Source organism: Lytechinus pictus, chromosome 5 (assembly GCF_037042905.1).
Source record: "Lytechinus pictus isolate F3 Inbred chromosome 5, Lp3.0, whole genome shotgun sequence".
Taxonomy (NCBI): domain Eukaryota; kingdom Metazoa; phylum Echinodermata; class Echinoidea; order Temnopleuroida; family Toxopneustidae; genus Lytechinus; species Lytechinus pictus.
Window position 1 is genome coordinate 33,563,859 of NC_087249.1, and position 113,042 is coordinate 33,676,900.

The following is a 113,042-nucleotide window of genomic DNA, read 5'->3' on the forward strand; positions in this document are numbered from 1 at the left end:
GGAAGAACGAGTTCCTATATTGTTCAGTTCGTGCTCTGATTGGATTGTATGATGGTGGTCCCCAAATCTGCGCACTTAACAATTTGAATTAAGATTTAACATGAATTCCTTTTTCTTTCACAAAATCTTTCAGTTAATAATGTTCCTTATAATTTATATCATTATGAGTAAGTGTACCAAATATCTCATAAAAATTTGAAAGAAATATAGGATTTTCTTGGAAAAAACCTTGGGCCGTCATTTTCAGATTGAAAAAAAATATGGTACCCCATGTCTGCGCACCCATTCACTTTGCACACGATTCGGGGATTTTGATGAGAAAGCCTGCATTTTGAGGCTGTCATAAGAAATGCCCAAAATTCATTATTTTTCCATTTTGAGTCAGATTTTTAATGAATATCTGTCTATGTATTGCATGTGTAAAGTCTGTGTTTGTTGGGTATCTTCTTCTACTAGAATCACACAGATACGCATGTGCACAGACAAGGGGGACTGCACAGACTTGGGCCCTTGGGCTTAGCCTTAGGGGAGCTATTATTTGTCACTTCACTCACTTGCCTATCTATATTTATTGTACTAGTGTCTCAGTTTTCAAATTGTTTGGCACGGATGTCTTCTGGATTTTATAGGTTCACTTGAGCAAAAGTTTGGATTGGGAGAGCTAGCACCAACCCCCCGACCACTTCGAAGAAGAGGGTGAGTTTGACTTGACTCTTGAGCCTTTGAGGTTCCTTCTTCTTTCCTTCAGGCTTGGGAGCTAGATCAGTAGATGTACCGCCAGTACCGGTTCCGCTTACTGCGGCAGCCCGAACACGTACTGTGTTCGGGCTGCGTTGTGATTCACCCCGGCTCACCAGATCAAACCAGATGAGCATCGGGAATCAATCAAAAATACATAAAATTGCACAAAACTGTTACAAAGGAATCAATACATACTTACAACTTAAGGCGCAATATGGGCGGCACTCAAAACTTCGAAATAATTCCCCAAAACGAAGCAAAAACGTCGGAAAATTTTGCCGGTGTGCATTAACAGTCGTTTGTACAGGAAGCAATGGAGGATCGATATAGCCTTTTGACGAGGCAACGAGATAAATTGATTTTTATCTTCGTGCTAGCAGAAAACAAAAACAAAAGATAAATAATAGCCTAATCCTTATAAAAACAAAAAATAAAATAATAATCGATTATAATACGTTTATAATACGCTCTTCCTATTAATTTCACCCTGTTTATTCACTGAGGATCCTATAGAAATATACTAGAAGTCTTTGACAAAAGGCTATCGTATGAGGCATGCGAGAAAGGGTAATATGAATATTCATAAGTCTAACTTAGTGGCGTAATTTCTTTTTCGATGGTTTGGCTGCGTGGCAGCCAGTGAATAAATCACTATTTTAACGGCCTTTTGTTTTTATTCGATTAGCTTCTTTTCATGTAATTTTTTTCTTCATTCTTTTCTCGTGTTCTAATATTCTTTCTTAGTTCTCCCTCGTGATTTCTTTTCACTTTCTTTATTTTTTATCCCCTTTTCCGTTTTGTTTTTATTATTTTCATATTTTGTTCATCTACTTTTCGTTTCGTAGTTGATTTTCTTTTCCTTTCTTTACTGTTTCATTTTTTTCTTTTTGACTTTTGCTCTTTTTTCTTCGTTTCTTGTCTTTTCTTTTCCCTTTCGTTTTCTTTTTAATTCTTTTTTTCTTTACTTTTCTACCTATTGTCTCTATATTTAAATTAGTTTCTTTATCATCTTTTTTTTTTTCGAGAGAGATTATGCACGTGGTGTCGCACATTTTTTTTAATATGCATAATTGAAAACAATTGATACACCTTGTGAGTAAAAAGATAATTTGATAGCCTATTTTATGTGGTTTGTATTGACGCTTGAAATGATGAAGCCTATTCTTTGCAAATAATTTATTTCCTTGTATTATATTAAGAAGTACTAGTAATTTGATATCATTTCATGTTTGTATTTGAGTATTATTCTATTGTTGTAAATTGTTGTACAAAATAATTATTCAGCCTTTGGCTGCGAGGCATGTTTTTAACAAACCATTATTGAATTGATTTTAGCCATATATATGGCTGCTATTTTTTCAAGCATTCAGCTTGCGGTAGCTGGTCTTGCATTTGAATTCATTTGTTATTGTTTACATGAATTATGTCTATATCTTCTTATAACCATAGGCGGCGGAAGTGGGGGCGGGGGGAGTATCCCCCCTAAATTTTAGGTGGGGTTACGAACCCCCCTAAATTTTTTGTTGATAACCTTTTTTTTTTGCTTCAATTTTTTTTGCTTGTCATTTTTTTTTGCTTTTCAAAAAAATGTGGTGCCCCCTAAAATTGTTGGCTTCCACCGCCAACTACATTGTCACCGTTGTAATTTGATCATTATGTATGTTTAATTGATTTTAAATAATTGTTATAAATTTGCAATTTTGAATAAATGCAGAAATACCTGCTTTAAAAAGAAAGAGAAATGCTCGCATATATGACGTCACAAATAAAAAAAAATAAAACTCTATTATTAGCCCGGGGGTGGTGGCTCAACTTACCCGCCTTCCCCTATATATATATACATTTTTTTTTTTACCACAACCGGCTGGATACGTCTTTCTCAGGCAACATCTTCCCTCTAGCGTACCTATACTGCCCCCCCCCCCTTACGAGTCACACTCACAACCCATGCAAGGGACGTGTCCCTAGCTATGCCCCCCCCCCCCCCCCCCCCCCCCCCGATGAGTCACAACTGATCCCTGACAAGCCACCATAGTGGCCCCCTTCTTTGAAGTTGAATACCTTCTTTTTTCTTCTTTTTTTTTTGCTTCTTTTTTTTTGCTTGTCAATTTTTTTCTGGTGCGAAATGTCCTTTACATCCTGTTGAGGATCATTTTTTTTTTTCCTGTTTTTTTTTTTCTGGTACGAAATCCTTTAGGCCTATTTGTGGTTTAAGTCAAGACCTTTTCTAGGCGTGTCAAATTTTTGGGCGGACGATTTTGCCCCCCCCCCCTGTGACTTAGAATAGGCCCTATATTTCAAATTAGAGCAGAAAGATTAATTTATGAACCATCTATTCCATCTCATTTAGAATTAGCTTCACGGTACCGTACGCCATGACGTATTTTTCTTTACTTGGGCAAGTGTTGGTCCTGAAAAGGACCACCCAATCTCTTTAAAAAATAATAAAAAAAGACGTGTTGCATTTTGACCAAGAAAGATCAGTATGGAATCCAGTTGAGTACTACTAGATTAGGACACAAGTAATAATATTGTGACCAGTAACAAACTCCAGTAGACTAATATTATATTAAGACCACTTTAATTTCGAGTTAGTAATTCAAGATCAGTTTGACAAGTGGAATTTCAACTTGTAACTTTTTAAATTGACTGGTCTAGCTTAGTTGATCCAGTCTAATTTCATATGGACAAATATACGCGCAGCACTGAACCAGGGGCCCGTTTCTCAACACATGGACAAGTTAGTCATATCTTTATCCACCAACCACGGAGTTAGTTCCAATCTTACTAAACCTGTTTCTCGAAAGGCTTCCTAACTAGAATACCTTGATATCGATACTATCGGTAAAAAGAGCAGACGAGACGTAGCCTTAGTCACAAAATAGCATAATTTTCAAAAAGAAAAATTATTACAAAATTGCAAATATTATGATGAATTGGGAAATAATTCTTTTCAAAATAATAGCACAGGTGAATTATGCATCATACATACTTAGACCATGAAGACTGGAGTATTCAATTGCAGAGAGAATTAGATTATGAATAATTCATTTCATGACTAAAAAATCACTTGTGGACGTTGAGATGGGTACCCCCGGGAGACCCAATTTTAATAGTTTACGAAAGTAAACCATAACGGTTTTCTTTGTAAAATGATGATAATTATACGGACTTTTACGATTCCAAACGTCATCAAAATATAGTTTAACGAAACATTTTTAATCATTGATACCAAAAGATACGATATTGGACAAATTATATGCATAAACTAGATATAGAATTCATCTAACTGTTAATAAGGGTCTGAAAACAACAAATACGAGTTCAGTTATGGATGGCCTGACGTGGTAGAATCTTTATCGATTAAATCATTTTATTATTTCAAAATTAATGGTTTTGTGGCGTTTACCAAGAGTTTTTATAGTTTCTTTGTATTACAATTATCATTGAATGCATTTGCCCACTTGTTTTGTGATGTAATTTCAACCTCTATGATTGATTACGTAAGATTATAATTTTAAAATTTCTAGGCACTTTCGCATGTCATAGTCTACCCACGTGATGCCACTACGTCATTAAGAAAGAAGTTAAGACAGGTTCGGAGGTGTCATAAATATTTAGTGAGGTTGTTGTACCCGATCTTGGTAAAGAGGGCTTCGTGAAACGGTTAGCGGACAAGTAGCTCACTATCTCCGATTTAGTCAAGAAGTTAGACTTATGACGGTGTTGAGAAACGGGCCCCTGTAAGACAAGTAACCAATGTTGCAATTTCCAGATCGAGTTACCAGTTGAAATTCTACTGGTCAGACTGGTCCAGTTTAAACTGGTTCTTTGTGATTTATTATTTTCTCCATTAGTTTGTGATGGAGGGCAAAGCACGTGCTCTTTCCGTAACCCGTTGGGAGAATCACGAGACTGTCGTTTCCTCTCTGGGCCTCTTCCAGGGCCTGTTTTTGAGGCACCTTTAATTTTATTGCAAATTCTTCTTCAAGTTCCTCCATATTTGCAACGCGAACTACGTTTCTGATGTCAATGTCGACTCAATATTGACCTTGATTCTAACTTATTACATCTCTAATTTTTAAAAAAATGTATTTTGTAAACGCAGTCATGTTTGTTCATAATATACAGATTGGGATAAATATAATTTTAATGAAATTAATTCTTCTTTAAATAATGTTTTTTTTTCTATGTTAAATGCAAGCAAGATTGATATCCATTACTGAAATACCTAAATCGCGATTTATTTGAAAAGCAAGTTCGTGATTCGACCGAAGTTTTCTTATCTCTTCTTGTAATGCATATTCATTAACCTTAACAGTGACGACATCTTATAAATATTCATGTTGCGCATGCGCATACATATTTTTCATTTAATTCAACATGGCGATTCGTACGAAATCCGAAAATTGATCCTCTATTGTACGATTCCATCGAATTTTCGTAATTTTAAGGAGAACGTATCTTGAACTCAGTTTGTTTAGGTAAGGTCAGTCCTAACTGTCGTATTTTTGGTTTCGTTTTATCATCCATGTTTTTGTAATTTAGCGATTAATCTAGTGCATCAGTGCACTCCGGTGAGAACGAGTGGGAGCGTTCAGGACCTCGACACTGTCTAAAGACGTCGTGTCGAGGTTCCCGGGGCAACGGTTCCGCTAGCTCGTTTGTGATGAAACCCTCATCCCTAGACACATAGACATAGTTCCCCATTTGTTTGAAATTAATAGAAAATCAAACAAATAGTCTAGATCGAGGCCAGAAATTTTTAATTGAACAAATGCCAATGCCATTGCATGTGCATGTTGTTGAATTAAATTTGATTTTGATTTGACATTTGAATTTATCTCTGACTTCACTCTTCAGCCAGTTCAGGACTTGATGAATGATTGAAAAAAAAATTACCTCATCACTGTTCATAACTTCCTTCAGCTCCCTCTGTATTCTGCCTGTAGCGATGTTAGCCATATTTGTTGAGATAATGGAGGGACTATTCTTACACTTGAAATCTCACTCATCAGTCAACCACTGGACGACTTAAGCATAAAACATCACATAGCTGGCATAGGATTACATAATAAACAATACTCTTCGTGGATTTCTGCTCCGTACAATTATGGTATGTGCGAGATCTAGATATTATCGAATTGGCAGTTGCACTAAATTATACTGCGACTTTTGACGTGCCAATTCACGCGAATGCTAAATTTTTCAAAGTGCTAAATCGTACTAGTGCTAAAATATCATTATTGTGGAATGTTGGAAAAGAGAGACGGAATAAACGAAAAATTCAAATGAATTTTAGGCTTTGTTTAGAAAATTGTCACAATCAGGGGCGGATCCAGGATTTTCCAAAAGGGGGGCACATTTTTCCTGGGAAAATTTGTTTTGACAAGCAAAAAAAAAAAAAAGGTTTTAACAAAAACATCTTCGAGATAGGCTGCAGAGCCCTTTGAAGATTACAGCAGATGATGATGAAAAAATTAAGGATATTTCGCCCCCGAAAAAAGATTGACAAGCAAAAAAAAAATGGTCTTCACTTTCAAAAGGAGGGGGGCACACTTCTGTTTTATCTGTTTTGGGCATTTTTACATTACAAATTTTAATTTTGCTTCTCAAGTGGTCACAATTACTTTCAAAATCAAGTTTCAAAACGGCAGCAAAGTCTTAATAAATATTTTGTTGAAAACCCTTTTTTTGGGGGGGGTTGTCAAATTTTTCCTCGGGAAAATGTTCCCCCCCCCCCCCTTTGAAAAATCATGGATCCGCCCCTGACTAATACTACTGTTACCATTTATGGATTCATCCTTCAATCGCGGCAATCAAGTTGCTTTTGGCCTCATTCTGCAACCTAAAAAAACCGCAAGATTTTTCGCGCGGTCGCTCTGCTCCGCGCTCAATCTATTCTTATTAGTATTTGGCACTGAAAATTCGGGGAAATTCATTGTAAAGGTTATATCCGCTGCATCAGTATGAGAGTATCAATAAGGCCATTTACGAATAATTCTATATGATTCCAACATGACTTTTAAATATGGTTATAACTTTGGTACTCAGAAACGAATCAAAACATCATTCAATTACACTGTCGTGAACATGGTGAATGTATAGGGGGACGGGTTATCCTGACAATGCATCTTTATGGAAGTGGGGCAGGGGCAGCGGACCAAAGTTGAAAGTGGGGGGGGGGGCACAGGGAAAAGGGCACCTTTTCTTTCGAAAAGGGCACTATCTTAAACATGGCCGTATATATGCAGAAATTTTTCGCTGGGGGGCAGCAGGCCTAATTTTTTTGGAAAAACTCAAAAGCGAGGGAGCGAAGCGACAGAGCTTATCATTTCGTACAGCCATGATCTTAAATCAAAGAAAATATTGAAAAAATTACTTATCTACCCCACTCATATGACTCAGATACTTAAGGCACGTAGGATTATTTTTTCATTCATTGTGCACTTGTAGAACAGAAAGGCGCTAAATAAAGAAACCGGGCGCCCATCGGGCACGGAAAGAGTGGTTTTTCAGGACAACTTATCTGATATGAAAAATATGCATCTATGAGAAGGCAAATTGGCACTCGTTAAACACATCTCAGGTGAAAAGGGCACATAACACGTTCACAGGGGGAACTTTTCTAAGGTAAAAGGGGGCACTGATATAAAAAGGGCACCTAGAAGAAGGAAAAGGGGCACTTGCTAATGGCAGCATAAAACGGATCCTTCTCAGGTGAAAGGGGCATGCACAGGTCATGTTCGTGAGGGGCTTTTCTTGTGTAAAAAGGGGCACTGATTCGATAAAGGGCATTTAAAAGAAGGCAAGGGAGCTCTTGCTGACATATAAAACGGATCCTTCTCAGGTAAAAGGGCACAGAACACGTCCATGAGAGGACATTTCTTGAAAAAATTGGCACTTATACAAGAAAGGGCACTTGGTAAAACCTAAAACGAGCCTTCTTCCGATGAAAGGGGCACAATACACATTCGTGAAGGGGCATTTTTCTTGCGTAAAAAGGGCACTTTTTCAGTGCTTCAAAAAGTGGGGGGCACTGTGCCCCTCAGGATCGCCGCCCCTGAAGTGGGGGATATTAAATTGTACATTGTAAATTGTAATATATGTATTCAATGATTATTAAACGATGATTAACTGATGACAAAAATCAATGCCTTTAATGAAACACTTATTTTTAAGATAACAATATTAATCTTTACAATTACATCCATTTTATAGGAGACTTTAAATCAGTTAACATAACATTTAAATTATGAATTTAGATCAAAATTTTTAATGTTGCATCATCTCCAAAATAATATAATGTTTCCTTTCTGCGATCGTTTCCTTTTCGTTTGCATCATTGTGCTATTTCCACGTTTTTAGAAGTTTATAGAGTTGCCTGTGATGGCCGTCGTTCCATAAGGCTCTCTTATTCCCGATAATCATGATCACATAGTTTGTTCCATTCTCATCTCACCTTTAACCAGTGAGTAAAGAAGTTTTCTTTGAACAAATCTTGACTGCTAAATCCTCATTTGCTCTTTTCGATACCAGAACTTCTTTTTTTTTCTTTCTAGAGTTTTCATTTTTGATACCGTATAATACACGACTGAAGCAACTATTTCAAGGTTCACTCACTATGCTCACTCCCCTCATTTTGTCCCATAATAAATTGCACACCCCTTGCATGAAAGATGTTCTGACATCATTCTGTCTTCCAACTGCTGAAAAATCAATCCCTCGCTTTGCTCGCTCGCATTAAGATATTAGATATTAACTTAAATTCAGTAGCTTATATCACAAGAAAAACGTTACAAAATCCTTCAAAATAATTGTAATATGCATTCAACTGATGTCATCACCAAAAGTGACTCTGGGCACAGTTTTATCCCCGTATCCATATCCCTTGATGTGATAATTACTCAACACTGTCTTAAAGAATGTTTTGGGCTACCATGTTTTCCAACTACTGAAAGTTCCCTCGATCGCTTCGCTCGCTTGCATATTTATATTAACTGTGATTCATGATTCATGCAGTGAATTTATATCACAAGAAACCATTACAATAGTATACCCAGTGTTTTGGGTGTCACCCAATTTATGTCAGTATTGCTATCTTCCCCCCCCCCCCCCGGGGCGTATAGAGTGGACAGGGAGGGCAAGAGCCAACAATTTCCCTGTCATCATGGTATATGAACAGGCAATGCTGTAATGAGGCTAAAAATTTTAGAGGGCCAGATATAATCGGGCAATTTTTTTTTTACGTTGCAAGCGAGCAAAAATTTTGAAATTTTTATTTAAAAATCCAATTTTGTGATAGATTTTGACACAATATTCAGATAACAATGTCATATTTCACCCTTCTCCCTTTCCTTTTCTTCCTTTTTTTTTCCGTGGACTGTGCGCCTCTATGTGTTTTTTTTTAATGATTTGGCGCGAGCATTTATATAGGGCAAAGCTCCATACTTCCCCCTTAAACAATATGGCGCGTATAGCAACAAGTTACTTAAGTCCCATGAGAATAACTTTAAAATAGACTTAGACGTACTATTCAGATAAATATCTCACACTTTTCCCTTTTTTTTTGGGCTGTTACTTTGTAGAACTTGTGGAGGCCATGGTCCAACACCTCCAAACGACACTGCCTTATATACGGCCGCTATTGTTCAATCAAATCGCGTGGATATATGCCCATATAGCTTTCACATAACATTTTACAAAGCAGTTGCGTGATAATCCAACATTTTAGAGGGCACACCATAGGAAAAGTAGGAAAATTTGCACACAAAAAAAAGTTGCCTGCAAGCGAAACGAGTCAGAAAGATAATGGCCATTCGAAATGAAATTCTATAATTAATAAATAATTTTACATCATAGCAAATAACATATGAATTTGTTACCCCCTATTTTGTTCACCTAATATGAAGGTTTTATTCAGCTTGGGTCGGCTGTATTTGGCAGTTAATGATACGCGTACCGCCTTGACCGAACTGTGCGAAGTCTGTGTGGTCTGTGTGGTAGAGATAGGCCGGGCCGTAAACACTACTTCTTGGGGGTGCATAAATTGCCCTAATTAAGTTTATAAATTGTGACAAAATAGAATCACTGTAATTTGTTTATGATATTGAATGTGGTACGACATAAGGATAACGGAGCAGCTTCTGTTTATGTTAAGATATAGACATATAAGGAAATGTTTTCTTCTGACCAAAAAGTGAGAATAATTTTCTCTGATTCTGTACTCCTTCCCTCGATGTACTCCCGAGTTCAGGTTCAGTTGTCTTAGCGACGCGTTGTTTACTACTATACTGCGCGCATTGTGTGTGTACGTGATTATTGCATAGAAATGTATTCGGCGTATTGTGTGGTGTATACACCGTTCATGCGCTGCACGTATACGTATATGCACCGGTATGCACACATTATTCATCCCTGGATTTGGCTTTTTAAAATGAGACAAGCATGATTTAACGTGAAAATTGACGGAGCTAAATATTAATCAATCAATATGAATTTTATATGTATGAAAAGCTTACATGTTACATATCCCTGTCTGGGAACGAGGATTTCCAAATCTAACGCAAAACGCGCTGCTGCCAGGTTGAACATCGTATACCAAAATCCAATCGAGCACAGTGCGACCAATTAATGGATATTGTTAATATTAAAAGTTAATTGCATTGTAAAGTTTAACCTAGAAGTGGCGAATTTTTTTTTTCAAGAATAGGCATGATTTTACATGTAATGAAAAGGAAATGTTCTCTTCTTCTTCTTATATCTAGGACGAGGATATTGTACCCCCTTTCAATTTTTGATAGGAGAGGAAAGAGTATAAAGAGTTGATAGGCATACTAAAATAGACAATCGTACGTGCGCAGTGCGACTAATCAATTAACGTAGATTATGCGTGATAAATACAAAAAAAGTTCATTGGATTGTAAAGTTTGACCTAAAAAACACGGCGGTTTTTTTCAACCAATTAGGTTGAACCTTATATCACAAGAAAGAGTTACAACCTGTCTATCTGATAGTCGTTGAACTGAGACATTTTGATACGAAAGTCAGACGCTGTAAGAGAAGATCGAGCCCAAAACAGTGCAAAAAGTGCTTCTCTCACACAAAAACACGAGAAACTGTGTATTTTCAGTCAAAAAAACACGGTTGTTTTTTTAATCAGAATATAAAATGACAGATATCATGAGATGAAGAACAAGTCTAAGATTAAGAAACCGTTTGAACCCGTGAAAAATCTCGAGCGGTTTTTGAGATATGAGTTAAAAGAGCCGAAAATGGGTCTATTTTGTCAAGTTTTTGACGCCGGAATAGGGGATTTGCCACGGTGCGCGTTAAGTGAACACAACAAATTCATATGCACTCATATAATTTTCCGTTCAATTTATTTCGTGAAAAAAGGAAAAATCCGGGAAGAATCTCAGGATATGAACCGGGGATATGAACAGCCCTCTTTCTTTGCGAGGGAGTCAAATTTTCCTTATTTTGAATTTCGGAGAGGAGGGCTGTTAAAAACACCCATCACATTTTTAAAGTAAAAAAGTTATATTTGTTTTTGTTTCATCAAATAATCATTGTTGTTTAGGTTGATGAGAATTCAGTCAAATGCCATCAGAATAAAAGTGGCAAATTTTACATCTAGACGTGCTTGTTTTTTCTTAATTCTAGTATAATGTGCATTTTATCCTAGGATATATCGTGGCAGAGCTGTTCATAAGCAGCGTAACTGTTAAATTGCTCGTAGCAAAAAATATTTAGTGAAATAATGTCATGTACACGATTCAAGAAATTTCCATTGTTATGTTTACAGATTCTGTTCAATTTCATAATATTTTCATCCTAGAATATACTTGATTATAGGAGATTAATAACATTTTAAAAATAATAATAATAATGTACATTTATATATTAAAACAAGTAACATACAAATTAATAATATACTCCCCCCGGCTCACTTCGTATTGCAAATCAATACAAGCTGTTCTTAGTGGATACTTTTACTTCGCAAGTACTATTTTGATCGTTTTTATTTAGCACAGCTTTTTTTTTTACTACGTAGCTTGGAGGGCGAACGATCCTCGTTTAATAAATTCAATTATGCAAGAGAATGGATTTTGATATGAAAATTCCAAATCATTTACAATTGTAATTAAAAATAAAAGTTCAATGTAAAATTTATTTAATTATTAATGGGTGAATATTAAAAACTAGTCATAATTAGAGTCTAACAAACCTGTCGAAAAAGTATACTGATATCATTTAAAGAGACAATTCGCGCGGCGGATCAGCTGAAACCGCGCGCCTATTTTGTACATGACATGTGTGTGATCGAAAACGCTGCATGCAACACGTCAATAAACAACGTGGATATATATATTTAACAGTTAGAATATATACTGTTATAATATAGTGGTCTCCATCTGGATTTTATCGGACTATTTGACCGATTTGTGTCCCTCGTGTCCTGTCGTTTGACTCTTGATGGTGGATTCTCTCATCAATCAAGGAATACCTGAAGATCCATTGCAATTATCTCCCAGAATGCCGAACATCAAAGTCTTCAGCGGGTCATCGCATCAAGATCTGGCGCAGAAGATCGCCAATCGACTCGGCTATGATCTTGGCCGAGTTGTCACTAAGAAATTCTCAAACCAAGAAACTTGGTAATTTCTTCCCTATCTATCATGTCTATTCTACAATTGTTTTACTAGTCCATTCTCTAACTGTTGTTAGATAGTGCAGCTGCAGCTTCATTTTCTACAGACAGTAATTGAAAGTGTAGCTAAGTGCAAGTTTGTTGAATTTTGTCATGTCTAAATTGTGAGAAAATGACATGTGACACTGACAGTGTCACTCACAAAGTTGTCCTTGTTGAGTGTTAATTTTGTGGCATGCCTAATTTGTTTTCAATTTCATGTTTAAGTTGCACTTGTTTTCTTCTATCTGTAACTTTCAATACAACCCCAACTACATTCATTCAGTTAGTTACATGTACACCCCCTTCTCTGTGTTTAATTTTGGTTTTAACATAAACTTGCTTGAACTTTTCTGAGAAAATTTTTTTTTTCCTTTTTATGAGACCATTTCTCGGAGGCCTGGAGAGTTCACTGACGTGTGCTTACTCTCAATGGAGCCAGGGATTGTGCCTATATAGATCTATATGCATGTAGGCTTGGCTTTTTTAAACTTTCGCCCCCGAGATTTCCCTGGAAAAGTTCAAGCCCTTAATCATGTAAATGGGGCTATGGGCTAGAACTTCATTTCCGACATTTATACATTATTGATTTCATTTTTTTTACACATATACATTAAAAAAAAAAATATTATGAGAAGATGGAATGTAACTTGCTGATGTTTACGTCGCCATCTTGTACTCTATCAGTAGCTAAGCAACGACACGCATATAGAGGGCAGTATGCTGAACACTATTGTCACTAGTAGATCTATATGGGCGATTCCAAGTAAAAGTGGACATTTTCCAAAAATTATGTGGGCTCTTTCAAATATATTTGCTCTTACAAATCTAAATCAAAATTTTCTATTCAAACTCATATGGGGATCAAAATTAGCATCAACAATTTTTTTCATACAAGTGAAGTATGCACCTCATAAATATAGGAGAATCAGAACCATAAAAAAAAAAATTCTTAATTTCAATTTAACAGAAAACTTTTTTTTTTAAATAAATTTCCAGTTAGGCCTAGATAATATGAAGATAATCATTTTACGCCATATTTTTTTCTCCACAAGAGAAACTCAAAGTTGCTTCCCAAATTCAAATGTCTTGTTTGATACTTCTATATGTAAGTAATGTTTTGCAAGTATCGAAATTGGTAAAAGTTTTTTAACTTGAAAGAGCTATGAAAAAGTGATTTTTTTTCCCCATCCTTTTTGTGTAATGCGACTGACCAATTTTGGGGACGTGATGGTGTCCACAATATACAGCATACAACCTTTCTGTATGAAAAGCCTCAATTGTCAAGATAAATTGACAGTATTAATTTGTCAGAATGACTCACCCCTGTAAAACTGACAGCACCAAGTACATGTATTACATGCAGAAAAAACACAAAAGTGTAATGCAACTGACCGAGTACATGTGTACATGTACATGTAATCACAACTTTTGAAAAATTGATATCACCCCTTCATATTATACTACATGTACCGGTATATAAATCTGAAGAAATGCCCTAAAATGCGTGAACCTGATTTCCTTTAGTATACAGTGGACTGATACATGTACATGTTTGAAAAGTCGGCCTAATCAAATTAAAGTGTATCTTCAACTTTCTAGGGCCTATTTCAAAATTGGTAACCATCATGCTTAAGTTTGAAACTTGTGTTTGAATCCTGGGGGGGGGGGGGCAGTCAAATATGTTGCTATACACATGCGTGACCAAAAAAACGTGTTTAAAGGGGTGTGTTTTTTTTCCAGTTTTCGACGCGGGCCACGCATGCACTCGTTACAGGTATAAAAAACAGAGCTTTTTTTAAAGACTAGCCAAACGTGTTTAGGGTATGTTTTTCCCCCAAGCTTTTTCCCTTGGGTCATATTCTGGCGACAACTTGTTTAGGGGCCAAAATGTGTAAATAAAGCTCGTGAAAAACTTGTTTAGGGGGTTATTTTGCACACACAGAAAAACTTGTTGAGGAATTGTATGTTGACAAATTATATATCGGTCATTATTTTAATGCATGAAGTAGAATAAGGAGAACTCAATATTTCCTTCAGTTTTAGAAAAGGTAATTCATCCTCCATCCAACATGCTTAAATTCTCCTAGAAGATATTTCTCTGAAGAAATATTGACTTAGTGTATATTTTTCCAATCTAAATATTTAAAGAATTTACATGTACATGTATCTACACCTTAATAGGATAAAATGGAGCTAATTTTTCGTCCGACATGAAAATTGGCGCGTCAGAGAGAATGTCTATTATTCACCCCTCTATGAACAAGGTCAAAATTTGTAATAACCTGCAACAAAATACATGCCAGTATGCCGAAGATCACCAATAATGATAAAATAATGGCACAACACTAACTTTTTGTCTTGGTGGCCCACAAAGCAAATTTAGTGACCCTAACACAATAGAAAACCTTGAAAACGTTGGTAGCCCAACCAGGCCACGAAGTGTTGGCTTTTACAGAATTTTGGTGGCCTGACTCCCATGTTTGGTTGCCCTGGGCCACTGCTAATGTCGAGCCCTGCAGAAGACATTCGAAATTTAAACATGGTTCAGGTTAATGTTTTATATGCTCAAAATTGGTATGAATGTCACCCTTGTCTGATGGGTTTTGGCCTGGGTATAGTTGTACATGTATTGCATTATAAATTTGTTTTCACGGTACTGTACCTGCTTTGTAGTGTGGAGATCGGAGAGAGTGTGCGTGGTGAAGATGTTTACATCGTGCAGAGCGGGTGTGGTGACATCAATGACAACCTCATGGAGATGCTCATCATGATCAACGCATGCAAGATTGCATCATCGTCCCGCGTTACAGCCGTCATCCCTCTCTTCCCTTATGCTAGGCAAGACAAGAAGGACAAGGTAAGTTGTTGCATACTTTAGAACATTTACATGTCAGAACACCGGGGTTTCTGGGGAATATCTGAGCACCATTTGTTTGAAGGTTTCATATCATATTGTCAGTTAAATTTGTTTAGCTAAGAATCAAACTGGATACTACTAGTACTCAAATGTACATGTACAGTGATGCTTGAAAGTTGGTGAACTCCAACAGAAAAATTAACGTGTTCTAGCTCTACCATGTTTTAGATTTAATTATAAAGTCAGGTGATAAAATATTACATGCAGTAAAGGTTGTTTCTCTTGGCTTACTGAACATAGTAGACTTGTAGTGTTGTTGTCTAATGTACAGGTACACACATTCAACACTCGACATGAAGGAGTGCATTTTATAGTGGGGTTCACTAACTTTTGAGCACAACTGTATTAGGAGAAGAAGTTAGTGACTTTGTATACCTTGATAATCAATTTATACTGTTGGTCAGCTTATTTGCATGTACTGCATAACAAGGAATGAACACAGATAAAGGATACTGCAAGTTTACATTTCCCTACCCCTGCATATGTCATTTTTAAAAAGAACAGCTCTAGAACAAGGGTTCTCGATCAATTAGTCTTTTTTTTTAAAGAGTCACATTCGTTATCAGAAAACTTTACTGTGCCACTATTTATCTTGAAGAAATAATCCCTTTTGCAGCTCATACTGTACATGTACATGTACTGGAAGCTAAACTTGGATGGACACACGTACTGTTGCAACACCCATAGCACAAATCCAACAAGTCCTGTTTTATCTGACAATTACCATAGTAACGGTGCTTCTCAGCCAATCTGAATCAAGGAAAGTTGTCAGATCTAAATGTTGATAAAATTATCCCCAGGGCAGCCCCCCCCCCCTTAGCTTTTTTTATTACCCATATAATGCATTTTAGGTAGTGACTGTTAATGTAAACATGCAAATTTAACACAATTTATGGAGAAACATAAAATTAAACTGGTTAATTTTATGTTTTTTTTCCATAGCTCCTTGCATGTGCTAAATAAATGTTCTTCACAAGGACTAATGGTTTTCTTTAATCCAGAACCCTTCTATTAAAAATATCATAAATTTGTTGTCGATGGAATTAAAGGTCTATATCAGTGTGAGAAAATACATACATGTACATGTAGGAACAAGGATTGGAAGATATACTGAAATTGGGAGTTGTTTTTAATCAGTCTTTCTATATCAATACGCTGCTTATCAGATGTTGACAGATATCTCTGTTAGTTTTCTTGCTGTTGGATATCATCTACTGAAGACTGCTGACTAGCATACTGTACACTCTTACTTCTTATGCCGTGCAGCTTGGATGATGGTATTCCTAATGTGCTACTTGGAAGCTTAAGCCTGTCAGTCATTGATTGATAAAGTGTGCGTTCCACAGTGATTCCAAGACATGCATAGGTCTGACATTAGCATCTTTGCTTGTTTTGAAAGGGGAGATGGCCGGGTAGCTGACTGATGTATGGGGGATGCGGTGGTATACAGATGAATTTCACTTAGAAGTGGGTCAAAATTTATTTGCAGGCCAGTGATAGATCATTTAAGGTGTTGATGAAAAATTGAGAGCAACATTTTTTTATTGTTTATACAAACTAAGATTTCAAGTTATGGCTTATTATTTTACCCAGTGAGTTGTAATAAGATTAATACTGTAATGATTTCAGTCTGTACCCCCTTGGCAATTACATACCAAGGATTATTACACCCCCAGAAAATGAACCACTTTCAGTGTAACAATTTGTTGCCCTATGCTGTTCCAGAGTCGATGGGGAATCGTCCAGTTCAAACATGACACACTGACAAGATGCAATTTAGCAGAACCAAGGACCAAAAAATTTTGCAAGCCAGGAAAAAAATTATACAGGGTCTCAAAAGAGCCACAGAAGAAATCCCCATTTAAAATGTACTACATTGTTTATACATGTAGTTGCTCATTTAGGCATAAGGTTATGAAAAGTAGCCAATTTTTGCCTAATTCATGTATAAATGCCCAAATAATCTCCATCATGATTATACAATGGGACTTTTCCGGTTCGGACATGTATTGTTTACACTCCAAGGTTGACCATTACATACATGTATATACTTCCGAGGTCAAATTCATTGATCAGTGATTATGAGGGGAACAATTTCTTTTCCAGATTTTCTTTAATACCAGGAGAGACTTTTAATCATCTGCTAAATTATATTTTCATGCATAATACTCTTTCCCTTGGTATTTTAATTTTATACCCACTTATCAAAATTCAGTTAATGTACATGTACGTGTAAGTAATTTACTGTTGATCAAATTGATTTTCAAAAAGTTTCCACTTTCCAGTATGCTACAAGTAGATGATAAACCATTATTTGATTCAATATGCCGCTCTGACTCTGTATCTGTCATTACTCAATGCTGTTAACAAGTTTTTAATGTGGAGTATGGGGGATCAGCACAGTTGCTAATATGATGACAACTTTGTAATGGTTGCCCTTTCATCAAAGCATTTGTCTCTATCCTGATGTTTTTACATGTTCATCGAGGCATATTGTCTGGGTTTTTTTACCGTACATGTTACATGTCAGCCTTTTAATCACGCTGCTTTATCCCATCTCGGTATTAACTTCAGAGTATTGAAGAATACCAAATCAGTGCCTGCTGTGCGTATTTATGACTTCGCAGCAGTTGGCACTTAAATGGTTGTCACAGAAATGCGTTATTGAACTTCATGATTTTTAATGTGTTTCTACACGTACATACAGGGTACACACATGTAGACATACATGTTCATGCATTCTTTAGAATAATGGGGCCGATTGCACGAAAGGGTCTTTCCAAGGACCGTCTTTCGTGTCGCCCATCTTTTATGATGCGCTATAAGCGGGGTGTTTCTGAAATTTATGATAAACAAATAAAATTCGTAAGCTTGCTTTTAAATCAAATTTTATACAATTTCATGAGATATCACATCATTTTATAAACAAATATTTTGTTTATTTTAACGGACAAATAAAATATATTTGCAGATAATTTATTTGAAATGCGTTTCACATGGCGTATCATAAAAGATGGGCGACACGAAAGACGGTCCTTGGAAAGACCCTTTCGTGCAATCGGCCCCAGTTATCTGTGTAGCCTCAGAACATGTTACTGTACTTTGTAATTTGAAAAGAGTCACAGAGGTCCTTTGTGACATGCCACTCCCAACCCAACATTAAGTCACCAGGGAAGGTTCTAGCTGTAAATAGCCCAAATAGCAATTTGGTCTTCAGAAATAAACATGAGAAAATTGGCTAATCTTAAAAGAGTAACTTTTCTTCCTACTGTCCTGTCAAATTTTACATGTAAGTAAAGACTGACGCAATAGTTTTCCAGACTGCTTAGAAGTTTCAATGAGATTTGTCCATATATCATGCTTGAGTGAACTGCAGACTTCAAACCTTGATTTCTCCTTCTTCTTTAAAGCTCTCACTGAATTTCTTATTGAATCAGTTCAATTCACCTCAATTCAATAATTTTTTTCTTATAAGATGATACTGCATACATGTAAAAGCCAAAAGGCTGAATTAGAAAATGTTTTACAGTTTCATACTGCATTACATTGTAAATAAAGTACAAGTTGTTGTGTGGGTTATTTATTGTTGGATCAATTTTGAAAAGTTATTATCATTTTATTAAAGCTTATGATGTGCTCTTTATATTCCAATAGAAATCTTACTATTCATTTTGGGCGACTGTTATTGATGGTGGGGGGGGGGGGCATTTCACATTTTACATTTTCCAGTGTACATGTATATGTATGTGTACTGGTAAAGGTTTGGTGGTATTTACATTGAAGGTTTTGCTTCATTTTCAGTGTAGGAGGGTGTTTTGTGTATTTACCTGTGTGGCAGAGCCTTTGTTTATTTTCATCTACCATGCAGTTTTTCTTTTTCATGAAAACTAAGACTTTTCACTTAACTAAAAAATCATGTCTTTCATCATTTGCGAATTGGGCAAGTCAGTTTTTATACTGTTAAGAAAGCTCCATTACAGCTTGCATTCTAATAATAGTTTGTGTTTGTATAATATACAGAGTCGTGCACCCATCTCAGCCAAGCTGGTAGCTAACATGTTGTCTGTAGCCGGAGCTGATCACATCATCACAATGGATCTTCATGCATCACAAATTCAGGTATGTATGTACCTCTGACAGTGCAATCTCTTTTATTGTGAACTTTTATTCACTATAAAGTCTCATTATATTTTTAGATATTCTATGTCTATATTTTGTGTGAATATTGACATATATATATATATATATACATATATATATATATATATATATATATATATATATAATATATGTAGGGATCTTTCAAAACCGTCAATGGGGCTAAAATGATGGGCTGAAACACTTTAATCCTAAATATTCAGAATGCTTTTGGAGTATAAAGGAACAGCCAATAGAATTTTCTTATCAAGGAAAATAAAAAATATGACTCTGTAATCTGTATGTAGACAGTGAGTTAGTTATAATTTAAAGATTAAAGCAAAAATGAATTACCCACATCTAGTTAGTCCATTAATATTCAAGAATGCAGATTACAGAAGACATTTTTAATGGGAGTAATTCATAATGTTGACGACCTACGTATTCATGAAGAACTCTTGATAATGCTTATAGATACAGGCATGCAGTGTACTTGAACCTCTTACTGCCATGTGTTTACCTCTTCTATTCATCATTTGCAACCTTAGTATAACAAATATTTCCCATTCACATTCTTGAAAGATTCATGAGAGACCTACATGTATCCCCCCCCCCCCCGGCACAAAAAATTATTAATTGCAAGTAGGAAGCTGCTGTGAACATACATTTAGCTTCTGCAATATTCACTAAGAGAGTAAATGTGTCAGAACTCTAGCAATTGGTACAGATTATATTCTTCTCTTTTTTTTTAATAAGCCCTTATGAATTAAGAATTTCAGCCTGCTTTCATTATGTAACTTCTGAAAATCTTATATTTGTTCTGATTAGGGATTCTTCGATATCCCAGTGGACAATCTGTATGCGGAGCCAGCCGTTCTCAAGTGGATCAAGGAGAACATTCCAGAATGGGGCAACAGCATCATCGTATCACCTGATGCAGGAGGCGCAAAGAGGTGAGAGAAACCAGGAGGAACAGACCCATTAAATACTACTAAAATTCTCTTGATCCGGGGATGTGGGGTGGAAGGGGGTTGGTCCTCTCCCAATTGCCCTCGGGGTACACTCCAGCATCTTCCTCCTTAATACATTCTATATTCATCTGTATTTTCCTATATCAGCATCATCATGTCCCTTCATGTTCTATTGCTCATGACATTTAAGAGGCATAGGGTATATTTTTATGTAGTAATCCTGAAGTTGGTTCCTTTATTGGTCTACAACTTTAACAAACGCTTAACCATATTCCATACATATGGCTTCTCAAGATCTTGCCATTTATCTGTTACATAAAAGTTGATATTATGGTAACATTAACACCCCCCCCCCCCTGTTAACTACTATTGTAACATATTGCTCAATAGAATATGAAAATAAAGGAAGGACTTCATGGAAGATGGCATTGGATAACAAAGTTGCTGTTATGGTAATTAATAAGCAACAAGGCCCAGAATATTGAACTCACGCTGACTGGTATTTCTACAAACATCATTTTACTTTTGAATTTTTTATATACAGTATATTTCACTGCCCCTTGCAAAATATAATCCTGCTGAACTGAACTTGTCAGCTACAAATGCAAAAAAAAAAATTTGGGGGGTGAGTTTCTTGAAAGAAAAGGTTTTTGTCTCACCTGCATAGCAGAGTGAGACTATAGGCGCCGCTTTTCCGACGGCGGCGGCGGCGGCGACGGCGACGGCGGCGTCAACACCAAATCTTAACCTGAGGTTAAGTTTTTGAAATGACAGCATAACTTAGAAAGTATATGGACCTAGTTCATGAAACTTGGCCATAAGGTTAATCAAGTATCACTGAACATCCTGTGCGAGTTTCAGGTCACATGATCAAGGTCAAAGGTCATGTAAGGTCAAAGAACTTTGGCCACGTTGGGGGTATTTGTTGAATTGCCATCATATCTCTATAAGTGTATTGGTCTAGTTCATAAAACGTGGAAATAAGAGTAACCAAGTATCACTGAACATCTTGTGCGAGTTATAGTAGTTTTCAAAATCAGCACTGCTGCTATATTGAATCGCGTGATGCAGGTGAGACGGCCAGAGGCATTCCACTTGTTCATTAAAATTGGGTTGTATTTAATGCTCACTTCAGTGTTTAGTCAAATGAAATGTTGCTGGGATATCTTCTAAAAGCCAATGTATAGAAATTGTCACTAGACAACATGTTATTTATCGAGGAACATTATCATAATATCAAATATCATCACATTCTTACAGGGTGACATCCATCGCAGACAGACTCAATGTCGAGTTCGCTCTCATCCACAAAGAGCGTAAGAAGGCTAACGAGGTTGCGTCAATGGTCCTGGTTGGTGATGTCAAGGACAGGGTTGCTATACTGGTTGATGACATGGCTGATACATGTGGTACCATCTGCCATGCTGCTGGAAAGTAAGCCTTTAATTCATCAACAAATCCAGACTACATGTACATTGTAAAGATAAATGCCAGTTGCGGTAACGATTTCAAAATGAGTTCACACAGAAATCAAATAAAATGGCCACCCATGTGTCTGTTTGGATGATAAATATGTACCATAGGATTCTAGAAGAAATTGCGTACCGATAAATGCTGAGAAATGAGCAAAGTAACAATGACATTTTACAAAATTGTCAGTGTTTTCCATTTGCAAAAATAATACACGGAACATGTGTGCTTATTTGTCGTACCGATCTTAAGTGTGAGCATATTTCAGCTTTTATTTCATGATTTCACAAAGTTCAGTTTATGTCAAACTGTACCAAATCTACATCTAGGCTAATATGGTGACAATTACAGTTTTACAGACTTTCTCATGAAATCATTGTTTACTGCAATTAATTTAATTTATCTTTAAATGTCCTCTTCATATCCAAGATCAGTATTAAAGGGTGGGGCATGGACTTATTCTTATTGAAAGTTGTGTGACTTGCGTCAATAGCCCAGTTCCTAATTTCATTCTGCGTATGAGCTGGAAAGAGTTATTCGAGATAACAATTCATTGTGATTTGCAAAATCACTGACATATCAAGCATCTGTGATTTTACCATTATTCGTATGTTCCTTTTGAAATATTCTTTTCTTCACATCCACTGAAGAGCGAGAAAATATTCATAATGGTTTGTATTTGACGGCATATAAAAGCCAATTTGCCAAAAGCAGACAATGCGGCAAAAAGGATTTCCAAATTTGATTACTGATGTAGTGGTACTATTTTTTATATGCCTTGTATTTTTTTCATAGAATTGAATCCCACAGAATTCTATGTTGGGAAAGCTTACCCAACATCTTTTTTAAAACGGTGTTAGTGGTTATCCCAATGAAAAATTGGAAAGGTCATTTTTGAAAAGCCACTCATGAGTCAACTACGAACTGACTTTACGTGTATATTCATTGAAACTGCCATTACCAGTGGAGTACTGTAAAAGTGGAAATTTTCGCGGATTTCGCGTCAAGATTGGCGAGCGCGAATTTAAAAACACACAAATTTATGAGCATCTATTTTAATGCAAGTTTTGAACTGCGATTCAATTGCGTGTATCGTTTTGGCAAAGATATTTGCATAATTTGACCTTTCGAGGGCGACATTTAAGCAAGCAAGCTTGAGCTCCAAAATCATATGCATCGCGAGAATCCAAAGCAATGCGATCATTTTTTTAACAGTCGCAGATACAGCCAGTATTTAGAATATGATTTTCGTTGAAATATAAATTGCTTTTGCTGTTTGAATAGATCTGTTTAGTTTTTAAGAAGACGTTGGGTCGATCGCCCAGGTTTGTTGATTGATCCCATGCACTTTGAATAGCTGTAATCCATCCGGTCCTTACCCGGTGCTCGGCCGTCCATACCAGGCCAGCAGCGCCTCCGTTTTGCCTTCCCCGATGTCCGCCCCACAAAGAAAAGTTGCGCTAACTGTCACAAAAGCTCATCATTGGATCAAAACAATGCTGAATTACGCCGCTTTAGAGCTAGAATTACAATTTAAAATACAATTTCGTCGCTGAAATGTAAAACCATTCACAGATGGGAAAGAAGGAAGTGACTTTGTGATTATGGAGTGTGCAGCGTGAATTCAAGAACCCGCGAATATGTTTTAAACCTGCGAAGCGCGAAAAATTAATCCCGCAAAAACAACAGCGTTTACAGTACTATTTAAATACATTTTAGAGTTGAAAATGATTGAAACATCTCTTAATTTTCTGAGTTTAAACCTGCATTTTTTGGTAAGATAATTGTGTTTGATTAGGTTATGATTACATTTTGCAACAGCCATACAATTGTTCTACCAAAGAAGATGTGTTTTTTTTTAAAACTTTTTTTTTTGTTAAAGCGACCTTCCATTGACAAATCATGGGGAAATCAAGGCCAATCTCAGAACAGAGAAGGGATTCAAGTCTTTCACTAGGCTGCATGCCTGAGGGTGCTATGTAATAGACGCTGGCATGTCTGGGAGGTCTAATATAGGAGAGCAATAGGTAGTAGACTAACCAACCAGAAGTAAGCTGCGTGTTTTCACTATGAAACATGGAACTTAGGTTATTTATTTTGGTTTAGCAATCAAGAGACCTGCTAAGAGTCTAGGAATTGGGATTGCTGGAAACTAGAGTTAACTGCGACGACCCAAAGGAAATACGATCACGAGTTCGGTCAAATTTGTGCTGTCCGAACTTTTATCGCATTAGTCCGACAGGCTCTCATGACAGACGGATTATATTATGCAAGTCAATTGGCCTTTTGCAAATTTCGTATTGATTCAATTTCCCCATGATTTGTCAATGGCTGGCCGCTTTAATACACATTACTTTTCATGCCTGCATAATGCTGTGACACCATTTATCCTCTGATAAACTAATTTATAGATTAAAGGATGCAGGAGCCATCAAGGTCTACGCTATCCTAACCCACGGTATCTTCTCTGGACCTGCAATCAAGAGGATCAACGAAGCTTGTTTTGAGAAGGTCGTCGTCACGAATACCATCCCGCAAGAGGACAAGTGCAAACAGAGCAGTAAAATTGCAGTAAGTGCCTCTGTTAGAGCAAGTCTCTTAACTTAAGTTTAAATTAATTAACATGCAGTATTGTTAAAATCAACACCCACTAGTGCTGTTGAACAGTCATGTCCTTATTCAACTTCAGAGATACCCAATTTACGAAAATTATGCACTTGCAATATTTATGATAATAATTTGGATATTCATAAGGTACTCAGGGGTAAGCACTTTCTAAGCACTTCAAAATTACCATTACTCTGGCCATCAGAGTCAATCACAAATTTCTGCACACAAACATGCACATCCTCCACTCCCTAGGGAGTATTCCATCCAGTTGCCATGTGAGGTGTTCACAGTGCTGGACATGCTACAAAGACTTTCACATCCTACCGAGTACTCGTTTAGCACCTGGGTGGGAAGTGGCAAAGAGTAGATAGACGCCATGCCAAAGGGTGCTCGGATTTGAATACACCACCCTTATAACACTTTACCAAGATCCTTCCATATATTTTTAAAGTGCTAAACATGTGCTTTATATTTGACCTCAATATAAGCGATGTTTTTGTGAGCAAGCTTAGTGCAAACTATTAATTAGTTAGTTTATTTTTACTGAAAGGGTCGTTTGAACGTGTTGCATCACTTTGCAGGTTCTTTATAATTTAATGCATCTAAACAAGTCCATCCTGCGTCTTTTAGCAGGACTCATTCTAAAGAGGCACTAAGTGTCCTTTGCAGTAGCTTTCCAGCATTTCTCATTGTTTTGTCTCTGAGGACACTGAACAGGATTCTTGCATGAATGACGTGACTCTGACTTCGGTGCCTTACTAATTGCATTTAGGAGCATCGGTGAAAGTATAGCTCAAGGATGAAGCCAACACTTGACTCCATAGTTCAGGCAAAAGATCATTGTGGAGAAATAGTTTTAATATGACCCAAATATTACGCTCTCAGTATCTGTTATGTTTACCGTTTGAGGCAATTCAGATTTTTTGTAAATATTCATTATTTGAACACGTCTTCTCAATATTATTAGATATCGATGATTGCATACATGGGTTGGAAAAGTAGAAGTAGGCCGGTAGCATATGTCATGTCAACATTCTTTGTCATCCTGCCTATCGGTCAATAATAAATTCTATACCTGCAATTTTGACCAATCAGATGTCTAGAAACTTTACAAGCAGTATATAACAATTTTATTAACTCATACCCATATCTCTTTCTCATCCCCTCAGGTTATTGACATCTCGATGATGCTTGCAGAGGCCATTCGCAGGACGCATAACGGCGAGTCAGTCTCGTATCTCTTCAGCAACGTGCCGTTGTAGTCTACACTGACGTCTCCATCAGTTTTGTTGTAAATTATAGTTCCAACTTCATCCATCATTTGTACATTGTGTTTTCCATTTTAATGTTCATTTATTTGTCATAGGGTTATGTTTTCTGATTGTACCTACTTGTAACAAGGTTGTAGCGCACAAAAGGTTATGCGGAGAGAAATGCCCAACAAACCCTTCTGTATAACCAACTGATTCCTTTATCATTGAAGAAAAATATTGAAGGGCATTTGGTAGAACCTGCGTATATTTTAATAAGGAACGTTTCTGTTGTGATATCCTTAACTTCTGATAGTTCTCAGTAATTTACCTTTTTCGTATCTCATTTAAGGTAAAGTCATGGGTTTTTCCAAAGTACTTGACACAAATATTCATTTTTATATTGGAAAACACAGAACTGAAAATTATTCTAATTGCAATATTTCTCAGAGAATTCTCAAAACACCTGTCTTATTGAAGAACAAAGTTTTGTAATTCCAGGTATTGAAATTATATCCAACTAATTATTTGTATATGTAGCTTCCAGTCTTTACACGGTTGTAGATTCACTTTCTTGAATTTGTGGCATTCTTTTCTTTTAACATTTGATTTCACTTGCACGTCTGGTTAGAAGGGATAGACTGTTGTGTGCATTAGATGTATGATTTTTTTCGTCCCAAATTACTTTATTACACTAGAGTATTCAGACTGTTTTACCTACAGTACTTTGGAAGAAATTATAACAGTTTGAGAACATTAGTTTTTTGTGGCATATACACCTGTTGACATTTTATTTTTTTCTGATTTATTTGATATATTGATTTAATTCCAATTTCTGGGTATTTCATCGATACTGTTTTGCTTAGGCGAAATGTATCATAATAGAAACATATATATAGGCAATGTTTCCAAATTACAAACTTTGAATTTTATGTCAAAATTATTCTAGGACAAATTGCAAAAAATGTCCCATTTGATACTTTGTTTGTATGTACATAGACCTTTGTTTGAAATATGTAAGAAAAGTACTGACAAGGAATTGAGTAGCAAATTGAAATATGTTGGGCAATCCTTTTGAAAATTGCACAAGGGCAAGTCCATGGTATTCTGTCTCGCGCGTCAAAAAAAATATTTATTGGATACGACTGCAAAGCTATGGTAGATTTAAAGTGCCATCAACTTCAGGTGGTGAGATGCGTTATCGTTTCAAGTTGACTTTAGAAAAATTATGTTGTCATGGCAAGTTACATTATCACTCTTCTGGATCTTCTGCATCACCATTTCGACACAGCTATTTTTAAGTTAACTTGGCAGCTTATCTCACCATGTTGACATAATAAGGCTATTAAGTCAACTTGACAACACATCTTGCCTCTCATCATTTAGTTTTAAGCTTCCTTCAAAACCTTATTTTTTTATCATTGTTATTAGAGCAATAATGTATATGTTAAATTTTCTTTGTTGGTAGTAGATCGTTATTGTTTAGAATGACTTTTTTTTATTTTGCATTTTTTTTCTTTATGATTCATACCAAAATCAATTACCGATATATTATGTTTGTTACGTAATGAAAATTGTATTGTATACAAATGTTATGAATGCAGAAGAAAAAATAAATCAAATCAAATAAGCAATCATGCTGTAAGGGGCACATTATTCGCATTATAATATTCATAGAACCTTTTATTCTCAATAACGTGTGTCTGAAGAATAAAAAGAAGCATACCCTGGACTTGCCCTAAAGAAATCATTCACCACTCAAGTAGAGTACTTCATCAAGGTGTAGTTATGTTTATGTATTGTACATGTAGCATCTCCCCTATCATTGTGAAAATCAGTTGTGCTATTTTTACAATATGTATAGGTACCTCAAGGTATGGTATGGTTTCTATTGAAACATTTTACGTCTATGGCTGTTGAGTCATTGATTACATCTGCTAGTGTATTCTTTTGCTGTTTTAAGTATGAATAATTGATTTGTCTCCTCTTTAGTAAAAACTATTCCTCATATTTACACTTCTTGGGGATGTTTCACAAAGATTTCACGGTTAAGAGTCACACTTAAATTTCACTTGTATACAGTGTAATTGTATGTAAAGCATCATCCCATTGGTCAGATCATGCCTATGGGACATGCACTACCCTGTATCCACCAATCAGATTGCATGCTAAATAACATGTGCACAATGAGGTTTACGCATGGCTCCAAGTCACACTGAACTCTTTGTGAAACACCCCCCCCCCCCCCCCGGGTCCTGTCTTACAAAGAGTTGCAATTGATCCGATCAATCACAACTATGGACGGCCAGCAACGTCAACATCAATCATGCGCTTTTGTTCAAAATATTTTCCAACTATGATGTATATTTATTCATTCATTGTTTTCTTGAAAATTCACTGTCCTTCTCTTTGTTTAAAAGGGCAATGTGCAAATTTCCTGTAGAAAAAAATATGACATTGATGGATTTCCATAGAGTTACGATTGATTGGTTCAATTGTAACTCTTTGTAAGATGGGGCTCTGATTTGATTTATTGTTTGATGTCTTTAGAGTAAAGTACAATGTTTCACCATGTGACCAATAGGCTGTACGGGGTTTGTTACAGAGTTATTTTAGACTTAAGTTGTGCTTATGACACGTTATATGATTGATAGATTAGCCAATAGTGCAGTACCAGGAGCATGAGTTTAAACAATGATTATGTAATACGTATAAAGAAGACCAAAATAACTTTTCCAGAAATACTACCCCCTCCTCCATATATTTTATCTATCAGATGGACTGGTTTACCAAATTATTCAAGTTTTATTCAAGGGTTATTATTGGCAAGATATTCCATCTACATGGACTACAATGCTTGAAAACATATTTTCATACACCATTTGTTGCCATGTTAGGCAACCCCAGAAAAGGTTTGTTTGTCAAGAATAAGCTTTCTACATTAGTATGCAAATAATGTGATTGTTCAACCAACAAAACATTTAGTGTACATGTATAAGCAGACATTCTTGCATAGATTATATTTCTGTGGCATTTCTAGGTTGAGCAATCACAAAATTTGCAACTTTCATTCATAAAATTGTTTCACATTAACAGAAAAACAGAATCATGGCTTGAAAGGAGGTATGCGTACTTGTGTAAATGTTGACCTGTGGAGCCAATTATGTATTGTGAATTTTGATAAACCAAGTAAGTAGAAGTTTTCTACTCACCATCATTATTTTATATTATTTAGGTTTTAGGTTGAAAAGCAGTGTTTCATTTGATTTGATAGAATACTCTGTATATCGTGTTTTCCATATAGGGCGCTAAAACGGTATCATACTCTTTTTTTTGCCCATACTAATTTTCATTGTGAAAATCTATTGTTAGTGAATCATCAATATGGGTGTAAGCAATTTCTGCATACTTGTTTTTAACTAATTCTTAGAGGGGAATGAATTTTGTAAAATATTTGTTGAGTTTAAATGTCATAGAAAAGCAGTGGAAATCAGACGGTTAGCATTGCATCACATCACATGGGACCAGTTATGAAACTGAACATTTGTTCAGATTTAGCATAGCAAAGCCAAAATATTTGAAGAAACAAAGTTATTCATGCTATTTGAACTTGACAAAAGATTAAAACAAATTGAAATACAAAAAAATATTATTTTAAGATACAATTGCTAATTTTACTTTCATTTGTTAATGGGCCTCAATAACTTGGCTAAAGGATAAATTCTCACAGTCCAGGGAGTAAATTTGTGTTGTATTTTGATGAATTCATTACCATACTTTTACAAATGAATTTTAAGAAATGTGGCGAGCTACAATGCAAAATCTGAACTTAACTTCATGGTATTTAATTAAACTTGTTCCATGCGATGTGATGCAGTTTGTTTATTTGTAACTAATGGCTATTAAAGAAATTGTCAATTCACTAATTTTATGCTTCATTTTATTATAAAAAATTAAAAATCTAATGATGTGCTTCAGGGTTTTTTATTCAGTCTCCAGAGTTCTAAATGACCCCCTCCCCCATCCTGCATTATCTGGACCAACCTGATAGAACAAAAGTACATCGGGCACAAAGATAATGCTGTAGAATGCAGTGGTTTTGAAATCATTCCTCAGGTGTAATATAAAGCCCACCAAAACTTCAATAATGCAATTTGCTTTTTACTCTCATTCTAACAATTTAATCTCTCTCAGTAATTAATTTTCTGTATAGTAAGGGGCCTTCGTAGTATAAACCTTATAAAGATTCACTTCTTGTTCATGACATCAAAGAGATATTTTATTCCCTCCATTTTTCCCATTTTTTTTAGATTTTGTATTATTTCAAAATGCATCTTCTGATACTCACTTATTATTTGCAACATTGAATTGAAAGTTGAATGAAAATGAATTAGAATTCAAGGTCAGATTTATCAAGACTTAATACAGGCTTTAAAGGTGTCACCTTTATCAATATTAATTTTACAAAGCAGGTGGGTGTTTCATAAAGCTGTTCGTAAGTTAAGAGCGACTGGTGATCCTTTCTTGTGGTAAATGGTATATTCATTGGCGATGGTTTAGCGCGTAAGAAAGGTTCACCAGTCGTTCTTATCTTAAGAACAGCTTCATGAAACGGCCCCCAGATATATCGATGGTGTGATGAAGAAATACTGTGATGCCACTTGCTAACTACTTCCTCTTTTCCCAATAGCCTGTGTATTATTTGTTCTATAAACGAATGTATATTTAATAAAAGTTTAATTTGAATGAAATGTGTTTAAAAGTTATTTCAAAAAGTCACAAATCTTTTTTTTTCAGGGGGGGACATAAAAAAAATATGGGTTTGTAAAAACAGACTTGATTACTGGGTGGGCTTCTTTAAATCTTCCTTATAGTTTTGGAAAATCCACCTCCCCCTTGAAGCGCATGTTACTATTCTATTTCATAACTAGCTTATATCAATGCATGCACCCAAAAACGGTTGCAGTGTGAAAGATATAAATTTTTAAAATGTGTTATATTGACTTGATTTTTAATCAGAACAAATTTGATCAGGTGCCCGGTCAGAATAGAGCATCTGCATATTTTTGTCTGGTTTATATAAAACACCTCAAACATGGAATGGGCTGAAAATTTCAGGATCTATTCTTTGGCATTAGCTTTCTAAATTCAAATTACTAAATATGAGTAAAGTAAGTATCAAACGGCCATTTTAATTCAAAATCAAATTAAAAAAAACATTGCCAAGAGAGGGAATTTATATCCCAATGTCCTAAAATGCGATACATGTATTTGAATTCTATACGGGTAAAACTATTAATAACTAATTTGCCTTTGTAATATTGTAATGTTGGATGATACTAGATTATATTTTACATTGCTGACCCCTACCAAAACTTTAGACTGGCTTTAGACTGGAGTTCATGGGCTATTTGCCCCCTTTAAACTTGGGTTTAGAGGGATTAACGTCATTCTTTTTGCACACAGGATCTAAATGAATCATACCAGGGGTGTATTTGTCATACATGTAGGTCAGAGAATTGATCACCTTTATTTAATTGGTGAAGAATTATTCTAATGTGCAGTGTTAGTCACATCCTTATGTTCCCAACATACTGTCTTACCCAGCGATAGTTCATAGAGCATTAGAACACGGGTATTGTGAAGGAAAGCATGCACTATATATGCCACAAGTAGTTATCCTTTTGTTACCTAAATGTTATAAAATTTGAATTGCAAATTTTCTGCCCTTTCCTTCCAAATATTGGTAGATTTGTAAGCTTCAGCAGCAATTGCCTGAAGCAAACCTCAAGTGAATGTAGCAACCGAAGTTAGTTACATGCAGTGAAATATCCCCACATTTGCATTCAGCAATATTCAACATGTATACTGTGACTGAGAACACAAAAGAGTTTTTGAATAAATAATTCCTTAAGTTAAATACAAGTGAATTTAATATACAAACTAAAAAGCAAAACTATATCAATAAATATTCAAATTGAGATAAGGTGTGAATAATAATGCAAATGATATACATAGTGAAAGCTAAATTGTAAGACACAAATATTTACATTGTATACTTATAAAAAGTAATTCTAAAAAGCAAAACTGACATATAAGTCAGCAATAATAGAGTACCGAAGCGATGAAGTCGGTTGCCATGGTGTCATGGCGGCCTGGTTTTAAACAAATGAAAGCATGTTTCTCATAGGAGAAAATGTCTGCTATCGGAATTTGATCGCTTGCAACCTATTTTTCAGACGAGCCAATGTGTACAGACAACCGTCAGCTGCGACTCTGTTTAGAACCAGCCCGCCATGACACCATGGCAACTGACATCCCCTGACGTCACACTTCGGTACTCTATTGCATCTTTGTAGTGCATATGATAAAAACTGGAAAGAAAATCATTTACAAAAATATGTCTGCGGTCATGTTACAATGGCATAAAGAAATGTAATTAATCCCTCAATTTGAACAAATGAATGTATTAAAATGTCATGATTGGTAATGAGATGAAAATGAAGATGAATAATGCAACATTGAATATAATAGCACCATAATAATGTAAAAGAAAAACTACACATTTTATATAACTCATTACATTGTAAATAATGTAACCAACTAAATGTTTGCAGATTATTATCACAATTTCTGTTTCAACAACAGACGTACAAGTACATGATAGGTGTACCGTGTAACAGATATAAACAAAAAAAATCATATACATGACATGTAGCACCAACATGAATGTTATCCAAAATATTGTTAGAGGGTGATGCAATGAAACTCCTTCCAGTCATTACTGTTAAAATGTTTAGGTCATGAATTCATGCTTATTCTAGAATCTATATTAAGCAAATATAATGACACAAGGGTCCTGTTGCATAAAACTTTTGCCATAAAAAAAATGGCAAATTTTTTGCCAGAGTTTTTAAATGTGTAATTTTCAATGGCATAATTTTGTTTGCCAGAGTTTTCGCTTATTTGCCAGAGTTTTTTTATGGCAAAAGTTTTATGAAAGTTTTATGCAACGGGCCCAAGGTGCGTTTCTTTACTTTTCACTATTATAAAGATGGAATCTGATCACATGATTGCCACTTGCAAAGAACTGTGTATGGACAAATATATAAAAAATTATGGCAATATATTTATGACACATATCCATTTCACAGTAAAATGCTCATGCTTAACTACAAAAAACATTCCACATGAATGTCTGGTCAATAAACTTTCTTTTTATATATTATGTACCATTTTTCAATGATACTCAACAACATAAACTGAAAGGATAAATCGAAAATTGAATTTCTCTTCTTTGACTTGTGTTAGTCGATTATGCATGGACCTATTGGTAGGTTTTCGATGACAAATACAAAATGTTACTAATACCAAATCACTCTACAGTGCAGTGTAAATAATGGTGGGATAGACAATACTTTTGGGTGAAAAAATACTGTTTAAGACTAGAACCACTAACATGTACATAGTACATAAAAACTTGAATAGATTGTTTTCAAAAAGTACAAACTACATGTGTGTATTCAAATGACTTATGGTGCAGTCACATTTCCCCTACAGTATCCCCACAGTGAGTCGAGAACAGCCATCTTACTAATTTCTATACGAACCACATACAGGAAGCTGGTACAAAAATGGTAAAAACTGCCGTTTTCGACGCACCATGAGGCCAACGTAGGCGAAATATGACTGCGCCCATAGGGGGCCAGTGCATGGAACTCGCAAATAAATGCATATCAGGATAATCAAACAAGCTAATCTGAAGTCCTTAAGAAGAACTGGCATTTGATTTTAGTAGCATTTGAATTTTCACAAGTCACATTGAAATGCAAATTATATGCGAGAGACCATTGGCCTGAAGTACCGCATTTAAGAGAGGGAAGACAAGATAGATTATTGTTGCATAGAAGACAGGATTAAGATAGTGGCTATCATCATCTTTATGGTATAACACAGGCAGTAGGTAGTGCATTCAGTCTTTTCATCTCCTCAGTAGCAGGGCAAGCTACAACGAAACAGAAATGGGAAAGTAAAAGAAAATTTGAATTGAGTCGGTAGTTATTCTGGTAAAAACACACACTACAATAAAGTGGTGCATCCTTGTTAACATCTGGCATACAGACGGGGGATGCTTCCCCCCCCCCCCCCCCCCAGTTTCAAGACCAAGATAAAAAAATATATAGAAATTTACCAATATACAGTGAGACAATGATTTTCAATCCTTACCTTTTTTTGTTCATTTAGAACTAAGAATTTTCTGATCATTTCACTTTAAAATATTTCTACCACCAAACAAGATATCCTGATAGGCATATAGCCGATATTTAAAAACTTTGAGGTCAGCTTTGAAAAAAAAATTAAAATTATAGTAATGGTGGCAGTCTCATATTGTCTGATAACAGTCTCTTGATACCTGTGAAGAACTCTTTCGAGGCAAAAGAAGGGTTCTACCCATGTTATAAAGTTCTCTGAAATCTAGCTTATTCTGAGCTGTCATCAAAATGATTAGTTTTGAGATACAAGGTTTAATCAGCCCACCACCATCTAAGGATGGGATTTTTGCATTTTGCTATTCGTAGTATTATCATAGGAATTCTGAGAAAACTTACGTTGTTCACAATGATCACCATAGTAACCAGTACCGGCACACTTGCAGACAGCGCCCTCTTTCTGCTGAACGCACACTCCATTGTTACGACAGTCATGCTTCTTACAAGTATCACCTGGAATCATGGAAAGGGAACATGGTAGAAAAGAGGTGAGATTTTCTCAAGATGAACTGGGGAAAAAGGGGAGAGAGACCTTAAGCAGATGGTTGTTAATCTCTTACTCTTGCAAATCAAACTTTCTCATAAGATATACAAGAATTTCAGCATTCTAAATAATTTTTCCTTGAAAAGAGTCAAATGTACTGTAAATCCGCGATTGAGGTTTTTCACAAGCACATTCATGACAGTATCATTAAAAAGCATGATTAATTCATGTTTTTATCTCTCTAGAGTCGTCTCTGCTCATACTACAGATCATAAAAACTAGGAACTATCAACGAGAAGAGAAAATACAACTGAGCCAGTCTAGAACGAGATATCAAAACTCAAAAATAGCTTTAACTTAAGAGATGATTTTTTTTTTTAATGGAAAGTTGATTCAGAACTATTTGGCTACACTGCATAATGTCTTATGAAATAATCGGGGAGATGAGCTGAAAGTTAAACTGGATTTGTATGCATACTGTACTCATCACATTTCTATGGTGCCTTTTCTATGGCACCATTTCATCCTCGGCATAACTGTCCCTTGAATCCCTCCTATGTTTAACTTTACAAAGTTATTACCTACCAAAGTTATTACCTACCTATTCCCTTCTCAAACAATTTTTTGTCTAGTCCACTTCCTTTGTAAACCTACTGCACTATGAAAATAATTGAATTTCTAATTTTCCTCTTTCGCTCCATAAAACTGCAGGGAAACAGTCCAGTTTCCTTTCCTAGTTTGTCTTTCTACCCACTTGTTTTGATACTATACACCATTGACAATCCCTCTTCTTTTTTTAAATTTTCCCATTCTTGTCAAAGTATCCCACAAAATCTATTGATGTGAAGACATGGGGAACATTTCATTAAAAGATTTGTCCCCAGCCGAAACGAGCAGTTCTTCATCAGTGAATTATATAGGTACAGAGATAATTTCACCCGGGGGGGGGGGGGGGGTACTTAGTGTAAATGTATGCAGTGGCGTACTGTGAGTCACGGCAATGGGGGGGCACCAGCAAAAATTTGGAGTCACTTTATTGGGCGTGCAAAGTGCGCTCAATAGGTACTTAGTGTAAATAGTGATAGAGACAGTTTAAGGACTGCCATATTAAACGGATAACGGTGAGCGTGAGGCGAAAATTTGTTGATATTCAGACCTAAAAAAGAGGCATTATATGCAAAATTTTGTAATCATGATGGTACCTGTCTCGCTAAATAAACAATGCAAGCGCATGCTGAAATTTTTGTATAAAATTGACCCCAAATAGGGACATTTTAAGGACCTTTTTTAGGAATTTTATGAAGAGCATACATATATCTCACCATAGTCATCTAATGTGATGAGCGCCAAGCGCTTGCTAATTTTTTAAAAAGAATTACACCTAAACATATGAAGCACTAATCAAATATTGCAAGCGCAAAGCGCGAGCCAAAAAATTTTGAAATTCAGACCTGAAGAGGGGCATTCTGAGGCTTGTTGGTAGGAATTCATTAAGACCACATATTTCATTTACCAAATGATGCAAGCGTGAGCTGAAATTTTTTTACTAGAAAAAGGCCAGAGAAAGACCAGAAAAAGGGGCATTTTAAGGCCTGGTCCCACTGGCCAATGGTCGCAAAATGTATTCATAAAGGACACAGTGGACAAGTAAAATTTTTGTGGTAGCCCCATCCGTTTTCATCTACTAAAAAAAAAATGGACAAAATAAGCGAAAAATTTGTGAAAAAATATCAGAAAATAACGGACGTTGGTAGTATTTAGCGGGGATGTTAAACGGATATTCATCGGAAGCCAAGTGGATGAAAGTGGATGGCAGCTCAGAAAGCTGGGTTACCAGGGGTTTTGAATACTTTATATACGAGATGCATAAGCTTACATCCTTTCTATTTCCGCTAAACTAACGATGTATAGACGTTCCATGTACCTTATCTTTCCTCCCTCTTTCCGTTGTTCAGCAACAGTGAATATGAGTTGCGAGGATGCGAGGATACAGCAGACGTTTACAGGACATGTTGCCCGTTTATGTTGCGGATTTACGTCGTACGCGGCGGAAAGTTCATCCGTTTTTTAAGTTTTGTGTTTTGTGCCGCTCAAAACTTTTTTGAGCGGATGAAATCACAGTGGATGGATACTCCATGGATAGAGCATATGCAACACGTTTGCAATGAGTACACAACGGATGGATAGCGTTTTCCAACAGATGACAGATTATTTTACGTTTCACATCTGCTTTGCATCCATAAGTTATGGAGACCATAAATGCCGTGGGACTGGGCCTTTTAGTACTGTTTATAGGATTTCATGAAGAGCAGATCACCAATCCACTAATGCGAACTTACGTACAGACTGGATATATTTCATATTCAGACCTTAAAACGGGGCATAACTTTAAAAAGGAAGAATATGTATAAAACTCTAAGTGTAAAGAAATATATTTGGTGTATATTGACTTGAAAACGGGATGTTTTAGCACCATACACATAGGCACCAAACAAATTGTTTTTCATAAAGTAATGAAAAAATATTTTTATCTAATATGATATACATAATTATAACATAACATACCGGTAATACAATGTAATTTCTTCTTCCCCAACTATGTTTTTCTTTCTTTCTCCCTCTTTTTCTCCCTTTTCCCCCGTTTTTTTTTTGCCAGCCGATTGGGGGGCACGTGCCCGCCTCCCCCCCATAGTTACGCCACTGAATGTATGATATGTATGTGCCGCGGTCGAGACCCCCATTTTCAATCTAAATTTTCATTCCAGAGTGCATCACCAAAGAAATTCCCTTTTTTCCCATTCCAAAGACCCTCAATTTCATGTTTTTTCTCATTCCAGTTACACTCGGCTTAGTAGTGGAAAATTGCAATTGACTGCATTAAACGGACAGTCAAAGCTCTGCACAGCGATTCAAAGACCGCTGATTGGTTCATCATGCAGAAACGGACCAATTTCATGTATTTTCATGCTACGCTCGGAAACACAGAATTTGTGCTAACGTTCCAGAGAAAAATACATTTTTAGCAATCATTGATCCTAGAGTGCTTCGGGAGACCCCCATTTTAAGACCAAAGTTCAGTTCCAGGGCCCCCTATATTTTTATTTTTGATGCGGCACATAGATATCATGTTATAATTTGAGTAATTCCCCCCCTCCCCTCTCCCCCCCCCCCCAACAAAAAAAAAAGGTTTTTGTTAATTTTAAGAAGAAACAAAAGCATGAGTTGACTCAATTTATCTCAAGCTCTGTTCAGGATACTTTCCCACAAATACATTTAATAGAATATCATATTTGAAGCTTGGGCTTGTGAGAACAGAACTCCCCTTATCCATATCAGCATGGGGTCTAACTAATAGAGGCCTTCAAGAAAGTGCTTCTGATTAGGGTCTCTCATAAGGCTCACACACTCTTCAAATGATATTTGGTGGAACCAGGATTTCAGAAAAGAGGGGGGCTTACAAAGTGGGCCAATTTCTGTCAAATTTGCTGTCAAAACCAGGATAAAAAGGGGACTTCCAAATACCTCCTCTCTAATGAGAGAAGGTATAAAATAAAATAATTTGTACATGGTGCAGTAAGATGCCCCTCCCCCATCCATGTATACATTCCTCTATAAATACAACCAGTAAGAACAATTCCATCCAACCCACGTACAAGTATCTTGGATATGAGTTGTCAGTGTAAAATATGTAATATGCATGAACCTGCACAAATTTTGAAGAAAAATTTATTCAAATATCAAGGTCTAAAATTTAGACTTCACATTTTAAAAGAAAAAAAATTCTTGGAAAATTATAGTAAAACGGAACCATCTTACTTACCAAACACAGCCCGTTGACAAAGCTTAGCGTTAGCAAACATCCATGTATCTTCGCATGATTTTCCGCATGTACACTGCTGACCTACTGTAGTCATGTTACACCCCTTGAATACAGTGGTACATTCCTTTTCAGCTGAAAAATATGCGGCAAAAGGAGATAAATAAACCACAACTTAATAATTAAATGAAACTAAACAAAGTCGTTTATGGATCCCCCCCCCCCTGATTAATTCTACTATCACTAGTACAGAGTTGGTATGGTCAAACACATCGGTGGTTAGTCAAAACTGGTACAAAATAGAAAAATACATGAAAAATATAAAATGGTTCTGATCTAATACTTTCCGAAATGTAATCATTTGAAAAATAGTGAAATTCTTTGGATCTAACCACTAACCAGTTTAAAATTTCAGTGCAGTTTGCATCAGGTCCTGATCAAAGCAATACAGTTAAGAAGCTGGTTTTCAAAAATGAATGTAATGACCCACCACCCTGGTCAAAATAATTATATCATTTCACCATCACAAGTGTATCTATACACTATGGGTTTCAGAGGAATGGGATATGACGGAATAATTCATTATTTTTCACAGAGAATAAATAAGTCACTACACTTCTGGAAAACTGTGCAATTCGAATATTACCTGATACCCTAGAATTATTTGTAATGAGCTATTTTTACCAGAGCTTAAATTACATACAGACACTGAGACAGGCTTTAAATTTGGTTGAAATATAAACATTGAATAAAAATTTACAAGATATAGGTTTCCCAGGTACCGGTTCTGGAATGGAAACTTTGTTTGAGCATGCATGGAGATGATATTCGAAAATATTCCAAATCCATAAATTGAGCAGAGAGGGAGTGGGGCAGAGTTATATTTTCTGGGATAATGATCTATAGAATTCTGGGATTACCTAGGAAGCATTAGTTGTGATAGGTACACGTTTAGGCCCTTTATCTCTTGAATTCTTTTTGAAAATGTGAAATAAAAATTATTTTAAATCTAAAAAGAAGCAAAATAGAGGTTTTGAATCATACTATGAGAGCAGTTAATTGATATATCCTACATGTAGGTAAAATCATAATCATATGTCAAGCATGACACATGGCAAACACATCTTTGCTACATATGGTCCGCAATTGAGGGACTAGTCTCAACTTTCCATTTTGTGATAACCCCAAACCGACATTGCGGGGCGAGGCAAAGTATAGTAGTCCACGAAGAAATAACAATGAAGAGACTGCGCATGGAAATTCAGGAGGAATGCCACACATCCTCTACGATGTTTCAGATCATTTACATCTTTTATAATATTTCTTACAGAAATATCAATTTAAAGTAAAAGAACTGGAATGTACCAAGAGAGTTAATATTCATAACAAAAATAAATTGTTGCAAATTAAACACATTTTGTTTAATTTTGGCCTATATTCTTATCTATGTTAGGCCTAAAAGGGGCCAGAAATTTTGAGGAGGCACAACATGGCATATGAAGAAAACATTATAGAAAATTGCGACTCACAGGCATAATATTCAGAAAATAATATCATACTTTACATTTTTTTTTTTTTTTGGGGGGGGGGGATCCAGGAACTAAAGGAGGGTCCATGCCCCCATCAATTTATACATTGCTGCCAATGTCTCTCAAATTTTTGTTAGCCATGTCTAAGTTGAACAATACAGTGGTGGTATAGGCCCTAACTAACAAATGACCCACTTTTTGTTTAATACCCTTCATCTACTCACACACAACGAAAATCATTTTAAATGAAGATTTGAGTTGTTTTTAATTTTTCCAACTTTTGTCCCTTTTTCATCCCCAAAGTGGTGACAAGACTTTTACTCTCTTTTCCCATTTCCCTAGATAGGTACTGTTATTACATTGGTCTTAACAATAAATAAAGAAGCAATGGGTCTTCTGGGGTAAGACTAGTGGGAAGTCTGGCTGGTTGACCTCAGATGTAGCAGAGGTCATCGCTGTCAGATACCGAAGTACTGACACTCCTACATTGGAATCATATTACTGATGCTTGAATGCAGTCTCACAAGTTCACCATCAAGTTTCAAGTTATATTCAGAGTACTGTTTCACTTGCCCAATATCAAAATTTATTCAATCTCCAATGCACAATAAATTGCATAAACGTTTTGGTATATTTGCTCAGGTAACTTGAACAATTATAAACTTTTGTTGTTCATTCAATCATTTATAATTTTATGTAAATGTTAATAACAGAATAATTGGAAATGCTTCATTATTCATACTTCACATTTAGAAAGATTGCTCGTCTTCTGAACACAGTTTCTAATAATAAACACAATTTCTTTTCAATTATTATAGTACTGAATACAAATTCCAAATAATCATATCCAGTGCAGTCAAAAGTTCTTAGTTGTTTTAGTTCTAGGTAAAACTTTTCCTACTGAATGCATTGCACTAGTTACAAGAATTTAGAGTTTCATCATGAGATCTAATACTGTACTTTAAAAGAGAGCACTGGAATAGTATTTTGGCTTGGGCTAACAACCTAACACAATCTCCAGCTCTGACTCCAAGAATGAGAGCATCTTTCTTTTGTAAATAATATACTTTGTAACCTAAATTGTTTTAACCATACGAAAAAGAGGCATGAATACATTTCATGATTGTGAGCAAGTTCTAAACCGGTTAAATGAAAAATTTGCATAATACATTTTAATTGCAATTTGTTAATACTGATTACAGTATAATTTCTTATTTCATAAATGAACATACATGCATGTACTTATTAAATCAATCAAAACTATTTTTAAAAAGGGTTAAGAAGTAACTGAGTGAGAAGTGAAAATAATCAAAATCAAGGGTGATCAGATAGACATTATAGAGAGAGACATGTACTTTGATTGTATTCTCATTTTATCATTTCATTCAATCTTCAACTCAAAAGAAACACAATATTTCAGTGTGAGCAGCCTGATATTTTATTTTAGCACTTCTCATGCTCCCTTTAAATTAAAAATGTTTATATTTCATTTCCTGCTTGCATTTTTTCAAATTATTTGAACTATTGTATTTAACATTTGATGCAATATAAAATCATCAACTGAATGTGACTACATAACACATTTTCAAGGCCCCTCCTCCAAAAAAGGTGCCTTTTTTGAAATAATGTCCTTTTATGAATAATATACATTTAATTTAAATAATGTACATGAAATCTCTTTGCTAGTAATTGCATACTGAATAAATAAATACAACAGGATTGAGATCTTGTGAGAGGTTCGAAGGTTTCCTTGCAAATAACTTATAAGTTCCCTTGTTCATCAGCTAGTTGGTGGTAAAACTACTACACATAATATCTCTGCATAACTTTGTTTAAAATCAACATTCAGTCACATCCATTCCCCCATTCCCATCCCCCCCCCAAAAAAAAAAAACCAATTAAAAATAAAACCCTAATTGCCCTGGTGCTGTGTATGTGTTCAGTTCACAGAGCTCTGAAGTCTGAAAGTGAATAAATGAAAGCTTGATCTTACAATGGCCTATGCTATGACTATAGGTGGTTTCAAACCGCCTCGATCACAAGAATCCCCGTTAAATTACGAAAACTTTTTTAGGCTGAAAAATACCCATTAATTATTCCTGCATTCACACCGCCCTGAAACATACCCTTCGGGATAAGTTCCTGAAGTAGTTCCTGAAGTTACGAGCATGCGCAGTATGGTCTGATAAGCAAGCAAGGCGCGAGATTCAAAATCACTAGCCCAGCAGCCACCCACGGCGCCGCACCCAACGACACACTGGGCTAAAAGTTCCCGTAATTTGCTTTCAGACCGCCAAAATACCCACGACCTTGGAAAAATCCCCGCGAAAGTTCTCGTAATTTCGCCAAGTACCTACTATTTATCGGGTATTTTCTTTCGGGGATATTACTCGTAGTTTGCTTTCAGACCGCCAAAATACCTGGTATTTTCTGATCGGGGTAAATTTCCCGATCAGAGAATACCTGGAACTGGCGAACTTCGAGGCGGTCTGAAACCACCTTATGAGTAAAGCAAGATAATCTAAAGCATTAGGCCTACAATGTTTGTATACTATAACAATGAAGGCTTGGGTAGTGCAAATATCAATGTCAGTCATCGCTTAATTATGCAAGCGGAAGGTTTAAAGGAGTGGTATATATGATATATATATATGATATATATACATACATTTATAAATACATACATACACACACACACATATTAAAAACCACAAAATATAAAAATATAAAGAAGGGTTGGATGAAAATTGACATGTGAATTGGATCTGTTTATGCAGAACTCTAAAAATCATGCAAAAGAAAATATCAGACAAAAGATTTTCAATTATGTAATAAATTATATTGAGCCTATTTTAATGCAATTTTTTAAATCTATGTATGACAAACGAAAAAATTATCTTTAAAGCCCCTCCAATAGCTAGCCAAAAGATTGAATACCTAAAAATTGCTGTTAATTTTCACATGTGAATTCACAAATCAAAATTTGTAAAGTAATTTACTATCAAATTTAAATGAAAAATGTAGATTAAAATGTGATCAAATAAGACTACAAATATTGTGATTATATCATCATTCATTACTATTATTATTACTATTATCATTATTATTATAATTATTATTCTCATTATTCTTGTTACTATCATTATTATTATACTTAATATAATTACTATTATTATCATATTACTATTATCATTATCATCATTTATCATATTATTATTATTATTATGTATTTGTTTCCGTGTACATGTGTACAACTTCATTTAAGGAATTGTCCCCTTCATCAAGAAGCCCCCTCCCCCACAAATTGAAGGCACAAGCTTTCCTTACCTTTCGCTTCCAGAGCAAAGTAGAAAGTCACTGCCAGTGAGAGTACAATGAAAGCACGCACCATGGTGAGGAATCAACTAGTTTCAGAAGGAAAAGATATTTTAAAAATGGAAGCGTTACTGAATTGCAGAAATTATTCAATTTCGCCTATCATTGTTACATGGACTGTTAAATTGATCACATAATAGGTTCCCGGAATAGGTTGAATTTGTTTTCTTCTCTTTTTTGTTATCCCCTATTTCCAACGTTAGCATCTTCCTTTTCATATTCTTCTCTTGCAGCTTTTTTAACTTCCTTTTTCTAATCTTTTTATCCCTTCTTTTTTATAATTATAACTAAATAATTTTTCTCAAGTTCTCCTGACCCTGATTCTCCCCCTGGGTCGGGATCCTCCTCCACCTCCTCTTCTTTAACTTTTTCTCCAAGCTGCTATTTCTTCTTTTCCACGTATTTAAGGCTCAAGGAATGTGGATATAATTCAGACTATATATCTAGCAGGGTCTGTTATAAGTGTTAAAGTATGATATCGAGGCATATCTTCTCTGACTTCCACTCTCCTTCTCCAGGCTGGAGTCCAGCTTCCCCTTCTTATTTCAGCTCAGTTTCTTTCAAAATTATCCCATCGTTTTTTTTTTCTTGTCTCCCAATGTAAGTGAATACGGGGAGGAGAGCCGCGCCGTGGAATTGTGGATGCATTCCGTGGTAAAGCAATTTACAGGAAGGAAAGGGTGATGATGATGATCGTCATCATGGTCATGATTAATCTTGACGTCTGCTACCCGCCCATAAACTACTTCCAATTATTAAGTTTACCATTATATCTCTTCAAACCGTTCGATCACTAGCTGACTCAGTCATCACGATATCATTAGTAAGAAATGCTTACCTTAATTAACCAACTTCGCAAAAGGACGAGGTGTAGCTGTTTAAATCACAGCAATTCAGTCACTCCCCTTGGTGTCTCTTCCAGTAGGCCAGCAGTGCAGTCTATGGGAGTGGATAGGACACCGGCATTCGGAAACTTTGCGAGCGGTTCTTCCAGTATCGCGAGCAAACAAATTAGCATCGCAAGGGCTTCGCGATCCAACTGCGCTCGCTATTCGACGAATTTACCCGCATTAGATTACAAGTGACCAATCAGCGCACACGTTTGACATAAACTTTGCATTGCACCTGTGCGGTCAATTTGCAAATGAACGCATGGATGCATTCGGGTATTGTAGTTCAATAGACAGGTGCTCGCTCCGAATAGTCGACCCACTTACGATACTTGTCAATCATACTCATTAATGCTAGTACTACATTCAGCCCGACATTCAAGTTTATGTGGTGTATGATGGATTTTTCCTTGGGGATTGTTGACGATTGATTTATTTTTCTTGCTATTAAAATAATTCATATAATACATATTCGTATTAGTTTTTACAGGGGGCCAACGCCAATTAAGCCCGGCAATTAAGCTCTGCTTTTTAGTTCTTCATCGAATCCCTCCGTTTCATGTTACTTGCGCCGCGGAACGGTTTTCAAAGTGGGGGCTAAGCCAAAGTGTGTGTGGGGGGGGGGGCTGACCACGCAAAAAATCACAATCACGGTCATTTATACGTTTTTGTACACGGTTTTGGAAGGAAAAAAGTGCCCCCCCCCCCGCTTCCGCAGCCCCTGTATTATCATGGAGGTATAAATTGAAAGGGCCCGGAGTGACAATGAAATGCAAATTAATTAATTCATTCATGTAGCTTTCGATTTATAAAGAAGCACAAAATAATACACAGGTGAACTGTTGTTTTTGGTGGCGACTTGTGATGCCGCCAGTTTCAAGGGAAAACTGCAAATTAGAAATAGATCATTGCAAACGCCTTCCAATTTTATTTGATCACAAATGTGGATATTAAACACATGATGAAACGAAATATTCTTCAAAGCCTTTATATCATATCCTGAAATTGGGCGAAATATCGTATGATTACAGTTTCGAAATGTGAAAAAAAAACTCAGACTTTGACACTTTTTAAGTCAACATTTTACCCCGCATTTGACAAAATTTTCACAAAAAGGTTAGAATTAGTTTAAGGGAATATACCCATTTGTGATCACAGTTGCGCCTATATGCGCCCAGCAGTCGAGTAATTTCAAATCAAATTTCAAATAAAAATTGCAACATTTATTTTTGCATTCCCCCGCAAAAAATTAGCAATGTGTCTGCTCATAATATCCGACCAGACGCAGCGAAAAGTAACTATCATTACAAAAGCATATTTCCTATAGACCAGTTCGTAGTTCGGTCAAATGACCTTTCATTTATTTCAATATGATAGGCAGATTTCAAAGCAGGATATAACATGCATGCCTTACATAGCAGGATGAAGAAATTGAATTATACCAGGTGACTAGAATAACACACCATTGAAGACCCCATGAAGGTATTTGTTGCACTTCTACTTTGAATGCATATTATGTTGTACAATGTACATGGCAAACTGCAGTGAAATACCAGTCGTGGACGCATATTTGTTCTTTGTGGATGCAAATGAAAAACACAATTGAAACGAATATATGAATAATCAAGACACCAAAGTTGGTGCTTATCTCATTAAATTTTAAACCACCATGCCACTTTAGTACAAATGACCTTTCTCTGATCATGCGCAGAATGGAACTACGAACTGGCTTAATGCGATGACCAGTAAGACCGTGGTTAGGTAGGACCTTTTGTCTACAATCTACAAGAAAAAGCCACAAGCCTGACATATTTTATACCCGTGGCATCAAACGTGGGTTTATAAATGAAACGAGTGAGATGATGCTCCTTCCTTTTTTACCTCCATGGATTTGGGGATAGCTCATTGCATAAACTTGCTCATCGGGAAAACTTTGTCAAGAACCCACTAAATGAATACAATTGAATTATTTTTTTAAGTCGAGATATAGAAACCCTTATAAATATTACAAAGCCCATAACCTGTATGCCTTACATAAGTAATATCTTAGTTCTGTGAATGTAAAATTGGCAACATACCATCAGAGATGTTCAAGTACTTGTTTGCAAGCTATACTTAAGAAATTGTTAATTTTAGCTTTTAAAGCATTAATTTATAATTTCTATGCTTTTTTGATAAATTGTTATCAATGAACATCTGAAGAAAAAAAAATCTTTCACACCCCCTCCACCTCTGTCTGCCCCCTCTCTCTCTTTCCTGTTATATACCAATATTCCACCCTAATTCCTACCCACCAATCCATCTCCCCTCTACATATCTCTCATAAACACATAACCATACCAATCTCAGTCTCTTCCAACCCCCCCCCCCCCCCCCCATATATAGGCAATCACGAATCGCCAAAATCTTGAACAACAAATCTAAAAACATTGGACTTTCATTCTGATTATTTCTTTGACAAAAACATCAAGCCTTTTATTGACTCATCATTCATACAGAAATACAACAAAAAGTAGCATCTCCTTCAAGAGCCTAAACTAATACTTTCATTTAAATGTATTATTTATCATTATCACTGCCAATGCCATGTGCAGAAATTCACTCTTATGAACTGAACTGGCAATCTTTTAAAATTTATTTAACAGTATTTCTTCCACACACAATTTCCATCAAGCTTTTCATTGGTTTGCTTCATATAAATACAATCATGTACAACAAAATATAATTACTTGTTTTCCATACAATAGATATGAAATAAGTTAATCTAGTATGATCTGTTTATCTTTAAGCATTTTTTAATATGTAATTGTCCTTTAGCAGATAATATACTCAGGGAAAGCAAATCAATTTGCTTTTCTAGGGATGATACTAACACCCCTAACACATTCTGCTTATAACCTGTATAACAAAATTTAAGAAGAGTGGTTTTATAAACATTCTCTCAATCCAAATATGCCATCCAGAGAGCATCATAGCTAGAAAAAATATGGTCATCATGCAACGATGTGTACATTTCATTTTCCACAACCCCTTTCTCCAGAATTTGTGAAGAAAAACTGTGATTTATTACTAATCAATTTGTCTGCTAAACCTTGCATCGTGTCCTTGCATTTCCCGTATTATACCAACATAATTGTACTAAGAAGTGGTTTGTAGTCATTTGAAACCAGTCTAAGCAACAAAGAAATGCTTGACGCAGGCTTTGAGGGCCACTGGGTTTATTTCTTTTTTAGATTCATAATTCCCTTCTTCACTGTGCAAACACAGTATAATATAAGGTGAACGCACTACATAGATCTATTTGACTCTTTGTGCGCTGGACCATGAACCCCTCTGTGCTGGATTATTTTCAGGGAGGGAAACAACGCAGTTTGCTTGAGCGGGAAATGCGAAGTTCGCGCAACACCGACTGTGCATTGGTGCGAAGTACGCATGGAAAGGGTTAAATGTAAATTGATGCTGTAAAATCTTTTCTCCATGTCGAGAGAAATATGATGGTTCCACTTTTATTTGAATTCATACCTGACCGGGAAGGAATGCTGTAAATATTCCTTCTCAAATTCACATTTAAAATTCAATGCTTAGACATACACCACTTTATTCAAGTATATTCACAATTACAAGAGGTAAAGCTTTTTTATTTGGGCCTTTATTATCAAACATGTATAGATTTCATCTCTTGCCCTATTTGATCTGACACAAGTCAACATTTAGATATGAAAAATATCCATTACATGCCATGTTGCCATAAAACATACATAATTTATCGTTTTGAACTTTTTCTAGATCTTTCTTGCGGATTGATATTTTTTACACCTTGATAGACTTCACTTTTCCAACACTGGGATAACTGTATGTTGTATTACCATGTGTTAACAGGAGCTGGCTACACAAACAATAAGGTGCTTATTTGACTATGCACAAAACATCCAAAGTGACTCATCAGTCAGTGCATAGTGTCTCCAATATACAAGTATGAATGCCATATTTAAACGCCTGTACATGTGCTTCTGTTCCCTTGAACATTTGGTTGGCATGAACAAGAATATATAATCACATTCATTCATCATTATTTACAGAAGTAATAGAATCATCTGATCACATGAAATATCTTTAATACATATTTATTATGATCACCACATTTGAACTATTTTCACAAACATATTTTGCCTGTGTTGACATACAAGTTTACATAGTGGCTCGACTAAGCACCAACTCTGCTCAGAAACTCTACAATATTTTAAGTCTTCTCAAAGCTTGATTTGGTAGTTGAGGAGACATTGCTTTATAAATAAATAATTAATTCCAAGGATGTTTAATACAATCACGTAAAGAGGCTTATAAAGTATAACAAGAGGTAACAAACATACATCTTGTGCCAAAACCATTGCTTTAATATGATGTTAAAATGTAATGTAAGAATATTAAGAGTCTATATTAAACATGAAATAAATGGTGAAGAAAAAAAGAATTTGTAAACCAAAAATAAAGGAAAAACCTCCATGGAATATATAGCAAGATATAATTTATGCAAAATGTAATCACATACATTATTCACAAATAGCAAGTAATAAAGCTTCTCGCATCTTGAGCCTTACCACCTGCACATTGTAATGCTATACAACTTGATTCACAATAGAAAAAAAAAACATTTCTGAGGAAAACATAAAAACATTTATTGCAGCAAGAAATAAAACAAATGAACTGCTTTTCATAAATTCACAGTATGTGGACGATTGAGTATAGAACACAGAAAAGTCAAATGTACTCTTCTTAAACATCGCATCTTGCCATCCAAAACACTTTGGCAAACATACCTATGACTCCAACTGTCAATACATATCAATAATGGTTGGGGAAAGTGAATATTCTAAAATGTCCGTTACAGTATGAGAAAACAGTCGATTCAAACACTGTATGAAGGGAGATTGGAAACTTTCTGAGTAACAATAATTTCATCCAAGATGTATTACAGACGGAATTTAACACTAAATAGGACAATGATGCATGGTATTCATTTCTTCTGGGCTTCAACAAAATCAAGACCGATGTATAATCTCCATCACAATGGTGAAAAATTAACACAAAAATTGATACCAACAATAGCACTACGGGTTATCATTAATCTAGTTCCATCTCCACATCTGGTTTTGTGTCGCCCTCTTTGCTAGCGTCTCCTGTAGGTGCTTGGTCGACAGTATCCATCTTCTCCTCGCCTTCCGTGGTTGGTGCGGCAGCATCACCCTCTTTGGCAGCCTCCTCCGGTGTAGGACCGTTGTCCTTGGGAGGCTCTTCTTTGGGCTTTGGTTTGGGTTTGTTGATTATAGGGTCGCAGGTGGATTTCATGCTCTGTATGTATGGGAAGAGATAATGAAAGGAAAACTTATAACTTGGGCTTCAACATCCTCCCTGAAATATATGGTGAGGTTGCACATACTTCCTCACTTTTAAAGAGTACATCAGTATAACATCAGAGTCATTTTTCTACACCCAAACTCATTCTACATATTTGTTCATTTTCAACCAACAAAAGTGAACAAAACTGCAATGGCTGCTAACAAGACAAGTCCCAACTCTATCCCATTATATCTTCATAGCTTTACCAATTCTGGGCTGTAATAACAAGAGAGATCTTTTTTTATGTAGGAGAGTAGATGAGATTTTGGAAATATTCATGAGAGAACGAATGTTATACTTATCTAGCTTTCTGACATAATCTATCAAGCTGTGTAAGCATCGTCTACATGGAGTGTGGGAAAATAGGGGGGGAATCAATTATTAATAGAAACATTAATTTTTGCAGGGCCTTAATTATGTTATCCAAGTCTTGTCTTCAATACAGGAAATGATAAATTTTGGAAATGCTCCTTTAGGAAACAGCACTCTTTCTTCAAAGGACAAGTCCACCCACCCCAACAAAAAGTTGATTTGAATAAAAAGAGAAAAATCCAACGAGCATAACGCTGAAAATTTCATCAAAATCGGATGTAAAATAAGAAAGTTATAACATTTTAAAGTTTCGCTCAATTTCACAAAACAGTTATATGCACATACTGGTTGGTATGCAAATGAGGAGACTGATGACGTCATCCACTCACTATTTCCTTTGTATTTTATTATATGAAATATTCTAATTTTCTCCTCATTGTCAAGTGAAACAATGATTATTCCTCCCTGAACATGTGGAATTAGCATTGTTTGATACTATTCGGTTCAGTCAAGTTGGTCTTTATTGTCAAATCTGTAAAAACTGAAATATTGTGTAATTCAAACAATAAAAGACAAAAGCAATAGTGAGTGATGGACATCATTGACTGACCCATTTGCATGTCACTGAGTTGTGCATATCACTGTTTTGTGAAAAAAAAGCGAAACTTTAAAATGTCATAACTTTCTTATTTCGCATCCGATTTTGATGAAATTTTCAGCAATATGCTGGCTTGATTTTTCTCTATTTATTCAAATCAACTTTTTCCTAGGGTGGACTTGACCTTTAATGTATTTCTAACTGATAGCATAAGACATACTTGCATTTATTTCTTCCTGAACTCTAATTCTTACTTCATCAGCTAGTCTAAAACAAAATCCCTAGTTCCTTCATAGACTGGAGAAAAAAAACACTTCTTCATTACCTGTGTTTCTAACTTCATCAGCTAGTCTAAGACACAACTCCTCTGATTAATTTACTGAGAGAAAGTAACACATTCTTACCTGTATTTCTGACCTAATCTGTGATGCTGTGACAACAGGATCTTGGTAGATTTTCTTCTGGTTCTGAGCATTCATCTTGGTATCTCTCCAGGTCTCCTTGTCCTTCAAGCATTTATCAACCTTTGCCATATCATCCTTCTCAATGTGAGAGTACTTCTCATCCTAGGAAAGAAGGAACATGTAAAGGGTCAAGAGTTGTTTAAGCCCTGCAGTAACTATGTTCATTTTTCGTTTTCAGTGTGTATTTCATCTTGCAATATCTCTTCATACAGAAATATTTAGAGACTAGATTTCAAATATCATATAATTGAACTGAAATCTAAACAAACAGAAAATAACATTTGGTATTACTTAATTCATGAAATATATAAAAAGAAATAAAAGTGACAGTGTAAATACTACATAACCATATTTTAATTATTATTTTAGATGATGATGAGTATGAGTCTGATGATGGTGGCGATGATGATGATGATGACGATGATGATGATGATAATGGTGATGATAATGATGACACACAATAATTTTGGGGGTGTTGTATCACAATCTGCTATGCAATTTTTATATGACTGCTACAAAAAATACCTTTTGAGTAGCAGGTTTAACATTGGGACTGAACACATCTTTGTTGAATTCTTTCACTTACTGACCAACACTGCTAGGTAAATTTGAACATTAAAATTGAATTATTCCATGAATGATGATGATGATGATGATAATGATAATAGTGGTGGTGATGATGACGATGACAACAATAATAATGATGACAATATTGGTGATGATGAAGATGATGACAATCATCATGACAATGATGATGGACATAACATCATAAACACTTACCCCTTGTGAATATAGTTCTAGTGCTTTCCTGTAGTGAATTACTGCCTTGCCAAACTCATCAAAAGCAAGGGGTCTCTCAGAATATTCTTTACACCTCGTTTCAATAGGATCACCAATTTTCTGAAAAATATTACAAAAGAGAAGCAAACTAAAATATCAAGTACACAAATATTGATTAGCAAAAATGGAATGAGAGTGATTAACTGCTGTACATTATTGCTTACATAAAGTGGCAGGATAAACTGTAGAAAATATTCAGAAAACATGATTGTAGTTATGAAAGAATGTGTATGCACCAAATTTGATTAAAAGATACCCATTTTGTTGTCTCTTATTCTGCTCTCTGATGGTTTTACATTGTGACTATTGCATGAAATGTTCACCCTTTTTGTATGTCCAACCCCTTATTTCTCAATTCTTACTTCACTTCATAAACTGACCAAGTCATGGTCATTTGGAATTATCTTTGATGACTTACTCAAATTTAATGAACATATTGATAAAACTTGTAAGAAAATCTCAAGGACCATTGGATTTATACGTCAAATTAAACAATACTTGCCTGACAAAGTCCTCACTATGCTTTACAATGGCCTCATTCTCCCACATATTGACTATGGTTTGGTAATATGGGGCAAATCTTCACAATTCTTAATAAAAAACTTACAACGCTTACAAAATCGATATGCTCGCTTTATTCTAAATGCTGACTTTCCAACTCCTCACACTATTCTACTTGAAAAATTAAAATGGCAGTCTGTTTCTCAGAGTCAATTATCAATTCTGTTTATATATGTTTAAGGTTATAAATAAACTTGCCCCAGAATATCTTTTGAATCTTATATTATTTCGCTCTCCTCTGATACTAACCAGATACGCCTTAAAGTCCCCTCTCCTTATCCCCAAACCTAAAACTGAAATCATGAAAAAGTCTTCTGGAATAAGCTTCCCTCCAATCTTACAAATTCAAAATCCCTTCAAGTATTCAAAACTAAATGTAAATTCTTTCAGCTGAAGCCTTAGTTTTAGACCCCACTTGGATCCTTTTTTTTTTCTTTTTTTGTGTGTGTTTTTGTGTGTGTGTTTTTTTTACTTTACATGTATACGTTTCCTAATGCTACTTTTATTGTATGATTGTATCTTATTTAAATGTCCATTGTAAAATATGTATATGTTCTTTTTATCGTTGCAGGGCCTCTTTGTAAATCAGTTCAATAACTGAAAGGGCTACCCTGCATAAATAAAACTGAAATAAATAAATAAATAAATAATAAATATGAAAGCATGTCATCAGACTGTCATCAGAACCAGAAATTAGAGACAGAAAATTTAATGAGGGTCGGATGTATCTATTTTATGGAATTGCCCTTTGTGTTTTAGATTTTTAAATCAAATTACTCATGAATTTCGGCAGGATTTTTTTCCAGATGTTGTTTTAAGACATGCCTCTTCAACCAAAGTTAATACAAAAATATGTACAATTTTTCTAGCAATCAGATCATGTCATTCTTCACAAGTTTCAAGAGACCCTTACAAACGAGACCATATTAAGAATTCATAGAACTCCTAACATGGTGTCCCTGTGAGTGTCTCCCTGCTGTGTGTGGTACCACAGTCCTGTTACCTACAGGTCACCCAATGTCTGTCAGTAAAACACTGTCATGTTATGAAGAAACCTTGTAGGTAAAGAGACAGGGACTACACACAACAAAGCTCAGAGAATGGATTGACTTTAACATCATCTTGCTTTTATCAACACCCCCTGACCATATATTACTGTTAACTGTTCACATATCTAGCTTACTAAAATACTCTTATATAACATCAGGGGCCATTTAATATAGTTGTTTATAAGTTATGCATGACTTTACACAGGACCGGTGACCCTTTCTTGTGCTAAATGAGATCATTATGTAGCTGACTGGCACTTGAGATCATGTTACAGTTGTGTGTAAAGCCATACATAGCTTTACAAGCAGATTCATGAAACACTGCCTAGAAATGCAACATGGCTATCGACAGGATCATTTCTAGAATAGATTCTTGTCAGCAATGGAGTTTCATACCTTCAATGAAGCAAGTTTTGTTTGGTAGACACTCTTGGCTTGGTCCTCTCCGTCTTCATATAACCAATTCTCTGTATCCTCCAGAAGTTTACTGAAACTCTCCCGGTCCTTAAGAATAGAGAAAAGAAAAGAAAAAGAATAACACACGATCTTGCAGCATCATAAAACATGGTAATATACATATTTTGAAGCTCATAACAATCTAGCTAGGCCTTGTGTCAGATGTGATTGATTGAAATAGCTCTCAAAGATGAGCAGCAAAAAGCATAATTCATAGTCTAAAGGGTTCATATGCACCATCCCTTGTAAACAAACCATATGCTGATTCATCATACCAATGATGCATTCAGAAAAATGTATCATCCATTGAGAGCAACATGCTCTAACGAACACATTCTTGATAACAAATCATGGCTTCAGCAATATTCAATGTTTAGGGTCGATTAGAATCACACATTCTTTATGAGGATAGAACTTTGATTTCATGGTGTGTTTACCTGTTAACTATCCTTTCTGGGAAAAAAGATAGGTGGTAAGATTATGAAAACAGAGGAAGGCACCTTCGTTTTAATCATTTAAATCAAAGTATCCCATATTCAAAATCTACAATTAAGTAAATATTTTATTCTCAATGCAATCAGATCATGTCATTCTTCACTGGTTTCAAGAGACCATCACAGAAAAAGACCACATCAAGAATTCTGACAACTCTTAATGGTGTCCCTGTGGGTGTCTCCCTGCTGTGTGTGGTACCACAATCCTGTTACCTACAGGTTACTCAAAGTCTGTCAGTAAAACACTGTCATGTTATGAAGAAACCTTGTAGGTACAGAGACTGGGACTTCACACAACAAAGCTCAGAGAATGGATTGACTTTAACATCATCTTGCCTTTTTACTTTTTTCGATCCTTTACACATAACCCTCAAGAAATAAATAGCTGAAATAATTTTTTCTGCAATGTATACTTTCAGAGCTAAAGTAAACAAACCTTTTCTGAGACAAACTGCGCAAGTCTGTCACAGATCTTTTCTCTCATCTCATAGACATACTCCTCAACTGTATTCTTAGCATCATTCTTTTCCTTCTCCAGTCTGTCCTGAGCAATCATCTTACCCTATTAGAAAATATGCAGGAAAATAATGTGAATTATATAGCTTTTAATGAATGACACACAGGTAAGGTGTCTGTATATGTACACACGATCACAAATTACAGTTTATGCAAAGAAGTACTAAGTTGTAATCATTAAATGAGAAAGAAAGGAATCAGGGAGAATTAAATAATTCATGATACATTCTTAAGTTTCATATTTTATACTGAATCTTCTACCCATTCAAGAACTTAAAACACTAGCTCCCAGTAAGTGTAGTGTGTATGATCAAAGAAATTTACATGCTTTCAATTGTGCTAAAACTTGCCATCTTAGAATATCACAACTAATATTATCTAACAAACTAGTGTTACTCCATGGCACTACCAATTAATCATTAAAAGAATTCCATGTAACTAAGGTTCAGATCCTGATAATTCATTCAATACTAGTCCAATTGCCCTCATTATCAGTCAAAATAAACACTTACCTCCTTTTCAAAGAAGTTGTTGACTTCAGTTACAGAGAGTTCATTGGTATTAGCAGTGATGGTCAGTTCATGTGTTTTGACAGTCTTCTTGTTCTTTTTTGTTGCTTTGGAGTCTGTTTCAGTACTGCCATTCTCAGATTTGCTGCCCTCGCTGTTCTCATTACTGTCTTTAGAAGCCTACAAAACAAGACAGAGAGATATGGAACATATGATGGTGTAGAAAATTATTGTATATCATTCAGAGACCGACTAATTGACCTTTGGAATTGTTAATAAGTCAGAGCAAATATACTTTCATTAAGTTCTATTATTATTAAGTAAAATCTTGGAAAGAGAATATTTGCCAAAGTAACAAAATCTGCCTGAGTGCAAAGATAAACAAGTGGAATGCCTCTGGCCGTCTCACCTGCATCACGCGATTCAATATAGCAGCAGTGCTGATTTTGAAAACTACTATAACTCGCACAAGATGTTCAGTGATACTTGGTTACTCTTATTTCCACGTTTTATGAACTAGACCAATACACTAATAGAGATATGATGGCAATTCAACAAATACCCCCAACGTGGCCAAAGTTCTTTGACCTTACATGACCTTTGACCTTGATCATGTGACCTGAAACTCGCACAGGATGTTCAGTGATACTTGATTACTCTTATGTCCAAGTTTTATGAACTAGACCAACACACTTTCAAATTTATGGCTGTAATTCAACAAATACCCCAATTTGGCACAAGTTCATTGACCCTAAATGACCTTTGACCTTGATCATGTGACCTGAAAGTTGCACAGGATGTTCAGTAATACTTGATTACTATTATGTCCAAGTTTCATGAATCAGATCCATAAACATTCAAAGTTATGATGGTAATTCAACAGATACCCCCAATTCGGCCAAAGTTCATTGACCCTAAATGACCTTTGACCTTGGTCATGTGACGTGAAACTCATGCAGGATGTTCAGTGATACTTGATTAACCTTATGTATAAGTTTCATGAACTAGGTCCATATATTTTCTAAGTTATGATGACATTTCAAAAATTTAACCTTAGGTTAAGATTTTGATGTTGATTCCCCCAACATGGTCTAAGTTCATTGACCCTAAATGACCTTTGACCTTGGTCATGTGACATGAAACTCAGACAGGATGTTCAGTAATACTTGATTAACCTTATGGCCAAGTTTCATGAACTAGGTCCATATACTTTCTAAGTTATGCTGTCATTTCAAAAACTTAACCTCAGGTTAAGATTTGGTGTTGACGCCGCCGCCGCCGTCGCCGTCGCCGCCGTCGCCGCCGCCGCCGCCGTCGGAAAAGCGGCGCCTATAGTCTCACTCTGCTATGCAGGTGAGACAAAAACAACTATTGAAGTATGTAACTCTCTTGAAATTCCATAATATTTAAATCAATATATGAATAAAATCTTGCAAAGGAAACTGACTTCTTGTTAAAAACTACACCAAGAAATGCACCTTTATATCATTGTATATAAAAATAAAGATTATAAAATGAAATTATTACTATTCAACTATTAGTTTGCAAAAATTGTATAATACCTAGATTCTCATTTAAACAAATGTGTTTTGTGTGTGTGTGTGTTCTTTTTTTCTTTTTGCTTTCTTTGTCAATTGGATGACACCATCATCATAGAGTACTATTATTCACTATCAATCAGGTGAAGAATCTTCTGTTGGAGACATCTATTCTCCATGAAAATGATGCTTGACAACAAACACCCCTTCCTTACCTCCTTGGCTCCATTCTCGCCTTGCTCCTCCTTCTCTGCCGGTGCCTCCCCCTCTCCTGCTCCACCGTCCACTGGGCTCTGTTCCATGGGGCTATCATTCTCCGTCGGGGCGGCTCCAGCTCCCTCCTCCTTGCTGGGTCCATTCTCCTGGGGGCTTGACTCCTCCATGGGTTCTTCTGCCTGAGCAGAAAGCTTCTCTATCAGCGACGCTGAAGACACATGGAAGATGCCATGACCGTTCACGCGAACCTTCACCTTGATCTTTGAACTCTCACCCTCTGCCGTTGGGAACACGCCATTGATCTTGAAACGACCTGCAAGCAATAAGAAATATTATAGTACTTAACAATTTCGTAAAGGCAACAGATATTTGCTCAGTGACCATTGTCTCGGACTTGATGTCTGATACTTGAAATCAACAAACCACCAAACCTTTTGAACTAGCAATGGGGAATAACTTGGTTCAAAGGAGCAAGGAGTAGTAAAATTGTCAAGATAGGTAAAAAAGTTGTACTAACATACAAGCTTGGAACGATCAACATTCACACTCATTCCATTGAATTCAAAATGGTCTTTATTTGGCAAAGGTTATTCAACCATCATAAGTTCAAAATTTCAAAAACAACTAAAATTTGGGGCAAGAAAGGGGATCTTCTACATTCCATCAAAGTCTCTCTACAGAGATTATTCTGCAAATCACTGACAAGAACGTTAGATGGCACAATCTTAAATAACACATGATTGCTTTGTGATTAACAGTTCTTACCTATCGTTGGCTCGGGAATGGGTAGGTTGGAGTCGGCGTATTGAGCAACAAGCTCAAAGGGCTCTTTGCGGTAGAATGTAAGCATCTTAGAAAATGGTGCTTGGTGGTTTTTGTGGAACACTTCCATTGATCTATCAAGAGGAAAATGGTAAATGTAAACAAATAAGAATAAGTGATTATATCTGTAAGTAAGGTTGAGGGTAAAACATCACAGAACAATGAAATGTTGAGCTTTCAATAATGGCAAATATTGAATTTCGTGAATTTCATGCTGAGAGATTGAAAAATTAACCAACTTTTAACATACAAAATACTGTGCTTATCATTATACTTAGACTTGTACACCAAAACCTTTCATTGTCAAGAGTTGATTGGAATTATCTGTACTTAGCAGAAACTTGTTTAAAATAGCTATAAACTTTTGAGAAAGCCACTTGAAGTATCAGCATAAATACATAACGGATTATAAAAGCAATCAGATCATGTCACTCTTCAATGGTTTCAAGAGACCATCACAGAAAAAGACACCAAATTAAGAATATATATAACTCTGAACATGGTATCACTGTGAGTGTCTCCCTGTTGTGTGTGGTACCACAGTCCTGTTACCTACAGGTCACCCAAAGTCTGTCAGTAAAACACTGTCATGTTATGAAGAAACCTTGTAGGTACAGAGACAGGGACTACACACAACAAAGCTCAGAGAATGGATTGACTTTAACATCATATTGCTACCTTCATCTTCTTAGATTTTAAATTGACCAAATCGTTCTAAAATCTTTCACTTATTACTTCTAACTCCTTGCAAAATTAAGGGGCAATCATGACAATAATGGATTAAAAACATTTAACCCTAAAAGGACGGGGGGGGGGGGGGGCATGATGGCCCCCCTCGACGCTTTGCGCAATATTTCCAAAACGCAAAATGTTATGACTTTTTTCTTTGAAGTCTCGCGCAACTTTTAAAATCAGATTCGCGACATACGGGTATAGCATCGCGATGTCACGTGACTTTTTACGAGACAATGTCATGCCGAAAATGGCTCATTTTTATACTTTGTGTACAAAGTCTATGGGAGATGAAATTCATAAAAGGGTGATTATTTTTTGTTCTAATCGGTCTGCTTAATCAATTTAGGGTTTAATTTAGTTGTTAAATGGTCTGTAATAATTTCCATTGAAAAAAAACAATGAAAAACAAAAGATGAGAAAACAAGGAAATACATAAGAAATTCTCAAAACAAAGAAATACATAAGGAAACAAGTGGAATGCCTCTGGCCGTCTCACCTGCATCACGCGATTCAATATAGCAGCAGTGCTGATTTTGAAAACTACTATAACTCGCACAAGATGTTCAGTGATACTTGGTTACTCTTATTTCCACGTTTTATGAACTAGACCAATACACTTATAGAGATATGATGGCAATTCAACAAATACCCCCAACGTGGCCAAAGTTCTTTGACCTTACATGACCTTTGACCTTGATCATGTGACCTGAAACTCGCACAGGATGTTCAGTGATACTTGATTACTATTATGTCCAAGTTTTATGAACTAGACCAACACACTTTCAAATTTATGGCTGTAATTCAACAAATACCCCAATTTGGCCAAAGTTCATTGACCCTAAATGACCTTTGACCTTGATCATGTGACCTGAAACTTGCACAGGATGTTCAGTAATACTTGATTACTATTATGTCCAAGTTTCATGAATCAGATCCATAAACTTTCAAAGTTATGATGGTAATTCAACAGATACCCCCAATTCGGCCAAAGTTCATTGACCCTAAATGACCTTTGACCTTGGTCATGTGATGTGAAACTCATGCAGGATGTTCAGTGATACTTGATTAACCTTATGTATAAGTTTCATGAACTAGGTCCATATATTTTCTAAGTTATGATGACATTTCAAAAACTTAACCTTAGGTTAAGATTTTGATGTTGATTCCCCCAACATGGTCTAAGTTCATTGACCCTAAATGACCTTTGACCTTGGTCATGTGACATGAAACTCAGGCAGGATGTTCAGTAATACTTGATTAACCTTATGGCCAAGTTTCATGAACTAGGTCCATATACTTTCTAAGTTATGCTGTCATTTCAAAAACTTAACCTCAGGTTAAGATTTGGTGTTGACGCCGCCGTCGGAAAAGCGGCGCCTATAGTCTCACTCTGCTATGCAGGTGAGACAAAAATTGGCTTTTGCAATTTTTCTTTGTGGAAGCCTTTAAATTAGATTACAAAGATGAGATCTGCAAAAAAAGAAGAAAATTTGAAGTGAAATTGGGTGTTAAATATGCAAATGTTTTTCATGAATAAATTTGCATATTTTATTCATAATAAATAAAAAAATTATTATTTTCAGAATTTTTTTAATACCATATTGTGGTTTATGTGGTAAGGAATGTGCGTGCCGAATTTCATCGCGATCGCGCGAACGGTGACCGAGATCAGAAGAGGGGGGCCATCATGGCCCCATCCTCAATTGATCTCAAATAGCCCAGTCCTTTTAGGGTTAAAGAACTTCCAATGTAGCAAATTGTGATCGTGAACAACCTTAGTTGTAGTGATCTCATTCGGATAGAGAGTACTCATCTACAGTGAAGTTAATGTACAGTGAATGTTTGTCTAAAAAATGGTGGTAGCAGGATTAAATACCCAGTAGTTGTGATCTGTTTTGTTTTTTTGTAGTGAAACAGGGAAACATTTCACAAAACCAACAGTGATTTTCACTGAATATGCGCTACTGAAATTCTTGCATCTGATTGGCTAAGAGTACATTTGTCAGTGAAAATCACTAACATGATGCTATATGACACACTCCCCTGTTAAACAAAAAATCAATAACAGGATGTCATAATGACCCTTCCTATTACAGGTTTGAAGGTGGAAACAATGTTGTTATAAAGCTCCATTACAATAGAGAGATTACCACCTTAAATACACAAAGGTGGTTATTGTTCCATTTTCACACACCTCTGGATAAGAACTGCTGATCCATTAAACTACTGTTTAATCAAACAAGTAAAGGGCACTACCAATACATATTAATCCTACCAGCATTTTACCCCTTCTTACATTAAAACCATCCCATATTAAAACCACCAGTAGACCTACAGGATAATACAATAAAAGCACTACTCTGACCAACCATTTGCACAGAAACTTCACTATACAGCAAGACCAGTATGCATGCCACCAAGACAAAATGTACACAATTTTATGATTTTTTTGTTGTTCATTTCATGAATGATGAATATAATTTTTGTTCTGAATCAATAAATTATGGTACACATATGCTCATTTCAAGTCAAGATACTTTCTCAGCAAATAATCATCATTCCAAATCCAACTGATGTACCTATACTTTTCTTTCATTTCTGTACAACTTCTATTTTCTTTTTTAAATTTTTGTTTCGTATTTTTATTATGACCCCCCCCCCCATAATCTCATACAATCACTTAAGTCAAACTAGCTAAACTGTTTAGAAATATCACAGAATTACTTACCCATCCTCTCCCTCTGTTCCTTTCCATTTTAATTCAATAGGATAAGGTGTTAGGTCTGTTACAGTGAAATCCCTAACCCTGAACGTAGGTGATAAGATGGCACACTGAAACAGAAAAAAGGACAAGAACGGTATCATACAAATTAGATTTACAATGCTCAAATGGTTGAGCAACAGCAAATCTCTCTTGATCATAGTTAAAAGCTTTGAACCATAGATGTACCAGAATGTACTTAATGAGCCATTTTATAAGCAAAATTTTAGAATGAGCCAAACTGGAAGTACTAAAGCCCCCATCACACTTATTCGGAATCAGCAGGAATCAAGCAGAAGCTGGAAAGAAAAAAAAAAATTCAAAAAATCTAGAAATTTTTGGGAGGAACTTATGAATTCACCAAACTGGAGTTGAAATTCAGTAAATTGACCAGGTGTATCATCATACACTAGTCAAAATGAACCGCAATGTAGTCGGATTGATCATTCGTGCTACGTTCTTGGACATTCTAGGGGCATTCTAAATATCCTGACTGCATTCTGAGTGCATTCGAAATATTTTTGTCATTTCTTTTGGCCGTCCCGAAGGTTTTGGTCATGTTCAAAACATTCGAGGGATATTTTCGAACGGTGTTCGAAGTAGATTTAAATGACCAACTGGTGGTCAAACAATAGTCCTTTCATTCAGGCCAATTCTGCTTGATTCGGAATAAGTGTGATGGGGGCTTAAAAGATAAATGATTTGATAGTAGTCCAGTGCGTCATGTAATAAAGTATATGTGCATCATCATAGGAGGAATCCATGTAATGCAAATCTTCTTTTCAAATGAGAGAGAGGGATATTCATGGATACCCTTTATTACTCTAACAAATTTAACCCTAAAATGGCCGGGGGGGGGGGGTTGAATCAACCCCCCCCTCATCATTTTCTGCGATCATTCCGCCGCGCGAAATTTTTTGACTGCGCCACTCGCAGAGTTTATACTTTTAAGTCTCGCGCATCTTTTGAGACCAAATTTATGACGCCTGGGTACGCGGTTCCGGAATTACGCTACATTTTGTAAGTGCATGTCAGACCAAAAATTGTTCCAAAACGTGATTTTGTGTACAAAGTCAATGCAAATTGAGTTTTCTCATCTTATTCATAAAGATATGATTATTTTTACTTTAAACAGCTGAAAGCAATTGATTTTAGCATAATTATGCTTTAAAAAGGTTGTGCAATAAATCTGGTGAAAAAAACAAAGAAAAACAAAAGGTTGAAAAACAAAGAAATACATAAGAAATTCATAAAACAATAAAATACATAAGAAATTGATTTCCAAACCGAAGTTTTTTCAATTGGCATTGTTAAGAATGCTACAAAGAATATTTTTACCAAAAATTAGCATTCTAGGAGCTTTATTTAGTGAATTAGAGCAAAAAGTATGATTTATGCATAAATTAGCATAATTAATTCATATAAAATAAAATCTCATTATTTTGGAAAATTTTACCATACAGCCTTGTAGATTATATCGCATACTACCAGCGTGCAAATTTTTGCGGCGTTCGCGCGATCGGCGGCCGAGATCTCGGGGGGGGGGGGTTGAATCAACCCCCCCCCCCGGCCACAGAACAGCCAAAAAAGCCCGGCCTAGTTAGGGTTAAACCGGAATGATGGATCAGCTCTTTCCCCTTATAAACAATAATTGATTTTATTTACTTAGAAGCATATAGTAAAGTAATGATAACCCTATTACACTACAGACTGCTTCAGAAAGACAACATTTCGTCACACAGCAATCAGGTTATGTCATTCTTCACTGGTTTCAAGAAACCACCACAGAAAAAGACCACATTAAGAATTCTCACAACTCTTAACATGGGGTCCCTGTGAGTGTCTCCCTGCTGTGTGTCGTACCACAATCCTGTTACCTACAGGTCACTCAAAGTCTGTCAGTAAAACACTGTCATGTTATGAAGAAACCTTGTAGGTACAGAGACTGGGACTACACACAACAAAGCTCAGAGAATGGATTGACTTTAACATCATCTTGCTTTTCCTTGAAACATAGTATCAGTATTTTAATTTAGAAGAATCTACTTACAGCATGGACACCCACTTTTCTTTAATGAAATACATATGACTGCATTTGACTATTAAATTTAACATGATACGACATTTAGCAGTAAATTTCAAAAAGGAGAATAGTCAGTTGAGCAATGCATCCCACATTTTAATTTTTTTTCCAAACTTAACATCTTGACTGAGCTTAAAGGAGAATGAAACCCTTGAAACCAGCTGAATCCATATCAAAGAGAAAAATCAAAGGAACACATTGCTGAAAGTTTGAGGAAGATTGAATGAATAATAAGAAAGTTATGAGCATTTGAATATTGAGATCACTAGTGCCATGTAGATCCTCCCATCGGCAATGCGACCAAGATCTGTGATATCACACACGTACAACTCCCTCATTACTTTAGTACTTATTTCACTTATATTCTCACTTTTATAGAGTCTATCACAAGGTGAGGTGTTCTCTTTATGAGATGACAAGTACAGATGTTTCACAACATTATATCATTGATGAATCGTTTGTCATATGATTAGAATGAGCAAAAAGAAATGTTTTGGGGTATATTTTCAGTGTCCAAATGGGAGAGTTGTACGTGTGTGACATCACAGATCTTGGTCGCATTGCCAATGGGAGGATCTCCATAGCATTAGTGATCTCGACATTCAAATGCTCATAACTCTTTTATTGCTAGTCCTATTTTACTCAAACTTTTGTTGATCTTATTTTTTGATTTTTCTGCTTTCACAAAAGCTAACTTGCTCCAAGAGTTTCATTCTCCTTTAACATCAAGTTACATGTTTAATGACTTCAAATGACCAAGTGATGTATATACACAACACTTAAAATACATATACAATGAACTGGCTGAGCAAGCCAACACAATTCCTTTATGTTAACAACCTACATAATAAATGATATGAATTGAATTGAATTTATGAGGCAATGATGAGAAATATATCTCACACTTTTATGAACATACCTGTAGAGCACACCCCCTTGCCACAGCTTCATCCTGATTTAGCGTCGTGCTGCACTCCTTCTTGAAGATTCTCTTTATCGTTTCCTTGATGGAAGGAATACGACTGGATCCTCCAACTATCTCAACAGAATGGATGTCATCTGGTTTCAACTCTGGAGAAACGGGACGGAAATATGACAGGAGTTGTTGATGTTTTATACAAAATGGTATTTAAATTGCTTTCAGTATGTTTCTGATCTTACGGTCTGAACCTGGTTGAACTACTGTTCTTCAAATGAATAATGAACAAAAATAAATAATTCATGAGATGCATATACAAAAACTCATTAAAAAATTTAAAGAGGGTTAAAATTAAATTTTGTCTCATATTGTGAATCACGAATTAACCAGGAATATGCTGTTTCAAAAACATAACTTTGTTAATTCATGTTTCAAATTCTTCTTTCATAAACATTTATTTTTGCATGTTCAATGTTATATAATTATCTCCACTACCAATCTTTAAACATAAAATTGTTACATCAATGGTGACACAATTACGTACTCTGCATTTTTGGTGCTGCTCAAAATAAGGAACAAATATACTGCAAATTTAAGTGCTTTAATAAATCTACCAAGTACTTACTCGACTGTTCAAGCACAGATTTGAGAGGAACTTCTACTCGTTTTAACAAGTCTGCAGCAAGTTCTTCAAATTCTGTCCTATAGTGCATAAGGAGAGAAATAAAGAGAAATAAATATAATGTCTTTAATTTTATCTGAAAATAGTAACATTCATTTTTTGACAATAGACACTTCAAACCTGCCTGCTCAACTGCAGTTTACACATACAGAAATGTAGGGTACAATTAACACACATCTACAATTCTAATTGATGGCATAACTCAATTGAAAACGAAGGTGATAGTGCCTGCAGTGTAATGTGATGACGGAGTATCTGATTTCTCACATTTTTTCAGCCAATAAACCCCAGGCTAGTTAGAATATGAGTATCTGATTTCTTTTGATAGGTCTACTATATATTTCTTAAAGCAAATGAAATAACATTTACAAAGGAAATACTAGAAGAAAATGGAATCCTTATTGTGAAGAGAAAACTGTAGGAGTTGTGAGTCAATCGGTATTCTTTTTTTTCATGGTATGTTACAGATTTTAAGTGTTTTATTCATGACTGAAATACGAAATGAAAACTTTCAAATAATATATAAAATATATCCCTTTATGGTTATAACTGCAAAAGGAAAACCAGTCGACTATCAGGACCTAAATATTGCACATATTTCATAAATACACTCAAATTCACCTGGAGATATGATTGAAATGTCAGATGGTCTCGCACATGTATCTTTCTATTTCAAGGTAGACAATTTGACACTTACTACACTGTATTTCAATTTCATATTAATATTCTTTTCCCAAATCAAAAACTGGACAATATCAACAAAGTCAACTCCAAACCAACCAATGGTTTGTCATTGGTCATAATGTAATACATTTTTTTTGGTCTGGGGATCTTTTCATGAAAGTTGTCAGTATTGACAAGTTGTCTTTCTCTGACAGTTACCATAGTAACAGAGGCCAGTGCCTCTCAGCCAATCAAAACCAAGGATCTCACTAAAATTGTCCGCACTTATAACTTTCATGAAACACCCTCTTGGGGCCCGTTTCATAAAGGACTTGCAACTGTTGTAACTTTGCCGTAATAGCAACTGTCATCGTAACAGGGCTCAGCAGCCAATCAAAATCAAGGTCTCCATGGTAGTTGCCATAATGACAAAGTTACAACAGTTGCAAGTCCTTTATGAAACAGGCCCCTGGAGCAGAGCTGCCAACCTTGTGCAAGCAAAAAAAGGAATCATTCTGGCCAAAAAAAGGAATATGTTAAAACGAACCTTAAAACCACACGCGACAAATATCCAATGCAAAAAGTATGTATGCAGTGAACAATAAAAAAAATAATCTCTAGGCCTAGTCTGGGCTAAGTAACCTAGTGTTACAAATTGGACCCTTAGTCTTGGGCCTGTTTTGACAAAATCTACCAACTTAAATTAAGTCAGTAGCAGGGCTCGAATTAAGAATTGAGAGGGGAAAGGCCATTTTTAAAAGGGCACTTTCAGCTTGGGGCAACCGGCAAAGTGGCCTTGGATGCCCCAACATTTCAAGGGGCATCAACGCCATGCTTAAGGGCATGAAGGCCACTTTTATTCTAGTCAAAAGGGCACCAAGGCAAATTTTTCAAAAAGACAAGTAGGACTTTAATTTTGTAGTGCAACCTACTCCGGCACTTCCTTACATGCCTTATGATGCTTATCAGAGTAAAGATCTGTCGAGAAAAAAATCTTTCAGGGGCACCAAAATCAGTTCTGGTGAACATTTTTAGGGCTCCGTTTTTCTGGGGCTACCTTTCCACTTTTATACATTGTTTTGTGTTGAGTTTCCTGACAAACTACCAAATTGTAGACTAAGAGAAATAAAAAAAAAAGTTCACATCAATTCAGACTTCTCTTCCCAAGTAACATTGTTTTTGCCAAACAGTACCCTTTAAAATTAAAGTGTCATAAAATGGAAGTACATATGCAACATTCCACAAATATAAAAAAATTATTCATAAATCAATCTAATCTAAAATTCAAATAGATCTAGAAGTTGTAATCATTCCACAAAAGTCCCATCGTAGATCAATTCACGATGTACACAGCTCAGCCTCAATCACACTGCACGCACACTCAATCATCCCCAGCAGTGACAGCACAATAGAGCAGACATCTAGGCCGCCAGAACCGGGGAAGAAATCTTCCCATTCCTGCTAAACTGAATGCTACAGTGCCGACTTTTTTAAAGAATTCCAAAAGCAGTAGGACATCTCTCTAGTATAAATCATGTGAAACTATCAATAAATGTTGAATATCACCCAGAATTAGTACTTCAGGGGACAATGAAGAGCTTTCCAGGTCTTTTCAAAGCCGAATTTATTGTATTTGTTGATGAATATTAACCAGACAACGTATTAGCAGTTGCGTTAGATCTATCATTCGGCGGAAATCCAATTTTCGGATCGTTTTTTTTTAAATAAAACATCATTTATACGAAAGAAATTACATGCAAATTTAAGATAAGATATATAAAATTCAGAAATATCGTACCTTAGACCGCAGTTACTGCTATTTCCTTTCAAATGATGATCAAAACATAATCATCCTCGATCCTTTCGTTGGTCATCGTAAGTTGCCATCTTGGATGACGTCATCATCCTTACAGACGTATTTACCAGTCGCTATATACATCGCGATTCGTGCCATGCATGCCGCTCGCATGTTCAACTATAAACGTATGTACGCGCGCGCTATCAAATTATTAAAGTGCGTTGGAAAACCGGCCGGCGGGCGACTACGCACGCGCAAGTACCAGGCTCATCTCATAGAGATGTATACATCTCTATGGCTCATCTCGGGCTCAACACGCACTACACATACATACAATTATGTACACACATTATCAAAATTGTCAAAAAACGTAATTTGAAAAGAAAAACCATAATGCCGTAATTTGAATGAAAAAACGTAATGATTACGGCAAAAACGTAATGGTTGGCAGCTCTGCTGGAGTAAACTTCTTTGGTATGACTGTTGCCTACGAGTCCTGACTTACCTATTGATCTTTCCACTGACATCCGTATCTTCCATAATACACTCAATGTTCATGGATATAACGGTAGCATTGGCACTCATCAACTTCTTGGTCTTATCACACTCAGCTAGGAGACGTAGCCAGGCTCTTTGGTTAGATTTTACGTCGAGCTTGTACCGTGTTTGGAAATATACAGCAAAGTGTTCGGCAAGTAACCAGTCAAAGTCACGACCACCGAGGTTCTTGTCTGATGCGTTGGCCAGGACCTGTATTCCGATAGACACAGATTCAACTTGAACTATACTTAAAACACTCTTATTAATACATTTTAAATACATAATCTGATACATTGTCTGGTGAAGTTGACAAGAGACACTGTCAAAACTACAAGATATTAATGATTGATAATATTGTGTCTTTGTGAGAGAAACTAAACTTTCTCATTACAGTGAACTCACTTATTTGTTGTAACTGATTCTTTGTATGATTATATAGGAGAAATAATGACTAATCTTTGTAGTAACATATTTAAGTGTACATTTTCTTTTCTTTCATTCTTTTAATAATTCATTGCTGTTGGTGCTGAGGTTTTTATCATTCAGGATCTAGAAGTTCCGCAGATTATTTGAAACCATAACAATAGAGAATTACCTGGTTTCTCTTTCTATATGTGAAAGCAGGACTTACTTTCTAAAGAAAAAAAGATTACACACGCAGCTAAAGATTAACTGACTGGGATAAGGGGTGTAGGAAGAAGAGCTTTTATGCTGTCTTGTTGGATTTAATTCAAATATACTTGCCCTATGTTATTACAGTGATAATGATGAAAGTGAACAATCAATGCATCAGTTCAAATATCTCATTATAAAACATCTTCCCAACAAATCACTTTGCTCAACCACTCCAATTGAGAGCAGTTGAGGAGAATAAATGTATACCTTTATACAAATTATGAAATATGAAAATGATTTTCATCATTATTATCATCTCACCTTGAGTTTACCCTTGTTGAATGCACATACAGAAACTTGAAGAGATGAGTGACCACAGTCTACAAAGACAATATTCCTTGGTTTCTCCTCTGGGGTGGGAAGATCTTGCTTGTAGATACCATATGCCAATGCAACTGCATAAAAAAAGATACTCATTGGTCATACACAGATATAACATTTGTGAAGCATTGTTAATCTAGTTACCTATTCCAAATCGCCCTACATGTATACCCTGATAACATGCACATTACTCAAGAATTGGACAAAACGAGAATTAGACTTTGTGTGTATTATTGGTTTCCCTTTTTTTCAAGCCTTTGAGGCTTTTGGGACACGTTTTTCTCTATTTTATTAAATATGATGATCTAAACGTTTCATGTATTCATACATTTATGTTTAAATGTATTATATTTGTTTTTACTTGTATATATTAAAGAAAGAAATACATGTAAATGAAAGTATTTTCACTCTCCCTCAATGTAAAAGCATAGTCTAGATGAAACTGCAATTAATTTTAATTGATAGTAGACCAAACTGGTGTGGTCTAAGTGGTATTAGACTATCTGACATGAGGACTAACTGCTTCTGCACCAAGTGAATAAAAACGTGATTCCTACCTGCTGTGGTATCGCTGATAACCCGAAGACAATTAAGACCAGCAATCTCAGCAGCATGGCTTACACCTCTGCGTTCAAGATCAGTGTAATATTGTGGAACCTACGTAACAAAGATATGGAACACATGACTGAGAGTATCTTGGTGGACAATACTCACATTGTATCAAAACTAGGTGCATTTCAATTTCAATAAATATGACTCATATATATGTAAAGAATGAGATACACAAATGGTATACACTTTAAGTCTGTGTATTGTGTGTGAAAAAGATTGTTGACTAATATCAATGAAAGTACAAATGTCACTACAGCAGGTGTTTTGTAAAGGAACAAGATGTGAACTTCTGCTTTTGGAAACCATTATATATTTACATCCAATGTCATAACTAAACCATAGAATCAATCAGGTGTTGCAGATTTGTATAGGACACCTTAAATTAGAAATGCCAGTTTACACAAATCAGTAACTAAGGCCTGTTGGATATATATCGCTTCTTATAGTGTACTTATTGAAAGTTACAAGAAACTGTTGTAAACTATTCAAAATAATGTCATTTAACTGGGGGGGGGGGGGGGAATTTGACACAGAAAGAATTTGTCACATTTATTACTGAGAGAAAATAATAGTTTTTGTTTTTACAATGTATCAAATTTCATAGATTAAAAATCGAACAGAGTATTTCTAATATCAACGCTTGACATGTTCTTACCGAGATAACACAATCAACCACTTTCCTGAGAAGATTAACTTCAGCGGTCTCTTTTAGCTTTGTCAGCATCATGGCGTAAACCTGCTCTGGTGTGAACGTCTCTGTCTCGCCAAGATACTGTACCTGAAGGTGTAAAACAAAGGGTCTTGTTTACACATGGCCAATAGTTTTACATAAAATAACCAATTTGGCACTAGTAGAGAAAAACAAGTGATTGTAATTTGTACTACATAATTTTAGGAATGTTCCTTCTTCATATAAATCAATACAGAAAAGTGGTGAAATTACTGTGAGAAACAAATAGTTAAGAATTGAAAACTGATATCAAACAATGATAAAACACCCTTGAAGCACTGTGTAGAAATAAAAAAACAAGTGGAATGCCTCTGGCGGTCTCACCTGCATCACGTGATTCAATATAGCAGCAGTGCTGACTTTGAAAATTACTATAAAATAATTATTCACAAAAACCACCATTCATATAATGATACAATACTACGTTCATTGACATTTGACCTTGATCATGTGACCTAAAACTTGTCAGTGATACTTGATTACCCCTATATCCACATTTTATACACTATATCTATAAACTTTGACAGTTATGACAGCAATCTACATGTAATAATTACCTCTAAAATGGCCAAAGTTCAATGACCTTAAATGACCTTTGACTTTGGTCATGTGACCTGAAACTCGCATGAGATGTTTAGTGATACTTGATGACTCTTATGTCCACGTTTTATGAACTAAACAAATACTTACTAAGTTATGATGGTAATTCAACAAATATCCCCAACATGGCCAAAGTTCATTGACCGTTGACCTTGGTCATGTGACCTGAAATGCGCACAGGATGTTCAGTGATACTTGATTACTCTTATGTCCAAGTTTTATGAACTAGACCAATATTTAGTTATAATGGTAATTCAACAAATATCCCCAACATGACCAAATTTAATTGAGCTTAAATGACCTTTGACCTTGGTCATGTGACCTGAAACTCGGACGGGATGTTCAAAGATACTTGATTACTCTTATGTTCAAGTTTCATGAATCAGATCCATGAACTTTCAAAGTTATGATGGTAATTCAACAGATACCCCTCCCCCCCCCAACATGGCCAAAGTTCATTGACCGTTGACCTTGGTCATGTGACCTGAAATGCGCACAGGATGTTCAGTGATACTTGATTACTCTTATGTCCAAGTTTTATGAACTAGACCAATAAACTTTCAAAGTTATGATGGTAATTCAACAAATACCCCCAACTTGGCCAAAGTTCATTGACCCTAAATGACCTTTGACCTTAATCATGTGACCTGAAATTCGCACAGGATGATCAGTGATACTTGATTACTCTTATGTCCAAGTTTCATGAATCAGATCCATAAACTTTCAAAGTTATGATGGTAAATTCAACAGATACCCCCAATATGGCCAAAGTTCATTGACCTTTGACCTTGGTCATGTGACCTGAAATGCGCACAGGATGTTCAGTGATACTTGATTACTCTTATGTCCAAGTTTCATGAATCAGATCCATAAACTTTCAAAGTTATGATGGTAATTCAACAGATACCCCCAATTTGGCCAAAGTTCATTGACCCTAAATGACCTTTGACCTTGGTCATGTGACGTGAAACTCAAGCAGGATGGTCAGTAATACTTTATTAACCTAATGTCCACGTTTCATGAACTAGGTCCATATATTTTCTAAGTTATGATGACATTTCAAAAACTTAACCTTAGGCTAAGATTTTGATGTTGATTCTCCCAACATGGTCTAAGTTCATTGACCCTAAATGACCTTTGACCTTGGTCATGTGACCTGAAACTCAGGCAGGATGTTCAGTAATACTCGATTAACCTTATGGCCAAGTTTCATGAACTAGGTCCATATACTTTTTAAGTTGTGCTGTCATTTCAAAAACTTAACCTTTGGTTAAGATTTGGTGTTGACGCCGCCACCGCCGTCGGAAAAGCGGCGCCTTTAGTCTCACACTGCTATGCAGGTGAGACAAAAGCCTGAACTAACATCACCAGGTAAGTACCTATAATGCTAGATGTACATGTAATACCAAATATAGAAAAGAAGAAAAAATATTTTGAAAAGGTAAAATTAAGGTGGATATTTTGTAAACTTACTTGCATCCCGACACCCCCATTAGGGAGCTGTGTGACTTTATAAGGTACAACTTTCGCATCTTGTTGGACTGAGGGGTCGCTGTACTGCCGTGCTATAAACCTCTTGAACTGTGACAATGTGTTCTTGAAGTTTGTGATTGCCTGTAAAGAAGAAAAATTACAACAAAATACAATTAAAATGAACCTCTTAACTGTTTTGAACAGTAGTTCAGTGGTACATGTAGTTACAGGTTGTTCTTGCCTTCCAAGAGACCAAGACGCAAGGTAAAGTACATGTATAAATGAACAACTTCATTCATACAATCACTATAGGAATATCCTTCAGATTTCACCATGTGCATACGTGTACTTGCAGGAGAATTACATATTTCATGTACTAAAAAAAGACAAGTTGGAAATTTATGTCAATCATTCATGTAAAATGTACAAACCATGTACAGATGTAGAAAGTTCACATGTACATGTAGTACATTGTACATATCAAGGTCATACTCTTGATGTGTACTATTGAAAGTTTAGACACAGTCTGTATGAATGGGAAAACAATTCAGCTACCTGGCTTGTCCCTCCCCTCCATGCATGCCTGGCATAAATAACCCAGAAGGGCTGCCCCCATTCGCTATCAGTGCATTACCTTGTACAAACTCAATCACCCGCCTTGCAAATTGGCAACTCGGGTGGAAAATGCATCAGGGCGAGGATAACCCTTATGGGAGGAACCCTAAGGATAGCTGGCATAGCTTGTACAAGTAGCATAACATTGATGAAAGGTGGGTTGAAAAGTCAAATTATGATCTTGCTTTTGAAAATTAGCACTCTTAACATAATATGTGTACATGAAGAGAAAATACAGACCATGTCTGGTATATGGTTCATAGAATGTTAGTAAAGTTACAAATGAGGGCACACCTCTTACAAACGACTGATGTATTTATTGACAAATAAACAAATTCTGACTAATCTCAATACGTATATTCTAATTTAAATAAACAAATTCTGACTAATCTCAATACGTATATTCTAATTTAAATTACAAAGATGTACAGTGTAAGTTTAAATATGTAGATCTAGACATGGATCAACTTAATATTTTCATTCAAATGCTGAATAATTTCAAAACCTTTCTCTCAAAATAAATGCTCACTGCCATTCAACCAGCACAAGTACTGTACATGCATCATGCATGTGCACACTTGTATATGAGCGTAATCCATCCATTTTCAAATTTGTTTTTGTAGTTTACTAGTTTGGACTTTTGATTTAAACTGATTATTATAGCCTTTAATTTCATGACCTCATCTTGCTAATCATGTAAGGGTATGCAGAAAAGATATTGATTATTCATGGCCCTTGACTTTACACTGAACCTCCCACCCAGCTTGAATTGCTGAATGAATTAACAATTGAATTACTGCGTTCACACATGTGACACATACATGCACTCTGTAGTTTAAAAGCAGTGAACTTGTGTCTCCAGGTCTTTGCATACAACAAGAATGATTTTCCAATGTTACATTCTACACGTTTGTCTGGACAGATGAAAAGGCAATTAATTTAAAGAAATTTGCAACCAACAAATCACTTGAAAAGTGTTACACAAAATTGAAATTCATAAATATTTGCAATTAATACTGGAACTCAATGAAAACATTATTGGACCACCCCCCCCCCCCTTGTATATTAGTTTATAAATACATGTATGTTTGCATTCAACTGACAATTTTACATCATGAAGTAAAACATATTTTTCAAAGGATTAAAGTTTAAATTTGCATTCAAGCATATTTTTGTGATTTGTTAAAATAAAATTCTTTCAAAACTCAGCATGCATCACCAGGTACTGTACAGTGTTACTCTAGCAATTAACAAATCATCGGCGTTCATATTAACTGTCGTATCAATTTTGGTATAAAAAACTTGATTTTGAGAATTTTGCAGAAAATGAAAGTACAGTACAAGTCCTATTCTATTCATACTAAATTTCTAGGCAGCAATATATTGTAGTTTCTGAGATATGTGGGAATTTTCACTGCAATGCCATACAAATTGTTGATAAAATGTGCAAATCCCATTGGAAATGTGTACTGTAGCAAAGCAAACAACAGCTGTGCGCACTTAATATGCACACGCGAGTTCAGTAAAACCGTCATATCGGCACTTCATTGACTTTGCATGTGAAAAAGCGATACGTTTTCACTGACCGCTTGCATTGAAATCGCGGTCAGGGTTGTTGTATGTCGCTATTGTGTTTTTGTACAGGGAAAATCTAAACCGCTCAAACTGAAATTACATGTACAAGCATGTAAAGTTTGCGATATTTTCTCTGATCCTTGGTTTTGTGTAAAAAATACAGATACCAATGCCGAGCAATTGTCTTGGTCTTTCCAAACATGTATTTTTCTAGCAATGAATTATTGTAAGGCAGGGGAACTAAGTGTGAAAATTGTTCAGTAAACTTTGAAGTCAATTTTGTCTGAAATGGGTATGCACCGTCGTATGTGTGATACCAAGCTCCTTGGTGATAGGACGGTGCAGATGACTGCCGACGAAATGTTTCCTACATGGGGTGGGTCTATGCCTGACTTTATACATGTACATATGCTTTTCACAAGTTATTAGATTGCAGGGAAATGTTGTACTAACTACTGAGACACACTGTCGGTAGTATGTACAGGAAACCTCTGAATTAAGGGGAATCCAGAGTCTAAATCCTGACTCACAAGCCGGCTTTCATTTCAACCATTGCCTCAAGCTCAGACTCAAATGATAATTTCCTCTCTCTCTTTACAAGTGATGTGTGAAAATTTTACTTCAAAGAATGGAACTTAATATTCCATGGAAACCAAACATGTTTTGTACTACATGTACATGTATAAATTTCATATCTTTTTTTTTTCTTTAAAAAGTATATATTTGGAAATACAATGAATGTCTTTAAAAGGAGGGAAAGTGTTCATTATGACATAGTATGGGAGGAAGACTATCAATGTAATGAAATTCATTCCAAGCCAGCATGTCATAGTTGGGATCTCTTGTTCATATGAAGAAAATCAATTACCAGAAAATAACCTTTTTATTCAAAATCACAAACTTTCTTTTGTTATCAATCAAATCAGCTATCAATAATCAAGTTCCAATATGTGGAATCTATTTTGCATGCATGCATAATGTCAGGTTGTCCTAAATAATTGAGGTGTATTTGTAAAAAAAAAAATTAAGAAAGTGTATAAAGTAAAACATTAAATGTTGATTTCCAATTATCAATTAGTATTTCTTATAGAATGAAGAAAACAATTATAAAATAATGTACAGTCCTTTTTCATGTCGTTTATCTGTATGTACATGTATGTAACTAATGAGTAAACTTGTTCCAATTATTACAGAGCAATATGACTAGACCCACAAAAGTGCAAAATAGTGTATGGTAGATGTCAAATTATCAAATCTTCAAATGAAACCTTCTAGATAGTCATATTACAAAATTCCTCTAATGAAACTATCACTTTCATGATTATAGCAAGACAAATCATGATTATTTGGCTTCCATTAGTTCTGCATAGTATAGATACAATGTAATTGCCATTGACACAATGACAGTATAATACTAAGTAGAGCATAACATACTCTATTATAATAGATTGTTTCTTTTGAAGTTCAACCAACAATGAGACTGAATACTTTACCTGACTTCGAGCAGCATGACCTTGCGTCCTCGACTTCTCTCCAAAACTGACTACTGTACTGTTGAGGGAAAGAAAAATATAGAAGAATAACAAAGAAGCCTTCTTCGTAATAATAGTAAAGATGAAATGTGCACTTGAATGTAGGTCATGAGCATTCCAAAAATTAGCACACTGTCATGACCACTTTGCATTGGGGCCTACATTACATGTACATGTATAGTAGAAACAGTTGTGTTTTCAAACTCAGAATATCAAAATTCTGACTGAATCATACATGTATCAAGTTCAGCTTATATGATAAATCAGAATTTTGAACCACCATGAGACAGGATTTGTTTTGAATAGAGAAAAATCAATCAAAAATTTGAAATGATGCATTCCAGAGGCATACAGCCTGGGGTTTGTGATTAGAACTATGAATCTATTATACATGGAAGTCATGAGCCAAACCTTAATGTGCTCCTTATACTGCACATGGACAATGTACAGTGTATACTGGTGTGCTTAAACTTGAAGGCAAGATGGTAATAAAAATAGCACAAACCGTCTGATGAGGGACTACCCAGAGGGGAAGAGATCATAGACCCCATGACATGGGTCGCCTAGTAAACCCCAGGAGAGATAGAATGCGACCCTGTGCATACCAGAGGTATTCCTGGCATGTCAATGATACAGCATACAATTACAATCACACACACACTCCCACACACATACCCACAGACAGAAAAACAAACAGACAAGTGCATCAAGGGTAAATTATGCATTTCCAGCAGGATTTTATATTTCCCTTGTTCTTAGCAAAGACAAGAAGAATTCTTCACTCATCACGATCTCTTGACTGCCATCAACTCAGCATGGTCTACTTCTATGTGTAAATGTTGTGCACAATACAAGAAAATACCTGATCAATTTAGACTTAGGAGAATACAGTTTACTCGTTTTAAATTTGAGGGAAATTAATGAATTTTTAGTCCGTGCTTTCTGGCATGTTGTACAGTACGTAAGTATATTTACATATATCTAGTACATGTACTGTACCTCCCATCAATCAACTGAAATTAAAAAAACAAGTCCGCCCCAACAAACAGTAGATTTGAATAAAAGGAGAAAAATCCAACAAACATAACACTGAAAATTTCATCAAAATCAGATGTAAAATGAGAAAGTTATGACATTCTAAAATTTCACTTGATTAAAAAAAGTTATATATGCACAATGTGATTGGCATGCAAATGAGGGGACTGCAGTGATGACATCACATCACCCACTCACTATTTCTTTTGTATTGTAATATTTCAATATAATATTCATGAAATATATATAATACATTATCTTAATTTTCTCCTCATTGTAATGTGAAACAAAGATGGATTTCTCCCTGAATATGTGGAATTACCATTGGTTTAACATTTTGAGGTTTTAATAGTCAAGTTGGTCATTAGCGTCTAATCTGTAAATATTGAAATATCGCATAATTCATACAATAAAAAAAAAAATAAATAGTGAGTGATGGACATCATTGTTGTCGAAACTCCTAAGAGACTTCTACTATCCATAGCCTACATGTACAACTCACAAATTTGTGATTCCAAGATTTTCATCATCAAACAGGAAAAAAAAAAGCATCCAGCTTGTGAGTTGCATATTGAACAGACCGGATGGTTATTATTTTTTCTCGTTTTATCATGAAGAAGATCTTGGAATCACAAATTTACGAGTCTGTTTTACAGATGGAATAAAGAATTAGTGAACAGTCTTAAAGTTAGTGCTGCAAGTCAGGCGCCATGTTCGGGTTCGGTTCGGTTCGGCAAGGTTCGGCAGAAATTTGCCGAACATTGGTTCGGTTCGGGGTTCGGTAATGATAGACTGATAAAGCTATAGTTCATTCAGGTATACGTAGCGTACCGGTAGACAATTTGTACTTGATTGACTGCATGTGCTCGCGTGTACCTCTGTCACATCAAACCATTTTATCTCTATCTTGTTGACATGAAACTATGAAAGTTATAGCGCTCAACGAATCAACTGTTATCTCGAATTTGATTATCTGATGATAGATTTATTGGGTAACTCACATTATACCCCTTTCATAAACCCAATAAAACACAATTATGCGGCTAATAGCAGCATAATTTGGTCGTAAAATCAGAGGAGGACAAGAGTTATCCGCATTATTCTGATGCTGCTATTATCCGCATAATAGCGGCATCGGGACAAGATTTTGAGTTTATGAACGTATTTCCAAATAATGCGGATAATTGCCATGGTGCGGTCACAAGGTCACCCTTTTCCAACACAACCACATTGGAGGGGGCGTGTCCAGTTGTCATGACGATTATCCGCCTTTTTCAGGACGGGCGCTCGTAAAAATAATTTATGGAGTTTGTGAACGCAATTTTTATTGAATTATCCGCATTACTCTTAGGCGGCTAATTGGAGGATATGTTTTATTGGGTTTATGAAAGGGGTATAAAATGGCGACTCTTCCTAGTCGTCCATACCTGGACCACACTTTGGATACTTGCCAAATTAACTACGCTCGCGCTCGCACTCGTACCAGCTAGGCTAGGCCTATGGGCTAGGCTATAGCGCGCGGGACTCTGAGCTCATGAATATTTATATATACAGTCCGGCCAAACGTGATTGGCAATTGCATCACATACGAGGCGGCCAGCGCCAGTGCACTGAACTGTAGGCATAGTAGGGCCAGGGGCGTGTCGAAGAAAGCGTGCTTATGTAATGCGCCTTTCGCTAATTGGCTCGATGGGTGAACTAAACCACCAATCGCATGTCGCTGATTGTCGCATCGGTACATGCAGCCACGTGCTTTGTCTGCTCGCGAAACTCAGCTCACTGATTGAAGAGCAATTCCCGAGATTTCTGTGATTTCATTGGTCAGATTTCATTCGACCATGAACATACAGACCAAGTGGAATGCAAAGTTTTACGACTGTAATGGGACAGGGGGAGTAGAGTTATCGTCGAATTGTTTATGGTTAATTTGAGAAGTTGATAAGAAAGGGAAAAAAAAGTAAAGATTGGGGGTCATTTTCCCCCAAGAGATGAATGTTTCCGCATGGCTTTTTCTTCATTCAACTTGTCAACGAGGGGAAGGGGATCTTGCTATATGCTATACCGTAATCATTCATGAGTGTTTGATTTTTATTTTCATCTGATTGATAATAATAAAAAAGATAACTTCACCTCATCTCATTTCTATATTATTTGTTTTGCGTCTCTCCTTTCCATCTCTAACAGTCACTCACTTTATTTCCCACTTTCACTGGATCTCTCGTTTTCAAAACTCTTTACTTCTCTCTAAAATCATGAAAACTAGACAGTATCGAGCCGACACCTCAATAATAATGTCAATCACCTCAATCAGATCTTTATTCTCCGCCGCAACAATACACGAGTTACGATCTTAATCACATCGTATCGTAATTCGTAATATTAATGGTACTTCATCTTTCACTTTCAGTTTATTGAGCTCGTTCATTCAAAATACTTTGAAGATTTTCAAACAAGAATCTTGTTCGCCACCTAAAAACAACAATATTTTAGATAATTAGATTTAACCAATGAACACTCATACAGTTTTGGTTTTCTTTACCATGCTTCGGCGATTCGGCCACAGAGCGAGAGATGATGAAAGCCAGTAAAATGATTATAGCGCAAGCTCGCGCAACATCATTCATCGGATCTCCTTTCTTAATCAGGGCCGTAAAAACCACAATGTCAACATGAAAATGAAAACAAAATCTAGTAACCGCAAAATAAGCGCATACTTCCAACATACAATTGCAAAGAAGATTAAATAGAGAATGCGCAAATATAATGATTAGAAAGGGTGTAAACTTATAAATTTATTAGCTGAAAGCCGTTTTTTTTTTTTTTTTTTGCCGAACTTCCGAACCAAGTCTTAGTGTTCGGTTCGGTTCTGTTCGGTTCGGAAGTGCCATGTTCGGCGAACTACCGTTCGGTTCGGCGGTTCGGCTACAGCACTACTTAAAGTGATAACAGATCTTGGAACAAAGATGGCAGAGCTCCTTAAAGGACAAGTCCACCCCAACAAAAAGTTGATTAAAAAAAAAACCAACAAGCATAACACTGAAAATTTCATCAAAATCGGATGTAAAATAAAAAGTTATGATATTTTAAACAGTTATATTCATATCCTGGTTGGTACATGTACATGTATGCAAATGAGGCTGACATCAATCGCTCACTATTTCTTTTGTATTTTATGTAATACATTAAATGAAATATTAAATATTCCAATTTTCTCCCAGTTGTCCTGTGAAACAAAGTTTTATTCCTCCCTGAACATGTGGTATTATCAAACAATATCGTTCAGTCAAGTCGGTCCTTATATTACTGTAAAATTTGTAACAAGTGGAATGCCTCTGGCCGTCTCACCTGCATCACGCGATTCAATATAGCAGCAGTGCTGATTTTGAAAACTACTATAACTCGCACAAGATGTTCAGTGATACTTGGTTACTCTTATGTCCACGTTTTATGAACTAGACCAATACACTTATAGAGATATGATGGCAATTCAACAAATACCCCCAACGTGGCCAAAGTTCTTTGACCTTACATGACCTTTGACCTTGATCATGTGACCTGAAACTCGCACAGGATGTTCAGTGATACTTGATTACTATTATGTCCAAGTTTTATGAACTAGACCAACACACTTTCAAATTTATGGCTGTAATTCAACAAATACCCCAATTTGGCCAAAGTTCATTGACCTTAAATGACCTTTGACCTTGATCATGTGACCTGAAACTTGCACAGGATGTTCAGTAATACTTGATTACTATTATGTCCAAGTTTCATGAATCAGATCCATAAACTTTCAAAGTTATGATGGTAATTCAACAGATACCCCCAATTCGGCCAAAGTTCATTGACCCTACATGTAAATGACCTTTGACCTTGGTCATGTGACGTGAAACTCATGCAGGATGTTCAGTGATACTTGATTAACCTTATGTATAAGTTTCATGAACTAGGTCCATATATTTTCTAAGTTATGATGACATTTCAAAAACTTAACCTTAGGTTAAGATTTTGATGTTGATTCCCCCAACATGGTCTAAGTTCATTGACCCTAAATGACCTTTGACCTTGGTCATGTGACATGAAACTCAGGCAGGATGTTCAGTAATACTTGATTAACCTTATGGCCAAGTTTCATGAACTAGGTCCATATACTTTCTAAGTTATGCTGTCATTTCAAAAACTTAACCTCAGGTTAAGATTTGGTGTTGACGCCGCCGTCGCCGCCGCCGCCGCCGCCGTCGCCGTCGGAAAAGCGGCGCCTATAGTCTCACTCTGCTATGCAGGTGAGACAAAAATGAAAATAATTCAAACAACAAAAACAAAAGAAATACATGTAATAATGAGTGAAGGACATCAATGACTCTCATTTGCATGTCACTGATTTGTGCATCAACTGTTTTGTGAAAAATAAGCGAAACTTTAAATTTTCATTACTTCCTTATTTTATATCCAATTTTGATGAAATTTTCAGCGTAATGATTGTTTGATTTTCTCTGTTGATTAAAATCAACATTTTTCTGGGGTGGACTTAAAGAGGGTGGATAGTTTTGGTAATTCCTCGAAATTGGCCTGTCACCATTCTAATTAATTTGTATATTATATGAATGTGTATGTCCTAAAACAGTCGTGATGTGGATGATATGAAATGAAAAGGTGTTTTTCATGATAAATTATGCTCTTATATGTGTGAATTTAACCTTCTCGGATATCCCGACAAAGTAATTTCAAAACTGTAACATACCCCCTCTATCACCCAAATCCAGTTATCCACCCCTCTGCAGACACACCACCACCGCTGCCGTGAGTGTGCTACGCAAGAACGATAATGTAGTACGCTACATTGCCTTGTCACTCGGTGAACGGCAGAGCAGAAAAAGCCTTGATCGCGTATCGACATATTATAGGATCATCGATCAGTACGTTCCTCACATGCACAACACACAACACCATTCTGTTTTCCTACCTTCCTTGCTCTTGCCTTGGCTGGCGGGGGCTGGGGCTTGCGAGTACATCCCCTATTGTCTAAGTCTAACTTCCAATATAACACGGGAACAATTTAGAAAAGTGATTTCAGAATGAACACTACGTACAGCACAGAGTTGGGGAAAAAAACATTCTTTTTCGGTCATATTCTCCGACTTCCCGCGTTTTAGTCTCGGCTCATATGTTGTTTCAGATTGATAAAAAAAGTTTTATTATGATTCTGATGAATCAAGAGAAAAAAGGGCAGTGAAACCAACAGAAAGAAACCCTTACATACAAAGGAAATTCCAAGATTATACATCCTGTTTATGTTTTGGAAATGCACTGTACTCTCACTAAAATGTTATGTAAACCGTCTTTGGGTAAATTGTGTCTGAATTCATAGACTAGTACAGTACATTATCCACGTTGGTTGCACTGTCCTTTCTATGTATGCACAAGCTCCTTGGTATGCAGTAGGCCTGGCGGAATTGTATTTACTTGTGTGTGTGTGTGAGGCCGGAGTGTGTGTAAGCATAGAGCTATATGGTGTAAGGTCAACAGCACTGTATGACACCATGAACTGTATAGGCCTACTATATCGATATACTCGTGTGTGTAGGCATACTGTACTAGTAAAGGCCATGAAGAGTTCAGTCCACTGGTCATGTACATGGAGATGTAATTACAACCCATTGCTCCTGACCAGTGGTTCATAATACATTGGTCACATTTGTAATACGGCGGCCGTACGGCGAGTCGATCGAAAACAGTCGTTTTATTCATTTTTATTCAAACCATCTATATACATGTATATGTAGCTGGTACAAAAAAATGTTAAAACTCGCCGTACGGCCGCCGTAGAACAAATGTGACCAAGGTATAAATGAGTACGTGTCCTGAGATAATTCAATCGAGCTCTAACTAAACCATGCATGGACCTATAACTAGCATGTCAGTGTCAAGTTGCGGAAAACTGGCAATCCTATGGAATTAGTAATGAACTTCATTTTTTTGTAATTAATTATTGGATAAAGTTCTGTACATAATTCAGTTCGATCGTATACTTTTCGATAATTGGATGAAGACCATTTCGGGGTAATAACCACTATATCACTAATAAATAGACCTACCAAAAAATAACAATGTGCAATATATAGAAGTCATGTCGGATGTAACGTCGATACTAAAGCCGCGATCATCATTTTCGCCCATATTTCAAATACCTTTCTCTTTCGAAAACTGGCAATGGGGAAACACTGACGCCATAATTTGTTTTGTGGGACGTAGTCCGGGTTATAATTGAGCAAGGTGCCACACGGAAAAGGAGAAATTTTCATATAGTGCTTCTAGACCAGTTTTTCACGCTGAATATGAATATATGAGGTAACCAGGCTGTATCCTGAAAATTAACCCATGAGAGCGCTTTTTTCAAAATGGCCGCCAAATTTTCAGAACATTTGAATTTTCGTACATAGATTTTGACATAAACATTCCATTGCCACAAAATTAGTGTCATATGAAAGACAAATAAATTTCCTACAATTTGGTACCATTTATAGGGGATAAGTAGGTTATTTGGCTGAGATTTTAAGTAAAAAACTGCATTTTTGTCATTTTTTTCCAAAAATTGAAAATTTTGCAAATACATGATTTTACATATTTCTAAGAAAAATGAATCAATTACCTTGAAATGTTCCAGAAAACTTTATTGATATACTATTATCATATGGATGAAATTCCAACTCTGTATCATTCTTCTTAGCAAATTTATAAGGTATCAAACTTGAATACTTCAATTTCAGATATGTCGCTTTTTGTATGCATTTCCATAGACTAATACGTATAACATGTATAATATGTATAATGTATAGTTACAAATTAAATGCAATTATCTCTGCTCGTTAATCACTTGGATAGTTAAAATTAGGCATTTCTCTATCAGCTACATAAAACAAAATGTTGGCACATCAAGGCCTAACTCTCTCATGGGGTGGGGGTGTCGAAGCCCCCCCCCCCCCCTCTTGGCTATATCATGTTGTTGTATATTGCCTATTTGTTGGAAAAAAAATCACTGGTTTTTTTGAGCACCCATTGAGGCAAAAGGCATTTCTGCTATACAATACAGCCACTTTAATTACTTTCAAACCACTAGGAGAGGAAAAGAGTAGGCTTTGTTCTACCAGCTACATCAAAAGAAGTGGCACGTACATCGTAGCCAACCCCTCTCGGGGGGGGGGGGGCGCTGGGGAAGTCGCCCCTCCCCCTTTGCTAATTGCCAATTTATTTGGAAATTCACCATTTTGGACCCAACATTGAGGTAAGAAAGTGTTTGTGCTTTATAGTATTTTATTGCTTTGAGAGAGTAGAATTAGTTCTACCAGCTACATAAATAAGCGCTAGCACATCGAACCCTAGCCCTCTCAGGGGCTGTCAAAGTCACCCCCTCCTCTATATCATGTATATTGCCTACTTGTAGAAAATTTCACCATTTTGGATCACCAATTGAGGCATAAGGGCATTTCTATATCATACAGCCAATTTTATTTTCTTGCAGTTACTTGGAGAGAAAAGCTTAGACTTTGCTCTATCAGCTACATATTATTAAGAAGCGCTGGCACATCGAAACCTATCCCACTCAGGGGCTGTCTAAGTCAACCCCTCCCCCTCTATTTCATGTATATTGCCTATTTATTGGAAATTACACCATTTTGAATCGCCCATTGAGGCAAAAGTGCGTTTCTACTATATAATACAGCCAATTTCATTTTCTTGCAATGACTTGGAGAGGAAAGAGTATAGGCTTTGCTCTATCAGCTACATATAAACAAGTGCTGGCAAATAAAAGCCTATCCCCTCCGGGAAGCTGTTGAAACCACCCCATCCCTTTTGCATTATAGCATAATTATTGAAAAATTCACCATTTTGAAGCCCCCATTTACGCAAAAAGGAGTTTCTGATATATAGTTCTGCCACTTTTACTGCCTTGAAACCACTTAGGGAGGAAAGAATGGGTTTTGTTTTATCAGCCACATAAAGAAGTGCAGGCAAATAAAAGCATACCCCCTCCGGGAGGCTGTTGAAATCACCCCATCCCTTTTGCATTATAGCATAATGATTGAAAAATTCACCATTTTGAAGCCCCCATTTAGGCAAAAAGGCGTTCCTGATATATAGTTCTGCCACTTTTACTGCCTTGAAACCACTCAGGGAGGAAAGAATAGGTTTTGCTTGATCAGCCTCATATAAAGAAGTGCAGGCAAATAAAAGCCTACTTCCTTCAGGGGACTGTCGAAATTACCCACCCCCCTTGAAATTCACCATTTTGGAGCCCGCATTGGGGCAAAAAGGCGTTTCTGATAAATAGTTCTGCCACTTTTAATGCCTTGAAACCACATAGGGAGGAAAGAATAGGTTTTGCTTTATCAGCCTCATATAAAGGCAAATAAAAGCCTACCCCCTCCAGGAGGCTGTCGAAATCACCCATCCCTTTTGCATTGCCTATTTATTGAAAAAGTCACCACTTTGGAGCCCCCATTGAGGCAGAAAGTCATTTCTGATTATGTTTCTGCCGTTTTTCACCCTTGAAAACGTTTGGAGAGAAAAAGAATAGGCTTTGCTTTAACAGCTACATATAAAGACATGCTCGCAAAAAAGGCCTATCCCCATCAAAGGGCTGTTGAATTCACCCCACCCCTATTTCATTATTGCTTATTTATTGGAAAATTGACAATTTTTGAGCCCCCATTTTAATAGGCAAAAAGGCGGTTCTGATATATAGTTCTGCCACTATTACCGCCTTAAAACTACTTGGAGAGGAAAGAGTAGGCTTTCCTCTAACAGGTACATATAAAGAAGTGGCTCTACTATATACCAGAAACACGTTTTTTTTTGCCTCAATGGGGGCTCCAAAATGGCGAGTTTTCCAATGAATTGGCAAAAATCGGAAAAAAGGTGGGGTAACATCTACATGTATCGTCCCCTGAAGTGGGTCAGGCTTCGATATGGCAGCAATTCGTTATATATATTTGAAAGAGGGGAACCTACTCTTTCCTCTCCAAGTGGTTTCAAGAAAGAGAAATTGGGTGTTTTATACAGCAGAAGTGCATATCGCCTCAATGGGGGCTCAAAAATTGTGAATTTTCAAATAATTAGGCAATAATGCAAGAGGGGTGGGGTGATTTGACAGCCGCCCAGATGGATATGCTTCAATGTGCCAGCACTTCTTTATAGAGCAAAGCATATTCTTTCCTCCTTAACTGGTTTCAAGGCAGTAAAAGTGGCAGAACTATATATCAGTGATGCCTCTTTACCTCAATGGGGGCAAAAAAATTGTGAATTTCCAATAAATAGGCAATAACGCAAAGGGGTGAGGGGGCTGATTTCGACAGCCCCTGGAAGGGGTAGGCTTTTATTTGCCAGCACAAAATTATGCAGCTGATAGAGCAAAGCCTATTCTTTCCTCTCTAAATGGTTTCAAGGCAATAAAAGTGGCAGAACTATATATCAGAGACACCTTTTTGCTTCAATGGGGGCTCCAGAATGGTGACTTTTCAACAAATAGCCAAATACCGAAAATTAGTGGGGTAACTTCTAAAGCCGCCTGAAGGAGATAGGCTTCGATTTGCCAACACTTATGTAGCTGATAGAGCAAAGCCTACTCTTTCTTCTCAAAGTCATTGCAAGAAAATAAAATTGGCTGTACTATATAGTAGGAATGCGCTTTTGCCTCAATGGGTGATCTAAAATGGTGAAATATCCAATAAATCGGCAATATACTTGATATAGAGGGGGGGGGGGGGTGACTTAGACAGCCCCTGAGAGGGCTAGGGTTCGATGTGCCAGTGCTTATTTATATGTAGCTGGTAGAACAAACTATACTCTTTCCTAAGTGGTTTCAAATCAATAAAATGGGGTGTACAACAAAGCACAAACGCTCTTTGGCCTCAATGTTGGGTCAAAAATTGTGAATTTTCAAATAAATATGCAATATTAAGCAAAAGCCCCCCCCCCCCCCCCCCGAGAGGGGTAGGCTTCGATGTTCCACTTCTTTGGATGTAGCTGGTAGAACAAAGCCTACTCTTTCCTATCCAAGTGGTTTCAAAGCAATCAAAGTGGCTGTACTGTATAGTAGAAATGCCTGTTTTTGCTTCAATGGGTGCTCCAAAAAACGGTGATTTTTTCAACAAATAGGCAATATACAACATGATATAGCCAAGGGGGGGGGGGGGGGGCTTCGACACCCCCACCCCATGAGAGTTTTAGGCCTTGATGTGCCAACATTTTGTTTTATGTAGCTGATAGAGAAAAGCCTACTTTTAACTATGCAAGTGATTAACGAGCAAAGATAATTGCATTTAATTTGTAACTGTACATCATACATATCGTCGGCGTTCATACGAACCGTCGTATCAGTCAATTTTGGTCAAAAAATCGATTTTGAGATTTTTGCAGAAAATTAATGTACAAGTCCTATTCTATTCATAAATTAATTTCTAGGCAGCAATTTATTTTAGTTTGTGAGATATGATTGAATTTTCATGGCGATGCCATACAATTTCTTAATAAAACGCGCAAATCCCATTGGAAACGTGTACTGTGACAGAGCGATACGACGTTTTGACTGACCGCGATTTCAGTGCGCGCGGTCAACCAAACTGTCGTATCGGCCACCTGCGCTGCATTGACTTTGCACGTGAAAAGCGATACGACGTTTTGACTGACCGCGCGCATTCAAATCGCGGTCAGGGTTGTTGTTTTCCCTATGGCGTTTTTGTACAGGGGAAATCTAAACCGCTCAAACCGAAATTACAAGCACGGAGCTCTTTTGCGATATTTTTTATAATTCTTGGTTTTGTGCAAAAATAAGGATACCATTGTCAAGCAATTGTCTTGGTCTTTCCAACCATGTATTTTTCTAGCAATGAATATGTTGTAAGGCCGGAGAATTATGTGTGAAAATTATAGTAACTTTGAAGTCGATTTTCTCTGAAATGGGGTTTCAACCGTCGTATGTGGATACGACGGTTCGGATGACCGCCGACGATATTATACATGTTATACGTATTAGTCTATGAAAATGCATACAAAAAGCGACATTTCTGAAATTGAAGTATTCAAGTTTGATACCTTATAAATTTGCTAAGAAGGATGATACAGAGTTAGAATTTCATCCACATGATAATAGTATATCAATAAAGTTTTTTGGAACATTTCAAGATAATTGATTCATTTTTCTTAGAATTATGTAAAATCATGTATTTGCAAAATTTTCAATTTTTGGGAAAAAATGACAAAAAATGCAGTTTTCTACTTAAAATCTCAGCCAATTGACTTACTTAGCCCCTATAAATGGTACCAAATTGTAGGAAATTTATTTGTCTTTCATATGACACTAATTTTGTGGCAATGGAATGTTTATGTCAAAATCTATGTACGAAAATTCAAATGTTCTGAAAATTTGGCGGCCATTTTTAAAAAAGCGCCCTCAAGGGTTAATTTTCAGGATACAGCCTGGTTACCTCATATATTCATATTCAGCGTAAAAAACTGGTCTAGAAGCACTATATGAAAATTTCTCCTTTTCCGTGTGGCACCTTGCTCAATTATAACCCGGACTAACGCCAAAGTGTTACTGTCATGCAGAGCTGTCTCACTAAGTCTCAGGTCTCTATTATTTAGTGATCGATGTGCAGGATTTTTTTTTTTTTTTTGGGGGGGGGAGGGGGGCAGGGGGTCATTTTCACGTGAAAAATATGGCGAAAGCTGAGTTATTTGATCTGCTACTATATAACTTCTAGTTTTGTATCTAAATGAAACATGAATTAGGAAGCACATCGATGGAACGATCAGTCCATATCCCAACAAAAAGTTTATTTGATTAAAAAGGAAAATCCAACAAGCACTGGAAATTTCATCAAAATCGGATGTAAAAAAAGAAAGTTGGACATTTTTTATGATCAAATTTCACAGACCAGTTATGCACATCCTGGTCTGTATGACTGCATGATGACGTCACGCACTTAATTGTATTCTTTGTCAAATATAAATAAATATTCTAATTTTCTCCTAATTGTATGTGACATTTTCATTAATATATTATCGCTGTGGATTATATATCTATGGTTCAGTCAAGTAATTGGTCCTTATTATTTTGAAATCTCTAAAAATTGAAATATAATTCAAACAATAAAAAAAAATAAAAAATAAAGTGATCGATCGGACATCATCAACTCTCATTTTCATATGATTGAGTTGTGCATAACTATTCTGTGAAAAATGTGCGCTATGCGAAATTTTGAAATGTCATAATTTTCTCATATTTTACATCCGATTTTGTTGAAATCTTCAAAATTATGCTTGTTGGATATTTCTATTGATTCAAATTAACATTCTTTTCTGGGGTGGACTTGACCTTTAAACATTGAACTATGGTCGAGGTGCAGCGGCGTACCTTTTCCAAAAGAGGAGCAAATTTTTTGGAGGATATTTTGTTCGCGAAAAGAATTGACAAGCAAAAAAAGGAAAGGTCTTCAACCACAAATAAAGGATTTCGTACCACAAAAAATTGACAAGCCAAAAAAAAAGAAAAATAAGGTCTTTAAGTTCAAAAGAGGGTCCACACGTCTGTTTTCATTGCATTTTTACATTCCAAATTATTAATTTTGCTTCTCAAAAGGGGGGCATGTCCCCTGGATCAGTTATGACTCGTCAGGGGGGGGCACCTGTCCCCTGGATCAGTTGTGACTCGTCAGGGGGGGCATATCCCCTGGATCAGTTGTGACTCATCAGGGGGCAGTCTGCCCCCTTAGGTATACGCTAGTGGCGAGGTGCAAAAAACAAAACAGGGACAATGATTTACAAGTCATTATATAAGCACTGATTTTCAATTCATAAGCACAAGGAGGTGAAATTGAGAACGGTGCGAAGAGAAATTAGTATAAAGAAAGAAAAAAAATGGAGAAGGGATGGGGGCTGCATGGGATTGCGTCGTTGGGAATTTCTTTAGTCTGACAAACTTTATTGCATTTTTTTTTTCGTTTCTAACTTGACAAACAAGCCATGTACACGCCCCTCATTATAAAAGGGAGAAATATCCGGATATTGTCAATCGGACTGTTATGAGAGAAAAGCAAAAAAAAAATGTTGTGATATCGGCATCATAATTGATAGTGCATTGAAATAATGTTATTTCTTCATTAAAAAAATAACACACTTTCTTGTGAATAGGAACATGGCTTACCGCTCCCCCAACCTCACCTTCGCAGAGGGTGGACAAAATTATACTGAGCAAGTAGTTGACCTTCCTGTAAAATATCCTATATCCTATATTAAACGTGTAATTTTTGTTTGTCAACGAAACATAGCACGAATCTCTTGTAATGAAAAAATCTCTGAGCTGACTTTATAATTTTATAAATTACAACATATTTTATTAATTGAGAAAGAGCAGAGGTCAAAAATACAGTATATAATTGAGGGATCCAGGCTGGGGGCACTCAGGAATATTTTGAAATTTGCTCATGGACTTACATTTTTTATTTATTTACTTTAATGCATTTTTTAATCTATTAATTAATTCATTCATTTATCATGTATTCTGTTTCATTTACCCAAGGTAAGAGAGTCTTGCACAAGAGAGCTAAATGTTCGAAAATGGCCATTATGGGCCCGTCTGTTTGCTATTTCCACCACTTTTTATTTCTTTCTTCACAACGTTAATTTTGTATAAGAATCTTCTACTATAATTGGCGTGCTTGCCTGACACACTTTCATTCCAATTTGATATTGACCGATCATTGCCATAAACATTACCGATAAATCGTTCTTGTACCATGATTGTTAAGGAAAAAAAGAAGATGTTCACCTATACCTTGGCAAAATGGCATTTAATGCATGCTTAGTTTCAAGTTTCCAATTTGCACCTTTCTAATGAGTCTAAGTAGAAACACAAGTAAAGAACTATATAGCTCTTGAGGCCTGTTCAGAAATAATATGTTGGATACAGGGGCAGCCTTCGCTGATGGGGGGGGGGGGGGGCGAATTTTGTCAGCCCAAAATTTTCCCTGATCGGCCTCTCGTAGTTGATTTGTTTATGTTTATTTGAAGGGGTAGTCCTAACAGTGCATCTCTTAGCTTTATTTTAATAAATCATCATAAACATAATCTCATAAGCCTTAGTTCGTGCGCAAAGTGCGAACTAATTTTTTTTTTTAATGTATATTGTCCTAAAACTTGAACATTCTGGGCAATGTTTGTGAGCCTGAACGTCATGTAACTGATTAATATTACTGCGTATAGCGTGAACAGAAATTATAATACGTTTTGATCTGATCGAAAAGGGACCACCTGTCAAAAACTATACTTGCAGTTGGCCATGAATGCGTTGCATATTTCAACAATCAAATAGTGCATGCAAGCGCGAGCTGATTTTTTTTTACATTTCTACCTAAAGAAGGGAAAATCTAAGCTCTTTTTGTCAATTTGTGAACATGATAGGTATATCACTGAACAATTGATGCGTGAGAAAAGCGTGAGCGTAAAAAATCGAGATTTAGCCTAAAACGGGACACATGTTTCATGTTTTGTAAATCATGAAAAGGATGAATAATTGGGAATCTTTCTACATGAATAATTGGGAATCTTTCTACATGAATAATGCGAGCGCGCCAAACGCGAGCAGAAAACTTTTGGAAATCTGAAATGAAAATAATTTTTGCTCCGCCAAGGGGGGCAAGCACATCGCCCCCCTTCCTGGATCCGCCTATGTAAATATTCAAAGTAAAAATGTTCTGTAATGAAGACAGGATCATTCAGAATTGTGCTAAAAGATGTACATGCATAGGCAAGGCATGCAGATCCATGGGGTCGAAGCGGCCGCGGGCAACCCCCTACCTCTGTTGGCGGCGGAAAAGGAGGTAAAAGAGAAAAGAACGAGGAATGAAAAAAGGAGTAAGGGAAGAAAATGATAAAAGAAGGAAGAAAGTGTAATAAAACTGGGGAGGTGATGATAAGAAAATAAAGAAGGAAATCAGGCCATAATGTAAAAAAAAAACGTTTAAAAACGTTGCTTACACTTCGCGCTCGCATTGACTTGAGCGGGGTAATAATATGTTCAAGAGGATATCAACTGCCCTAAAATATTAATTTTCAAGTCTAGTCAATATGCACAAATTATTCTCGCCACTCGAATATTAATTATCTTCTTTTTATTCAGCGATACACATTCTCTTCATGATTACAAGAAAAGTTCTAAATTCATATTGCAAAAATATTAGCTCGCGCTTTGCGTTCACAAATTTAGTAAGTAAGTGCGATCAATATCCGCTTCACATTATTTTTCTAAAGTGGTTGAAGGTAGCTGAAGGTTGAAAGGTAATCTGAAAAATAAAAATATTGCACTAACTTTTTTTGTGAGAATGAAATTAAGCAAGCGAAGCGAGAATGCCGATGGTACTGAATAAAAATATAGCACCGCAGAATAGAAAAAAGGAGCTCGAGTTAGAATCTGTTATAACAATGGCAATATATACAAAACATACACAACACAATATATTTAAATTTCATTTTTCATAATAACATATTTTATGAATTTCCATATACATCTGTTCACACTAAAATTACACTACTGTACGGAAAAAACAACACCTAGAACAAACTATGAATAATCCATTTTCCCCCCTTTCAAATAAATTGAGATCCATTTACGCACATGCACACGCCTTACTCCCCCTTTCCCCATTTTCTTTCTCCTGCTCCTTCAATACCCTCCAGGAATTGCTCAGGGTTCGGGGAGGGGGGGGGGTGTCGATCTCCCTTTGATCATCATACTTTTTAATGAATCATAATGGCAATCTAATGGTAGCATCTAAACTCGCTCGTCGCGCTTGCATAAACTTATGCAGTCCTTGTGAGCATAGCTCACACCCCCCCCCCTCCTGGTGACTTGGAACCCCCTCCCCATTGAAGAGAAAAGAATGATAAAGAGATATGTATCACGTCAAAATCTATCACAAAGTTAGATGAAAAAATTGCTCGCCTGCAGCTTTTCTAGTAATAATTTTATCTTTATGCAATTCCGTCCCCTCTTATAATTTTAAACTGGTAGTGCTACTGACCACCCCCTCAAAAAAAGTAATGATAATAATAATAATAAATTACAAGTAAAAATAGGCCTAAATGTAACAAAAAAAAACTTTCAGGGACCAAACTTAATTGTGTCAGTTATCCAATCTCCTCCAACCCCGTAAAGACCGACACTGGACACCCATGTTATTTTACATACACCGCGATGAAAGCGAAAATTGGGGGGGGGGGCGTGCCCCCAAATTCTTTGGCTAGGATTTAACATTATCTAGGATATGTTAATGCTTGTATGGTATCTCCGCGAAACCTCTTCGAAATTCAGCAGGGTTTTACGATCGTTATTACATTAAAAATTAGCAAGCTGATTTAGACTTCGTGGCACATACATATGTACGGCATCACATTTTTTCCTCCCGTTCGTTTTTTTTTTGTAATCCTCGATCGTCAACCTGGACGTGTTCTTATATGCCTAATTCCACTTTTCCTTAATCCCTTCTCTTCCTTTTTTAAAATTCAGCTTTATCGCTATCTCATAGGCGGATCCAGGGGGCGAAGTTCCCGGGTCCCCGTAGTGGCGGAGCAAAAAAAAAGGAAAGTAAAAAAAAAAGGAAAAGGGAAAAGAGAGGAGAAAAGGGGGAAGAAGACAAGTGAATAAAACAAGGCGAGCTGTCATTATTGTTTGATTTATAAATTGATTTTTATTATGTGCAGCCATAGTCCGTTTTATGGTCCAAGTATCAATGCAGCTCCCGCTACGCGCTCGCATTATTTGTCAAGTACCCTATATAGTCTTCGTATATTCAATGAATTCTCAAAAATATTCATATTCAGGTCTGATTGTCAAAACCTATCACATGATTGTCAAAAGACAATTAAAATAAAATCGGTTCTTGATTTGCGCTCGCATTAATTGTTAAAGATTATATCAACCAATATCTTCTATTCATAAATACAATGCTTACAATATCCAGTTGTCAGAACTTGATATTAACAAATTTCTCGCTTTCATCGGGCTTATTAGTTATTAGAGTAACAAATAAGATAAGAACATTTTCATGAATTGCTAATTACTATATTGTATTTTTTTCAGAATAGAATGTCGACAAGGTCAAAATAATTTTACAAAAATATCAGCTCGCGCTCACAGGCTCGAATCATTTTATTAAATGCAATCCACATCCAATTTTCATTTTTAGTGATTGAAATAGTGCTTATATTAATTGAGATTATAATATAAACAATATTCTGCTCGCACTTCGCGCTCGCATTATAAATGTGAAAGATGCCTAATTACCAATCTTCACGAATGACAAAACGTGAATAGTGTCCAGTCCCGTTTTTAGCTCTAAATCTCAAAATTTTCCCCTTCTCGCTTCGCGCTCGTATTTTTTTAGTGTTTAGTAGTTCAGGATTACCAAAAATTGCTTAGAATATCAATTTTCTTGTTTGGAATTTCAAAAGCTCAGCTCGCACTTCGAGCTCACATTATTCGATTGTTGAAATAGGCCAACAAGAATGTATCGTCTTCATGGAAACTACAAGCAGGTCCCTTGTTTATCAGGCCAGGGGCCCGTTGCAGAAAGAGTTGCAATCAATCGCAACTCTAAAAATCATGCGCAAGTCCCAAATGCGCGTTGTTGATTGGTCGAAAATCAAATTGCGCGTGATTTTTTTTGAGTTGCGATTGATTGCAACTCTTTCTGCAACGGGCCCCAGAACAGTGGCTTACCTAGGATTTTCCCAGGGGGTGGGGGGAAAATTCGTCCGCCCAAAAATTTGACGAGCAAAAAAAAGGACTTCAAACACAAATAAAGGAATTTGTACCAGAAAAAAAAATTGACAAGCATAAAAGAGAGAAGAAAAAAAGGTCTTCAAGTTCACAGGAACAGGCCACTTGCGGGGGGGGGGGGAGGATACGTTCCTTGCATGGGTTGTGACTCGTCGGGGGGGGGGCAGTCTGCCCCCCTCTTGGCCTCTGCCCCGGCCCGGGCCCGGCCCCCCGTAGATATACGCTAATGGGCCAAACATATATTTAAAAAATTCTACTCGTGCTTCGCATTTGCAGTAGCAATAGATATACGAATCTTGCCCATGATCAAAACATTACTCTTTTTCTTTATCTTTCCCTCTCTTTCTGTTCTCCCTTTTCCCCATTTCCAAATTTCCCTTCCCCAATGCATGCGCTGAAATATGACGCGAAAGACATGAACACAATCGTTGTACAGGCAAAAAATGTGTATGATGGGAATGTCAGGAGGCCGAGCTGAGCGAGCGTGGCCACTGTCCATCGCATCGCCCAGTGCATGCAGCATGCAGTAGTTGTATACCGTAATTTCAATCAATCCTCTCCATAGTTCAGCCAATGAACTAATCTTGTCGCACGTGGAAATTTGTAGCCAAAATTTTGACAGAAACATCTCCAGTACGTTTTCGTGAACCTAAAAAAAAACTAGAGTAACATGTGAACTACAGGTTAGAGGGACAGCATAAGGGTAAGTCAGTCCCCATGTTTTTTATTTTTATTCTCTAACCAATCTAACACAACGTTATGGTCGCCTGCGCTCCTCGCAGAACTCGCCGCCGGGGGAGAAACTCGACGGAAGTCATGCTATAACAATAACCGACGAGCATATATACGGAATTAGCAGACTACGCTCGCAGGGATATTTCGGTTTGCTAAAAGTGGAACGGAATAGCGATCGACGAACAGGGGGAAACAATCAGTAGTGGACGAAAGTGGGCGCTATATCGGTGCGCATAAATTCAGCTAATTGTCAGTGAATTCAGCCGAGGAAATTGATTTTATTTCTCAGAGTTTATTTAAAATTTTGATATTTCCAAGATGAAATTTTGTCACTTTCACATTGATTTATTATCAGCAATTGTTATTCAACAAAAAAGATTCATTCAACTGGAATTTTTGTATCCTTTACCAACACTATCCACGAGCTTTAACCTTTAAGAATTTTACTTGGGTCTATTCTAGGCCCTAGCCGCTCGCTCAACTTTAAAAGCCTTGCAAAAAAAGGCGAGAAATAGTCTGTAGCATCTAGACTCTACATGTACATCTAGGTTGGCCGCAGTCATGGCAGGTATTCTTTTTTTTTTCCATCTAAATTAATTTCATGTACATGTACTGTAGATACTCAACAAGTGGAATGCCTCTGGCCGTCTCACCTGCATCACGCGATTCAATATAGCAGCAGTGCTGATTTTGAAAACTACTATAACTCGCACAAGATGTTCAGTGATACTTGGTTACTCTTATTTCCACGTTTTATGAACTAGACCAATACACTTATAGAGATATGATGGCAATTCAACAAATACCCCCAACGTGGCCAAAGTTCTTTGACCTTACATGACCTTTGACCTTGATCATGTGACCTGAAACTCGCACAGGATGTTCAGTGATACTTGATTACTATTATGTCCAAGTTTTATGAACTAGACCAACACACTTTCAAATTTATGGCTGTAATTCAACAAATACCCCAATTTGGCCAAAGTTCATTGACCCTAAATGACCTTTGACCTTGATCATATGACCTGAAACTTGCACAGGATGTTCAGTAATACTTGATTACTATTATGTCCAAGTTTCATGAACTAGGTCCATATATTTTCTAAGTTATGATGACATTTCAAAAACTTAACCTTAGGTTAAGATTTTGATGTTGATTCCCCCAACATGGTCTAAGTTCATTGACCCTAAATGACCTTTGACCTTGGTCATGTGACATGAAACTCAGGCAGGATGTTCAGTAATACTTGATTAACCTTATGGCCAAGTTTCATGAACTAGGTCCATATACTTTCTAAGTTATGCTGTCATTTCAAAAACTTAACCTCAGGTTAAGATTTGGTGTTGACGCCGCCGCCGCCGTCGGAAAAGCGGTGAGACAAAAACTAGCGATTACACATTGTATTTGCTAAATGAAATTGCCTACCAGGCTATCAAGATCATCATTGCAGCATGTGCATTTTACTCAACAGATGACTACATGTAGGAACCAATCAGAATTGTTCATTCATTAAAGGACAAGTCCACCCCAACAAAAAGTTGAGTAAATAAAAAGGGATAAATCCAACAAGCATAACACTGAAAATTTCATCAATATCAGATGTAAAATAAGAAAATTATGACATTTAAAGTTTTGCTTAATTTCGCAAAACAGCTATATGCACATCCTGGTCGGTATACAAATACAGAAACCTATGACGTCATCAACTTACAATTTCATTTGTATTTCATTATATGAAACATGAAATATTCTAATTTTCTCCTCATTGTCAAGTGAAACAAAGTTGAAAAAAAAAATCCTTCCTTAAAATGTAGTAATTAACATTACTTTAATACTATATGGTTAAGCCAAGTTGGCCCTTGTCAAATCTGTAAAAAATAAAATATTGCATAATTCAAACAATAAAACACAAAAGAAATAGTGAGGGACATCATTGACTGTACCTCATTTGCTCGGGCCGGAGCCCAGAAGGTAACATATTACCAAGAATCTGTAACATGTACATGTAATCTAGCGTTTCACTCCTGTTTCACCCTTTGTCCATGCTTCGATCAGTCTCAAAATTGGTACTTTAAACTAAGCCCACACCAAACACACTACAAGGGGAAGACTGGACAGAACATAGAACGCGCAATGAAACGCTCGTTAAGAGCGCCCCACAGCATTGAGTACGTACATGTAAACCTTCGCCTATCACCATTTTTGGTTGTGTACAAAACATGACGAAATGATGGAGGGGTGGAGGAAAAGACGATTTTTACATTTTAAGATTTTTTTTTCTCAATTTTTTTTCTGAAATTAGAGATGAGTATACTGTACATGTATTTTAGAGGTTTCTGGGAAAGAAACAGGTGGAATTATCCACATGCATCGCCCTTATGCCCTCTCCCAAATCCCCTCTTCAATTTCCCCCATATCATGTTTTAAACACGGCACTACATGTAGCAGCAGTGTGCCGATTAGACCAAAAGCTTCGGTCTCTGTTATGTTGGTTGTTCCGCTGAACTCCGTTGGCTCCACTCAACAAAATACAGAGACCGAAGTTCTAGCTCGATCTGTACAGGGGACTCAATGGCCATATGTTTATGTATTAAGTTCGGATAAAACAGGGAAGTGAAGTTGCGCCACAGCCGAAGTAAGTCACTGTTTTTTCCCCGTTTTGGTGCATTCCACGCTAAAACGGAATAATAATCTTTATTTTGGTAGTTCTTTTTATATATTTTTATGAAATAAAGACAAAAATCGATGAGCCCCGTCGTGGGAATTTTGCATTGTTAAGCCTCTAATGGTGGCTGCACGTTAGAGAGCCGTCTGTGTACGATGAGAAATTTTTATAAAAAATCAAAATGTTAAAAAACTCCTCGAAACAGACGGCTGCCAGCTGTCTATGTGCCGATGTGCAAAGGTTTGCTTACTTGAACACTGTTGGGCGCCCTTCCCCATGAGCGATATCGAGCGTTTCAAGAAATTGCCGAAGACAGAGTCCGATCTTCCCCTTGTACTATCTTTGCCCATACCTACCAATGATACATGTAGGTGTGGTATCTGAAAGTATCATCTTCGCATTTTATCATGGTTATAAATTCACCAATGCAAAAACATCCCTTCCGCAATCGCAAGTATCGCTGCGACGCCCGCGCATAGCGGAAGCGATGTTTTCGAATCGGTGGATTTTTGCGTGACAGCCATAAATAAAAAATATTAAAATACTAGTAGATCTACATGTACATGTAGGCCTAACGTTATGCACGATCAGGTTTCATGCAAGTACAAGTATGATGGTGGGCCCCAAGTCTGCGCACCTAACAATTTGAGTTAAGATTTAACTTGAATTTCTTCTTATTTCACAAAATCTTTCAGTTAATAATGTTCCTTATATTATTTTAAGTGTACCAAATTTCTCATAAAAAAATGAAAGAAAATATAGGATTTTCTTGAAAAATTCTCGGGCAGTCTTCATCTTCTTCTTCCGGGTGTAGTACAGACTAGCCAGGCGGCTTCTTGAGAGTAAAAAATCATTTACTAACGTAGGCTTACTCTCAATGAAGCCAGGGAGTCCTTCCTATTCACCTACACGAAGGACCCCAAAACCTGAAACTTTCACCCCCGAGATTTCTATTTTCCTTCTAAAAGATCTAGCTCTAAATCATGTACATGGGATAAAACTTCATTTCCGACATTTCTACGCTCTCGATGTTATTTTTAAACAAGAATTCATCAAAAAAATGAAAAAATAGCGAGCGTCGCGTAACATTGGGGAAGTACAATAAGAAACAAGATGGCGGCGTAAACATCGGGCAAGTCTCTTCCGTTTTTTCACAATATTTTTTCATTTTTTTGATGAATTCTTGTTTAAAAATAACAAGGAGAGCGTAAAAATGTCGGAAATGAAGTTTTATCCCATGTACATGATTTATGGCTAGATGTTTTAGAAGGAAAGTAGAAATCTCGGGGGCGAAAGTTTCAGGGTTTTTTGCAGTACACGCAGATGAATAGGAAGGACTCCCTGGCTTCATTGAGAGTAAGCCTACGTTAATAAATGATTTTTACTCTCAAGAAGCCGCCTGGCTAGTATGATGGGGTGTCCAAACTTCGCTGACTTTTCAAAGATATTCTTCAGGCTTAAATTTGTTCACAAAATATCCACAATTTATGGAAAACCAATTTAAGAAATAGTTACCACATTGACGGCAAGATTGTAAACTATAAAATCATTGACAAAAATGTGAAGTAGGTCAAGGGGTTTCGCCGGTATCGCGATCTTAAAATTCTATTCCGATCGACGAATGCGCGCTGTGCTGGAAAACCGTTCTGAAAAAGTGTGACCTAAATTCGCGGACCAAAGTTTTTGTGGAGATTTAAACAAAAACTCAAGCTCAAAAGGTGAGATATTTATATCAGATTGACGACAAAATGCTATAAAATCAGTCGGTATCACATTGAAGTCACATTTTTGATGATATCTGCTTGCAAAATGATGATATCGTAATGCTCGTTGAGAAAATCAGATTTCTTCGAAACGGGCGCTAACGGTGACAAATTAGCCGATCTTTTGTCAATATTTTCATGAATACTGAACTCATCCTGAAGAAACTTACACCAAAGGGTAATTTTAGGTCACTTTTCACGTTGATGATGTCAGATTTTAAGGATATTGGCTAGTTTTTTAGATAATTACTGTCCGCGAAGTATGGACACGCGCGAAGTTTGGACTCACTGCCATACAGACCTCTGGGTAGAGTATTTTCGTACTTTGTCTTTGTGCAGTGCTGAAAAACTAGTGTGCCATGCTGCATTGCCAAACCTCAGTAATATGCTTATGAGGTTAAAGGTTTCAGATTTAAAAAAAAATGGGACCCCATGTCTGGGCACCCATTCACTTTGCACACGATTCGGGGATTTTGATGAGAAAGGCTGTATTTTGAGGTCGTCACATGAAATGCCCTAAATTTATTATTTTTCCACCATTTTGAGTCAGATATTTTCATGAATACCCGTCTATGTATTGCATGTGTAAAGTTCGTGCTCATTGCGTATCTTTCTTTTACTAGAATCGCGCAGATACGCATGTGCACAGACAAGGTCAAGGGGGACTGCGCAGACTTGGGCCTAGTAAAGTAGTAGGGGAACTTGCCATACAACATAATTAATCTCAACTGAAGTCTGGTGGGTGTTTCATAAACTAAAGCTGTTCGTAAGTTAAGAGCGCCTTTAAGAACAAATGGTGATCCTTTCTTGGTGATAGTTAAGCGCGTAAAGAAGGCTCACCAGTCGTTCTTAAACTAAGTCGCTCTTAAGTCTTAACTTATGAACATGATGAAATGGCATTCTCATTTTCATGATTATTTTATTTTTAATGAAGATCATGATAATTTGAGGTGAAGTTCATCATACTCATAGTCATACTCATACACACACCGAGAAATTGTGAGGCCAATATTAGACCAGCATATCATGCAAATAACTTTTTTTAATTATAAAACAAATAGGCCTAGATCTAATTAATAAATTATAACTCACGGAGTAAGCCTGTCGCTGTACTCATTGGCGATGGTTTCAATCCCTCCTCCCCTCGCTACGGCGATGTACGACGAGAGGTTTCCGACATCGAACCCTACCACCGACATTTCCGATCTTCTTTGTCTCCTTCGTTCCTCGAATTAAACAGTGTCTCTTCTCTTTATTAGCCCTGAAATTGTTCTACGTGAAATTTCCAATGGTTAGAAAATCATATAATCCTATATATTCACTTTCGTAAGCAGAAAAGGTGAGTAGTTTCTTCCACTTCGCTCATTCAAAATATCAATTTTGGAACCCGGCAGCGAGCGCTGTTTAAATACCACATGCCTATCGAATGTGTATGCAGAGAATGTACGGGGAGTATCCAGAAAGTTCGGATTGATAGCGCTGCATGCCGCGCCGGTATTGAGTGTACACGTGAGATTGCGAGACCGTGGCTATGGTGGTGCTTTACTACCATACGTTACCACAAAAATTAAATCAAACTCATTTGAATGATAACAAATGTGTGAATCTACTGACCTAGTATAAGGTTTATATAATCCGTGACGACTGTGTTTTATATGGTTTGTAATAAATGGACTTAATCACCAAAACATTACCGTATATAGTTATGTATTCATTATAATCAAAGTCAGTAATAAAAGAAATAATGTCATAATGACATTTTCATCAAGAAGAACAGATCTCAGATTGGTTTTGACTTTTGTATCTTAGGCCTAAGCTTATATACGAATATAAGTCACAATGAAGAATATGAATTAGAATCATGGTGTTGAACGGGAGTGAAAGGAGACGAATAATAAGAATAAGAAAAGGGAAAAGAAGAAGAAGGAGGAGGAGGAAGAGGAGGAAGAGAAGAATAATTAAGAAGAAGAAGATTTTTTTTAAATATAATTTTCATTCTCATGGTCATCATTGAATGCTTTCAAGGTAGCAGCAATACATCAGCTGCATGTAGCAAATTATGCATATTCATGATAGATCAAAATTACGAATACAATAAACATACTGTAAATCAGACGAAGGTACACAAAGCTGGCAACCCTGATATTTATAATGTCTGTAACAAGAGATGGCGCTCACCTACTTGTTTGACGGCTTCATTCACATGATGCAAAATGATATAAGAAGCGGCAATATACCACTAGGTTTTAAAACTCATCATTGGTTCACTGATATTTTTTTCCCCTTTTTTTATTCATTACCATTCAGTCACATTTTTGGGGGGATATAACATATGATTATATTGGACACGGGGTCATATAGTGAAAATTTCTATTTTTGTGCACAGTATCCATGGGTGTCGATCGGTGTTCATGGGGGGGGGGGGGTGATCATGGTCATGAGCAGAAGTTTTTTCCGGGGGTAAGACACGTAAAAGAACGATCTCGAAAGCGTGGGAGCTAATCGACCTAGCTTGTCATTTGGATGCTTTTTAATTTTCTAAAATGAAATTAAAGGTTTTCGTGCACACTTTTAATTTTGTGAAAAATTTTCAGTAAAAATGTTATTTATATTTGGGATTGGGGGTACTAACTGCCCCTCTTCCTCTTCAAGCTGTACATGGCCATGGGATGGCTGACCCAACTTTTGTTCTCTGTGAGGTATTTTTTTTTGGGGGGGAAGGTGGGACAATTGCGTAATGCCAGACATGACGTAAAAGACAAAAATCTTTTCTTTTTATTATGTGAGTGAGCGAAGTGAGCGAGAATTTTTTTTTACCTTTTAACACAAAAATCTAATTTTGTAATAGATTTTGACATATTAAAAAATATATATATATTAAAATCATCCTTTTTCTTCCATGGTCCCCAATCCCCACATCTTTACGCCGGGGAGGGGGGGGGGACTCCTAAAGACTACAGTTTGAAGTACAAGTTAGCTTTATTTCTATTTATTTCTATTATTCTATTATTTATTTCTATTATTTCTATCATTATTATATTGTTATAATAAGTTACGAATGATCATACTTGTCATTATGATTCATTATACTGAAATATGATGTTCGACTTTGAATTATTGTTGGGATGATAACACAAGCCACCCCCACCTGAAATATATGGTTGGGAGGATATCCCCCACCCCCTGTGGATCGACACCAATGACAGTATCATTCGATGTTTTTTGAAAAATATGCGAATTTCAACTGCTGCATATTTGTTATTTTTCATCCAATTTTGATTAATCCTTTGCGTTTTGTTCTCGTTGAAATAACACCCCCCTTCCTCTCTCCTTCTCTCTCTCCCTCTCTTTTCTATTTACCTGATGATAGGGTGAAGTACTCATGTCACAGAAATGCCACTTAAGTTTGAGTGGAACGTTATTGGACGGTTAACTTAAAGGAAAATGAAACTTTTGAAACAAGATAACCTGTGTTAAAACAAAAAAATCAAAGAAACATGCAGATCAACAAAAGTTTGAGAAAATTGAATAAATAATAAGAAAGTTATGAGCATTTGAAGTTTAGATCATTTATCATAATGTAGATCATCCAATTGGCAATGCGACAAAGATGTGTGATGTCACTTGTGAACAACTTTCCCATTAATTTTGTATATATTTCACTTAAACTGCCTCTTTTATGAGATCTATCAGTAGACCATGTATTCTTTCTATAAGAGGGCATGTAATATGGATTTTTAAAGAATACATTATGGATAAAGAGTTTGTATCACCATAAGAAAGAGCAAAAAGGGACATTTTAGGGGTATTTTATAGTCCTTCACAGGGAAAGTTGTTCACATGTGACATCACACATCTTTGTCGCATTGCCAATGGGAGGATCTCCATAGCATTATAGTATTCGCAATATTCAAATGCTCATAACTTTCTCATTATTTGTCCGATTTTTCTCAAACTTTCTTTAATCTTATTCTTTGAATTTTCTCTTTCCACACAAGCCCACTTGTTCCAAAGGTTTCATTCACCTTTAACACAATCTTAAAGTGGTCTAGCGCCATCTTTTGTCTAAATGATTATAATTTTAATTATACATTTTATTTCCTCAATATAACTATGATATACAACATATCAGAGATCTGAATTTGCCCAGCCGTAAGAGAAAAGGAAAAAGATCAAATGAAGCTTTACTTTGATTTGAATTTACCACAAGTTATGATGTACGAAGTGATTTGTGGTCGTACCCATATCGAATGATACACACATTTCTTTTTCATCATATAACTTTTCCTCAGATTACAATGTAAAAACGCTTTTAACATTTTTAAGCACGTTGTTTGATCACGTCACTCTACTAATAAGTTATTTAAAATTGTTTAACTTTTTAAAACAACTTGTTCAATATAGTTGTTATGGCGACGGGCTTAATTATCGTGCTTTAAATTTCAAAGCGTTTATACAGTAAAAGTTAGGTAAAGATTAATTAATGTGAACGAAATCTTACATAATGTCTTTCAGCAATTAATATTTAATTTTATTTGGCAATGAATTTCAACTTTTGACATGAATAATCATTTGATTTTACAAAATTTAGTACACACATTAGTCATAATACACCAAAGTTACTTTCCGAAGGACAGTTGTACACGTAGCCTCATGCACTTTTACAGTTACGCCTGAAAATAATACAGAATGTCCGATGATGGAAACATCTAATTCTTGTTATCTTGATGATTTGATTCTATAAAATATAGCCAAATAGAGTTAAATCCACTTTTGATCGAATTTATAAAAAAAAATTGTGCATTTTACTACATGGACATCGAATGCACCAAATTACATTTGTGAGGAGCTCCATCCAAGCGGCAATTGATAGGATTTTGTTTATATCTTAACCACATTATAAAGTTATGCATGCACTCAGATTTTTAAGCACAATGTACCAGTACATCACCATGTACTGTGACATCAAATCAGTGTAAAATTTTATATGATTAACATAAGTCTAATTCTCTGTGTGAACAACCACTATAGGTTGGTGATAATTATGTGCCACCCTGTATTAATATCCGAAATATTATATTTATTGGATTTAGCTCCTATATTGGAGTGAAACATCGAAACACCTCCGTCTTTAGAAAAGATAAGAAATTCACGATTTCTTTTTCATTTTCAACAAGTAAACGTCAGAAAGGAGATAATGTACTCTGCTAGCAATCTATATGCTCTATGATGTTTAATTTCAACTTTTGTTTAATTGTGCGTTTTGACTAAGATTTTATTCCAAAATGAGCTACATCTTCTTTTTTGTGTACATTTCTTGGAGATTTAATTAAAATTACCAGACTTCATTGAATTTATCTCAGATAACAGCCCTATCATACATGTATCAAAATAAAAGTAACAGTATAGAACAAGGCAAGTAATAAAACATTGATTTGCAAAAAAAAGGGCTACGTGCTCCCTTTGCTCCCGTGCTACTTCTTCTATAGTCAATATAACTTTATACGTTTCACGAAGATAATATGTCTATACATCAAAACGGGGAAATCTTAAGAGCCGGGACCATTACTCTCTTGGTAATTTAAAGGAGTTTGCAAGAATATGCCTATACTCAGGTCCCATTATAACCGTTTTGTGTCCAACAAGTCTTGAATATGCTCTCGTAGTTTGAACTTCTGAATTTTTCCAGATACTGTCGTTGGAAATTCGTTGACAAAGCGAACGTAACGGGGTATCTTATAATGAGAGATCTGTTAAGAAGATACGAAAGAGAAGAAGATTTCAGTGTGGGTGCATGTGGTGTGAGTTAATGTGCGTGCGCGGGGAAAAGGAAGAGAAATTTTGATATTTAAAAAGAGCAGATGTGAGAAGAAAAACAAACAGGCTCAATTTAGTAATAACTGAGAATTGTACCAAATTAGCACAAAGTTTAACATTGTCATGTTTAAAAGGGATTTCTTAAAAGAATGAACTTGCTCAATATACAAGTGAGGGGGGGGGGGGAATTGACTTAATGTACCATTTTTGGTTGAAAATACATGGTTGAAAAAGTCATATTGACAGATAAGGAATTAGGAATACATTTTGATGTCATTTGATAATCCAATATTTAAATAGGTTTGAAAGAAAGAAAATGACGAAAGGGGAAATGACGTAATAAGAGAGAAAGTGGAGGAGAAATAAATGAAATGGTGTTGAAAATAATGAGTAAAAGAAACGATGTCAGATTGGCGAAAGAAAAAAAAGAAGGTCATAGGCCTATACCTGAACCCCCCCCCCCCCCCGAGCCGGGGAGGGGGATAGAAAAAAAATAGATATTGGTATTGAAAGAGGGGAAGAGTGTGAGAAAAGAAAGATAAAACTAAGAACTTCAATCAGAGATCGGTGGAGTGTAGAGAAAAGATAAACTTTCGTAAAGAGATTGCAACACATAATGAGGACCAAAAACTCGCCTTTCCTTTGCAGAACTCTCTGATGTCTTCTTCTACACTGTTCTCTGTACCTGGTTTTAACATGACAACAGCACAAACCTCTTCACCCATGACGTCATCGGGAATCCCGATCACCTGACAAATCACAATTATGCAGAAAGATACGAAGTTGACTTACATGTACGTGTATATAGATTTTGTCTCGCTTTTCTATCGATATTAAAGGAGAAACTCATTTCTATATCCATTAAGTTTCACTCAAATTACGGTACGAATTTTCCGTGTGAAAGGTCCGATGATTCTAAAGACGAATTGCAATCATCATTACAATGATGATTCAAGATTTACGTTTGCGATCAGCAAATCAAATGCCAAGAAAGAAATTTATTGCAATTGTGTCAGGTCGCAGATGCACCCAATTGTTTCTTTATCTTTGTTTCATTAATTTTTTTCTTCATTTTTTAGAGGGGGGGGGGGGTTGTTAAGACCGAAAGCTATGAGGAAGTGACTCGGATGTACTTACTTGAACTTCCTGTACACAAGGGTGTGTATGGATGAGGTGTTCAACCTCTGCAGGGTAGATATTAGACCCTCCTCGGATGATGAGGTCTTTCAGGCGACTTTCAATTTTAAAATATCCCTGGTCGTCTATCGTTCCGACGTCACTATCAATAAAGAAGGTTGATATTAAAGGTATTCGTCAGTCACCTTGAATAGAATAATTTCCAGTTCGGGACTTCCTCAGATACTAGAAGTGTTGTAAATAATTGATCTACAGTGTGAACGCTATGATATAGTGTACTATGTATAGCGTTCCTAAATGCCTTATTATTATTATTATTAATGCAATGGTTTGATTACATAGTCTTATGATACATACCCTTTGGACGATTTAAAATTTACCCGCTAGTCTTACAACTTGCAGGGAGCTCGACACATTTTTTCTTTTGAAACAGCTTGGCCCGTATTCTGAACTCGGGTCATAGAGATAATTAGTATACATCTCTATGACTCGGGTTTAAATTAAACCTTGGTTTAAAGTTCTGGATTAACTATGGGTAGCCAATTGGGGCACAAATCCCTAACTGTACACATCCAATAATTATTTCATCTGACACTCAAATTGTTCAAAATGGTCAGGGAATGATAACTGAAGTGTTTTTCTTCATTCTGAAAGCAAAAGGAAACGAAAATATGAACATAAGAAATAATATAAATATATTATTTTGATTTTTGGCTTCCCATAATTTTAGCACACAGTTAGATTATGGTCTAAATTAAACCTGACTCCAGAATACGGGCCCTAGTGGCTTTCGTATCGAGTCTTATGTTCAGACATTTGGATCCCCTATGATGAAGTGGCTCCCATTTGAATCTGTATTAATTTTTATATCGAAGTTCAATTTGTGAAGGTTATTATTGCCCCAAACTTATGGAACAACATTCTCCAAGATATCAGATCAATAACAGACTTCGAAAGATTCAACTCTGTGTTTAAATATACAAATTTTAACAAGAAAGACATGTATATTACCTTTCAGTCAAAACTTATTTACACACACATATAGCAGTGTGCACTTGTAAAATATTATTATCACATATAAATTAGGCAATCCTTTTCTTTTCCTCCCCCTTTTAACTCGAGAATCCCTTTTTTTACAGAGAAACAAAAAAAGGGGGAATAAGTTTACCCTGTGTGGAACCACCTATTTTCATCAATGGTTTCCCTGGTCCTGTCCGGATTACCCCAATATTCCTTCATGACACACCATCCTCGGAAACACAGCTCCCCTGCTGTTCCCATGGTAACCGTCTCCTTTGTGGATGGATCTATGACCTTCACCTGGCGAATGCAATTAAAGATTTTTTTTATCTACTGCCAATCAAAAGATATTGAAATATATATTTTTTAAATAAACCAAACCATAATATTTTTATGCAAACTTTACAGGCACCAACAAGCTAAAGGATCCCATTGTTGTGAGATGGTCTTACATATAACATGAGAAAACGTGATCCCCTTGTCATAACCGAATATAAAATAACACATTTAAAATTCAGAAAATATAGGCTTATCTACTTTGGAATGATTTCTGTGTGCAATTAAACTAAGTTTGTTGTTCTCTTGTGTTTGAAGTTTTATTTCCTTTCATAAGACCACGAAATAACCCAATTATACTTTTTAATACTTTTAGCTACGAATTAAAACCAGTTTAAAAAGTATTTTTCTTCCTTGTTTTCTTTCCAATCTGAAACAATGCCGATTTAAAGCAAACCCAATTAAAAGGATTAACCATATTTGTTGGATATGACTTTATGCTCCCCGTCGTTTATACCCTTTCTTCCCTTTTTTTTGACCTTATACAGGGGCGGATCCAGCCTTCGCCAATGGGGGGGGGGGGGGGCCCGGATTTTTTTTTCAGCCATATTTTCCCCGATCGGCCGCTCGAAGATGCTTTTTGGTTTCTTTGAAGGGATATAGTCCTAATAGTCACATATTAGCTTTATTCTTATAAATCAACATAAATATACAATATCATAATTCTTATTCATATAATGCAAGCGCGAAGCGCGAGCTAATTTTTTTTCCTGAAATTTGTTATCCTGAAAAAGATGTGTATGCAACTAAATAATTACTACGAACGCGAAACGCGAGCAGCAATGAACTGATGGAAATGTACCTGTTAAAGACCGCATGCAGTTAGCCATGAAGACGTTACATATTTTGAAAATCCAATAATGCAAGCGCGAAGCGCGAGCTAATTTTTTTTGACATTTTTACCTTAAGAATGGAAATTCTAAGCACTTTTTGTAACTTAAACAGAATAGGTATATAACTAAACAATTGATGCGAGCGAGAAGCGCGAGCGGAAAATATCGAGATTAAGACCTACTGACCGAGACACTATTCATGTTTTGTGAATCATGAAAAGGGTGAGTAATTGGGGATCTTCCTTACATGAATAATGTGAGCGCAAAGCGCGAGCAGAAATTTTTTTATATAAGTTTTGAACTGATCGAAAAGGTACCTGTTGAGGACTGCTTGCACTTAGCCATGAAGACGTTACATATTATAACAATCAAATAATGCGAGTGCGAGCGGAAAATTGTTGATATTTCTACATAAAGAATGGAAAATAATCAATAGATGCGAGCGGAAAAAAATTCATGATTCAGACCTAAAAACGGGACACTATTCATGTTTTGTAAATCATGAAAAGAATGAGTAATAGGGGATCTTCCTACATTAATAATGTGAGCACAGAGCGTGATCAGAACTTTTTTGATATTGTGATCTGAAACTGAGTAATGATTTAATTAGAGGACAAGTTGAATATCTGAATAAACATGCGCGCGCGTTTCATATTTAGACCTAGAATCTAGGCATTCTAAAATACATCTTTTATCATGAAAATCAAAGCGAGCGCGAAGCGCGAACCTAAACTACATTGTATTTGATGTTCCGATCTGAAATAAGAGTCAATTTCAGCTATATCTTAGGACATGTCATCATATGAAAATGATGACTGTCTTCCTATTCCTCTTGCCGCTAAGCGCGAGATGAAACAAAAGGGACAATTTGATTATTAACTTAATATCTTATTCATTAATGCCTAATGAGGGCGCGAAATCTGATGATATTATGGCCTGAAAACTGGACATTTCAAGCACTTTTGTAAATATAAATAGGATGCATTAGTTAATATATTTTCAACCATTAATGCGAGCGCAAATTGCGAGCCTAAATTTTTTACACACTGTCATGAAAGGGAAATTTTAATTAATTTGTTGTATAATCAATATTGAGACATACATAACTCGCCAATCAAAATGCGAGCGTGCAGCGCTATCTGATACGTTTTGACAATTAATTTTGACCTGAAAGGGGATATTTTGAAAACTTTATGGAATACACGAAAATAATAGGTACCTGACAAATCAAAATTTGCGAGCGCGCAGCGCGAGCAGAAAAGTTAATATTCATCATAAAAACTGACATTATTTTAGAGCACTTTTCAAAAATCAATTTGTAAATCACACAAAATAATGAAAGTTCGATTTCCGTGATGAAATATGTTGTATATTGACTTCCAAACTTGATATTTAAACTCCATATTGAACAAGATATAAAAATCAACTAACAAGCTATGCGAACGCGAAGCGCGAGCGAAAATTTTATATAGTGACATGAAAGATTCTTTTTATTTTCCAAGTTTTCCCTCATCTGATTTTATTCACTCGTCTTCCTCTTCTTTTTTCTCCTCTCTTTTCCCTCCTTTTTCCCCCCTTTTTCCCCTTTTTTTTGCTCCGCCAATAGGGGGCCCGGGCCCCTTGCCCCCCCTGGATCCGCCAATGCTTATAATCTCTCAGTATACCTACCCAGATTCCCCGTCCAAATAAAACGAAAAGCATTGCTTATAAAATCACACATGAATAAAGTGCTTTGAGTAACCTCTAAATGATCCTGGACCTTGCCCACTGTGTTTAAGCGCCGCTCCAGTGTATCCTGTTTACATACCACAGTAGATATTCCCCCGACTTCTGTAAGTCCATATGCTGACTAGATTGTTTAAAAGGGAAATTAGTATACCAGTAATCATTACAAAATCAGTATAAAAGTACATAATCATTACGATGGTAGTTTCTGAATTCCTAAGATTGAAATAGCTTGCGATCAGGGATCAATCCAAAGTTGGATTGAAGTTTTCAATAAAATAGATTTAGAATTCAATCTTTTTCGATTAAAACTTTCGATCCAATTTTGGATTGGTTCTTGACCACATGTATTAGATTGACTTTCAATATATGGAATTTAGACAGTAGAAAATTATACAAGTGGAACACCTCTGGCATGTCTCGCCTGCATTACGCGATTCAATATTACAGCAGCTAGTGCTGACTTTAAAAAACAACTATTGAATGATTATTCACAAAAGCATCATTCATAAATACTATGTTCATTGACCCGTAATGACCTTGATCATGCAACCCGAAACCCATGCAAGATGTTCAATGACACTTGATTATTCTTATGTCTAAGTTTCATGAACTAGACCGATAAACTTTCAATGTTAAGACGACAAGGCGACAAATACCCCCAACATGGCCAAAGTTCGATGACCATTAATGACCTTTGACCTTGGTCATGTGACCTGAAACTAGCATAAAATTATATAGGATGTTCAGTGATACTTGATTGCTCTTATGTCTAAGATTCATGAACTAGATCCATGAACTTTCAAAGTTATGATGGCAATTCAACAAATACCCCCAACATGGCCAAAGTTCGTTGACCCTAAATGACCTTTGAACTTGGTCATGTGACCCAAAACTCAGACAGGATCTGACAGGATCCTTATCTCCAAGATTCATGAACTAGATCCATAAACTTTCAAAGATATGTGATATTTCAAATACGTAACCTTGGTTAACATTTCGATGTTGATTCCCCCAAGATGGTCTAAGTTCTTTGACCCTAAATGACCTTTGATCTCAGTCATGTGACCTGAAACTCAGGCAGGGTGTACAATAATAATTGGTTACCCCTATGTCTAAGTTTCATGAACTAGGTCTATATACTTTCTAAGTTATGATGATGTTTCAAAAACTTAACCTTTGGTTAACATTTGATGTTGATGACGCCACCGTCGCCGTCGGAAAAGCGGCGCCTATCGCCTCGCTCTGCTATGCAGGCGAGACAAAAATGGATAATACATGTAGTTCGGTCCACTTGCACGGCCGTGAGACAGACGTATTATTGTCGGAATATAAAATCAAAACAAGTTACAATTTACAGCATCAAACTTTGAGCGGGAAAACCTACCACAACTTCGTCCAGTCCCATGATGCTTTGCGCGAGTTTCATCGTCTCTGGCGGTATTGATGTGCCCCCACAAAAAATAGTCTGAACGCTCGATACATCGTAATCCTTTAACGATTCATCATGGAGAATGGATATAAACATGGTAGGAGTTCCGAAAACTAATGTACATCTATAAGAGAAAAGCGGATAATTCGACCATTTTCTAGTTTATTGAGGTTGGCATATACTGAGAGTTGGGCAACTGTAACTTCGGTTTTGTCTGGATCAGGGTGAGATAGCTACTTCCCTCGGAATATTTTTTTCTTCTTCATAATTATACCATCAAAAGAACTTGATTCTCTCATTTCCATATGGTCCTTGAAACAACCCCAATGACTATAATCCAGTTCAGTCATGATTCACTTCAGTTTCAATTCAATCCATTTCTCACATCTAACGAAAGCAAAGACAGCGGCATCATGATAACAGTATTACGAAATTACGTGAAACTAATGATATGACAAAATAACA

The 113,042-nt window shown here is 36.2% G+C and overlaps 4 protein-coding genes across 8 annotated transcripts in view; 1 reads left to right on the forward strand and 3 right to left on the reverse strand.

The window, feature by feature from the left end:
• The first annotated feature begins 11,986 nt into the window (after nucleotides 1-11,986).
• LOC129262059 (ribose-phosphate pyrophosphokinase 2) lies at nucleotides 11,987-29,756 on the forward strand. Its single transcript, XM_064100299.1, has 7 exons — nucleotides 11,987-12,401; nucleotides 15,110-15,293; nucleotides 19,374-19,472; nucleotides 20,319-20,443; nucleotides 21,722-21,895; nucleotides 24,343-24,502; nucleotides 25,711-29,756. Exons 1-7 carry the CDS (start codon nucleotides 12,220-12,222, stop codon nucleotides 25,801-25,803), a joined length of 1,017 nt encoding a protein of 338 aa, XP_063956369.1. The 5' UTR covers nucleotides 11,987-12,219; the 3' UTR covers nucleotides 25,804-29,756.
• A 1,945-nt stretch (nucleotides 29,757-31,701) lies between these two features.
• Nucleotides 31,702-44,468, reverse strand: LOC129260262 (protein eyes shut homolog). Of its 4 annotated transcripts, none has more exons than XR_010293735.1 (6): nucleotides 44,105-44,468; nucleotides 43,219-43,295; nucleotides 38,366-38,497; nucleotides 34,401-34,514; nucleotides 32,123-33,796; nucleotides 31,702-31,946 (listed from the first exon to the last, which is right to left on the reverse strand). XR_010293735.1 is itself a non-coding variant. In XM_064100301.1 (5 exons), exons 2-5 carry the CDS (start codon nucleotides 43,280-43,282, stop codon nucleotides 33,732-33,734), a joined length of 375 nt encoding a protein of 124 aa, XP_063956371.1. In that variant the 5' UTR covers nucleotides 43,283-43,295; nucleotides 44,105-44,395; the 3' UTR covers nucleotides 31,702-33,731. The 4 variants fall into 4 exon arrangements, 2 of the variants coding, with proteins under 2 accessions (XP_063956371.1, XP_063956372.1); XR_010293736.1 differs by having other exon boundaries at nucleotides 32,211-33,796; nucleotides 44,105-44,309; XM_064100301.1 differs by having other exon boundaries at nucleotides 31,702-33,796; nucleotides 44,105-44,395.
• A 2,134-nt stretch (nucleotides 44,469-46,602) lies between these two features.
• On the reverse strand, nucleotides 46,603-101,796 carry LOC129262057 (97 kDa heat shock protein). The gene is made up of 18 exons (XM_054900096.2): nucleotides 101,370-101,796; nucleotides 76,204-76,261; nucleotides 72,521-72,661; nucleotides 70,373-70,495; nucleotides 69,663-69,762; nucleotides 69,046-69,179; nucleotides 68,075-68,319; nucleotides 65,052-65,128; nucleotides 64,427-64,578; nucleotides 61,392-61,495; nucleotides 57,872-58,002; nucleotides 57,106-57,419; nucleotides 55,356-55,532; nucleotides 54,764-54,889; nucleotides 53,774-53,881; nucleotides 51,708-51,827; nucleotides 50,868-51,029; nucleotides 46,603-49,505 (listed from the first exon to the last, which is right to left on the reverse strand). The coding sequence occupies exons 1-18, from the start codon at nucleotides 101,474-101,476 to the stop codon at nucleotides 49,278-49,280; spliced, it is 2,607 nt and encodes an 868-aa protein (XP_054756071.2). The 5' UTR covers nucleotides 101,477-101,796; the 3' UTR covers nucleotides 46,603-49,277.
• A 2,993-nt stretch (nucleotides 101,797-104,789) lies between these two features.
• LOC129260261 (medium-chain acyl-CoA ligase ACSF2, mitochondrial-like) overlaps nucleotides 104,790-113,042 on the reverse strand; it is a 15,542-nt gene continuing 7,289 nt past the window's right edge. For both annotated transcript variants that reach the window (XM_064099414.1, XM_054898276.2), the window contains 6 exons: nucleotides 112,533-112,701; nucleotides 111,162-111,269; nucleotides 108,400-108,551; nucleotides 107,232-107,373; nucleotides 106,730-106,843; nucleotides 104,790-106,027 (listed from right to left, as the gene is read on the reverse strand). In XM_064099414.1, the coding sequence (XP_063955484.1) occupies nucleotides 105,899-106,027; nucleotides 106,730-106,843; nucleotides 107,232-107,373; nucleotides 108,400-108,551; nucleotides 111,162-111,269; nucleotides 112,533-112,701 (814 nt within the window). In that variant the 3' untranslated portion in view covers nucleotides 104,790-105,898. The remainder of the gene's footprint in view (nucleotides 106,028-106,729; nucleotides 106,844-107,231; nucleotides 107,374-108,399; nucleotides 108,552-111,161; nucleotides 111,270-112,532; nucleotides 112,702-113,042) is intronic.

Bases quoted from the DNA above. Each gene is read 5' to 3' on its own strand.
- LOC129262059 (XM_064100299.1), top strand. From the start codon at position 12,220: ATGGTGGATTCTCTCATCAATCAAGGAATACCTGAAGATCCATTGCAA. The intron at 20,444-21,721 runs GTGAGAGAAACC...ACATTCTTACAG, and splicing joins GATGCAGGAGGCGCAAAGAG to GGTGACATCCATCGCAGACA. The intron at 24,503-25,710 runs GTAAGTGCCTCT...TCATCCCCTCAG, and splicing joins AACAGAGCAGTAAAATTGCA to GTTATTGACATCTCGATGAT.
- LOC129260262 (XM_064100301.1), bottom strand. From the start codon at position 43,282: ATGGTGCGTGCTTTCATTGTACTCTCACTGGCAGTGACTTTCTACTTT. The intron at 38,498-43,218 runs GTAAGGAAAGCT...CATATTTTTCAG, and splicing joins CTTTGCTCTGGAAGCGAAAG to CTGAAAAGGAATGTACCACT. The intron at 33,797-34,400 runs GTAAGTTTTCTC...GTTTCGTTGTAG, and splicing joins TGGTGATCATTGTGAACAAC to CTTGCCCTGCTACTGAGGAG.
- LOC129262057 (XM_054900096.2), bottom strand. From the start codon at position 101,476: ATGTCGGTGGTAGGGTTCGATGTCGGAAACCTCTCGTCGTACATCGCC. The intron at 65,129-68,074 runs GTAAGTCAGGAC...TATGCACTATAG, and splicing joins GTCAGTGGAAAGATCAATAG to GACAGAATTTGAAGAACTTG. The intron at 58,003-61,391 runs GTAAGTAATTCT...TCCTCTTGATAG, and splicing joins GGAACAGAGGGAGAGGATGG to ATCAATGGAAGTGTTCCACA.